We start from the raw sequence: 144179 nt of genomic DNA, 5'->3' as shown, positions 1-144179 counted from the left end.
CCACTTTGTTCTTTTTTGATATACATAAGTGACCACTAACCTCCTTTCTAATCGTCAATTACCCGGATGTAATAGGTTGATGAATCTCATTTTCCCAACCCTTATATGTAAACTGATACTTTATAAACTAGTTTAACCAAACGGTTACCCTTGTCAGCATGGGCTGCATTAAACTTGCTAGCCAGCGCCAGCAGTTGCTTTATGATATATTTCACATGATATTGACCAGCAGGCTGCTACCAAATCCAAACAAAAAGCTATATATATGTTTCTGGGTAGTCACTGAAATGTACTGTCTGCAGATGGACTTCTTGCATTGCATGCCTCTGGTCTTGGAACAAATCAACCAACCTTCAATGGCGAAACACACACACACACACACACACACACACACACACATATATATATATATATGAGGCTCTCATTTCAACTTCGTGTCCTCTTTCAATGATTCAGTATCTCTCATTTCAACTTCGTGTCCTCTTTCAATGATTCAGTATCTTTCAAAACATTATATATATATATATAGTACTCCCTTAATTTGTCTTCTAGTGGAGTATAAGTATTATAATTTGTTCCACCACAGCCTTCCTAATTTTTAAACCAATTATAATCCAACACACGCCAACAAATTTAGATAATCAACTGGGTTACTGTAGCATTATTGTCCAAAGTTAATTTGCATTCATTAACTATGAGGTCGGGGTTGGTAGGGTTATGTTTGTGTGTGAAATCTGCAATGTCAAGGGTTTCCATCACCCCAGATGTTGACATTGATTTTTTTTCTCACTCTTTTTGTCTTGTCTTTTCACATGATTAACAAATTATTAATTGGATTGTAGATAATAGTAATTTAATAAAGAATAGTGATATTTTTATCGAAATTTAGCTATGAAAATGAGTTTCTGCGAGGTCAAATGGCGACACCCATTCCGATCAACAGCTGAATTTCAGCCAAAAATTCATTTACCTAACAATATAATAATGATAACGATAATAATAATAATTTGATTTTTTTACCAATGTTTATTGTGTTGTTTCATTTATTGTGTTGTTTCAATGTATCTGCAGGTGCAGTATAGTTTTAGAGTTTTGAGTTTAGTTTTTTTTTTTTTTAAAGATAGTATTTATTTTTTAAACTTTAAAAATATATTTTTTAATTCATAAAATAATGTTAAAAAAATAAAAAATTGTGTATTCTATTTTCTTAATTTTCTACTAAAAGGTTCAATCATTTACTAAAAAATTAGAGTCAAGGGTTTAGTTTTAAAAAAATTATAGTATTCATTTTTTTAAAAATTAAAAATATTAAAAATGTATTTTTTTTACTTCAGAATATAAAGTTAAAAAAAATGAAAAAATTGATTTTTCCATTTCTTAATTTTCTAATAAAAGGTTCAATCATTTAATAAAAAGTTAGAGTGGAATGATAGAAAATAATTCCTACAATTGAATACACCATTAAAGCTTTTTTTTAAAAAAATAAAAATAATATAAGGTAACCAAACTATTGGTGAATTAGCATATAAGAGAGAACTAGAAATTCAATCTTATATATATGCAAGATATTTTTAAAGTGTTGAGAGGAAGGGTTTGGAGTCTTTACATAATAATTGTTGTTATGATCATTAATATAAACTCTCTCTGATTATGTTCACCTCTTATATATAATTTGGAAATGATTGACAATTAATTAAGCTCTTATGTTAATTTGCTTTCCGACAATCTACCTGTAATTAAATTATAAGCTGATTGTTAATATTAACCTTCAGATTATAAATCATTTTATTCGAGCTTACAAGAGATTGTGCTTTCATTGTTGTATTTTTCTCTCCAATGTTTCATTCTATCTTTGTAAATCTATTCTTAAGTTTTATTTTGATTCTGAGAGAACTTGTAACTAAGAGTGTTAACTCTTAGGTTATCTCTTACATTTGTATCATTCTTATTTTCCTAGATTTGGTAGCTAGAGGGTCCATTTGTCTAAGTAGGAGGTTTGTATATTTCCTAGTTTGTTGCTAGAGAGTCTATCCGGAGTGATAGGATTATTTTTAGTGGATTATATGTAAAATCCTTAGTGAGGATCTAAGATAATGAATTAGACTTGTGTTAAGCCGAACCATTATAAATTCTTGTGTTCTTCTCTTACTTGTATTATTTGGTTTGTTTCATTGCTAGCATTTCATTATCCTCACTTGCATTAAATTTTTATTTTTCATTAAAAAGATTTCAAGTTTCAAACAATTTTTTAAATTATCTAATTCACCCCTGTGCCATCGTATTTCAAATCTATCAATATCTTTTGGGCTAAAGAATGTGGGAGCTACATATCAACGAATGGTGAATAAAGTGTTCAAAAGCCTGTTGGGTAACACGATGGAGGTTTATGTTGACGATATGATTGTAAAAAGTCTAGAGAAAGAATCTCATGTTGAAAAATTGACACGCGTATTCGAGATATTCCAATAGTACAACATGCGATTAAATCCTACAAAGTGTGCATTTGAAGTCCAATTAGGAAAGATCTTCGGATATATGATTACGCAAAGGGGAATTGAAGCTAATCCCGAGAAAATACAAGCCATCCTAGACATGACATTCCCGTCGACTATCAAGGAAGTACAACGGTTGATAGGAAGAATTTCTACCTTGCCTTAATTTTTGTCTAAGTCAACTGAGAGAAGCCTTCCGTTTCTCCAAACACTAAGGGCTCGAAAGGGGTTTGAGTGAACAGATCAGTGTCAGAAGTCTTTCGAAGAACTGAAGGAGTATTTAAAATAGGTTCCCCTCCTCATACGGCCTAGAATAGGGGAATCCTTGTACATATATCTGGAGATAAACGACAAAGTTGTAAGTGCAGTATTGATAAGAAGAGAATGACAAGTGGATCATCCAGTTTATTGTGTCAATAAGGTCTTGCAATGGGCGAAGACGCGATACACCTTCACAAAAAGGATAGCCTTAGCCTTAGTAAATGGCTCAAAAAAATTACGCACATATTTTCAAGATCACTCCATCATTGTTCTGACTATCCAGCCCTTGAGAAGTACCTTACAGAAGTCAGAATGTTCAGGTCGACTTGTTAAATGATTCATAAAATTAAGTGAGTATAACATATAGTTTTAGCCTACTCAAATCATGAAAAGACAAACATCAGGGACTTTATTGTTGAATGTACTTCCTAATGTTTAAATCAATTATAATGCAGCACATGCCAATAAATTTAGATAATCAACTGGGTTACTGTAGCATTATTGTCCAAAGTTAATTTACTTTCATTAACTATGAGGTTGAGGTTGGTAGGTTATGTTCCATCACCCTGATGTTGACATTGATTTTTTTTTTCTCTTTTTTGTCTTGTCTTTTCAAATGATTAACAAATTATTAGTTAGACAGTAAATAATAGTAATTTAATAAAAAATAGTGATATTTTTATCGAAATTTAGCTAAAAAATTAGTTTCTGAGAGGTCAAATGACGACACCTATTCCGATCAACAGCTGAATTTTAGCCAAAAATTCATTTACCTAACAATATAATAATGATAATGATAATAACAATAATAATTTGATTTTTTTTACCAATGTTTATTGTGTTGTTTCAATGTATTTGCAGGCGCAGTATAGTTTTAGAGTTTTGAGTTTAGTTTTTTTTTTTTTTTAAAAGATAGTATTTATTTTTTAAACTTTAAAAATATATTTTTTAATTCATAAAATAATGTTAAAAAAAATAAAAAATTGTGTATTCTATTTTCTTAATTTTCTACTAAAAGGTTCAATCATTTACTAAAAAATTAGAGTCAAGGGTTTAGTTTTAAAAAAATTATAGTATTCATTTTTTTAAAAATTAAAAAATATTAAAAATGTATTTTTTACTTCAGAATATAAAGTTAAAAAAAATGAAAAAATTGAGTTTTCCATTTCTTAATTTTCTAATAAAAGGTTCAATCATTTAATAAAAGTTAGAGTGGAATGATAGAAAATAATTCCTACAATTGAATACACCATTAAAGCTTTTTTTAAAAATAAAAAATAATATAATGTAACCAAACTATTGGTGAATTAGCATATAAGAGAGAACTAGAAATTCAATCTTATATATATGCAAGATATTTTTAAAGTGTTGAGAGGAAGGGTTTGGAGTCTTTACATAATAATTGTTGTTATGATCATTAATATAAACTCTCTCTCATTATGTTCACCTCTTATATATAATTTGGAAATGATTGGCAATTAATTAAGCTCTTGTGTTAATTTGCTTTCCGACAATCTACCTGTAATTAAATTATAAGCTGATTGTTAATTAACCTTCAGATTATAAATCATTTTATTCGAGCTTACAAGAGATTGTGCTTTCATTGTTGTATTTTTCTCTCCAAGGTTTCATTCTATCTTTGTAAATTTATTCTTAAGTTTTATTTTCATTCTGAGAGAACTTGTAACTAAGAGTGTTAACTCTTAGGTTCTCTCTTACATTTGTATCATTCTTATTTTCCTAGAATATTTGGTAGCTAGAGAGTCTACTTGTCTAAGTAGGAGGTTTGTATATTTCCTAGTTTGTTGCTAGAGGGTCTATCCGGAGTGATAAGATTATTTTTAGTGGATTATATGTAAATTCCTTAGTGAGGATCTAAGATAGTGGATTAGACTTGGATTAAGCCAAACCACTATAAATTCTTTATGTTCTTCTCTTGTATTATTTGGTTTGTTTATCATTGCTAATATTTCATTATCCTCACTTGCATTAAATTTTTATTTTCCATTAAAAAGATTTTAAGTTTCAAACAATTTTTAAATTATCTAATTCACCCTTGTGCCATTGTATTTCAAACCTATCAATGTCTTTTGGGCTAAAAAATGTGGAAGCTACATATCAACGAATGGTGAATAAAGTATTCAAAAGCCTGTTGGGTAACATGATGGAGGCTTATGTTGACGATATAATTATAAAAAGTCTAGAGAAAGAATCTCATGTTGAAAAATTGACACGTGTATTCGAGATATTCCAATAGTACAACATGCGATTAAATCCTACAAAGTGTGCATTTGAAGTCCAATTAGACAAGATCTTAGGATATATGATTACGCAAAGGGGAATTGAAGCTAATCCTGAGAAAATACAAACCATCCTAGACATGACATTCCCGTTGACTATCAAGGAAGTACAACGACTGATAGGAAGAATTACTTCCTTGCCCCAATTTTTGTCTAAGTCAACTAAGAAAAGCCTTCTGTTTCTCCAAACACTAAGGGCTCGAAAGGGGTTTGAGTGAACAGATCAGTGTCAGAAGTTTTTCGAAGAACTAAAGGAGTATTTAAAATAGGTTCCCCTCCTCACGCGGCCTAGAATAAGGGAATCCTTGTACATATATCTGGAGATAAATGACAAGATTGTAAGTGCAGTATTGATAAGAAGAGAAGGACAAGTGGATCATCCAGTTTATTGTGTCAGTAAGGTCTTGCAAGGGGCGAAGACGCGATACCCCTTCACAAAAAAGGTAGCCTTAGCCTTAGTAAATGGCTCAAAACAATTACGCACATATTTTCAAGCTCACTCCATCATTGTTCTGACTATCCAGCCCTTGAGAAGTACCTTTGTAATATCCCAAAATTTTGGAGACAAAAATAATTATTAAATTTCGGTATTTGATGATTTAAGGTAATCAACTAATAGTAAAAATAGTACCGTTAATAATAGCAAATGTGTAACTTATGTTAACTTAATTTAAGTTAGTGAATTAATATCTAAATACACACATATATATATGTATATATATTCATAATAATAATAAAGGAATAAACCTAATTAATTTAAATTAAATTAAATTAATTAATTTGTGTATTTTTGTGGCTGTGGTGCGCGTGCTTGGAGGCCAAGCTATCTACAGTGGCCATGGCTTCAAACAAAAACAGAGGAGAGGGAGAGATCAGTGGGCCGAGAGATTGGGAGAGGGAGAAGGCTCGACTGTGTGAGGGAAGAAGGGAGAGATCGAGAGAGAGAGCTTAGTCGAGGGGGAGAGAGAAAGAGAGAGAGAGCGAGAGAGATAGAAGGAGAGAGAGACGAGTTGCAGGGTGGCCATGGAAGCTGCCGAGTGAAGCTCGGCCATGGCCGCCGAGCGAAGCAGCAGCAGCAAGGGGCGGGGGTGCGAAGCAGCGACCGGCAACGGCGGTGGAAGTCCGAGAGGCAGCCGGTTGCAGCGGCAACCGCGGCGGCGACGGTGAGCTCACCAAGCTGGTGCGGGGCGGTGCTAGGTCAGCCGCGGGAAGAAGAAGAAGAAGAAGAAGAAGAAGAAAAGAAAGAAGAAAGGGAGAAGAAGTAGCGCGCAGGGAGTAGTGGGCGCGGGAAGGAGGAGAAGAAAGGAAGAAGAAGAAGAAGAAAATGAAGGAAAGAAAGAAGAAAGGGAGAAGAAGTAGCGCGCAGGGAGTAGTGGGCGCGGGAAGGAGGAGAAGAAAGGAAGAAGAAAAAGAAAATGAAGGAAAGAAAGAAGAAAGGGAGAAGAAGTAGCGCGCAGGGAGTAGTGGGCGCGGGAAGGAGGAGAAGAAAGGAAGAAGAAGAAGAAAATGAAGGAAAGAAAGAAAAGAGATGAAAGAAAAGAAAATGAGGAAAAATAAAATGATTTTGGAATTTTTCGACATGGGAAGTGATCAGGTACGTGGGTAAAAATTTGTAGAAGCATGATATGTGTAAATTATAAATTTTGCGCAATTAGAAATAATTAATTTAAGTCCTGGTTGTATTATTTGATAGGAAATGTTTTAATTTGCATCGGGAGCACAAGAGGGGCTGAAAGCAGCCGATTTCAGGCAAGCTCCTAACCCTCTCTTCGCATTATTTATTTCCCGTGAAAGTCTTTCAGGTTTCTTGTACTCTAAACCCTCCCTTACCGTGACTCGGTTCTACGCATAAATAATAATAATCCGCATAGTAACCATTTTACGACTTTTATTTTATTAATGAGTTTATTATTAATGGGATAAGCTAAGTAAGGATGTCATGGCGTCTTTTATTTCAACCGTCACGAAGCTTCGTATCGCTCCGCTTTCCTTGGGAATAATGCCGAACCTATTAGGGTTAGGTTCTTAGAGAAATTGGTTATGGTTAGAATTAGGAGAATGTGTTAAAGAGTCTATTATGTATGTTGAGATGGTTTTATGTGAATGAAAAGTAATGAGAATGGTATTACGATGTTATGTGGTTATGTACATGAAGAGTTATGAGTTATGGAGAAATGTTATGTAAAGTTAAGCTGGGAAGATATAAAGTCAATAGTGTCAGTAAGTGTGTTTAAGGGTATGGGTACAAAGCCACTGACTGTTGACCGTGAGTCGTTGCAGTTAATGGCTGGATGTATGGGTGCCAGTCATCGGTTGTTACGATAAGCGTTAGACGGCCAGAAAAGCTGGTACTCCAGATTCCCGCCTTGGTTTGTGCATTTCATGATGTGTGTGCTACAAAGGACTGGGTTGCATTCACGTGGGGACATGCTTTGTGTGTGATAGGATGCATGAGCATTTGCATGACTCGGTTGGTCTAAGAGCCAATTTGGGTATCCTAGGTGATCATATGCATTTAGAGCATGCTGCATGTGTGTATTCTTTTGTGAGGCGTAACAGGGCCTGATGCTTGGTTTATAGGGGCCTTGACATCATGTTTATGTTACAACGGCCATTGTATTTCTTACGTATTGCATTGCATAATTTTATTATTATTGTTATTCTGGACGGGAGTACCGTGCCAGGTGTTGGGAGTACTGACTCGATAAGACCTTGGGGTGAGACCCATGGCGACATAAAGACCTTGGGGTGAGACCCACGGCAACAGATTATGATGTGAGCGACAGGAATGAGCATGTAAGGGAAATGGAATGGTAGCCTATAAAAGGCTGCCAACAGGTATGTATGCAGGACTCGGGTGCCAATGTGTGACTTATGTGGGCCCCTGGTTCCTTATGTGCAGTTAACTTTATGTTATGCATGTAGAAGTAAGGTACATGTGGATCGTGGCATGGTGTGGTTGCATTGGCATGAATTGCATGGGGTGTTATGGGAAGAGTCCTACCCTAAACCCTCAACCTTCCTTTCATGAGCTTGCTGAGTCTCGCGACTCATGTTTGTTTTACATCATTCCAGGTCAGCATATCCTGAGATCGCAAGTGCGTTCAACGGGGTTTGGGTCCAGACCGTCGAGTCGTGATAACAAGTGCAGAGCTCTCCTGAATCTAGGTCCTGGGTGTTTTTGTGTAAGATTTATAATTTTGAATTAGATATATGTTATGTAAGCCCAGGTGGGCCCAAGTAATGGATGATTTTGTAAAAATGATTATGAGGTGTGAAATGATAAAAGAATATGATTTTAATAAAGATTTTTCATGAGTTGTAGTTGTGTGTTGTTCGGTATCATTTTAGTAATGACCCTCTCACGGATCCTCTTGGTGCACGGGGGCTCCGGGAGCCGGGCCGTTACAGTTTGGTATCAGAGCAAGTTAAGTTTAAGGAAGGAGACTCTGCACACATAGGACGATCAGGTAGAGTTAGGCGCGTGTCAAGGGTTGTAAGGCTAGGCTTGTATTCCTAGTGCAAGGTGAATTTATTTAGAATATGGGATTCCAAGTATGATTACTATGCAGGGAAATAAATGTTAAGGAAAGAAAATTATCGACTTGAGGGCCAGAGGTGCTAGGAATGCACGGGATAGATTTCCAGTTGCCATCATTGCGAGTTTGGCGATTCGTGGGTGTTGAGGAATTGAATGTCGCAACGTATGATGGAAAGCTAGAGACTCGGGTCGGGATTTTATGGACGTTGAGGTTAGCCACGAGTAAGTAGCAGGAGTAGACTCCACCCAAGGTACATGCTCGACATCTAGGTTGATCTTGGCGTTTGCGTCACTATTGGTGTTAGCTTGCGGCCCTGATGGAAGATAGGATATAAGTGAGAGGCTAGGTGCATGATAAATGGTTACAGGATGTTAAGGATGTGCTTGGGTGGTTTCGTGGTAACAGGAGTGATTGCCAGTAGAAAGTTACAATAGGGAATGTTATACAGGCCAAAGGGTGAGAAACAAATATTAACACCTACCTAAGAGAATTTGCAACCAATAAGGACTCCCAAATGAGAATTCGGTGGGCAGGATGCATGGTGATGATAACTAGAGTAGGTTTAACCCTATAAATGAAGTGAGTAAGAAAGTGATTTGGAGGTCATAAATGGTACAAGAAGATTGAGGTTGATAGTTGACTCGGTACATTTAAAAAAAAAGAAGAAAGGAAAACCAATATAGGCGAGACCTTGAGGATGATTCGGTGACGCAAGACGCCTGGTGAGATACTAGAAAATGATAATATTGAATGTTCCAGAGGGGATGTTGAATAATATCATGAGAATTGCGAGCGTATCTTGAGGACATAGATTGAGCACGAATTTCGAGGATGAAATTCTATTAAGGATGGGAGAAATGTAATATCCCAAAATTTTGGAGACAAAAATAATTATTAAATTTCGATATTTGATGATTTAAGGTAATCAACTAATAGTAAAAATAGTACCGTTAATAATAGCAAATGTGTAACTTATGTTAACTTAATTTAAGTTAGTGAATTAATATCTAAATACACATATATATGTATATATATTCATAATAATAATAAAGGAATAAACCTAATTAATTTAAATTAAATTAAACTAATTAATTTGTGTATTTTTGTGGCTGTGGTACGCGTGCTTGGAGGCCAAGCTATCTACAGTGGCCATGGCTTCAAACAAAAACAGAGGAGATGGAGAGATCAGTGGGCCGAGAGATTGGGAGAGGGAGAAGGCTCGGCTGTGTGAGGGAAGAAAGGAGAGATCGAGAGAGAGAGCTTAGTCGAGGGGGAAAAAGAGAGAGAGAGAGCGAGAGAGATAGAATGAGAGAGAGACGAGTTGCAGGGCGGCCATGGAAGTTGTCGAGTGAAGCTCGGCCATGGCCGCCGAGCGAAGCGGCAGCAGCAAGGGGCGGGGGCGTGAAGCAGCAACCGGCGACGGCGGTGGAAGTTCGAGAGGTGGTCGGTTGCAGTGGCAACCGCGGCGGCTGCGGCGAGCTCACCAAGTTGGTGCGCGGCGGTGCTGGGTCGGCCGCGGGAAGAAGAAGGAGAAGAAGAAGAAAAAGAAGAAGAAAAGAAAGAAGAAAGGGAGAAGAAATAGCGCGCAGGAAGCAGTGGGCGCGGGAAGAAGGAGAAGAAAAGAAGAAGAAAAAGAAAAGGAAGGAAAGAGAGGAAAGAAAAGAAAATAAGGAAAAATAAAATGATTTTGGAATTTTTCGACATAGGAAGTGATCAGGTACGTGGGTAAAAATTTGTAGAAGCATGATATGTGTAAATTATAAATTTTGCGTGATTAGAAATAATTAATTTAAGTCCCGATTGTATTATTTGATAGGAAATGTTTTAATTTGCATCGAGAGCACAAGAGGGGCTGAAAGCAGCCGAATTTAGGCAAACTCCTAACCCTCTCCTCGCATTATTTATTTCTCGTGAAAGTCTTTCAGGTTTCTTGTACTCTAAACCCTCCCTTACCGTGATTCGGTTCTACGCATTAATAATAATAATCCGCATAGTAACCATTTTACGACTTTTATTTTATTAATGAGTTTATTGTTAATGGGATAAGCTAAGTAAGGATGTCATTGCGTCTTTTATTTCAACCGTCACGGAGCTTCGTATCGCTCCGCTTTCCTTGGGAATGATGCCGAACCCATTGGGGTTAGGTTCTTAGAGAAATTGGTTATGGTTAGAATTAGGAGAATGTGTTAAAGAGTCTATTATGTATGTTGAGATGGTTTTATGTGAATGAAAAGTAATGAGAATGGTATTACGATGTTATGTGGTTATGTACATGAAGAGTTATGAGTTATGGAGAAATGTTATGTAAAGTTAAACTGGGAAGATATAAAGTCAATAGTGTCAGTAAGTGTGTCTAAGGGTATGGGTACAAAACCACTGACTATTGACCGTGGGTCGTGGCAGTTGATGGCTGGATGTATGGGCGCCAGTCATCGGTTGTTATGATAAGCGTTAGACGGCTAGAAGAGCTGGTACTCCAGATTCCCGCCTTGGTTTGTGCATTTCATGATGTGTGTGCTACATAGGACTGGGTTGCATTCACTTGGGGACATGTTTTGTGTGTGATGAGATGCATGAGCATTTGCATGACCCGGTTGGTCTAAGAGCCAATTTGGGTATCTTAGGTGAGCATATGTATTTAGAGCATGCTGCATGTGTGTATTCCTATGTGAGGCGTAACAGGGCCTGATGCTTGGTTTATGGGGGCCTTGACATCATGTTTATGCTACAACGGCCATTGCATTTCTTACGTGTTGCATTGCATGATTTTATTATTACTGTTATTCTGGACGGGAGTAGCGTGCCAGGTGTCGAGAGTACCAACTCGATAAGACCTTGGGGTGAGACCCATGGCGACATAAAGACCTTAGGGTGAGACCCACGGCAACAGATTATGATGTGAGCAATAGGAATGAGCATGTAAGGGAAATGGAATGGTAACCTATAAAAGGCTGCCAACAGGTATGTATGCGGGACTCGGGTGCCAATGTGTGACTTATGTGGGCCCCTGGTTCCTTATGTGCAGTTAACTTTATGTTATGCATGTAGAAGTAAGGTACATGTGGATCATGACATGGTGTGGTTGCATTGGCATGAATTGCATGGGGTGTTATGGGAAGAGTCCTACCTTAAACCCTCAACCTTCCTTTCATGAGCTTGCTGAGTCTCGCGACTCATGTTTGTTTTACATCATTCCAGGTCAGCATATCCTGAGATCGCAGGTGCGTTCAGCAGGGTTTGGGTCCAGACCGTCGAGTCGTGATAGCAAGTGCAGAGCTCTCCCGAATCTAGGTCCTGGGTGTTTTTGTGTAAGATTTATAATTTTGAATTAGATATATGTTATGTAAGCCCAGGTGGGCCCAAATAATGGATGATTTTGTAAAAATGATTATGAGATGTGAAATGATAAAAGAATATGATTTTAATAGGGATTTTTCATGAGTTGTAGTTGTGTGTTGTTCAGTATCATTTTAGTAATGACCCTTTCACAGATCCTTTTGGTGCATGGGGGCTCCGGGAGACAGGCCGTTACAACCTTACAGAAGTCAGAATGTTTAGGTCGATTTATTAAATGATTCATAGAATTAAGTGAGTATAACATATAATTTCGGCCTACTCAAATCATGAAAAGACAAACATTAGGGGACTTTATTATTGAATGTACTTCCTAATGTTTAAATCAATTATAACGCAACACATGCCAACAAATTTAGATAATCAATTGGGTTACTGTAGCATTATTGTCCAAAGTTAATTTGCTTTCATTAACTATGAGGTTGAGGTTGGTAAGGTTATGTTCCATCACCCTGACGTTGACATTGATTTTTTTTTTCTCTTTTTTGTCTTGTCTTTTCAAATGATTAACAAATTATTAGCTATACAGTAAATAATAGTAATTTAATAAAAAATAGTGATATTTTTATCGAAATTTAGCTAAAAAATGAGTTTCTGAGAGGTCAAATGACGACACCTATTCCGATCAACAGCTGAATTTTAGCCAAAAATTCATTTACCTAACAATATAATAATGATAATGATAATAATAATAATAATAATTTGATTTTTTTTACCAATGTTTATTGTGTTGTTTCAATGTATTTGCAGGCGCAGTATAGTTTTAGAGTTTTGAGTTTAGTTTTTTTTTTTTTAAAAAAGATAGTATTTATTTTTTAAACTTTAAAAATATATTTTTTAATTCATAAAATAATGTTAAAAAAATAAAATAATTGTGTATTCTATTTTCTTAATTTTCTACTAAAAGGTTCAATCATTTACTAAAAAATTAGAGTCAAGGGTTTAGTTTAAAAAAAATTATAGTATTCATTTTTAAAAAAATTAAAAAAATATTAAAAATGTAATTTTTACTTCAGAATATAAAGTTAAAAAAATGAAAAAAATTGAGTTTTCCATTTCTTAATTTTCTAATAAAAGGTTCAATCATTTAATAAAAAGTTAGAGTGGAATGATAGAAAATAATTCCTACAATTGAATACACCATTAAATCTTTTTTTAAAAATAAAAATTAATATAATTAGGCAACCAAACTATTGGTAAATTAGCATATAGGAGAGAACTAGAAATTCAATCTTATATATATGCAAGATATTTTTAAAGTGTTGAGAGGAAGGGTTTGGAGTCTTTATATAATAATAATTGTTGTTACGATCATTAATATAAACTCTCTGTCGTTAAGTGCACCTCTTATATATAATTTGGAAATGATTGGCAATTAATTAAGCTCTTGTGTTAATTTGTTTTCTGGCAATCTACCTGTATATATAATTGTTATTTAGATAGAATCGGTCCAGATACAATTATCCTTTTTTGTCATTTTAATTATTGATGTTAGAATAATTATATCATTTAACATTTTATTTACCAACAATACCCTTTCTAGTCATAATTTAAAATTTTATTCTCTCTCTTTCTTGTTAAATTTAAATTTTAGTCTCTCACCTCATTTAATGAATTTTTAGAATTCCAAGAGTTACAATGGCTTTAAATACGGATTATTCTATTTTATTTGAATTGTTTGACGCACGAAATCACTAAAGATATCAAATAATAAAAATATCAATAATAAAACCCACCCAATAATTCAGGTAAACTTCAATTTCTGGCGGACTGCATCTAAATGCAATCCGCCAGATGCAGTTGCAGCCCGCCAACAGTCTGCATCATATATGCAGCCCGTGCATCCCAACAAGTTGCATATATGATGTCGTCCGCCAGATACACTGGCGGACTGCATCATAGATTCAGTGTCACTAAAAAAAGGTAAATATGCATGCACTTGGTCGAAAAATTTTTTGTTACACGTGAGCACATTGAGAAGGGGGCGTGAGTTTTGTGGAGAGATCTATACACTCACCCCTGTAAGCTCATGTCGGGTAACATATTGTTATTTAACGTGGGCAACATAACAATTATATTTGTTGAGATGTCTCAGCTCTCAATTTACATTTAAATTTTTTTATATTTACTGAATTCAATATTTTTTATCACACAAAAATATAAATTCTTAGCAAAAAAAAAAAAAAAAAAAGGTGATACATTTGTAAGATATGTGTACCCTTTAAATTAATTAAGAGAGTAGGTCCTAAGTTTGGTTCTCATTATTCATTTGTTTAAGCGATTATTTGTTATAAAATTTACAATTTAACAAAAGGAGAGCTAATAATGTTGTTTTGCTATCACGGGTTGACATTTATTTATTCTTAAAATGAATATTGTATTTAATAGGCATTTCCTAGCGGGCTGCATATATGATGCAGTCCGCCAGATGTAGGCTGGCGGACTGCATCATATATGCAGCCCCTGTGCATCCCAGCTATGATGTAGCCCGCCAACACTGCATGCAATCCGTCTAATATGAGTAGACTTTAATATAGACGAAATCCGCCCGTTCAATTCGAGGCAATGCGGTAATTTTAAGATGATAATATTTTTATGATTTAATGTCTTTAGTCATCCCGTGCGTTAATTAATTCGGACAAAGTAAAATAATCCATGAATGAAATAAAATAGAAGGAGAATGTAAAGAGAATATATTAATTACGGTCAATCGTGTGCTGCCACCTAAGTGTCATAATTGTCATTATTCATTTTCATAACTAATTTTGTTTGCTTTGGAAATGTGCAGCTTTAATGTGTTGGACAATAATTTTATGTGGGAGTTTTAAGTAAGAAAGTATACGAGTGAAGAGTTAGAATTTTTATAAGATTAAAATTGTCTTTCTATTTTGTTTAATATAATTAAAATATTATAAAATAATATAAAACAAGCATTAAATGTCTTTCTATCTGGATAGATTCTATCCAAATAGATTTACCGATTAAATTATAAGCTGATTCTTAATTAATCTTCATTAATGTAAGCACATGCACTCATCTTCCATTTATTACCAACATTACTCACAATTCCCCATTCTTCACAATTATATATGTATGTGCGTGTGTATACATATATATGTGATGAAAGTTAAGAGGTAATAATAACATACAAGTATAATAATTTGTGTTATATATGCAAATAAAATTTTATGTTATGCACAAGAGGTTTATAAAATTTGATAGTTAATGATTACTTAGCAAAAATTATGATGATGATATCCAAAATTACAAAAATTTTATTATTTTGTTTTCGCATCGATAAACATCTTCGAATCTCTTTTCTTTTTTTGGGTAGCCAACTTTTTGTCTTCTCTTTTTTTTTATCTTTACCTTTCCGTGAAATTATTTTATATCGATTTCTTTTATAGGACCCAAGTATCTTGTTGGTCATGTCGTAATGGCACAGTTTTCTAAACCTCAAAAGGTGAGGTTTGGATGCTAGTAGGTAGGCCATGCTTTCACAATGGGCTTTCTCGACCCTTAGGTTTATTTTTGCCAAATCTAATATAGTCATGTTGTGAAACAAACTTAAAAATAGAATTGAGATATGGTGTGTCAATCAGACTTACCTTGGTGATTTTAGATATATTCTCAACAATCTTGATCTCTCACTCATGTTAAACATTTCTTATCTTGCTCAACACAAACGTGTTAGCAATCCCACCTCCCTAACACACACACACACCCTTTATGTACCAACCCCATTCCCCCAAACACACACACCAGCCCACCCCTTATGTACCAAACCCCCTCCCCCCACCTAACATTGACACACATGCACACCCCTCTTCCCCATACCAACCACCCTAAAAAAAAAATAAAAAAAATCAAAACCCTCGTTTGGCTCTTCCAATTAAATCGTGACAAATTTCCCTCCCCCAGCCCCGAAATTAATCATGACAACACCCCCTCTCCTCCCAAATCAAAACCCTTATTTAGTCCGTTTCCAATTAAATCATGACAATGCCAAAATAATAATAATAATAAAACCCTTGTTTAGCCCTCTCTTCCAATTAAATTATGTTATCAAACCCCCACCCCAAATCAGAACCCTCATTTCGCCTCAGTTTTCTCATGGAACTCCTCTCCATTTAAACACTACCTTTCTGAAAAATTTCTCACTTTATTATTTTTATTGATTTTTGTAGCTTATTTTTCATCTCTTTTTACTCTGATATATTTCATTCTATCACCACTTTTGGTATATTATTCATATTTTTTATTTTATTTTCACTCATCTTTTTCCTTAAATGACACTCAACGCCCCCTCCCCCCAAATCAAAACCCTTATTTAGTCCTACTTCCAATTAAATCATGACAGTGCCAAAAATAATAATAACAATAAAACCCTTGTTTGGCCCTCTCTTCTAATTAAATCATGTTAGCAAGCCCCCACCCCCAAATCAAAACCCTCATTTCGCCTCAACTTTCTCATGGAACTCCTCCCAATTTAAATACCACATCTCTTGAAAATTTCTCCCTTTATTATTTTTATTGATTTTGATAGTTTATTTTTCATCTGTTTTTACCCTAATATATTTCATTCTGTCACCACTTTTGGTATATTATTCATATTTTTTATTTTGTTTTCTCTTCTCTTTTTGCTTAAATGACACTTTTTTACATTTAATTTTCATCAATTTTGGAGTATTAATTTTCACTAGCTTAGAAAACTATTAATTAACTAGCACATAATAAAAAGTTTTTATAAATTTTACCTCCCTCATTTTGCCTAATAACCATTGTCATTTACTAATAGTATTAAAACCCTATTTTGTGGTTAATTTATTGATATGCCTTGTGTTGCCCTAATATGTTATTTTTAACTGGAGCATAACTTTTTTTGTAGGGATGGAATCGCAAAATTCTAATAATGTATATCTTCCTCAAGTTTTCATTGGTCGAATTCCAAAAATTGGCCAAGTATTTGAATCACATGAGGAGGCGTACACTTTTTACAATGCATATGCACGAGAAGCGAGTTTTAGCACTCGAATCGCAAATAACAAAAAGAATAAGAAAACAGGTGAAACCATATAAAAGTTATTTGTTTGCTCTAAAGAAGGAAAAACAAACGAGATCTATCAGATGGATTGTAAAAATGCTATGCCATGAGTTTCTGAAAAAAAATCGTGGACATACATGAGTTAGGTGCAATACTAGATTGTCAGTGGTAAAGCAACAAACTGGCAATAATTGGGTGGTTAGACAATTTATGGAGGAATATAACAATGGTCTAACTACTCCCAACAAAGCACATTTGTTAAGATTACACCAAAATGTCTCGACCACAAAAAAGGCACTTGCTCAATAATTTTGGAAAGCCAATACCAACATGTTAACAATTGCGACTCATGAAGATAGAGCTGAGTCGAGTTGTCCATCATCAATAGGTCACTATAAAAAAACCTGGCATTTAGCGGCGATTTTTTTTTTTTTTTGCATTTAGCGACGGTTTTAGAAACTGCCGCTAAAATTAAAATTTTTAATTTTTTAATTTTTTTTAATTTTTGTGGCAGTTAAAAAACCGTCGCTATATATTTTAAAAACCGCCGCTAAATCACTAATTTTGCGGCGGTTTTAAAACCGTCTAAAAAAATATAATTTGCGGCGATTATTCCAACGGTTGGTCAAAACCGCCGCTAAATTAGCCATCGCGGAGCATTTAGCGGCGGTTTTGACTAACCGCTGGAATAACCGCCGCAAATCATATTTTTTGCGACGGTTTTAAAACCGCCTCAAAATTAGTGATTTAGCGGCGATTTTTAAAATATATAGCGGCGGTTTTTCAACCGTCACAAAAATTAAAAAAAAAATTGAAAATTTAAAAAAAAAAAAATTTTAATTTTAGCAATAATTTTAGAAACCGCCGCTAAAATAAAACAAATTTTTAATTTTAGCGACAGTACCGCCGCTAAAATTAAAAGTTTTAATTTCTTCCACCCCCGCCCGCACCCACTCACTTGACCCGCACACTCGCCTGTGCCCGCCCAACCATGTCGCCGCATGTCCGCCTCCCCTTCCCCAGTTTCGAACCCACAACCTCCTTTGTACAAGTGCATGCGTGTAACCATCTGATCTGCCAAGTTCCCTTGTTATATAACCGCATATATAAATTATATACCACTACTTTCCAAAATTATATTTTATATTTTTTAATATAGAAAGAAAAACATTAATTAATTTATTTTTTTTTAAAAGAGTAAAGGAATAAATTAAAAATAAATTAATTGAATTAAATTAACTAAATTAATTGATTAAAAATAAAAATATATATATATTTTTTAAAATTATTAAAATTTTGTTAATTTTTTTATTTTTATTTTTATTTTTTTAAATTAAATTTTTAGTTAATTAGTGGTGAACTCGTGTGATATATGGGAGAGTTTAATTTAAAAATAAAAAAATAAATTTATTATTTAAAATAATTTTAACAAAATTGATAATTATAATTTTTTTAATCTTTAATCATGTTGAAAAAATTTAAGTTTACTTAATTATTCACTATTCAATATGCTAACGGAGAACACTTTTAATTCAATATACTTATAAATTTTTTTTATTATATTATATTTATTTATAAATAAATATTATAAAATCTATAATATTTCCACTTAAAGACGTTCGTTATTTTCTATTTATTATATTATAATTATAAATATAAATTAAAACTCTTAAATATGAGTAAGAATAAGTTTTTGCAATAATAATAAAATTTTAAAAAAATGAATTTTGATTTCTTCCATAGTTTTAAAAATTTGATACCTTAAATATTAATTAGCATTGAAAAACCCTAATATTTGACAATCTTAAATAATTTTTTATGAATTTGTTAAGACATCACATTTTCAAAACTATAATATAATTATTAAAGTAATTAATAATTAATTAATCACTACCTTTGATTTAATGAAAATTTTTGAGGGAAAAAATTCACCATTGATTGACACTTGGCAAAATACTTTATTTGACTATCACATTTTAATATTATATAAATATACATAGAATAAAGATATAAAATAATATTTTAAATAAATAGATAATTTTCTATGACTTAATTAATAGTTTAAGTTGTCGATTAATATTTCTCATAAAACTCATGCAAATTTAATATAAAACAATTAGCATTGAAAAACTCGTATATTTAAAATTTATTATTAATTTTACAATAATTAGTACATATTATTTCAAAACAATTGAAAGATTTAAATTATTAATGCAAACTACAAAATGTAAATTATTAATGCAATAAGTATTAAACGCAAATCATTAATGCAAGTTTTGGGGAAAAATTTTATTACTACTTATTCTTTCAAAGCAATTGAAAGATTTAAATTATTAATGTAAATTACAAAATGCAAATTATTAATGCAATCAGTATTAATTGTAAATCATTAATGCAAGTTTTGGAGAAAAACTTTTTTTTCAAGACTATCCTACTTTTATATAGATAAAGATACAAATTACAAAATGTAAATTATTAATACAATAAGTACTAAACGCAAATTATTAATGCAAGTTTTGGGGAAAAATTTTATTACTACTTATTATTTCAAAGTAATTGAAAATTTTAAATTATTAATGCAAATTACAAAATGCAACTTATTAATGCAATAAGTATTAATTGTAAATCATTAATGTAAGTTTTGGGGGAAATTTACTTTTTCAACACTATCCTACTTTTATATATATAAAGATGCAAATTACAAAATGTAAATTATTAATACAATAAGTACTAAATGAAAATCATTAATGCAAGTTTTGGCAAAAAAATTTACTACTACTTATTATTTCAAAGCAATTGAAAATTTTAAATTATTAATGCAAATTACAAAATATAAATTATTAATACAATAAGTATTAATTGCAAATCATTAATGCAAGTTTTGGGGGGAAATTTCTTTTTTCAAAACTATCATACTTTTATATATATAAAGATTTTGTAATTAATTTAAATTAAAGTTTAAATTTCTTTTAAGATTTTATATTTCTTTTTGTTAATTTAATTCAATTTAATTTTAATTTTAAATTATTTAATTTTAATTATAAATTATTTAATTATTTTTGAATTTAGCGGCAGTTTTTCAAAAATCGCCGATAAATTAAATTTTTTTAATGAATTTTGCGGTGGTTTTTAAAAATCATCGCAAATTTTAATTATAATTTTTTTTTTTAATTTAGTAGCGATTTTTCAAAACTGTCGCAAAATTCATCAAAAACCACTATTTTTTGAATTAACATTTAGCGGCGATTTTAAAAATCGCTGCTAAATTAAATTTTTTGATGAATTTTGTAGTGGTTTTCAAAACCGCCGCAAATGTTAATTTATATTTAATTTTAATTTATTTAATTATTTTTTAATTTAGCTGCGATTTCTCAAAAATCGCTACTAAATTCAATTTTATTTTTTAATTATTTAATTATTTTTTAAATTTAGCGACGATTTTTTGAAAATCGCTGCAAAATTGAATGTTTTAATGAATTTTGTGACGATTTTTCAAAACCACTGCAAAATGTTAAAAAAACAGTCGCTAAAATAGTATTTTGCGGCGGTTTGTAAACTACCGCAAAATTTCATTTTTTGCGGCTGTTTTAGAAACCGCCGCAAAAAATCGCCATTGATTTTTGTAGTGGGTTGTATTGAGAGAAATATCAAGAACCATGAAAGTTATTTACGTCAGCAACAAATGGGTTATGATGTTGAAACACTAATCGAACATTTCGCATTTAAGAGAGAAAAGAATCCAAACTTCTTTGATTATGATACGAACTCAGACAATAGGATGTTTTATTGTTTTTGGGCTGATTTTGAGTCAAAAAAATCATATGCCTTCTTTGGCGATGTCGTGGTATTCAATACAACCTACAACACCAACAAGTACTCAATCATTTTTGCCCTATTTGTTGGTGTAAACAACCATGGCCAGACCATTATCTTTGGTTGCGAATTAGTGAGTGATGAGACGATCGAATTATTTCTTTGGTTGTTCTTGAAGTTCCTAAAAGTCATGCCAAACCAAGCAACCCCTACTGTTATAATCACTGATCAAGACGTTGCAATTTTAAAGGCTATCTCAATGGTGTTTCTATTTATTCTGCACCGATTTTTCCTGTGACATATTTTGAAAAAGTTTTCTGAAGAAATCAATGACATGTATAAGAAGCAGTATCACAAGCTGATAATATCATTAAACAATTTGAATCGCTCGAGAAGTTTGAACATCGATGTACTGAGATAATGGAAACCACCAATTTAGCCAATAATGAATGGTTGATCAACATGTACAAAACACACAATCGATGGGTACCAGCGTATGTCAAACATATATTTAATGCAAGAATGTCTACAGCTAAAGGGTTGAGAGCATTCACTCATTTTTGAAAAGATATGTCAACAAAAATAACCCATTGATAGATTTTATCACACATTTCAATAGGGCATTAACTCATCAATGCCATGAGGAATTAGTTGCCAACCATATTGATCTCAGTGAATAACCGAGATTGACCTCAATTGTTATGATGGAGCAACAAATAGTACAAATATACACGAAGCATATATTTGTGTTGTTCCAGAAGAAAGTTGAGAAAAACAACTTCTACATTTGTCCAAAGAGATTAAGCTCTATAAATGCTAAGGTTTACAGCGTTGAGCATTTTGAGTAAGGGAAGAATTTTGATAGGCACTGAGAGCTAATTTATTACCCAAAGTATGATTTCATATCATGTAGTTGTCAAATGTTTTAGTTTAATGGCTATCCATGCCGACATATGCTATGTTATTTAAAGAAAAAACAAATGTTGTTACTAGAGAAATATATTTTAAGGGAGCGTTTGTTAAAATTAGCAAGATAAAAGTCATTAAGATAAGGTTGAAATGTTTTCCCAGTCAATATATGAAATGGTCAAGATAACACTGAAAAACATTTCAAGATTTCTATCTGAGTATTTGTTAAATTCTTTGGAATCTACTGATAATTGTATTTTTTTCTTTTTATGTGTTTGTTAATGCATATGATAAATACCAAAATAAGAGTCTTTTTTTTTATCAAAATATCCTTATTACCAAATTCATTCAAAATTATTTGTTAATATCAACAACAAATTTATGGTTAAAATAGTATTTTATGATTAATATGAATTGTCAAAAAAATAAAAATTTAAATTAAAATTAATATTTTATTTTTTAAATCTATGTTCAAAAATAAATTTAAAAGAGTTGAAAAGTATAAATAATTATTACTGGAATTAAAATAATTTCACCTAGATAATTAAAAATGGCTAAAATATATTTTCATAATAGATAATAAAAAATAAAATTAAATAAAATAATTTAAAAATTGGTGAAAGGAATTGTATTAGTTAATAAAATAGAGAGAGAAGTTTAAATTTTAAAAATAAATGAAAAGAATAATTTCATTTAAATTTTAAAAATTGTCAAAATATATAACAATTTAAAAATGTATTAAATAATATTAATTATAAGATTTAAATAAATAATTTATTTTAATAAATTTAAATATTTAAAATGCATTAAATGTCATTAACTATCATACATGAGGCATATAGGTAATTGAGACTTATCTCAAAAGAGCCAAATAAATTTATCTAAGGAAAAATGTCAGATAAATTTATCTTGAAAGATAGAGATTAGAGGTCTTGTGAGGGCTTTTCTGGAGATGGTAAGATAAGTTTAACAAATATGTTGAAAAGATTAAACATCTGGAATGTTTCTCATATATGACAGTTTCTCCCTCTTATCTTAATTAACAAACACCCCCTACGGAGGTGGACAAAGAATGCAAAAGTTAGACCCGTACATGAACATTTAGCTAGTTTATCAGTCGATAATAGTTTTAGTCACTCATTAATGGCTAGGCATGGGGTTACTATCACACGAGGCTTTGTTGTTGATCTATGACGAGTCTTTAACAGATGCTTGCAGCATTTCTTTATTGGATGAATTCGAACGTTTGCACATTAAGCTTCAAGATATTGACAACGACAAAAATATAGGGATAAGCAGGAATAAGAGCAAAAGCCGCGAGAAGACCCAAGTAGTATGTAATTTAAATGTCGTTAGAACAAAAAGGTGTGGGAAGCGATTAAAATCATCAAAAGAGAAGGCAGTGACGTCCAATCTAGCAAAATATGCTGCATTTGTAACGCTAGTGATCACGACAAGAGGATTTGTCCGACATTGTGTGATAGGTAATGTATTTCTCAAATTATTTCTTTAGACTAATTTAACTCATTTTACAAGTTGTATTGCATGTCTCATATTATCATTTTTTTCAATCTTTTCAGGTTAGATGGGTTGGATGACCAATATTATCTCTTATATTCTTTTGATGGAATGCAGAATGATGAGTTCACTAATATTACCGGTAGCAACTATGATATTTCTCATATGAATTTCAACAATTACTTCCCATACAATATACATAGCAAAAAAGCAATAATAAATATGCATTTTTCTCATACAATATACATTTATTGCATCTTAACTTTAACAACTAAACGATTTTATTGGGCAAAGATAAATATATCGTGTTTTAAACTATTTAATTAACCAATAAAATTATTTAAATATTAAAAATAAAATACAATAAATATAAACAAGATATATTTATTATTGCTTCACATTAGACAATTGTTAATATTACCTTTACCAAATTAATTGAACCACCAAAGGGTGAAGAAACACTTTCTGTATTAATTGCTTGTAAATTGCTTGAGTTATCGCTTGTAAATTGTGATAGAAAGTTTGGACATCAAGATGTCAAAAGGATATAAATCTAGTGCAAAAATGCACACACACTGGCAAGAGAGACTTGGCAATGCTCTGCCTTTTCAGGGTCTGGCTTCCTTCATTCCGTTTAAATTTGGATCCAACTCTTGACAATACTTTTTGTAGTCCATTCTAGGTTTTTTTTAGAAGGGAATTGCCCATGATAGAGTCAGAAACTTGGATAAGGGAACATTACTTAATTGCCCTTCATCTTTTTTATTTTCAAAGGAGACAAGTGTTATATGATGTAATAATTTATATACATAACATCGAAGGGCCAAAAGATAATTTTAGAAGTTGAGGGGTATAGTTATATGCTCTCAATTATATGTAGCTCCACCCCTGTTCCCAAGTCTCAAGCTTGTAAATGTTTTTTTTTTTTTTTGTCCTTTTCTCTTAAGATATGAGTACAATAATTTCAAAGAGTTTGAAAGAGTTGTGTCATATCTACTTAATGAATGTGAAACATCATTTTCACCACCTAATGAATGTGAAACATCATTTTCACCACGATTTATCGAGATTGTGAAGCCAAATTCATAGGTAGACTTTTGATACAAGTAGGCAACCATGTCAACAACTAATTAAAAATATGTTTTCAACTTGGAATGTCAATTAAAAATATTAATTAAAAAAAATCTATTTTTCTTTATTCCACAAAATTACAATTAACCTAGTGTTGTCTTGAAACGTAATAATAAATTTAGTGAATGGAAATGTTGTTATCAAGTTGTTTGAACTCTATAAAAAAAATAGAACAATCAAAAGACGCAAGATAGCTCTCTCGCAAATACTCCGATACTTAAATCAGACATTTTTTTTTTTTGAATGAGAGTTTATCTATTTATAGAGTAATATGAAGCTTTCTGAGATTTATTAAAATTAGGATTCTTCTAATCTATTATAATATTCTGAGATCCATTAGGATTAATATTCTTATAGATAATATATATCTTTTTTACACAACTGTTGAATGAATTTTTGGATGTTGGAGTTATCTTGTTTGTATTTTGTTCAAGACCCCTTCTCGATTAAAAAAAAAAATTCGTGGAGACTTCCAGATTTTGACTGTCGAGCGATCTTTAAGATACTTATATTTTTTCAGGAGATTGCTTAACATCTCCAAGAGATTACAAGATCGCTTAACGTCTCTTGAACTTTAGTTAGTTCTCTAGGCCTGGCCTTCCGCACGATTCTCCAAAAAGCTCAAAAATTATTTCGAGTCTTTTGAGCTTTTTTTGATCTTTTAGCATTCATCTTGTGTTTTGCCACGAAATTGTAGCTTCCATTGTCTTCTATGAAACTACTTCCAAGAATGGGCCTTGTTATATATGCGGATTATTTTGGGCCACTTCTAAACCAGAGTACTTTTTGAGCCCAGAGCTGGTACGAGGCAGAGAGCCCATGTAATTGGGCCTGACCAGAGATAGCTCTTAAACCCAACAAATTTATAAGGTTTAACACCTAACTTATATAATTAATAAAAGGGTTAACTAGTAAAATGACTTAATTTCAGCTAAATTTTTAATTTCATTAATTAAAATATCTAATTTTAATTTTATTTCCATTTTGGACCTTATGTCAGCATTTAATGATTTTTTGCTCATGGAAGAGAAATGACGATTTAAAAATAAAAAAAATTAAAGTTAAATCTTACTATTGATAAAATTAAATTTTTGTTCAAAATTAAACAATTGGATATATTTTCTACTTTATCCATCCCTCCCTTTTTGAATTTGGTTGGACCCGATTCTATATTGGGTCGGGTTGGATGAAGTAACTGGATCGGAGATTATATCCCTTCGTTCGTTCCAGTCGGGTCAGGATTTTGGACCTTGATGTCGGTTTAATAATTGGGTTGGGCTCAGGGAGGCCCATCCCACCAAACGTTCAACCGTTAACTACCATTCTTCCACACAAAAACCTTCCACCAAAGAAACAGAGTTGAAACAGAGCCATGAAGCTGAAAGAAGCACCAAATTTCAATGGATCCATCTGTGCAGGCTCATCCGCCATTCTCACTGATGCTCAAGGGCGTGCTCAAGATCCCGGAGAAAGCCCGGCGAGCATTTCCTGACAGGCTGGGGAGCCTGGTGGCCGGATTCGAGGACAGGGAGGAGGAGGAGAATTCGGGTTCTGATAAGGCCTTTGAGCCGGGGGAAGAGCTCGAAACTTTTCATCCCAATCTGTTGGAGTTGGACTGCAAATTTGATGATTATGTGAAAGATGATGACAAGTCGTCTCATGTTGAACTGGATCCCAGCAGGGTCAGGCCAAAGCCTGATGCAGATGTTGCGGCCTCTGTTTCTGTCAAGGAAATCATTGCGGCCGATGAGAAAAGGTCGGATCTTGAGTACGAGGTCAGTCCCGTTTGATCCCTAGATCCTTGTTCGTTTTACTCAGTTTTCTGTTTGTTTACTGAGAAAATTGGGAAAATGAAGGCACCATCGTGATGACATACCCCTGCTTCACACACACACACGTATATATATATATCTAGGCTCAGTTTTCTTAGGTACAACAAAAACTGGACATTGGGTTTGGAATCAAAATAGTGCAGCACTGGACCATTGTTGGGTTAGTTTAGTTCATCCATCTACTAGGTTACTGAGAAAATTCCGATAAGAAGGAAAAACCTAATAAAGACAAAGCCACCCTTTGGTATTTAGGGTGAGCGCAGAGATTAAAAGTCTACTGATTTTATGCAAATGATGTGCATTAGCTTTCCAGGAAGGAGATAAATCTGGAAAAGTTGCAAAGAATTGCAAGTTCAGGGCTTCCCGAAGGCGGTTTACGAGCAACTGCTTGGAAGGTTAGTGTTCTCTTCTTCAACCTAAGTCCAAATTCTTCAGTTAACTTCGATCCTCATTACCCACTAGAAAATTTTCTTCGTAATGCCATGAGAGTAGTAATAATGCCTGAAAATTAGTCCTTTTGCTGTTCATTGAACCATTGTTTTCGTCATTTACTAGTGATCCAGAATCCTTAAACCCCTTAACCTTGCAAGTACGAATTGTTCATAATGCATTTGTTGCAAACTTGCAGCTGCTCTTGGGTTATTTACCTTCTTCTCGCGATTTATGGGAAAAAGAGATGGCCGAGAATCGATCCAAGTATTCGAAGCTAAAAGAGGAGCTTCTCTTGAGCCCTGTAAGATGATTTGAATTTTGTGACTTTTGGGTTGTTTTTCCAACCATTTTAACCCCATACAAGCGTATGCACTAATTTGAAGCTTCAATCTAGACAGTCAGAGTTCTCGAGAAGAAATGAAGTGGCTCGGGATGCTGACGGGCAGCGTGATGACAGCAATGTAGATGACGGGCCACTTGAACGACACGATGTTTCCAATGAAGATCACCCTCTAAACATCAGCAAGGCCAGTGTTTGGCACCAATTCTTTCAGGTAACATGTCATCCATCTTAAGCTGCCCATTTGAAGTGCATTCTGTTGGAGAGATGCTAATTGCTGAGGATGATCTGTCCGGTTCCAGTTCTCTGAGATTGCCCAGCAGATTGACCGGGACCTGCAAAGAACGCACCCCGATATGAAGTTCTTCTCGGGGGAATCGTTGTTGAGCAGGAAGCACAGGGTAAGTGACTAATACTAGTAGTCTCAGTTTCTGCCTTATCTCCGCGGCTGATGTAAAGACTCAAAAATCGACTTTAAGTATGCCTGTTTCTATCTAATCAGGAAGCAATGAGAAATGTTCTTCTGCTGTTTGCAAAGCTAAATCCTGAAATCAGCTATGTCCAGGGGATGAATGAGGTTTTGGCACCAATCTACTATGTTTTTAGCACTGATACTGATGAACATAATGCAGTAAGAAGCTTACTGTTTTCGGATCAAAATTGGTAAATTTTAGAGCTAATCTGAAGTGGGTCGGCTCAACAATTCCTCCCATTTTGTAGGCCAATGCAGAGGCAGACAGCTTTTCTTGTTTTGTACGGCTGCTAAGCGACTCAGTCGATCACTTCTGCCAGAAACTGGATAACAGTTCTATGGGCATCCATTCGACTCTGTGTCGACTGTCGGAGCTACTGAAAGCCCACGACGAGGAGCTGTGGCGGCACCTGGAATACACAACCAAGGTGAGAAAACGCAGTAGAGAAGCAGTGATGTTGGGCTTCCTGGAAAATAAATGTAATAGAAACTTACAAACTTTGTGTGCGCTAATTAATGATCAGGTCAACCCCCAATACTATGCATTCAGGTGGATCACATTACTGCTCACTCAGGAATTTGATTTCCAGTCTGTGTTAAGGATTTGGGACACCCTTTTAAGCAATCCTTTCGGTGTGCAGGCAGGTTCTCTCTCACTCGATCGCTCGAACTGTTTCGAATTCTCGCTCCCACCTGAAATCACGATCTCTCTGAGATTCACCACGCTTAGAATATCATATATTTACAGAGAAAAAGATTGGTCGTTAAGACTGAATCTGAATTCAAGACGAGCTCTCAAGTCTCAACATTAATTGAATGATTTGCAGGACATGCTGCTGCGAGTGTGCTGTGCAATGCTGCTGTGTGTGAAGAGCAGGCTGTTGGGTGGCGATTTCATAGCCAACATGAAGCTTCTACAACACTTCCCCAAAATCAACATTGAACACCTTCTTGAGGTAGCCAAGGGCATTACCCCTGATACATCTTCCTTTCATTTGCCACTGTAAATTTCCCCAGTGATCTTGAAGAAGAACGTCGTGTACAAATGAGCTTCAAACCAAGTTTTCTATGTAATTTGAGTCATTTATACAAAAATTCTTTATGATTTTAAATTATCTCTAGAATAATTTACTCTTCTGATCAGATTCTCTTCTGTTATAATGTCTTCGAATGAAATATGTGAGGAAAAAAAAATTACACTATAAAGATGTTGAATATCAGAGGGCAAAAGATTAAATATAAATGATAGAAGAAGTGTACTTTGACGAAGAAATCTCACAAAACAACAAAATAAATACTGTGAAGGGATTATTTTATTTGATGCAACTAGAGTGACCCACTAACTCCATGACTAGCCTCAACTAAAAAATAAGAAAAATCAACTTGCACAATTCAAAGTTAGCTAAAACGAAGCGGTGGACTCGATTTTCAAAAAACTGTCCCACAAGCTGGTATTGTATTTTAACACTCCCCCTCAATACCAGCTTCCATTCTTTTCACCATGCCGAGCTGATGACAAAAGTTTTCAAACTAGTTGCCACTCAAGCCTTTTGTGAATAAGTCTGCAGCTTGGTCTTTCATCTTCATATGTCTTTAGCTAAACCTCTTCTTCCAGAACTTTTTCCCTGATAAAATGATAATGCACCTCCACATGTTTAGTTCTTGCGTGAAAAATTGGATTCTTTACCAAACGTATTGCTGACTGGTTGTCGCAATACAGAGGAATTGCAGAATCTGTTGGTTGATGCAAGTCCTTTAACAATTGCATGAGCCAAGTACTCTCTTGAGCTGCACTTGTTGCAGCTCAATACTTTGCTTTTGTTGTTGACAAAGACACAGTTGGCTGCCTTTTGTTGCACCAAGAAATTACTCCCAATCTAAGTATAAAAACATACCCAGTAGTTGAACGTCAAGTATCATGATCATCTAGATAGTCAGCATCACAATAACCAACTAGATTGCAATCTCCACCTTTCTTATACAAGACACCATAGTCCAATGTACTTTTCACATATCTCAAAATTCATCGTACTGCTTCCAAATGAGGTTTCTTTGGATTTTGCATGTACCAGCTCATCGCACCAATTGCATAAGAAATATCGAGTCTAGTTAAAGTTAGATAGATCAAACTACCAACTAATTGTCGGTACATTGTTGTTTCTTCCAAATTTCTCCCTTCATGAGCATACATTTTTGCGTTTGGCTCCATCGGAGTTAAAATTGGCTTGCACTCAAGCATTCCAAACTTCTTCAACAATTCTTTAGAATATTTTTGCATATAAAGAAATATTCCTTCTTGAGTACAGTCAACCTCTAGACCAAGAAAGTGATTACGTTGTCCAAGTTCTTTTATCTGGAAACAAATTGATAAATTCTTCTTCATTTGGTGGATTTCTTCTTCACAATTGCCTATTATAATTAAATCTACATACACTAGCACAATAGCTAATTTCACTCCATTTGCTTGACAAACAAACTAGAATCTGCAAACGTCACAAAATTACTATGAATAAAAAATTCAACAATCTTATCATATCAAGCTCTCGGTGCCTGCTTTAATCCATAGAGTGCCTTTCGAAGCTTACACACATATTTAGGATGATCTTGATTCTGAAAACCCATTAGTTGAGTCATGAAGATCTCCTGATCCAATTCTCCATGCAGAAACACATTCTTCACATCCATTTGCCACGAGGTCCAACTTTTTCTAGTTACAAGTGCCAATAAGACTTGAACAGTTGTAAGCTTTGCAACTGGACTAAACATTTCATCATAGTCTAGTCCATATTGTTGAGAGAACTCTCGAGCTACCAGATGAGCCTTGTGTCTCTCAAACGATCCATTTATGTGACGTTTTATTTTCTAAACCCATTTGCAAGATATAGGCTTCACATCTTTTGGCTTTGGAACGATCTCCCAAGGATGATTACGTTTTAACGCAGCAATTTCTTCTTCCATAGCTTTAGTCCACTCCGTATTCTAAAATGCTTTCACAAATGTCTTCTGTTCTTTTGCATCTACTTCTTCTACTATAACGGCATTAGCATATTTGGGATTTGGCTTTTTGACTCTTGTTGATCTTCTAAGTGGAGTCGATATGCTTCTACTTCACTAAGCTCATTTTCTTCGCTTGGTTGCTGATACACACCAGTTTGCCAAGGACCTTGAGTTATGCCTTCTTCGGCATAACCACTATCATTAGCATCTTCATCTTCACCTGAACTCAACTAGATTTGAGCATATTTCAACTCAGCTTTAGAAACATTCGAGTCTGGTAATATCTCATTTTCTGAAGACCACCAAGAAGACGCTTCATCAAACACCACATTTCAGGATGTGTAGCATTTTCTAATTGTAGGATCACAACATTTCCACCCTTTTCTTTGACTGACATATCCCACAAAGATACATCTAGCATCCTTTTTGACAATCTTGCTATGCAAATGATCAAGTACAAATACATAGCACACACATTCAAAAACACGAAAATAGCTAATTGTAGGTTTCATGTTCCACAATTTTTCAAATGGTGAAAGAAAACATAACCTTTGTTGAGGAAGCCTATTGATCACAAAAGCTACAGTCTTCGTTGCTTCTTCCCAAAATCGTCCCAAAACATTCTTCGCATGAAGCATACTACGACATATTTCTATTAGGGGCAGGGTCGGCCCAACCATAAAGCTATATATGCCATGGCATAAGGTCCCCAAAATTGGAAGGTCCCAAATTTTAAAAATTTGTAATATATATTTTATTTTTTAATAATAAATATTTTATTAAAAAAATAAATACAAAACATTATAAATTTTTTTAACTTATTTTCACCATTTTTCAATTTTTAACCATTGCTCACCTAAAGTTACTCATTATTGGTGAATTTTATATTTTTAATGTTATCAGTTTAATATTTTGTTCTATTTCCTTCTATAAAAAAATCATGAATATATAGTTTTTGTTCGCACTGACCTTCTTAGAGTTTTAAGAAAAATTAGTTTTATTTTTTTTATTTATTGTAGTAAGTTGTTTCGCTTTTTTTTTTTTTTCATATCTCTGAGACATTATATTTTAGTTGAAAATTTATTACGTTAATTATTATATTTTGTAGTTGATTGAATTTTAACTTTTTTTCTTTTTTTTAATAAAATGATGAAATGTTTGTATAAAAAAGTGTATTATTTTTTTTTAAAAAAAAATTAATACTCGAAGTTCTCAACAAATATTTTTGCCTAGAGCCCCCAACTTTTTTGGGTCAGCTCTGATCAAGGGCATGTTCTTTTTTTCTACTATGTCGTTTTGCTGCGGAGTGTTTGCATATGTGAATTGATGGCAAATTCGACACTCTTGAAGTATATTTGTAATATCCTAGTATTTTGAGAATAATAATAATTATTTTTTTATTTTTAACATCAATTAGAGATTATAATTGAAAAAAATTAATAGGTGTAGAGTTAGTGGGTTAAGTTGGAAAAATAAAGACTAAGTAAGTGGGCTTAGAGTTAGTAAGCTAAATTGAAAAAATAAAGACTAAATAAATGGGCTTAGAGTTAGTAGGCTAAGTTGAAAAAAATAAAAGGCTAAGAAAATAGGTTTAAAATTAATGAATTAAATAAAAGAATAATCTATTTAGAAGAAGATTTAGTGAAAAATAATTAAGGTGACAATAATTAAAGATAGTGAGTGAAATAATTGAGAAATATTAGAGACAAAGTAGGATGTAGACAAATAATTAAAGATTATGAGTGAGATTTAGTGAAAAATAATTAAGAAATATGACAAAATAATTAAAGATGGTGGATGAAATAATTGAGAAATGTGGGAGACAAATTAAGGTGTGGACAAATAATCAAAGATAATTAGTGAAATAATTAAGAAATGTTAGAGACAAAGTAGGGTATGGACAAATAATTAAAAATTATGAGTAAGATTTAGTGAAAAATAATTAAGAAATATAACAAAATAATTAAAAATGATGGTTGAAATAATTGAGAAATGTGGAAGACAAATTAAGGTGTAGACAAATAATCAAAGATAATGAGTGAAATAATTAAGAAATGTTGGAGACAAAGTAGGGTGAAGACAAATAATTAAATATTATGAGTGAGATTTAGTAGAAAATAATTAAGAAATATGACAAAATAATTAAAGATGGTGAGTGAAATAATTGAAAAATGTGGGAGATAAAGTAAGGTGTGGACAAATAATAAAAAATAATGGGTAAAATAATTGAGAAATGTGGGAGACAAAGTAAGGTGTGGATAAATAATTAAGGATTTTTAGTGAGATTTAGTGAAAAATAATTAAGAAATATGAAAAAATAATTAAAGATAGTGGGTCACTATAATTATGTTAACCTTTATTCAACCTCCTATAAATAGAGGAAACTTGAAAGGTTTAAAAACTTAAATTGGAAGGAGAAATATTGAAAGAAATATTTGAGAGTGAGAAAAAGATTTAAAAAAGAGAAAGAAAAAAGAGAGAGAGAGAGAGAAATACCAAAAAAAATTTAGAAAAATCTTATAGACTGGGTTTAGTAATTTGTGTAAAAATTTATGATAAAAGGCGTTGTTGGATGGGCAAATCGAGGGTTCGTCGCAATATAAAAGAATACCGAATCGCTCTACAAGAAGGTGAGTTATCTTCAAAAATTTCTTAAAAAATTTCAAATATATGAGAATGATATTTTAGAATTTTTGATGATGAAATTGGAAGACAAATGCATGATTGGTATTTATTATGAATTTTTGAGGCAATAGATGCTTGAAAATCAAAGAGAAAATGAGAAATAAATAGAATATGGATTTTGAAAATTATGAGGAAATTTATGGGGTTTAGGAATATTGTTTTAGGAATTATTGTGAAGAGAAATTGAGAAAATTTTATGAGAAACTATTTATTTCATAATCTTGAGGAAATAATAGAAGAAAATGGGAGAAATTAGGAAAATTAGAGAAAATTATAAATATGATTTTCTTAAGTAATTATGATGCCCAGGATACGTCAAGGTTCATAATTGAGTATGATTGGAAGTCCGACGCGAATTTTGAGGCAAAATTATGTTAGGGGCAAAATTATCTTTTTGCAAGGTAAGTGGTACTTCCCAACTGAATTTAGTTTTATGAAAATACTTGATTTGTAAGTGGTTCAATTCAAAACCTGATTTTACGTAAATGATTTTATCATGTTGACATGCCTTGATGTGAGTATGTCATGTAGATTGCATTTACATGTTTGATTTATGAAATATGCATATGAGCATGATGAGATTCACGGTCATACGTTGCATGGGTTTGGGATTAGGTACTGGCTCCGTTACTTTGCCAATGGTGCACCCATACACCTCGGTCTGGCAGGGAGACTAGAAAAATGGCGGGTAATCTTAAGGTGCAGTCGAGCCAAACATGAGAGTTATGATGTTATGTGCATTGCATACATGCATGAGTATTAAATGTTTTGTATCTTTACTTAGATGATTCATCATTTAAGCTGGGCTTTGCCCCTGGAATATTCAAACGTTCCAGATGAAGATAGTAGCAAAAACGAGGATGAATGAGGCATATAATAGCACATAGCAAAATGCATAATAAATTGTATGATCAGTTGAACATATGTTATGTTGCTCATGTATTTAAGTTTTACTACTTCGAATTCTAAATGTTTGAGAAATGATGATGTAAAACCTTATTTAGGATTAATGTTAGTTGAGAACTTATGATTAAATCATGTTGAGAAATTTATGTTCTCGTGATGTAAGAGCTAATTTTTTATTAATGTTATGATATTAGGTTCGATTCTAATTTCCACATTTAATGTTTATGATAATTCTCCTTGGAGATAAATGAATGAAAATTTTGGGATGTATAAGAGCAATGATATGGTTTAGTTTTAGTTTTAGTAGTATGAAAGAAAAAAAATAATAATTTATCTCAGAATTGTCCTAAGTTATAACGTGCTCAAAAAACGAGGCGTTATAATAGTCTCCCTGTTGTCAGTGCGTAGGCAACAAATTTTCTTTCCAACTTCTACTTTTACTGTCTCTTTGAATTTTGAAAAAGTTTTAGACTTTTCCTTCATAAAATGAACCCACACATATCTAGAAAAGTCATCAATAAATGTTACCATGTACTTCATCCCACCGATAGAGACTTGCTTAACAGGTCCGAACACATCAGAGTGAATTAACTCTAATGGTTCTTTAGCTTTAAATTTGGACTCTTCATATGGCAACTGATGTGCTTCCCCGTACTAACATCCTACATAAATTGTGTATGTTCTTAATTCAAGTTGGGGAGGTCCCTTCAGCATCAACTTTTTCATCATCACATTTAGCTTGGAATAGCTAACGTGACTTAACTACATGTGCCATAAGTCTAATGTCTCATTCTTCCTCGTCTTGTCTACATATGTGATTTCTGCAGACATTACATACACTGATTCTTGTCTCCATCCCTTCATCACTAGCTTTTCTATAGTCTCAAGGTCACGAAATACCCTCACATCTTTTGAACCAAATAAAACAAAATGGCCTGAAGATGTAAATTGTGCTACTGATAGAAGATTTTTCTTCATACTTGGAACATGATATACATTAATACCTCATTAGCATTATATTGAGGAGAGATTACCATATTAACAATATGAGCTATCGGTAACTTTGAGTTGTTGGTTGTTACCACCACTCGGCTCTCTTAGTATTCTAACAAATTTTGCAACTTTTCTTTATCACATGTCATATAATTTGAGCATCTCGAGTTAACAATCCAATCTTTCTCATAATTGATCTCTTCACACGTTGTTGTTGTGAGAGCTAACTCCTCCTCTTCTGTAGCAAAAAACGCCTCAGCATCCCATTCATCTTCGCTTTTGGAAGTAGCAGCATTACTCTCAATGATCATTTTCTTTGACTAACAAGCTTTGCCATATGACCATTCTTCTTATAATTAGAGCACTTCCTTTCAAACTTTTTATCGTTGCCATGATTATTCAAAGCTCCCCCTGAACAAGTGTTCCCCCTGAACAAGTGTTCATTTCACCTTGATGACTTTTTGCCTTATCCTCTTTCCTTTTAGATCCACCAACGAGGTGTTGCTTGGAATTCCATCTGTTTTTTTTATTACGTAGAGTGCTTCATCTTTATCTTTCAGCAAAATTCCTCCCATTTGCTTGGCTAAGCCTTCTTGACCAGCAAGCAAATTTTTGAACTCAACAAGTGATGGTTCCTTTTACCATCCCTGTACTACAGCAACAAAACTTCTATCTTCAGGTCTCAAGCCATGGATAATTATTCTCTTTATCCTGGTTTCCCCGATTTGAGCTTCTAGAACCAACTCAGAAAGTTCACGACAAAGTGACTTCACCTTGTGGAAGTACTAAGCGACCGTCATGTCGCATTGTGCTCTTGATAATAGTGTGCTCTCTAGAAGTTGAAGCCTTGTGCCATTCTTCTTTGAGAAAAGCATGGCTAAGGTATCCCAAGCTTTTTGGGGGGTTTTGGCATTCTGGATGTGCTCTAGCACATCTTCTTCAACTGTAGTCTTTAAAGCGAACAACGCTTTGCCCACTTTTATCTTTCACTTCCACAACGTACCATTTACATCCCCTATTGTCGATTACGTAACTTCACTTTCGTTAACAACTTTTCACAAGTCTTGGCTTTGCATGTAAGATGTCATGCATGTCAACTAAGAATTGTAGTTTTGATTTGAGCTTTTTAATTTGAAGATCACTCATTCTGGCTCTAATATCAAATTGTTGAATATCAGAAGACAGAAAATTAAATATAAATGATAGGAGAAGTGTACTCTGTAGAAGAAATCTCACAAAACAACAAAATAAATAATGTGAAGGGATTATTTTATTTGATGCAACTAGAGTCCTTATATAGGCATATAAGGGAACAAACTCAATGGCATGTTCTCCTTCTTTTAAGCAACAGTGACCCACTGACTCCATGACTAGACTCAACTAAAAAAATAGGAAAAAATCAACTTGCACAATTCAAAGTTAGCTAAAACCAAGCAATGGACTCAATCTTCAAAAAACTGTTTCACAAGCTGGTATTGTATTGTATTTTAACAAAAGATTTGTATAGACATTTTAAACCAAAGGGTTTAAAATAGCTCTACATGAAACATTCAAGAAAAACTAAACAATAAGGACTTGTAAAATTATTTTTAAACTTGATGTGTTATAAACAAAAGCTCATAAAAATATATCAAAAGAATCTAAAAATCCAAAATAATTTTTGAGTTTAAAGATGGAAACATATGCAAAAGGCTGGAAAACCATTACAGTCTCCCGAAGAGACCGGAAGGTTAGGAAACCATAATGGTCTCCCGTAGACCAAAGGCCGAGAGATCATAATCAAGCTCCATCATGGAGCTTGTCCTGAAAAATTCCTCTTGATTGGGGTGGTTCCAAAATAAAATACAAATAGAATAACTCCAATATTTGAAAATCCTTTCAAAAATTTTACAAAAAGTATAGATATTATCCATAAAAACTTTGATCTTAGTGGATCTTGAAATATTAACATAAATATTATTTGTAAAAATTTTAATTTTAATAGATCTTGAAATATCAAGATATTTTTTATAAATCTCCATGCTCTTTTATAAATAGATGAGATCTCATTTAAAAAAGAATACGCTTCATTTCAATACTACATTCAAGTTTTTAGTGAAATTTAGTGTCTAATTTAAGTTTCGAAGTATTTACGTTGGTACAACCTTACATCTTTTGATTATTTTTTTTCTATTAGAATCTAAGGCTGCGTTCTCTTTGTTGTTTTCAAGTCATTTTTAGTTTTTAATTTTATAAAATAATGAAAACGCGTTCTCTTCACTGTTTTTAAAAATACATTTTTGAAAACAAAAAAAAAATTGTAAAGAAAATTCAAAACAACAAAAGTTGTTTTTGAGTGTTTTCATCCAAAATAAACTCAAAACTCAAAACATATTTATTTATTTGTATTTTATTATTATAATAGAAAAAAATATTACAAAATTCATTAACTTTAAAATGTATATATTTTTTAATAATATATTAATATTAAATATTTATAATTTACTAAATAATCAAATTTATTGAATAAAATATTATTAAAAAATTATTTTCAAAATTTCAAAGATAACACGTTTTATAATTTTCTATTTTGAGAAATAATTTTTCAAAATGACAAAAAGAAAGCGTTTTTAATTTTCTAAAAATAGACTATCAAAACAGAAAATTGAAAATAAATTCAAAACTCAAAATTAAAAATTGAAAAGTAAAGAGAACGTAACTTAATTGACTCGATAATATTTTTAATTAATAAATTCATTATTATGTACAAAGGACAATAAAACTACATAAAATCTCATTACCAATTATCCAACCTATGGTGCGTCTAAGTGTAAAGTTATCCTAACCTCCATTTTCATGAAATTGAAGATTCCAGAAGACTTTAAAATCCGTTGCGTTCAAATCTTATCTTATTATTGGTTGTCTTAATCACTTATTAAATGTGTTTGTCGTGCAGTCATTGTACATGGGTTTTTATCGTGGGGAGACAATGATTTTTACCGGCAACAAATGTTTTCTTTTACCGTGGGAAGGAAAGGGATGGCCTATCCCTACTAAAAATCTTAATGTAAAATGATAATAAATAGGAAGCTTATAACTATGACATTGCCTTAATCAGCATTGCATTCATGGTTAAAAATAATTCTTTATTAACCATAAAATGGAGAGTAAAATTTATAAACATGATAAAAAAATACAAAAAAAATGATAAATTATATGAAATTTTCCTATATTTAAGATCATGTGTAATTTATCCCATGTGCTTTCGACTGCATTAAAAAATCTCTTTACACTTTTAAAATATTATAATCAGTCATAATTTATTATTATTTTACATAATTTTGTACAATAATCTACATATAAAATACAGAATTTTATATACAGAATTCTATTATATCAAAAAAAATATAAAATTTTACATTAATCAATTAATAGATTACACAAAATTAAGTAAAATAACAACAGATTTTGATAGATTTTTTTTGTATACCATAAGAATAAATTTTTGATTCAATGCTTTTTTTGTAAAGTTAACATTCACTCTAATAATTTAATAAATCTTTTTTTTTTCTCTTTAACGATGAATGCAATTAGATATTACCGTCTGTTCTTATAACTCTTATTAATTTTGATACCACTGGTATAATAATTTATTCTAAAATAGAACTCTAATTTAATTAAACATATTTAATTTTATGTATTATTTTTTATATTAATTTAAGGATAGCTGGCTCGTGAATCACGAGGCTATCATCTAGTTAGTGTTGGTTCCAAAATTACTATTAACTTAGGTGGCATTCTTATCTTGCCCGACGCGGGTCCCCCACCCCCCCCCAACATACATACATGCATGCACATAAATGTAATTTATTCAGTTAAAGTTACAATTATTTTACTTATAATTATAATTAATAATTTACTTATTTTTTAAATTATAACTTAATTTATATATCTTTTATATTTTTTTTAACTGTATCTGTCAGATAGAAATGTAATCAAATTGATCAAATTACTCATATGAACTCGACCTAATTTAATTAGAGGGGGGAAAATAGGTGATTCAGTTAAAAGAAGAATTTTGCATTTGTTATTGCTTGGATTATGTTAGTATCGAACAATATAAACGATTTGATATTTTTAATTTTTTAATTTATTTTATTTAAACATCTATTCGATCTAGTTGATTTAATTTTAGAAAAAATTTGGTCCGTTCAATTTAAGTAATTCGATCGATTCGATTACACTCTTATTTGATAAACACAATTAAAAAATACATAAAATATATATAAGTTTTGTTACGATTAAAAAATTAAACAAATTATGATTGTAATTATTAAAGTATTTATAATAAATTAGAATTAATAATTTATTTAGATAATAATTTATAATAATATTTAAGAATATATAAAATTAAATGAATGTAGTATGCGGGGATAATTGGGGGGAGGGGGGCCCGCGTCGGGCAATCCTGTAGCATTACCCTTTTCCTTTAGATTAAGTTTTGGATTTTTCTTGAACACTTGTCCCAATTTCCCAATCACACGGCGCCACGTGGGACCTAAGCCCATGTCGATATATATATATATATATATTAATGGAAATCGAATGAAAAAAAACAAACACAATTAATTATTAAAGAAAATATTTATGGGTAATGTTAATGAGATGTACATTATTATAAATTATTATTTGGAATGATGCTGTTAAATCTTTCGCAAAACCCAAACACAGCCTTAGTATACTGGCCAGTTCTTTCTCCCCTAAAAAGCTCTCCGTCTTCACATTTATGCATAGTCGACTATCCTTATGCATAGTCGACTATTTTTCAGGCATAGTCAACATAATGAACCACATAGTCGACTATCCATTTGAAAAGATTTAAAACTTAACAACTTCTCATTTTGATTCTTTTGAAAGTAAGTTGAGATTATCAAAATATATTTATTTTAAATCTAAACACACTCAACCACACTTCAACATTTCTCCTATATAAATTTTCATAACTTTGTTTCAAGAAGATTTAAAGATTGATTTTCTCATACATATAATCCATATAGTGGAGATTGATTTTTATATAGTCATTATCAAAACTATTTTATTACCAAGAGTCAAATATCAACACATACCTGAAAAAGTCATCAATAAAGGCCACCATGTACTTCATCCCACCGATAGAGACTTGCTTAGCAGGTCCAAACACATCAAAGTGAATTAACTCTAATGGTTCTTTAGCTTTAAATTTGGACTCTTCATATGGCAATTGATGCGCTTCCCCGTACTAACATCATGCACAGATTGTGTATGTTCTTAATTCAAGTTGGGGAGGTCCCTTCAGCATTGACTTTTTCATCATCACATTTAGCTTGGAATAGCTAACGTGACTTAACTGCATGCGGCATAAGTCTATTGTCTCATTCTTTCTCGTCTTGTCTACATATGTGATTTCTGCAGACATTACATACACTGATTCTTGTCTCTGTTCCTCTATCACTAGCTCTCCTATAGTCTCAAGGTCACGAAATATCTTCACATCTTGCGGACCAAATAAAACAAAATGGCCTGAAGATGTAAATTGTGCTACTGATAAAAGATTTTTCTTCATACCTGGAACATGATAGACATTTATACCTCATTAGCACTATATTGAGGAGAGATTACCATATTAACGATATGAGCTATTGGTAACTTTGAGTTGTTGGTTGTTACCACCACTCGGCTCCCTTGGTATTCTAACAAATTCTGCAACTTTTCTTTATCACCTGTCATATGATTTGAGCATCTCGAGTCAACAATCCAATCTTTCTCATAATCAATCTCTTCAGACGTTGTTGTGGGAGCTAACTCCTCATCTTCTGTAGCAAAAAGCGCCTCAGCATTCCATTCATCTTCGCTTTTGGAAGTAGCAACATTACTCTCAACAATCCTTTTCTTCGACTAACAAGCTTTTGCCATATGACCATTCTTCTTACAATCCTCTTCTTTGGGGGTTTTGGCATTCTGGATGTGCTCTAGCACATCTTCTTCAACCGTAGTCTTTAAAGCAAACAATGCTTTGCCCACTTTTATCTTCCACTTCCGCAACGTACCATTTACATCCTCTGTTGTCAATTACATAACTTCACCTCCGTTAACAACTTCTCACAAGTCTTGGCTTTGCATGTAAGATGTCATGCATGTCGACTAAGAATTGTAGTTTCGATTGTTGAGTTTTTTAATTTCACTGACAATTTGAAGATCACTCATTCTGGCTCTAATATTAGATTGTTGAATATCACAGAAAATTAAATATAAATGATAAGAGAAATGTACTTTGTAGAAGAAATCACAAAATAAATAATGTGAAGGGATCATATTATTTGATCCAACTAGGGTGCCTTATATAGGCATACAACGGAACAAACCCAATGGCATGTTCTCCTTCTTTTCAACAACAGTGACCCACTAACTCCATGACTAGACTCAACTAAAAAATAGGAAAAAATGAACTTGCACAATTCAAAGTCAGCTAAAACCAAGCAATGGACTCAATCTTCAAAAAACTGTTTCACAAGCTGGTATTGTATTGTATTTTAACAAAATATTTGTATAGACATTTTAAACCAAAGGGTTTAAAATAGCTCTACATGAAACATTCAAGAAAAACTAAACAATAAGGACTTGTAAAATTATTTTTAAACTTGATGTGTTATAAACAAAAGCTCATAAAAATATATCAAAAGAATCTAAAAATCCAAAATAATTTTTGAGTTTAAAGATGGAAACATACGCGAAAGGCTGAAAAACCATTACAGTCTCCTGTGGACCGAAGGTCGAGAGATCATAATCAAGCTCCATCATGGAGTTTGTCCTGAAAAATTCCTCTTGATTGGGGTGGTTCCAAAATAAAACGCAAATAGAATAACTCCAATATTCGAAAATCCTTCCAAAAGTTTTACAAAAAGTATAGATATTATCCATAAAAACTTTGATCCTAGTAGATCTTGAAATATCAAGATAGATATTATCTGCAAAAATTTTAATTCTAGTAGATCTCGAAATGCCAAGATACTTATCATAAATCTCCATGGTCTTTTATAAATAGATGGGGTCTTATTTCAAAAGGATACACTTCTTATATTGATATCAATACTACATTCAAGTCTTTAGTAAATTTTAGTGTCTAATTTAAGTATCGAAATATTTATGTTGGTATTACCCTATATCTTTTGATTATTTTCTTTCTAGTAGAATCTAAGTGACTCGATGATATTTTTAATTAATAAATTTATTATTATGTACAAACGACAATAAAACTAAATAAAATCTATCCTAATGGTGCGTTTATGAGTAAATTTATGCTAATTTTTTTTGTTATCCTCCATTTTCATGAAATTGAAGATTCCAAAAGACTTTAAAATCCGTTGGGTTCAAATCTTATCTTATTATTGGTTGTCTTAATCACTTATTAAATATGTTTGTCGTGCAGTCATTGTACATGGGTTTTTATCGTGGAATAGTGGGAACATATGTTTCCTTTTACTGTGGGAAGGAAAGGGATGGCCTATCCCTACTAAAAATCTTAATGTAAAATGATAACAAATAGGAAGCTTATAACTATGACATTGCCTTAATCAGCATTGTATTTATGGTTAAAAATAATTCTTTAACCATAAAATGGAGAGTAAAATTTATAAACATAATAAAAAAATATAAAAAAAGATAAATTATATGAAATTCTCCTGCACTTAGAGTCATATGTAATTTATCTCCATATACTTTCGATTGCATCAAAAAATTCTCTTATATTTTCAAAATGTTGTAATTAGCTATAATTTGTTATTATTTTATATAATAATTTATATATAAAATACAGAATTTTACATACAGAATTGTAATATATCAAAAAAATATAAAATTTTACATTAATCAACTAAGTAGATTACACAAAATTATATAAAATAATAATATATTATAATTGATTATAATATTTTATAAATATAAAAAAAATTTAATACAATCGAAAGGACAAAGAGTAAATTGCACGTTACTGTAAGCTTCGGATTCATATAATTTACCCAAAAAAATATTAACATATAAATCACTTTGTTCAACAGTTGTCGAAAATCATTGAAGCAATAATTCCATGTGCGTATATCATAAGAAAAAATTATTGATTCAATGCTTATTCTATAAAGTTAACATTCACTCTAATAAAAAGTAGATTTTTTAAATTAAATAATTTTATCATTACATATCACACGTGTTTTTAATAATATTTATATCACTCAATTTAATATTTTATTTAAATATAAAGATAATAATTTAATAAATCTTTTTTTTTTCTCTTTAACGATGAATGCAATTAGATATTATCGTCTGTTCTTATAACTCTTATTAATTTTGATATCACTGGTATAATAATTTATTCTAAAATAGAACTCTAATTTAATTAAACATATTTAATTTTATGTATTATTATTTATATTAATTTAAAGGTAGCTGGCTCGTGAATCACGAGGCTATCATCTAGTTAGTGTTCGTTCCAAAATTGCTATTAAGTTAGGTGGCATTCTTATCTTGATCGGAATTACTTAATTTATTTATTTTTTAAATTATAACATATTTTATACATATTTTATATCTTTTTTAATTATGTCTGTCAAATAAAAATGTAACCGAATTGATCAAATTACTCAAATGAACTCGACGTGATTTAATTAGGGAGAAAAGTGAAATAGGGGTTCAATCAGATAAGAATTTTAAAATTGTTATTACTTAAATTACGTTAATATTGGACAACATAAACGATTTGATATTTTTAATTTTTCAATCTATTTTATTTGAACATCTATTCGATCTAGTTGATTCGATTTTAGAAAAAATTTGATCCGTTCAATTTAAGTAATTCGATCGATTCGATTATACTTTTATCTGATAGACATAATTTAAAAAGACATAAAATATATATAAGTTCTGTTATGATTAAAAAAATAAATAAATTAGGATTGTAATTATTAAAGTAATTATAATAAATTAGAATTAATTATTTATTTAGATAATAATTTATAGTAATATTTAAAAATATATAAAATTAAATGAATGTAGTATGCGGGGATAATTGGGGGGAGGGGGGCCCGCGTCGGGCAATCCTGTAGCATTACCCTTTTCCTTTAGATTAAGTTTTGGATTTTTCTTGAACACTTGTCCCAATTTCCCAATCACACGGCGCCACGTGGGACCTAAGCCCATGTCGATATATATATATATATATTTTTTAATGGAAATCGAAGGAGAAAAAACAAACACAATTAATTATTAAAGAAAATATTTATGGGTAATGTAAATGAGATGCACATTATTATAAATTATTATTTGGAATGACCCAAACACAGCCTTAGCATACTGGCCAGTTCTTTCTCCCCTGAAAAGCTCTCTCCGTCTTCACTTTTATCATGGGTGCTATCTACATCTACATCTACATATACACACGCACATGTAGAGCGTGAAAGTCAGTATCTTCGTTCTTAAGAGTCGTCTTCTCTCTTTTCCGATTCTCTGGAGACTCGGTTTCTCTCGTTCTTCAGTCTTCTCTTCGCTGCAGATTCACAGGTACGCCGTAATCTCTTGCCATTTCCGTTGATCTTCTTCTTCCTCTTTCTTCTTCTCTGCCATTTTCTCTGCTCGGATTGTGTTTATGGAACAGTTGAATCTCTGGATTTGCATTTGCAGACGCCGCCATGGCGCAGATTCTCCTCCATGGAACTCTCCACGCCACCATCTACGATGTCGACAAGCTCCACGGCACCTCCGGCGGCAATTTCTTGCACAAAGTTCTCTCTCTGAATCAGATAAATTACTGCGATTAAAAAAAAATCTGTTAATCTGAGTTGTTTATTATGATCGTATGATAATCTGTGCTGGTTCTTGCGTAATGATGCAAATTCCACTGCTCTTGTTTATTGCATTTCCTCTTGGATATTTTTCAGTTGATGATGAACCTTTAAAAAAAAAAAGCACAATCACACACTTTTTGACACATAGTACGTTAGGTAGCCAAAAACGCAAGGGAAAAGTCATGTGAGTTAGAAGTCCACTTCAAGATCTCTACTATAATAAATGAAGTTTACAATATATTTCCAACTTAATAATGGATATGCATTCCAGGACATAGAACAGGTAGTAAGTTTGGCAAATCTCACTCAAAACATAAGAATACAGTTTTGACAGCAAACTTTGGATTTAGAGCTCTGATGATCAAACCACCATTCAGATTGAAGAATCATGTGTCAGCTACGTCATCCCCAGGAGTCTTTAACTTTTTTTTTTTTTATCATGAACTGTTTTAGTCCATTTTGAGGCCCTTGCTATGGGATAGCTTTGTTTTGGCGATCCTTGCCTTTTGTTCATAGTCTGGGTATGCCCAGTGTTTTCTGTACATGGTTTTTGACCCAGGAGTCAACTTTACCATATCAGATATGACCTTTCGATCATTGATTTGATAAAAATTGATTCAATGGGCTCGCCGTGATTATTCTCTTTGAAATTTCAACTACAAATTTGTCCAAAACAGCTATTCATAAAAACTCTAGTTGCAGCAATTAAAGGGATAAGGCTTTCGTAATTGAGCCGAAACAAAACGATCCATAAACCCCTACAACGGACTGGAATTATAACATAATATAAAGTTTCGAGTTTTTATCCACATAGGAAGGAGACCTAATCGTCCAACATATGTCGGTGCCAGTTTGAGTTGTATATATATATTTTTTGAAGATTGTTCACTAATTTACCGAAATCTTGAGTCAATTGATAGCAGATGTCAATTTGCAATGGTGTTTGAACTTCATTAGATGAGACAGTTTGATCCTATCTTTTATTTGTCGATTAAATTGCAAATCCTTCAGTGTTAATCCCGCATCAGTGCGTTGTTTAGCTTGTTCTAAACATAACTCTGTAACATCGAATAATTTTCATTCATTCTATACAGTTCTCAGACCACTCATCTTGTAATCATGAATTCAACCTCCAGGTTGTGGAGCACGTTGGGGAAGCTTTGGGATCCAAAAAGAGCGCTTCCAAACTCTATGCCACCATAGATTTAGAGAGAGCCAGAGTTGGCCGAACCAGACTCTTAGAAAACGATCCAAATCCCCAGTGGTACGAGTCTTTCCACATTTACTGCGCCCACATGGCTTCTAGGGTAGTCTTCTCCATCAAAGGCGATAATCCCATCGGAGCAGTACTGATCGGAAGAGCTTACATCTCTGTCAAAGAACTCCTTAATGGAGAAGAAGTGGATAGATTGCTTGAGATTGTGAACAAAGATGGTAAACCCATTCATGGTCATTCAAAGCTCCATGTGAAGGTCCAGTTTCTTGATGTTAGTAAAGAGCTGAATTGGGCTCGTGGGATTAGAAGTCCAAAGTTTCCCGGCGTGCCTTTCACCTTCTTCACGCAGAGAAATGGTTGCAGAGTTACACTCTATCAAGATGCTCACATTCCAGACAAATTCATACCCCCAATTCCTCTTTCTGGGGGGAAAAATTACGAGCCACATAGATGCTGGGAAGACATTTTTGACGCCATTTCTAATGCCAAGCACTTGATTTACATAACTGGCTGGTCTGTGTACACTGAGATCAAACTGATGAGGGACTCGAGGAGGCAGAAGAAGCCCGGCTGGGATTCAACCTTGGGAGAGCTTCTGAAGAAGAAGGCTGAAGAAGGAGTGAGAGTTCTAATGCTGGTTTGGGATGATAGAACCTCTGTCAAACAGCTCAAAAAGGATGGACTAATGGCCACACATGATGAAGAAACCTCAAGCTATTTCGAAAATACTAAAGTCAACTGTATTCTATGCCCAAGGAACCCTGATGATGCACTCAGCCTTGTTCAGGGCCTGGAGATTTCCACCATGTTCACTCACCACCAGAAGATTGTGGTTGTGGATTCTGAGATGCCGAACCCAGGCTCCGAAAAGAGGAGAATACTGAGCTTTGTGGGTGGAATTGATCTCTGTGATGGGAGATATGATACCCCATTTCATTCCCTTTTCAGGACCCTGGAATCTGCACATCATGATGATTTTCACCAACCTAATTTTTCCGGCTCCAGCGTGAAGAAAGGCGGGCCGAGAGAGCCTTGGCATGACGTCCATTGCCGGTTGGAAGGACCGATCGCCTGGGATGTGCTCTTCAATTTTGAGCAGAGATGGAGGAAGCAAGGGAAGCAAGGTCTGCTGCTTCAACTGACAGATATGGGGAACATAATTATACCTCCTTCTCCAGTGATGTTCCCAGAAGACCCAGAATCATGGAACGTTCAGCTCTTCAGGTCCATCGACGGCGGCGCCGCATCCGACTTCCCGAAAACTCCCGAAGCCGCCGCCAGGGCCGGCCTTGTAAGCGGCAAGGACAACGTCATTGACCGGAGTATTCAGGACGCTTACATCAACGCCATTCGCCGGGCGAAGAACTTCATTTACATTGAGAACCAGTACTTCCTTGGGAGCTGTTTCGGATGGAACTCCGGCGACGTCAAGGACGAAGACGTGGGCGCTCTGCATCTTGTTCCCAAAGAACTGTCGCTGAAGATCATTAGCAAGATCGAAGCCGGGGAACGGTTCTCCGTCTACGTCGTCGTCCCAATGTGGCCGGAGGGAATCCCGGAGAGCGCGTCGGTTCAGGCCATTCTCGACTGGCAGAAGAGAACAATGCAGATGATGTATACTGACATAGCTCAGGCAATCCGTGCCAAGGGCCTGGATGCAGAACCCAGAGATTATTTAACCTTCTTCTGCCTCGGCAACAGGGAGACGAAGAAGCCCGACGAATATGAACCTTCTGAGACGCCGGAAAAAGACACCGATTACAGCCGCGCTCAGCAGGCCCGGCGCTTCATGATCTACGTCCATGCCAAAATGATGATCGGTAAGTCATCGACAAAACACCGATTCCGATTATAAGATCAGAATTGATCAAAATGGTTAATTTTCTTTTGCAGTTGATGATGAATACATAATCATCGGATCGGCCAACATAAACCAGAGGTCAATGGACGGGGCTAGGGACTCGGAGATCGCCATGGGAGGGTACCAGCCACACCACCTGGCCGGCCGGCGGCCGGCCAGGGGACAGATTCACGGCTTCCGGATGGCATTGTGGTACGAGCATTTAGGCATGCTGGACGAATCCTTCGTCCGGCCGGAGAGTTTGGATTGTATCCAGAAGGTGAACCGGATTGCAGAGGAGTACTGGGAGATATACTCCCGCGAGAGGCTGGATCATGACTTGGGCGGTCACCTGCTCTGTTACCCCATTAGAGTCACGCCGGAGGGGATGGTCACTGAGCTGCCCAACACAGAGCACTTCCCGGACACTAAAGCTCCGGTGCTCGGAGCTAAAGCTGACTTCCTTCCGCCTATTCTTACAACTTGATGTCCTTCCTTTCACATTAATGGCATGTGCTTTGTGGGTCGTCAAATTATCCCCTCGTGTTCAAACCCGGTATAGGTTTTTGTATGTTTGGTTGAATGAAGGGAACGATTTGTAAAATATCGGGTATGCATGCTTAATAACGGGCTATTGCCTATTGGACATGGGAGAGTTTGTTATGATTTGTCAATTAATTGGATCATGTTATATATGTCTTTTTCACCCATAATATAATCAAATAAAGGACCGAACTAGGGGCAACTGGGTTGCTTGCAAGAGTTGTGATTGTGAATAAAATTGGATGCTGATAGAGAGGGTTTTATAGGATGGACGAGTCTAGTAGAGCAATTTATACAACTTTTAGTTATAATGTAAAATTAGAAAATGAAGTAGCTAACTGTGTAGCCAGTCAACCGACTTTGCGTTTTCTTTTTTTTCTCTCTCAAGTCTATTCATTCAGCTAACTGAACTGAACTAACAATTATCAAATTCCTATTTTCTTTCTTTCACGTCGGGCCTAATGAAATTCTCACGAAAAGGACTAGGACGCGTGAATCGCATCCGGTCCATGTTCAGAGAGATGCGAACACCATTGTTTAGCACAGTATCAACGCGATCACGACCCAAAACAATAGCTGGCTACCAAAAATTATAATTTATAATTAGAACAATATCTATTATTACAACGTTACTTTTAAAATAATAATTAGCTAGCTACTAAATCAACGTATTAATTATTAATACATAGATCATTTGGATGACTACCAAGAACACAAAATTTGACTAGAAAAATAAAAGCTTTAGAATTATTATCATCACAAATTTCTAGAATATCTTATGAAAAATGAGCACAAACGCAAAGTAGACCTTGATTTTTCAGCGGGTCAATGTGAACAGTAAACTCATTCCCGTACGCTTTGAGGACCTACTCTCCCCACCCACGCCGATCAAAATGTTGGACCTTTCGCCAACTCTTTAGGCCACAAATAAGTATGAGGGGCCAAATAAATTGCCCTACACTTCCAATACATCGACCTTTAGCTGAAGTCAGTTTGGCACGACCTCAAATGAGTTGTCGGGTCAGCCTAGCGGTGGTGAGCATACCGAACAAACCGAATTTTAAAAGCTGAACAAATTTAAATGAACTTGTTAACAAGCAAATCAAATCGATTGAAATTTGTGGGCAACCAAATAGATTGAAGAAAATTTTGTTTTGATTCGTTAATTAACCGAACAAATCGGGTTTTAAATAAAAATCTGAAAACTATATAAATTAAATAAAAACTATGATGTATAATTAATAACAATTCAAAACATCAACAATTCTAAAAAAAAAAAAAGTATCAAACCGAATTATGTCTACTTTTATATGAGGAAGGAAAGGCCTAGAGAGAGAAAGAAGGTGCAAATTGCTAGATCTTGACAAGTAGTGTGGATTGGACTAACATCAGAAAAGAAAAGGACCACGACGAAAACTCAAAGATACCAAACGAATGAAGAGAAAAAAGTGCCAATAACGACGAGTTGTTGCACTTTCGTAATTGTAGAGAAAGAGCATAATGATGAAGACTAGAGAATGAGTCACATGATTGCTTAGAATTGGGGTTTTAATTTTCAAATTTTTAAAATTAAAATTATATATATTATGTTGAAAACAATAATATTTTATTATATTTCAATTATTTTATTAAACTAATTAAAATGACTCAATTTAATTCGAATAATTTGATTTATCAAAATTTTGCACGCCCCCAACTCAACTTGCCAATTGCGTCATGGGCTTGTTGACTTGGTCTATAGCAAGCCGATAATTTATATTTAAAAAATATATTTCTCAAAATAAATAATTAGGAATATAGTTATATATAAGCACATCATGAGAAACCCTAATTTAATAATATCCCAACAGGTCTGGTGGGTCAAAATAGGAGGGGGAGGCATTGGATTGGTCAAGAATGAGTGTCCAATCAGCAATCAGATCTGGGCATCAGAAACCGCATCTAAGGCTGAGCAGTAAGCAGAGGCATCCATGCATTTCCATCCGTCCGACACCCCCTCCCTTCTTTTCAACGACATTTAAACTAAATTATTGATTCCCCTTCCCTACCCTCACGCTCCATCCCGCGCGTCACGCCCACTCTTCCCGCCAAGTCCCAATAATATAATTAAAATTGTTTTTTTATTTAAAGTTATCTTATGATAGTTATTAATTTTTTAAATTTTATTATAATTTAGTTTTTTTTTAATAAATTTCATCTAACTCTATGAAAAAGTTCACCTTATATATATATAATAAAAAATAAAAATAAAGTAAATATTATCGATCATCACTTAACATGTCAAAAATTGTGTCAATATATATATATATAATTTTGTAAAATTTTAATTTTTTAAGTAAGATTATTTAATTTATATTAAGCAACATTAATGTGATAAATCAAATATAATGATGTAGGGTCTACCCTATCGAGTTGTGTTAAAAAAATTAAATAGTTGACCCTATAATATTATTATATTTAATTTATCATATGAGTGTTATTTAGTATAAATTAAATAATGTTATTTAGAAGATCAAATTTTTGATTTTGTATATACATAAAATTTGTAACAAATTTTTAGTAAGTGAATAGAAAATTTTCATTAATTTTAGTTAGAATTTTGTTAGAAATTAAAAAAAATCAAAAAGAAAATATAATGATCCCTACAAAAAAAAAAAAAAAAGAAGCCTTGTGAGTAACCTCAAAGGATGTAAATATAATTTTAAAAAGGGGTGAATGTTGCCCCCAATGCGTAGATCAACTATTAAAGGAAGAATGTGTTGGATGTTATTTTTTGAACCTTTAGATTTCATATTTGAGTTTTGATCAAGAAATAATTTAATAGACAAGGAACGATTCTAAAAAATGAAAAATACTTATCATCCTCATATTTGTAGTTGTGCTAGAGGTCGAAACTTGTCTGCTGAATTTCTTAATTTATCTCTCATGCTGAAATTATAGGGTCAAACATCGAGGCGTTCGTTCGTTCATTAAAAATATAAAAATAAAAATAAGAGGTGAATGTTTTTGTGTATATAACATGGAAATAATAATAATGGGAATTATTAAGGAGAAGCGCGTGGTCGAGGCGGCACGTGCTTGTAGGAAAGGAACTCGTGTGAAAGAAGCAAAGCAAATTGACCCAGAGCATTATTTAGTTGTACTTTCACACTATCATTGCCGTGCACTGCACGCTCACAACCCATCGGGCAGCCTCTCTCGGTATCCAATCGCAGCTTCTCTTCTCCACCATTATTATTTATTTTAATTATCGTTCGTGGTGGAAAATTTTAAATATATGATATATGACGACGATGAGTTAATTAATACATAATAATAATAATAATAGCCCAAATTATAAAGCAAAACCATTTGATTTGAATTGATTCCCAAGCTTTTCTCTCTCTCTAAAGACCAAGACCCATCTATTCTCTCTCTCTCTCTCTCTCTCTAAACGTATATATATATATATTATTATAGATAGAAGTATATGGTCGTGTATTTAATTTGCACTGGAAGAAGATACTATATATTTTCCAAGCTTGCAAGGAAGCTGAAAGCCAACCACCATCTCCATTTTCTTGACCAACTGCAACAACCCCCTTTCTCCCAAGAACCATATTATGTCTTCAATCTTGACTTCTCAAGGCGTGGTCTTGGCCACCGCCATGGCCGTCTCCGGCACCGTAATCCTCCTCGCGCTGCGCCTCCAGAAGTCCTTCCCGGCCGCCGCCCCTCCGACCCCTCGCCCCTGCATCTCCTCAGCCTCAGGTTGGTTCCGTTTCCACTTCCGCCCCATTTCTGATGGGTTTCTTCCACTCATCTTGAATGATTCCCTGGTTTCTGATTTTCTGGGGTTTAATTTTGCAGAGGGGAAGAAGCGATTCAAGAAGAAGAAGAAGAGAGTGCACTTCGCGAAGGACGTCGTCGACCCGGCCGGGAACAGCGAGGAGTTCCGGCGGCAGCACGGCCACGGAAACAGCGGCGGTGGCTTTTCCGTAAATTCGGCGCCGAAGAAGGGGCAGAACGGGAAGGAAATCAAGGGAATGCCGGCGAACCGTGCGGCGCTCTACAACGGAATTCTCAGGGATCGGTTGGTTCCCCGCCGGCTGGCCTATTGCTATTAACTCTTCCCCCGTACATGCTCGTGTACAATCCCTGATTTACTCCTCCAATTTTGTACAAATCACTGGGGCTTCTTCTTCTTCTCTTTCTTGGTATTCCCAGACTTCGCAGGTCTCAAGCCTTCCAAGTTCCAACTTCCAAAGCTTGGGTAGTTGACCCACTATTGAGGCCGTTGCAGGGCTTCTTCAATATTTCTTTCTTTTTATTATTTTCTTTTCTTTCTTCTTTTCGTGAATTGGGCTTTAATGAATTTTCTTTTGATGAATTGTACAAACGATGGATGGAGTCCCACTCATTAGCAATCGGTGAATACGTTTTTAATTAGTTAGTTGAATAATTTACAGAAATTGCTTCTGGCACAAAGAGAAATAGTGATTGGGACAAGACGTGTCAATGAATGAGTGGAGGGAGGGGGGCGGCAAAGAACATGGGCAAGTGAAAGGATGTGGAGGGGGTTGGTCTTATGTTTTTGTTGGAATTGGAAGAGAGAGGGGAAGAGAGGGAGAGGCTGTTTGGTGGATAACCAATTCATTGTCCCTTTTTTATTATTATGTCTTTTTTTGGGTTCAATTTGTTTGTCCAAATTTTAAAGGGCATTAAATTATACCATGTGATGGCTTCTTGTTTATCTTATCTTTCTTGGATTTTGATTTTAGCAAGTGGACACTTTGTGCATATTCTGGAATCTCCGCTCCCAAACATGTGGAATAGATATCAGGGCCATTACCCTATGCCCCAACCCAGAACATATATCAACAAGAAATGTTCCTATCCATCCCTCATTGGGCATAGTATGATTAGTTTTTAGATAACAGATTGTACCTAAAAATGTAGGTTCGAGTCATAACAATCACAGTGTAGGAGTTTTACCTTCCTGTGGGGTGACTTCTTGTGGGCATCATGCATTATGTCTGTTATCTGGTGTGCTGTCGTGCAGGGGCGGATATAGGGGGGGCTGGCACGGGCTTCAGCCCGTGCCAGCCCCAATTAAACAGTAAAAAAAATATATAATAAATAGTGAAAAATATATAATAAATAATAATATATATATAAATATATAAACTCCCAACACAGCCCAGTCCCAAGCCCCCCTCTGCATCCGCCCCTGCTGTCGTGTATCGTGATTAATCCCTCTCACGTGCGTGAGACAGTGTGTGAGGGACCCTTAAGAAGAGAAATTTTACCTTTTTTACTCAAAAAATATTCTTGTCCACCTTAAAGACACTCATACAAACATACACAGGGATGGGGTCACACTCAGGGTTATATGTTTTTTTTAATTTTATCTATGTTAGATAAACGTTTCATGTATTAACATACATAATACTCATTATATAATTATTATTTTTATTTAGTAACACTAAGTGAATTAAATTATATAAATACCTTTCAGAATTTTAGAATTTAGGGTCCCCCAAATTTTCATTTTTTGCAAGGAGCGTGGGAGAGAGATGCAATTGGATTGGTTTCATAAAGTGTGTATGCGCCTTACTTTAAAGGCTTTAAGCTGTCCCCTCACTTGATTCGCTCTATATTTTCTAGGGAAAACCATTAACCATGCAATGGTGTGGGACACAGACAATGGGAGCCCCTAATCATTGTGCCTTTGAATGAATAAATAAATTTAGGGAATATGCTTCATAGAGTCAGTCAGTCAAATAATCTATCTTTCTATAAATAAATTATAAGCTGCAAATTCATTTAAAAATGATTATGAAGCTTCTCCATTCTGTCTGTGACCCTTTCCTTGCCTTGTCATTTCTCAACCACTCAAACACACATCGTCACAGTATTACAGTGAAGTGCAAAAAACAGAGCTTTTTAATTTCTCCTCAGATCAGATCAGATCAGATCAGATCATATGGGCATCAACTTGTTCAGGAATCTGCATGCTTTTGGACTCACATCCCAATGCACGCTCTGGACCTTTAGGGGGGCCCTACCAAATACGGAACCCACTTCAAATTCTTCCACCATTAGATTCACACTTTATTAATTAATTATTAATATAACTGTTAACTTTGATATGCAAGTACTATTACTCTCAAAATAATTAAGTATTTACCCTCACTTTTAATGGAGAATTTAAAGGCTAAATACGTCACATACTCAATAAATTTTAAATATTTAATTTGAATATTTTAAAATTTTTAGTTAATAATTGAATTCTCTCTCTTTTTAAATTAACCACAACACGTCATGAACTTTGGCCATTTTGGTCATTCACCCTACTCATTAAAACAATGTAAATATTGTTGGGTTTGGATTATCCGATGAGCAAAGTCTTGTCGTCCACTGTGGATGATGTTCTCTTATTGGCCGCCTAAATCCCAATCCATCTTGCCAAAAGTATATGGCGGCCGGCCTCAATCTATCCCATCTTTTGGTCTGTTTTGTGTGTTTCCTTTCGCGTTTATGGTATTAATTTTGTTTTTACTTCTAAATGAATTCTTAGAATATGATTTGATGGTTCTAAGCTTTTTAATTTCCAAACCCCGACGAGAATGTTATTTCACCTACAACTTTGATAATTTATTTGAAATCATGACCTGAAAGTAGGGACGAAACGGTTGATATTATCATTATGTAATTATTTAATAAAATATAAAGTGATAGTTTCAACCATTTCGCCATTAATTTTAGATAAATTATGAACTATTATTACACCTAATCATTTCAAGATTTCAAGATGTGATTTTAGTATTAACTATAATTCTCGTTTAAAATTGACAGATGATTAAATTCGTGACGAAAGATTCGATTGCTTTAACATTAGTTGTTAGTTATTGAACGCAACTACTCTCTTCTATTTAATATTTCAAATAATAACATCACCTTTGATATTTCAAATTATAAAAGTGACAAAATCATATATAATTAGAGGAGATAGTGGTAAGAAGCATCATCACAATAAGCAAAAGGAGGATGAAATGCGCAAATCTCTCTCGTGGTCAGATGGATGCTTCCAAGATGCAACCCCTGATCTCAGCAACCTCTAAACAAATGTTCTTATAAAACCAAAAGTGTTTTTCAAAGCCATAGAGGGTCTTGTTATTGGACCCAGTTGCGAATGGTTTTGATCATCATCAAAGCAACCCACCAAATATATGCATAAAATAAACCACCCATAATGCCTGCCGCCCTAGCCCTCCCTTACCTCATCACCCCTCTTTTCCCACCTTTCTTGCTTCATTCGACTAAGCCCCACCCCAACATGTGTTAGCCAAGCCTTGCACTCCCATTGGATCCCCTTTTACTTGTATTACCAAAATGATGTGTTGGTTGATCTTTATTTTTTAAGCTGATTGGAATTAAATCTTATTTTATTAACTTAATCGACAGTGATCGAGTCGATTTAATTAATTTGGATTTTTTTTTTAAATTATCTTATTTTTTAACTATTACTCAATCAAGTCTATTTGCTAATATTTTGATACTAATAGTTATGCTAATATAAAATTTAAATTAATTCAACCAAGAAAATATCAATAGTTATAATAATTAAATAGGAATTATAACGTCGAAAAATGGCGGTTAGATGGGTCGAGAAGGGTAGATTCAATCAAAGAATGGATCAATGGGGGAAAGGGAGCCCACATGAAGATAAGGATGGATTGGGGGGGGGGGGGGGTGTCGCTAATGAGAGGGACTTTGGGCCTATAATCAGTGTGATTACGTCAATCGATCTGATGCCTATTGTGAAAATGTCGGCAATGGCTAACATTTTTTAATATATTATAATAATTAATGCAGCTGAGCTATCTTAAGCTTGTCAATGTTACGGAAAAGCTTATAATGGGGCACCTTCTAATTGGCCAATTAATCCTTGGTTTCGTCGCTCAATTTATATTATATGGTAGTGTTCGTTAATATGAGTTGAAAAAAAATAGGGTACGAAAAAATATTATTTTTTATTATATTTATTAAATTTATTTAATAATTTATTAAAAAAATTACGTGAGAATTGTTCAGATAAATTTATCTCCATTCATTCTATATAATTTTTTTTGTATTTTATAAATAGAAAAAAATAATTCATATATTTTTTAATATATTTTTAAAAAAATTAATAAATAATCTGATATAAATATTACAATTTTTCATAGTCTTATTTTAATAATTTCATATCTTAGTTCGAAAAATATTTTAACTTTATTTTTCTCATTTTAACAAATATTACCTAAGATAGTATTTATTAAAATGAGTAAAATAAAGTTATATCAAGATAAGATTAGAATTTTTTTTAGACCAATATATGGAATGATTAAAATAAGACATAAAAATATTTCATGAATTTTATTAAATTATTTGTTAAAGTTTTTAGAAAGCATTGTAAAACATATGCATTATTTTTTTATTATTATTATATGTAAGGTCAAATATATGTTTATCTTAAGGGAGATAAAAAAAGATAAACATATCTGAAAAATAGCAGATAAAAAATTACGTGACTTTTTTTATAAGAATTGTCATATAAATTTAACAAACACATTAGAATGAATAAAAGTTTGAAATACTTTCTATATTTTATTTTTTTATCTATATTTTAATTAACATACATTACTTAAGATTGAACTAATTCTTAATTAGTGGGTCCCTTCTATACTTGTATAAAATAATTTCAATCTTCAACTAAAAATGGAGTATCGTACCATGAAACAATGAGAATGGGAAAGGAAAAAAGAAAAAAATATAATTTCTTTTCATGTAATTAATAGGAATGAATGAAAACCCATTTTATAAGAATGCTCAACCATTTTATGAAAACCACTCATTTTGCCACCTCCCATCTTATTCGGCCATATTTGCCCCAAATTTATGGCTCTTCTTAACTCTTATATTTCACTACCAACCACTCTGAACATCCACCCCTTTTGTTGCCAACAACACCCCAACCTATTAAGGTGTTCGCGGTGTGTTTTGGTCGATCTGAATCATTTTTAGCACATCAAATCACTAGTGTGATTTTTCAACCAAATTAGACCACGGTCTGGTTTGGTGCGGTTTATCGCGGTTTGAAATGCTATTTAAAATCGCTAAAAAAGATATTGAAAAATGATAAATAAAGACACAAATATTGATAAATAAAGATAATTAAATATAAATAAATAGGAGCAAAAAATAAAGACAAAATAGTATAAAAAATAAATAGCTGCCAATTATTAGATTTTTATAATAATAATTCTTTTATATTTTTTTATTTTATTTTCTTAGGTGATTTGGTTTAAAACCGAACTGCAAACTGTCCAAACCGCAAATCGCGCGATTTGGACAGAATCCAAACCGTTTTCGACCGCAAAAAAAAAAAATCTATCCGATTGGTTTGGTTCGGTTCAGTTTGACCGATTTTCGCGGTGTACCAATTTTTTTGAACACCCCTACAACTCATCCTTTCTTCCTCCCTTACTGTCAGCCACAATAAGGGCGAATTCAGAAGCAAATCTTGGGGAAGGCTAGTTCCTAAATTTATAGATCATTTTATCTCTATTCCCCCAAATGAACTAGATCCTCAAGGTACATGTGGGGAGCGCTGAGGCTGGCAGGGACTACAACCGGTGCCTACCCCTCTTACATTCGCCCCTGGCGACCATTCTTCTTCGTCATTGTTTTCCCTTCCTTTGTGGTTGGCATCATCTTGAGCTACCTTTTTCCCTTCCAATAGCAGTAAAGGTGGCAAACAACTCCTCGCTCTTTTCCATTGTTGAATCTAAATGCTGGTTTCAGTTTTCTTTACGGAATTATTTTTATGTAAAGAAAGATTAAAATATTTATTTATATATATATTCAATAATTATATAATTATTGGAATTAAATAAATTTTTGGAATTTAAAGAATTTTTATTTTTTATAAGGAAGATTAAAAATAATAGTTTGTATATATTAAATAATTATTTAATTATTTAAAATTAAATATACTTTTTTATAACAAACTGATATTTTCATCAACTGTACGATTTGTATCTCCATTCCATCACAATGGAGACGTAATAAACATAATAATATAATAAAATAATTAATTTATCCTTGAAATGACTTTCCTTTCTTCTCTTATGTTTAACTCTTGATGTCATTGAAAAAGGTAAATTGTAAGATCTACTTCGAAGAGAGCAGAATTCGATCACACAATCCACTAAAATGAACACATATATCACGACTTGTCCTTTATTATCTCAATTATATCCCATAATATTAATCTATTCTTATACCAAACATTTTATTTAATCTATTCTTATAGATTAAATAAAGTGACCATTCTATTTTATTTATGTAACTTTTCCCTTTTCTTGGGTCTTGTCGTATCAAATGTAATCTTAATTTGATTTTGTGTGTTAAATCTTAAAGTTTGAATGCCCTCGAGAATCACTCTATTGAGAAGATATGGAGTCTTAAGTTCAAATGACATGCGTTTTTATTCTTTACTAAAATATAATATTATAAATAGATTTTCTTATGTAATTTCTTTTTAAATAATAATGTAATTTATTAATAAGCTTATATTTGATAGAAAAACATCTATTGATTAGAAAGGAGACTATCACTTCATTCTAATCACACACACACATATATATATATATTTATATTAAGACTCTATCACTTCATTCTATGCTTATTTAGGGTGGGAGAGTTTAGGATGATGCAAAAAAGTCTAGCAAAAGGGCTATTCAATCTCTTCGATAGTATTTTAATGGTCATGAAGTTAAAAAGCATTACGAGGACGTGTATCTTATCATGATACCTTCAATTCTCATTATAGAATTGATTTATTTTATTTTAAGAGTATCGTTTAAAATTAACTCACCCTTTTTTTTTTATTAAAAATACACATAAAATCAATTTCATTAGAAAAATTATTTATTATAATGGTAATATCATATCATTTATTGGCGCGAATCAATTTCGTTAGGACTAGTTTTGCATGGTACACAATCACAAATCAAACTCAAAGCAACTTACTACATGGGCCATGCTAAACTAGGCCCATTAAAAGCCCAGCCATCATTGATGCTCCGCTAAGACCACACCCGCGCTCTTTGGCTGTTCATAGGTCTGCAATTTTGCATCACCAGCACCGGATCTTCTCGTTCAAGCCCCTCTTTCATCCTCAGGTACTTCCCCATATAGCATGTAGATGTATCTATTCACTGTCTCTCTGTGTATGTATGCATATCTATGATTATTTAGATATTGAATTGAGGGTGATATATTGTCCTGGTTTTTCTGCCGTTTCGTTTCTGTTGATGTTCTAGGGTTTGAAGAACTGGGCCGTGGACGAGTGATCGCACTCGTGGGGACGGTTCAAAGTGTTCGAATTTTTGTGGGTTTTTTTCGTTGGTACTAGTTGTCCAGCTGTTTAAATTAGGGTTTTGGTTTTAGTGTTTTTTTTTTTTTTCCTCTCTTAATCTTTGTGAATGGTTTAGATATTTTTAGATTATGAGTTGAGGATATTGGAATGAATTTATTAGATTTGAAGTTTTAAACTTGGTTTCAGTTTCATTGTTCACACTGGAAAACTTGGATTCTTTTAGTTTTGTGGTGGTACTAACAGTGAAATGATGATTCTTACCAATCAGTTAGTTTTTCATGTGATTTCAGAATTGGGGCTGTGTGGGATTTGGGTTGAATTATGGAAAATTGTTTCTGGATAACTGTTCTGTATCTGAGGACATAGTGTCATTGCTAGCGTGAACTCTTCTGTGTAGAGGTTTAAACTGGGTGTAGTGGTAAATGACTCAACTTATCTTGATAAGCTTTTCTATGCTTACTTGACTAGACGACATTTTGGAGAAATAGTTTAGCTTTCATGATGAGGGAACAGGGCACATTATGGATGCCTTTGGAAGTCCCAATATCTGATTGGTGGTTTTTTGGTTTCTATTTTAGTTGAAAAAAGTAAATCTTTTAATAATTTTTAATTGATACAGATACCAATTTTCCCAATGGATCCTTTTAGTTTAGATGGCAACATGATACTTTGAATTTTATGTAAACTGTTGGTGTTGATTTGGGCTCGTGAGTAGAAGATCAGTAGACACAATTGGGAGACAAGTTAAGGAATGGAAGAAATTTGTAAAAAGGAGATAGAAGTAGACCAAAGAAGACTTGATAGGAAACCCTAGACATGAGAAGGGTTATAATGGCTTACAGAAAATATCAACATGGATAGAGATGATTAAAGATTTAGAATTCATGTAGCTGACCCCACCTAGTGAGATTAAGGTTTGTGATGATGATGATGATTATATTGGTGGTGATCAATTTCAATAAAACAACAAACATGCAATTGTAACTCTAAGCTGATGAATGGTTTATCATTCATCCACTATGTTCTCCATGGATGATGGTTACAGCACCAGTTATTGTTTTGGGGGTTGCGGGAAGTTTCCAGTGTTTATTCCTTCCTGAATATGATTGGTTTTTTTCGTAGTTTTCCTGGATTTTTCTTTGCTGACTTGATTCCATGCCGTACCTCTGTGATAACCATCACCCTTTTGTTTTCCTGTAAAACTATTGGTTTTCTCACTCACCCTTTGTCATTGGGTAAAATTTTCCTGTGGATGCTTAGCTTCCATCATCAGCAGATACCATGAAGGTGCGTTCATCAGTGAAGAAGATGTGTGAATTTTGTAGAACAGTTAAACGCCGAGGGCGAGTGTATGTACTATGCACTGCCAACCCCAAGCACAAACAAAGACAAGGCATGTCAACAGTTTCTTGTGAAGGCCCCCTCTCTCTGATGTATGTGTTTCTGTGCAGTCTCCTTTTGTTGTTTTTTTTTTTTTCTTTTTCTTTTTTTCCTATTGGAAATCATTTGCGTGTGCAACTTTGTGCTTGCTCACATATGCTTGTTTTTTTTTTTGGTAGAAAACTCACCGTTATGTATGAAATTTTGGATAATATAGCAATTCTACCAAAAGCCTACATGTGTGTGCAGAAGCGGAAGCTTTCATTTTAAGGAAGTAAATTAGTATTTGATTTCTTCTTCTAGAGTAGCTAACTGGATTTTGTCCAATGATTTTTCTGGTTCATGAAGAGGAGTGTGCCAATCTTACGATGCTTGTGTCTAGTGTAACTAACCCTAACTCTTTAGTTCTACCTCCAGTTAAGAAACCCGATATTCACTAATAACAAAGGGAAGTTAATTTGTGTTGTGCATATGATTACTGCTGTTGTTATTCCCCTTGGGAGGAAGCCACCCTATCATGAGATAAGAAAATTTGGTTGGCCAGTGCGGAAGATTATGCTGTATACTTAATCCCGTGTTTGTGTGGATGTATTCCTTGCAGATCCTCGGAGACAAGTCCCAAACAGGTGCCTTTACTCAGTCATGACTTGAGAACTGGCCTGCCTTCTGCTTTGCCAAAAAAGAATGAAACTTCTATTATGTATGGATGGAGAACCAGTCTGGCTTCTCTTTTATTCAACCAGGGCAATAAGCAGTAGAGGAGATATGGCACAAACGCGAACTTGCTGGTCAACCTACAGTTCCTACATTCGGTATCCTGGAAATGGCCTTTGTGCTGCCATCTGATTACTTCACTTCTCCAATACCAACACTGGTCTTGGCTTTCTTGGTCATGTTGTTTTGAAACTGCTTATCGTCGTGTTCTTTTCCATTTCTTCATTTGCTACCCCCATTCCTCTTTTCCTTTATATTAAGGAACAAACTTTGCAGAAAAGAAAATCGTAGCAACCATTATGGCAAACATTCAGATTCCTTCGTTTATGGAAACGAAAATTTGTTCACATTATTGGAGTCTTGTTGTAATGTTCTATTATGGTCAAGAAGCCTTTGCTGTCTTATGCATTATGGGCTTCAGGAGGGATCTCACCTTGGAAGATGCCATGGAACCTCAACCCTGGCGTGCCATTGTACATTGTTATGGGTTGGCATGCCAGTCGTCTGGATCTAGACCAATTCTGATCCAAGTGTTCGTTTTATATACCCTACCTTGTATAATATTATATGCTTCTAAGGCTGAATGCTTGGGAACTTGCATCATTCATTAGTTCCAAATGGACTGAATTGTTTAAACCTTCAATGATGAAGCTTTGCAGTGACTTGTTCTTGTTTGGCCATGAGAAATGCCTGAACGTTTGCAGTGGCAGGCTGCACTATTGTTTAAACACCTTTTATATAAAAAAATAAAAATAAACAATGATGTAAAACTATTGTCAAAATTAATACAATGACAGAGCATTAATTCAATAAAAAAGTTGAAGAAATCATATTAGTGACAGTGAGTGGGTGAACCAACCATCAACTTGATTTTTAGCTCATATGATTTGGTGATCATCCAATGATCAGACTCCCAATCCCTTTATAAGATTGATCTAACCATATGGTTGGGACCCCATTGAACCAATAATTCAACCAAACTTTGCCATTTTCTTCAATGGCACTTAACCAAGCGTCCCTCTTGCTTTAACCACTCCAACCCAATTGTACCATCCAAATAATTCAATTGTGACATCTCATCTGAACACTTCCTTTCCAGGCCCATTCTCTTGATTGAGCTCTCTTCGTTGATTCATTTATAATTGCCCAATTATTCATTCGTACCATATTATGGGTGCCAGATAGATGCAATGGTTGAGGGAAATGTAACCTTAAAAAGGAATTAGCTATGCTAAGGAACAATTAGTAGAGTAGATAGATTTTGAGCAAATTTCATTTAGACACCTTGTAATTTTAGTCTCAAATTAAATTACTAATAGAAAATTAAAATATGTTAAAAAAAATTCTGCAAAAAACATTAATTTCGTCTACATGTATGGCTACAGCTATATATATTATAATAATAATAATAATAATAATAATAATAATAATAGTATTTATTTTTGGAGAGCATATCTACAGTTATGTGAGAATTACACTTACACTCATTAATTAATCAAGAATTAGCAATAAATACCCAAACTCGTAATAATTTCACCACTTTGGAAGGCAACAGCTGAAAGAAGGTGAAGTGGCGGCGGTCGGCGTCCTTTCGAATGATCCGAGAGACTCAGCCGTTCAGAGCTTCGTAAAATTCAGCTATATGTATATACAAATCAACGGCTTCTGTATGGATGTATTTTATTGAATCAATGTCAATCGGATAAAGCCCTAGAGATCTCAATTGCTTTGATTTTCAGATCCGTGTCTGCGGCGTTGGGCATGATGATTCAGCCCCGCGATCGTCGATTGGGAAGCTGTGTTTGAGCGTGGAAGACGAGGGAACAGGAAATGATTTTGTACAGTTCGTTAACTGCTTGGATCAACCACTTTCTGGCTTGCATGGGGTAAGTGCTTAGTACGCGATTTCGCCTCTTGAATTCGTGGTTTTTTTCCCGTGTATTTGTGTTTGGATGATGAGAAAATTGGGGAATTCTGAAATTTGGAAGCATTTTTGGGATTTCTTCTTCTATGATCGATTTCCGTTTGGATTTTGGAGAAATGGAGGTGGGAGACATTGGCTTAAATTTCTAATTATTTCGCCTTTGATAAATTGATGATTTGGCAACTGTTTATGTTATATTTGAAATTAGGATGAGCAGGAAATGAGTGGAAATTGTGGTTATTCTTGTTTATTGAATTCTGGGTATTCAAATAGAAAATTATGTTAGACAAATGTTATTCATTTTTTTTCCTCATCTTGTAACCTAACTGATGGGTTGATAAATTTAGGTCGAATATGGTAGTTTTTTACCCCGTGCTTTTCTTTTGTTTTCTTTCCTCAATTTGCAGAGTTAGCGTTTGGTTTAGTTGGAAACAGATGTTGAGTTTTTTTGGACAAATCTTCATTCTTTTCTCAACTAATTGTATGGTTCAAACTGGTCAATATGTAGTTTGAATTTTTATTTTTATCAATAGAATTTGAATTTTAACTGAAAATGGTTTATTAGAATTTAGGTTTTTATTCTAGTGGAACTTATAAAAAAAAAAAAAAAGAAGCAAAACGAATTATTCCAGCGGAATGACCAGAGTGTGGGTTTCTGGGGTCTGATTTCCTCCATTAGTTATCATGGATGGTGGTTATAAATTGGAGACCTACAAGTGGCTTTGTTTTTGGTGTTGTACCTGGAATGCATTTATGCAATTTTCAAATTTGGAAGAAAAGACGAACCTATCTGCTTTCACTTATAAGGGGAAATAGACCTCTTGAAAAAGTAGTGACTTGATTGGCAATCATTTCCCTTTTATCTTCTTGGTTCCATGCATAAGAACAGCTGCTTCTTTGAAAGGTAACACCGTAACAGAATCACTGACAATTAGACACTAGAAAACAACATACTGTAAGAATTTCCAGAAACTACCTGTCTTCCACAAGTAAACTACCATACTGTTTTTTTAGTGCCCCCGGCATTCAACAGAAGTTGAATAACTGAATTCTGCACCAATTAACTTTTACAATGTGATGATCCTAGCTTCAGGCAAGAGGTGAGTGGCAACAAACAGTTGCCAATTGGATACTTCCTGGTGTTTTACTGGTTTAGGCCTAAACCTGACAAATGAAGCAGTTCTGTTGATATACTGATACCATAATAATAATAATGTTCAGGCGCATGTTGGGATTTGGTTTGGAGAGTTGTTAACTGGTTACCTTATTAGGATGCTTAGGAAACATTCTTTAGTTAGGCTGCATTTACCTTTTCAGAATCTGGAGAGATGTTTTTCTTCATCTATGAGGTTGCAATTTTAGAAGGCTGCAAATTCAAACTAAAAAAGAGGGGTGCTAATAAAATTACGTGCTTTATAAGAATGCTTCAAATATCATGAACAATTTAATGACTAGACTGCAGTTATTGTCTTGATATCCCACTGGTGTTTTGATTACCACATATTTGATTTGCCTTCATGCTGGAAATTTCTTGTATGCATGGATAAAACTTACTTTTAACAGAGCAGAGGTTGTCTTGGATGTTACACCAAGCCCACACCAATTACTGCTGTGGATGAGCCCTCAAAGGGACTCAGAATTCAGGGACAGACAGTTAAAAAACCTAGTGCATCAGAAGATTTTTGGAGCACTAGCACATATGATTTGGACAATAGTGCAGCTCAGTCTCAGAGAAGCATCTCAGCTATAAGCTTATCAAACCAGAGCATGAATCACAATGGTGGCACTGGCAGCAGTAGCAACCATTCTGATTTTGTAAATCATGGTAAGTTTTTTTTCTTTACAATCCTTCTTACATTAAATTGTAATTGTCTGGGTCCATCGTTTTTGCATGGTATCCATGGAATTGTGTACTTTATTTACTCTGCTGTTAATTATGGGAAAGAATTATTGTCAAGGTCCACTGTTTGTGCATAATGTCCATGTAATTGTGCGCTTTATTTAGTCTGCTGCCAGTTATGGACATCTTGGTTTGTCCGTGTGCTGTTCGTCATGCTATTTTAACCTGTCAATACATATATGTGTGTTCCAATTTCTTTCTTCTTCATGTTCTCCAGAAGCCTATGGTAGCCTTAGCCTTCATAGATTTTTTATGGCAGGTCTTCTGAACTGGAATCAGACCAGGTTGCAGTGGATTGCAAATAAAAAGTTTGAGAACCATGGACGCACCTGCAAACCCAGATTAAGGTATATTTCCCTCAAGTTTTAACATTCTGCTAGTAAATTTCATCAAATGGTGAAGTTTTCTTGTGATTCCAATGAAATAGACAGAAATACGTGAAACTTGGTTTGATGAAGGTGTTGGGTAAGGTGGAATAACTCTTTTCCCATACACAATTTGGAAGAGTGATTATACGGGGCCAACTGTAAGAGTGAAAACATTATCTGTTTATGATTTTATCATTCAACTATTCAGCAAGTATCTATTTTTTATGGGTTGCCTTCAATTTTCTTCTCATTTTATTCTTCTTCTACGCCAGCATGTGTTTCTCACCCTAATTCTGAATTATCATGTATGTATGTTGCATATGTTTCAGCAGCTGGAACGTGACATATGAGACCTTGCTTGGGACTAACAGACGTTACTCCCGACCAATCCCTCTCTCTGTAAGTTAGCCAGCCAGCCAGCCGAGCTTGATGCTATAGCTAGTAGTAAATTTCAAGCTGATGGTAACTACTTTGAATTGTTATTTGGCTTCCTGACAGGAAATGGTAGAGTATCTTGTGGACATCTGGGAGCATGATGGCTTGTATGATTAAGGAACTCCTCAATATCTGTTAGGCCATCTTCTTATTTGCAAGTTTTAACTCTTTTCAGAGCTCCGTAAAGTATCTGGGAACAAGAAAATATTTCAAAAGATGAATGTAAAGAACAACGTTATAGACCAGTGTGCTCGCTTCTGATTTTTCGTGATCTTTCTTTAGTAAATATCTGGAAAACAGTTGATGATCTGATTACTATTCAATTCAACACTTGCTCTGGTTTGGATTTGATTTGGTTTTCCTTGTGGCTGGTCTTTTCAAATCAATTGGAGAGAGAAACTTTGTTGTGGAAAGTCAAGAAAGAGAATGCAACGTGTTGGCCCATTTTTGTCCATTGAAACACAGGGTCTTGAGCTTGGGACTACTGTTATGGAACCAGATGTTTCACTTAGACAGTGCCAACATGTCTAGATTTTTTCAACCCGTTACGTTATCATGCATTTTGCAAGAATTGCCCTTCTTCATTTGCCCTATGCTTCACATCATTAAAGTCAAAATTAGCTCAATTCTTGTCTTAACACGCCGTTGCTTTCCTTATACTTTGCCCGCTAGAAGTTTTGGTTTCCCCCTGTAACTGGAAATAACAAAATGCAAAAATATTACTATCTTCTTATAGGGTTTTGCTATCGAGTGCCTAATGGCACTCTTCAAGGTGTGTTTTAATAAATTTTGTTTTCAGGGTCGGAATATTTCTATTAGTTGGTAAAATATTTTAAAATATGATATATTTATTATTAATCAATATACACGTTTAATATTAAAAATGAAATACATTAAATATTTTAAAATATGATGTATTTCTATTAGGACCAAACCCTAATTGTGGTGGTTGAGGCAAAGCCAAGAAAGTAGTATTGTCTCATGTAAGCTGCTTGTTCCCACAATAAATGTGAAGTCTTTTTCAAGTGTTTTGTTGATGACTACTTACTAGTACCGTGGTACCTTTGAATCTTTTTGTTTCTAAGTTCTTCTTCCTTACTTTCCCTAACATTTTCCATGTGAAACTGTGGCATTCTTTTGCGTCCTTTCTTCCTTCTTTCGTAGCTAACACTTTCCATGTGAAATGAAAATGAAAGAACAGAGAAAATGGAAACCTCATCTCATCTCCACTCTGTCCTAAGTTTATTTTATTATTATTATTATTAAATAATCAATTTCCTTTTTACTATCGACCAGAATTCGTAACTATTATCGTTTGACCACTCCCTGCACTAAAAAGTCTTCTGTAATTCAATTAATTACTCTAATAAATAAACAAATTAATCTCTTTCCCTCAACTCTCTTCTTCGCAGGTTGAATAGTATAAAAATGGAAAAAAGAAATAGTCAAGACTTGAAGCCAGCCACAATGTATCTGGTCTTCCAATCAATACGTACCCCAACTTCAGCATCTAATTAATTAAGCCATTTGAGCAGCGGCCATGTTCATGGTTTCCATTAATTAGTTTTGGGTACTAAATTAGATTTATCACTGTACCTACCCCTAGCTATATAGCTACCCTCAAATTGTGTATTGACTAATGATGATACATGCTCTTTTAAGAGTAATGTATCAATTGTTTAACACACATACATAAATTAACAAGTTCTTTGATCCTAACAAACAAATTACGAAACGATTATTAGCTTTTCATGAGATTATTTTTTAAGACAATGTGTGTTAATGAAAATATAAAATGAAAAAGTTAAGATATGAAAAAAAAATCAGGCTTTTATCTTTTTTAATGTGTTTGTTAAACTTATCTGGCGATTTTTAGAAAAGAAGTTATGTTATATGAGTTTTTTTAAATATGTTTATGTCTTCCTCTCAAGATAAACATATTTTGATCCTTATAGATAAAAAAAAATGACATTTGTTGTGTTTTTCAGTGTATTTTAAAAATTTAATAAATAGTTTGATAAAAATTTTGAAATATTTTTTAATGTTATCTTGAACACTCCATATCTTGCTTTGAAAATCATTCTAATCTTATTTTGATATAATTTTATCTTACTAATTTTAACAAACGCTAACTAAAAAAACAAGTTTTAATTCTAATATTAACTCTAAAACAAGGTTTAATTATATGGATTTCTAGCTAGTTGGTCCTTGTTCTCTCTCTACTTGGCTTTTAGAATTCAAATGTTCTGTTAATTTTTATGTAAACCCAAACCCTAATTGGCACGACTAATTTCATACATTAACATCATCAACAACGTACAAGTTGTAGCTTTTTCGAGGACAGATGGGTTAAGATTGAGGTGGGTTTGGTTGTGGAGTCCACAGGTTTGAGTCTCACCCAAGGTGGGATTTGCAAATTGGCTTGGAAATAGAACACAATTGCAGCTGCAGTGAGCTGGAAATTAGAGATTTCCAATGTGGATTGTTAAGTTGGTTAGCTTGACAAATAATGTTGATTAATTAAGGGAGGGACTTGCTTTTATTAATGAAGTGGCATGCTAATTTTGTCACATTGAGATCATCAACAAATTAATTAGTGCAATTTGTATGCATGCCCCAAGACTTGTTAATGCAGAAAGAGCATGAAATTTTGGAATGACAGCTAAGAATTGGTTAATGTGACGAATCAAAGTTTATTAAATGCCACAGTTGGTGCAATATATTATCTATGGTAAGCTTACTTGGGGAGGAGGGCCATTGAATGGATTAAATTAATTATTGCAACTTTTTGAGGAAATAATCTGATTAATTAGTATAGTGGCCTTGGATTGGATGATCGAGTACACTTATAATGTTGCCCTAAATAACAAGAATTATCTAAGATATGTTCACTTATATATACAATTAACTGCACATTTCAATTTGAATTTGCAACATTAATACAATCTAACATGACATACACCAAGTGCGATTTTCACCCCCTTTAAGAGGGTGAATATAAGTCTCCGTCAATTTTGTGGTTTCCGTCCCTTTCTTCTCCTCTTTTCTTTCTTTTTTCTCTTTTTTCCTCTTCTTCTCTAGCAAGTCTCTCATCACCTTTTCACTGTTGTCGTCGTCTTGTCTTGTTGTTTGTGCATTGACTATCGTTGCATTCTCCCTCGCTGCATTCTCCTTCTCTGTAGTGAAAAAGAATACAGCGATGATTGACACACGAAAGACAAAGCAACGGTGAAGAGACTAAGGGTTATTTATTAATTATTTCATCATAGAAAAAGAATTATAGTTATAAAAAAAAAAGGTGGTAATATTGGGCTGGACCACATCGAGTTGGAAATTAATTAATTTAAAATAATAATAATCTGAAAAAATATGATTGGGATCCATTAATTAATATTCAAGTGGGTAGGAGGACATTGAAAAGGTGGTGACAAGTGGGGAGTGAGAAAGCGAGAGAGAAGGGTGTCGACAGAGGAGACAGGTACAATGAAGGTACCCTCTTAAGTTGAATCGAAGCCCACCGCCGTAAGGACTAAAGCATTAATTAGGACCCACGCACACACTGACCGCCCCATTTCCCATTGCATTCCACCTCCTATCGGGTCGGGTTCAATGCACAGCAGCTCTGCCCTCTTCATTCAAGGAACTTGCCAACCTCGCTTGCATATTGCATGCCATTGCCCTACTCGAGCCTCTCTCTCCCTCTCCCTGTCTCATGTGTCTTGTCTCTCTCCACAGCCAATACATCATGTATGTACGTTCGTACTAGGAGCGATATATTTTCTTTTTATTCTTCTGGGCTAAGGGAGAAAGGCCCCTCAGTTCCAAGGGACCACTGATTTATCCTACTTTACCCACAAGTTTAAGTTTAGATATATATATATATATATGTGGGTATAAAAGAAATGATAAGAATCAATTATGATCCTATCTTAAAAAGAATTAATTTATCTCTGTTGGTCTAGGGAAGCCTTTTGTTTAAAATTACTTTTTCTATTTTTTAGTATTTTGGAGTAAGAAAAATATAAAAGTTGATGAAAAATTAATTCTAATTAACAAAAAAAAACTAATTTAAAATGACACATAAGTTGGTGACTTCCCATTTGTTAGATGAAAAGTCATTTCTTGTTATCCTGATATGTCTTTTTCGACTTCCCTTATCCTAAAGAGACTCAATTAACTTATTTTGTATCCGTCGTCTCCATCCATTTGTCTTCTCCTTGTTATTGTTGTTTAGGCTGCTATTTGAATTGTCGTATGATTCTATCAATGTCTCTTTTTTCGCCATTTCTTCTTCTCAATAAGTGTCCAAATTCTCAAATTATAACAAGCCAAATATTTTAGGATTTTTTTTTTCAAAAATTTATTATTATTTTTTTTTTTCAAACGAAGGAAACGTTAAAGTGACTTTGTAATTAGTGTGAAAAATACCAATGACATTGAGGTAGCTAGTGGTACTTTTATGGACAGAAGGAATTCCACAAGAAATGGTTCCAAACGTTTTAATTTAGGGCAGAAATCACATGGGTTTGTTCAAAATTAACTAACACATGTCTTAGGTTTCCTCTCCAAATCAAATTCTCTCTCGCATATATGCGTGTATATATATATATATTAAAATTGTTATTTAAACATTAAATTTTGACATTTTAGTGATACTTATATGTTGATATAATAATATAAAATATAATACATCAATATATAAATAAATAAATACTATAAAAAGAACACACAATTGAATATTCAAATCACATTTTAAATATATATATATATATGTAAGCAATTAATGGGTAGTAGTCAGTAGTGGGTAGCCAGGCAGGCGGAGCCAGTCTTCCTGCGTGCTCAGTACATTTAATTTAACCAAACCGCGTCTGCTTTGCTTTGAATAAACCTAATAATAATATTGATTGATTGGGTGCATGCACTGCACTGCACTGCAATTGGCTATTGGCTATTGGCTTTTGAGAAGAGCAGATTCATTCACTTGACGTAAGGAGCTAACTGGGTCTGGGGGCTCAGCTTCCTGCTCGTAAAATTAAATTACAAAGTAGCTCTGATGACACCAAATCCTCCTCGTTCCAACCCAACCCCAACCCACTTAAATGTTTAGTTAGTTAAATTTAACACTTAATATTTAGCAAACCAATCAAAATTTAACACATCACTTCAATTTTAAAAAATTCACTCAATTTTCCCACCACTATTCTTAGCTCTCTTTTAATTAGAAGGGTAGAATTTGGGTGGGAAAAAAATAAATATTGGGAAATTAAATTCTAAGAAAAATGAATTTTTAAAAATTAAAAGTTTAAACTGTTTGATTTATATAATTTTTTACTTAAAAAATGATGTTATTTTTTATTTTTCGGTATTTGATTAGTAATATTTTATATAGAATTTGGTCATTTTTCTGACATTTTGTGTTTTATAGACATTATTTTTCATGAAAAATAACACATTTTTTTATGAAATTCAATAGTAAAAATGTATTAAAAAATACTAAATCCCATATATAAAAAATCAAAATAATAACCTATTTTAGATTAACTAAATCCTTTCCCCCAATGAAATCAAGTCACAAAATTAAAAAAAAAAATTGTTTTCCAAACTTACTAAATGAAATTCCTGGCTGGCAACAGCTGTGTCATCCTAGTTCCAAGAAAATTGTTTTCATTTTTTCATCTTCCTTTCACATATTTGGGAAAATATTCTTCACGTGCAGAAGTGTTTGCAGGGTTTCTTTCTTTCTTTCTTCCACTATTTTATTTATTTTAGTTTTTAGTTACAAAAATCTCATGTACCCACAAATTAGTTTTGTAAATTAACTACACACAAAATTTAAGATGATTTTATTTAAAGTTAATAATAATTTATAGTAGCGACTAAATGGATTTATTGTTAATTTTGAATAAGATTATTATTCTTAACTATTATTAATTTTGGGTAAAATTATTATATATTTGATCAATTTATAATAATTAGTTATTGAGTAAAATATTATATATATATATATATGGGGGGAAATAAGAATGGGTTATATATTATGGGGAATGAATGGGAGGTGGAAGTTTGGACACCTCGATCGTTTTCACATGGAAAATATTTTTCATGAATGGAATGGTTTATTTATTTATTTATTTTGTTATATACATGCATCGTTTGTTTGGCTTCTTTCTTTCTATCTAATTATTATTTTATTTATTTATTTATTTAACTAGAAGGGTCAGATGGTCAATAATATACAAGTTGACAACAAATAGAAGAGCTCAAGCAAGACTAACGTGCATAAATAATCGATTCATCAAAACAAGCTGAACTGAAGCCTGCCTCCATATATATCCCCACATGAGGAGAACCCAATTTTTCTTTCTTTCTTTCTTTCTTTCTTTATTTTGCTATCTATCATTAAGTGAAATCCTTCATGCTATATATATATATTTGGTTTATAAAAAATAAAATTCTCTGTTTTTAGTAAGGTTAGAGTTCTTCTATTGGAATTCATTAAAATTTATATTATCTTTACATTTTTTATAGAAGAAAAAGTAACATTCCACACTCGTCCCAAGACATATATATATATATAGTTTTTCTTTTTCTAAAGGAAATTAAAAGGTTAAAAGATGTTTGAAGGAAATTCTGTAGAATAAAGAAATGGATAAGATAGAGTTCCCATCATTTTATATAACTTTATTTTTAAATGTAGCATTTGTTAAAATGAATAAAATAATATTATATCAAGATAAAGTTAAAATGATCTTCAAATTAAGATATAGAATGGTAAGAAATATTTTAAAATTTTTATCAAACCATTTATTAAATTTTTTAAAATGTATTGAAAGATATATGTATTTTTTTTTATTTATAAGATTTAAGATAAATTTATTTTTATAAATTTATCTGAAGAAAAATAAATTTAATAAATACAATAAAAATTATTTTTATTTAAAATATTTTTTATATTCTACTTTTTATAATTTATATCTTAATTAACAAATAATATCTAAAGCGATAATATTCATTTTAGTCTTAAGCAATGCTATACTACAACTATAAGCAACCAAAATGTCAGCTTTTTTAATTAATTAATTAATGCTCATCAAACCCACCACCACCCCCCATTCATTATGTGCCACCTCTTTCTTTTTAATGCGTTTCTTAAGACCATAATAAATAATAGTGGTTGGTTTACCAATTAAAACATAACACACTTAAACTAAACTCAATAAATTCTTCCATCCATCCCCACCCATCCATGGAAAAGCTTTACACAAAAGGCAAAAGCGACCAGCTACCCTTCATCTCAACTTGCACATTTTTCAATTTCTAAGGCCACCTACCTACAAAACAACGATGACTTGGAGTTAAAAAAAAAGGATATATTGTGAATGAATAATATTAGAAATCATGATTAATGACGTTAGTTATGTATTATATTTTTATTGAATGAGACGTTAAATAGAGAAAATAATAATATATAATTTTTTTTTAATTTTCTCTAATAAAAAGATATTATCAGTCATAATTCTTAATATTATTTATTATAAAATAACAATGAAACTCAGAAATAGGCCAAATTTCATGAATATCAAACGTGTTTTTTCATAAAATGATTTAAGTGGGTTTTTATAAGGTTAATGATAAATTTAATTAAACAAACGGTAAATCTAATTATTCTTAAATAAAAATACATAATAAGCCAAAGTTTATATGACAAAACATACAATTAATTAATAGCATTTTTTTATAACCATGAGTATGAGTTTTTGGTTTTAATAATAATAATAATTATTATTATTATTAATAAGCTTTTTTATTTTGTATATGTCATGGCACCAGTACTTAAAAAACAAAGGAAACGTACTGAGCAGAGATGCAAAGGGAAACCCAAAAGGCAGGCTTTCTTATATTATTCTTACATAATTTCTATTATAGAAGATTCTATACCAAGAAAATTTGTATTGTAAATTTAGATTGAATATTATTATTATTTTATTTATGTAGAGGGAAGACAAGTTTGACATGATGTAATAGCATTAGCCATTAGCAGCACACAAAATGAAACCAAATCAAAATCAAAGTTTGAGATGGCTCCAACCAGCCTCCAGTCCAGTCCAGTCCAGTCCAGGGGCTGGCTTGCTTCTTCAAGCAAAGCAACCAAATCCCATGCCAATCAATCCCTTGATTCCATCCAAGCTTCCTTCTTCCAATCTAGACCGTCGTTTAGTCTCAAAGTTTATCCTTTGGACACAATGGACTTGCGCGCGCACATATCACCAACCAATCCCAATCCCAATCCCAATCCCAATTCAATTGTCCAAGAGAAGAGAACCATACATCTTGTGACGTTGCCGCTGAAAGTTCACAATTAGTAAGGAAAGGGTGACTACAATTTTAGTTAAATTAAATCGGTCAAAATTAGTCGATGATTCAATTCGGTTTAATTTGTTTTAAGTGGTTTGATTTAATTATTTAAATTTTACTTTTTTAGTTCTGTTCAGTTTCCTTATTGAAAAACAAAAATAAAATAATTGAAACCATCGAAATACCAAAAATAATGTTGTTTTTTATTAAATTAAAAAATAAAGAATGGCAAAATTCAGAAAAATTCTAAAAGAATAAGTTGTTCAATAGAACAAAAGGGTTATTTTTTTATTTTTTAAATTTTTGTTTTATTTTTTAATTTGAGCAACTATTCGATCGGTTCGATTTGATTACCGAATGTTCACCCCTGATAATTCATGTCCTTTAAGGGTATGTTAGATAGATATAATTATTTTACAAATTTAATATATATATATATATGATTATTAAAAGTTAAATAAATCAAATAAGTTGACAATTCTCAACCAATTTGAAATTAGATGCTGTTTTTTATAGTTTTTCTTTAGAGAAGTAACATAATGTATATATATATATATATATTTGGAGGTGGAATTTAAACCGTATTTCCTATTTAGTAATTGCTTAGTTTATTTATATCGATTTTTTTTTGAAAAAAAAAAGTCATCCCTACAAATGATGTAGGTCACCTATGTTTTCGCGTCCATCAACATCTAGCACACCTCGATTATATTTACTCAAAATCTATTGATCTTTCGACTCAAAGACGATTTAGAAAATGTTCAATTGATCTTTATTGTCATCTACTTTTACCCCCACACATTAATTACAAGCTCGTTGCCGACAACTTCCATATTGTCAATACATTAACTAATATAATCGGTTTGCACCTCCACCTCTTTCTCTTCCCCAACCACACTGTCGCGACAACTATACACAAGATAGTTATTTTAGTTTTAACCCTGATTGCCGACAAAGATTTGCACCTCCACCTTTCTCCCTTCTCTAACTATATTGTCGTGACAACTATACACAAATAGTTATTTTAGTTTTAGCCCTAACTATCGACAAAAGTTTGCACCTCCACCTCTTTCTCTTCTCCAAACACACTATCCGATAATTATACACAAAATAATTTTTCTAGTTTTAACCGTAATCACCGACAGGATTTGAAAACCCATTGCCAACCCTTCTTAGCGATGGGGTAGCATAACTCCATCGTCGACAGGGTTATGTTGCAAGCAACGATTGATAGTGGTCAGTTGTTACTAGCTTACCCTATAAAAAAAAAAAAAATAGAACCTCATTTTTCAATCAATCAAAAATAAAAAAAAAAACTCCTAGACTTTTCTAGTATCTTCTCTCCGTTGCATTTTGAAAATACTTCAAATTCTCATATTAATATTAAAAAATATTTCTTTTTTATTATCTTAAACAAAATAAAAAAAGGTTAATTTAAAGGAGAATTCATTTTAGGAACTATTTTAATTTTTTTTATAAAATAACTTCTCAAAAAGCTAAGGGCGCCTCCCAAACCTAAAAAGACCATTTGATTGCCTCATCTATGGCTATGACCAAACTCAAATGCTCAAATCTTTATATAATTATTACTTAGATTGTATACTTTGTGAATTATTATTATTATTATTATTATTATAAAATTATCTAATTATTTCACAGTCCAAAACTCAAATACAAGTGATTAGTGATTCCAAAGATCTCAAGCGATTATTTATTTATTTATTTGGGCTGAAAATAGTAAACAGAGGGCAGCCGAGCCGGTTGTCGGTCAGGGACACGTAGGTTACAAGTGGCGAGCCACGAGGAATAACCGGCAATTTCCGGTTTTAAGGAAGTGTTCATTGAACACTGCTCCGAGAAGAGACAAGAGGAGTCACGTATCTCAAAGATCGGTACGTCACCAGACATTGTTTCCATGAAATATCGATTCACATCATGTATCATGTATGTGTTGTGTATATATATGATACATGATTGTTAACGCGGAATGGCAACAGCGTTCATTCATCTACCCCTTTCTCTCTCTGTCTCTCTCTCTCTCTCTTCCTTCTCCATATTTCTCCACTTTTTTGCCCTACTACAGCGTAGGGTTCCTGATGATCTTGGACCTCTTTTGACTGTAATGCAATCGGCTGTTCAAGATCTTGGCATTTTTCTGATCTGGGTTTCGTTGTTTTCGGTGATCTGTCCGATCGTTTTTGCTCTCGGCTGCGGGGTTTGTGTTTGTGCTCAGGAACAACCATGCCTACTCTCGTCAATTACAGTGGTAGGTTTCCGATTCCGATTCCTTAATTGAATCTGTTGGTTTTGGTTTCAGGGTTGTGATTCTTGTGAAATATTGTGCTTGATTGTTTCTGGTTCGTTGTATAGATGGAAAGGCCATTCTTTTATTGTTTAGGCTTTAGAATCTGTTGGCCATGAGCGTTTTGATATGAAATTCTTGTAACATAGACACCCTTTTGTTCAAACAAGTGTAGTTTTACACAAATTTTCCAAGAAAATGAGATTTTCTCCTCCTTCGCCTCCACTAAAAGTTCTTTTCTTGTAAGCAAAGCTAGCTGAAGAAATATTCTCCCGTTTTCCTTATTAAATCTTGCAAAACTGAATCTCAAGAAGGGAGTTTCTGATGCCATGGATTTGTGTGGGCAGATTTAGCTTAAGTAAGTTTGTTATTGGATTTTGAGGGGATGATCTTGTGAAAATATGATGCTTTGTTTGCTTCTGGTTCATGTATTAGATTGAAAGACCATCCTTGTATCTTATAGACTTTAGACCTTCTTGATCCGAACCGAACCTTTTGGTTTGGAAAACTTTGTCAGAGACACACTTCTGTTTGATATTAATTGTATTGGTCTTCTAAACGATAAGATCGTAGATAAAATGGAATCGAAAGCTAGAATTTAGCCAATCCTCATAGTGGGATAAAGGCTTGGTATTTTGTTGTTGTCTTGAATTTTCTCTGATTGTTGGTGTTATGAATGTGTGTTGAGAGGTTTAGCTGATGTTAATTTGTTATTGGATTTACAGGGGATGATGAATTCTACTTTGGGGGGTCTGTTTATTCCCATTTGGATGCATATTGCCCTCCAAGCAAGCGGGCTAGAATCAGTTCCCCGTTTGCTTCCTCAGGAAACATATACGAGGAGGAGAGGAAGCCCTCCATCGAAACTCTTCCCGATGAATGTCTTTTTGAGATTTTCAGGCGCCTCCCTGGAGGCCAAGCGAGGAGTGCCTCTGCTTGTGTATCCAAGCGCTGGCTTCTGCTCTTGAGCAGTCTCCGAAACTCAGAGATTTGCCGGAGCAAGAACGCCGAGGAATCATCAGATGATGTTGAAATGGTCTCTGGTAGGGAGGATGTGGAATCTGAAAGCAATGGACATCTTTCAAGGTGTTTGGAAGGGAAGAAAGCTACAGACATTAGACTTGCTGCTATTGCAGTTGGAACCTCCAGCTGTGGGGGGCTTGGCAAGCTTTCTATAAGGGGAAGCAATTCATCTCGTCAAGTCACAGATCTTGGGCTCTCGGCTGTTGCCCGTGGTTGCCCTTCTTTGAGGGTCCTTTCTCTCTGGGATGTCCCCTCTGTAGGCGATGAGGGTTTACTTGAGATAGCCAAGGAATGCCACTTGTTGGAGAAACTTGATCTCTGCCAGTGTCCTTCAATTTCCAACAAGGGTATGATTGCAATTGCCAAGAATTCCCCGAATCTGACTGCTTTAACAATTGAATCTTGTCCGAACATCAGCAATGAGAGCTTGGAAGGTATTGCACAATTCTGCCCAAAGTTGCAGTGCATCGCAATCCGAGACTGCCCTTTGGTTGGGGATCAGGGAGTTGCAAGCCTTGTGTCGTCAACCTCCTCCGTCTTGACCAAGGTAAAGTTTCAGGCACTGCGGGTCACAGATATTTCTCTTGCTGTAATTGGGCATTACGGAAAGGCTATTACGAATCTCACCCTTAATGGGCTTCAAAATGTGAGTGAGAAGGGCTTCTGGGTCATGGGTAAGGCTCAGGGTTTGCAGAAATTGACATCTTTGACAATTACTTCTTGTGGGGGGACAACCGACAGGAGTCTTGAGGCCATAGCCAAGGGCTGCCATAACTTGAAACAGATGTGCCTTCGCAAGTGTTGCTTTGTATCTGATGGTGGACTTGTGGCTTTTGCTAGGGCTGCTGGATCTCTTGAAAATTTACAGTTGGAAGAGTGCAACCGGATCACCCAATCGGGGATTTTGGGTGCCCTCTCAAATTGTGGCTCGAAGTTAAAGTCTCTTTCCCTAGTTAAATGTATGGGAATCAAGGATCTTGCAGTGGAAACGCCCATGCTATCTCCATGTGAATCTCTTCGCTGCTTGTCCATTCGAAGCTGCCCTGGTTTTGGAAGTCGTAGCTTGGCTATGTTAGCGAAGTTGTGCCCTCAGCTACGTCAATTAGATCTATCTGGGCTTTGTGGAATAAACGATGCTGGACTTCTTCCACTCGTGGAGAGCTGCGAGGCAGGCCTTGTTAAGGTGAACCTCAGTGGATGCTTGAATGTGACAGATGAAGTGGTTTCGGCCATTGCTAGGCTCCACGGTGGAACTCTCGAAGTGCTGAATCTCGATGGCTGCTACAAGCTCACTGACCAAAGCATGGTGGCTGTTGCAGAGAACTGCCTAGTACTGAATGATCTCGACGTGTCCAAGTGTTCAATCACCGACTTGGGCATCATTGCTTTGTGTCATGGCGAGCAACTTACTCTGCAGGTCCTTTCCCTCTCGGGTTGCGCAAAGGTATCGAACAAGAGCTTGCCTTACCTCAGAAAGTTGGGCAAGACACTGGGGGGACTGAATCTCCAGCACTGCTCAATCAGCAACAGCACCATTGAGCGCCTTGAAGGAGCCTTGTGGAGATGTGATATCCTATGCTAGATCACAAAGGTAAAAAAACGATGAAGATAGCTTATTACAGAAGCCTAAAGCTCCCTAAAGCGCTCTCCAGAACCAGTAGCAGCAGCTTAATAATACTACTTCGTTTTTGGCACATCAGAAGTGAGCCTCCTGGTAATCCGGTAGCTCAGTTGTTTCACAGGAACTTCGGCCGATACCTTTTCCACCCCTTTTTTTGCAGGTCTAGTACAGAACCTGTTTCAGCCCTTTTAGCCGCGCCTGATATGTGGGAGGCGGCCTCTTTCCCGGCCATGGTTCCTGGCGAATACAGTCACGGAGCTCCGGTTTCAGGTGTTTGTGGGTATTCCGGTTCAGTGTTTCAGCCAGCTTATTCACTTGCTCATTCCTGATGTGCCTGCCATATTAGAGTTCGTCTATCTGTTTATCTATCTATTGCCTACCAAAAGAGTCTGTTTTCTGGATTTAATGTCAGTTTGAGTGTTTCATGTGTTTTGAGAATTTCTTGTTATGGTTGTTTGTCTTTAGGTGTCCTGTTAAGAGAGTGGTGTTCTGTGGTAAATTCTGAGTGGTGGGTGCCTCAGATTTCATGGGCTCTGGCCATGGCAGCTAATTCATTTGGTTTGCCATGACAACCTTGTATTTGGGTTGTTTTTTGCTTACCAGAGCCCTAGTTTTTTAGGGTTTCATCAAAGCCCTATTTCTGCAGGTCTCTCTGTCTTTGAATTGTACACTGCAACTACTACTCTGTTGCCTGTAATGAAATAAAATGTCCCTTTTGTGTGTGTGTTATATATATGTGTGTGTGTAAACTCCAATTTCCTTCATGTCTTGGTTGATCTTTGACAATAAAATGGAGTTAATTTAAATGAATCATCCAAAAAAGGCAAACGAAAATGTGTTGGAAGTGATTTCGCCATTCAATCAGTCCAGCTTGTTTATCTCCAATGGAATTTCAATGGCTTGCCATTTTTGTTCTTTGGATTCAATCCATCTCCTCAAGACACAATTGTGGAAGATGAATCTCTAGATCCTATCCGGCTGTAAATGAAATGGGAATATCCCTTAATTATTAAGGGAATTAGTAATTATTGGAGACTATAGTGGAAGAATTGGGTGGTTGGTTAGGATTTATATGAATTTGTTAAAAATAATTTATTATTCTGTTCACAGGTGGAATTAGTTACATAAATTTTAAATTCTCTATGTTCATGAATGTATTCCTTAAAGCGGCTATATCACATGCCATGGTTAAACCTTTTCTATTAAATTTCTTCTTCTTCTTTGTTTTTATCTTTCTTTCTTTCTTTCTTTTTGTTCACAGGGCTTGACGAAATTTCTAAAGGGAGGGGCAATTCATTTAAATAACTAATAAACAAGTTTTATCTGATGGAAAGAATTTTAATGGATTGATTCAATTTGATAAAAAAATATTAAAATCAAGATACAAAATATATTAGATATAGTTCTGATATATTATTTATTAGATATTGAGACGATACCCTACTTATTAAAAAAATAAAATAAATCATTTGAACACGCTTTAATTAAAACATGAATCACTAATACTTGAATGTTGATCATCCTTGGTCACTGTCATGATTTCCAATGAATGAAACTTGTTGGAAAACGGTGAGTGAGACTTTATAAAAGTCTCAAAGTTGGATGTGTGTGTGAAAAGCAAGAGGGCGGCACATTCAATGAAGGGAAGAGAGAGAGAGAGAGAGAGAGGCCACCATATGTCCCATGTCCATGTGAGTGTTATGAGATGAATGAATGAATGAAGAGCTTTTGGGCAGCTGTTAAGAGTTGGAGACTGTTCCAAAATCTCTCCATGTCGTGTTCATCTTTGGTATCAATGAAGAAGAATTAGGTTCAATGGACCGGAATCTTGGGGGGGCCTACCACCCACCTACCTACACCACCACCCTCCTCCATCTACTTGGATTTGAATCAACCACTAGCTCTCTATTCTTAATCATAATAATACCAACTCTATTCCGAATATGATGTCGGACATGGCGCGACAATAAAATATAAAAAAATATTAAAAGTTTAAATTTTTATGATATTTTAAAAGGTAAAATTATTATTAAAAAATAATATTAATTTAAAAATAGTAGTAAAATTAAAAGACAAATCATCCACATGAAGATAAAGTCATGGTAAGTTCTGTCACCTCTTCGAAAATCTTATCTGTAAGGATGAGATTCATGAAAAAGATAATCATTTCTTAAAATTATATTCTAAATATGTATAAATTGTGACTACATTCAGATTTAGAATTCAGTCGGGCAAACCAACAAGGAAAGCAACTCTCTTCAAGATTTTTGACATTTAATCATAAAAAAAAATTAATAATAATACAAACACTATTTCTTTCATCTTATCTACTCTCTCTCTCTCAACTGGCATTTTTGACCCCCTCTCTCTCTGTCTCTCTCTGTCTCACTGTCTTAACTGGCATTTTTGACCCTTGTGGGCTGCGGCTCAACTAAGAGATCCAATTTCTCTCACCTATTTAATGTGTTCACCCTTTTTTCTTTGTGTTTTTTTGTGGCTGACATATCAATTTCAAAGTAACGTTATTGTATTTTAGCTTATATCGTGCAGAGCTCGTAGACACATGTTTTGGCAGGTAATAACCTATCACAGTATACAATTAAAATTTCTATATATAATGACATGATTATTAAAGAGAGAGCCTCAAGTGTGACACACTAAGACTATTTACAAATGTTATGATTTCTTTACAAAACAAAGGCAATTTTAAGTGTAAGAATAACGCTTTTCCTAAAATGCCTTTTAATAATGACTATATATTAAAAGAAAACCATCGTAAAAGTAACTCATATTTTACAACCAAAATAAAATTGTAAAGATATCATTTTTCTAAATAAGATAACATTCAAATTTCAAAAAGAATATTACAAGCTGCATCATATCATGTTCACAGATGGCATTACTTATCTGTGCACTTCCTCTTCATGGGAGCCCTAGAATGGATTTTAATATTTTCCCATACAATCCCTAATACAAGCGTATATTGCATAGGCAAGCAAGGGGGCATAATTTAGATAAACCTCAAGGAACTAGTCATTTGAGACATAACTTGGAACTGTAGAAACTAGTGACTGGGAACAACATGGCATTTGGATGCCTACAAAGGACTAAATTTGCAGATTATATATATCCAACATATGTTGCCTATTTGAGGCCCGGGAAACCAACTCTCCTGCCGCTTGCTTGTTTGCTTCAAACAGTACAAACTGGATGTGGATGCATGTCATTTAAGTAGAGCAGAACTTTGCACACCCTCCTTTGGTTTCCAGATAATGTTCTCAAGTTTGCAGCAAAAGTTCTTGTAAAACTGCAGAAGGAAAAAGAAAAAGAAACGAGCGTGTACCAGTATTTGATTTAGTCAACAGGCGCCGAGCATGTCTGAGAAAACTATGCGACCAGAAGATAAGAGGGTGCTTGAACTAACCTTGTGATATTCGAGTGTATCCCCAGCAGCCTTTCGAACATCCACCATGAAAAGAGAGGGGGCAACTTCATAAACCTGAAAACAAATTATTAAGGGATAGTTCTTTTCATATTTTAGTTTTTAATTTTGAATTTATTTTTAATTTTGTATTTTGAATATCTATTTTACGATTGCTGAAAATACATTCTTTTTGTTTGTAGTATTTTCTACATTTTAAAAATTTTGAGCGTGTTTGTGATGAAAACAACCAAAATAACTTTTTGTTATTTTGAATTTTCTTTATAACATTTTTTCTTAATTTCAAAAACATGTTAAAATGTTGAAAGTAAATGCATTTTCAATGTTTTGAAAAATTGAAAATTGAAAACTGAAAACGGCCTGAAAACAGTAGAGAGAACAAGGCTAAATCTCTTGGAAAATATTACTTCAACATGGAGTTATGGTCTGTCAATGCACAATACCGGAAGCAAGAATCAAGAAATTAGAAGTCTTAATCACTACCTCCAGAACAGCAGCAAATGGTCCGGCTTTATTTGTAGATGTTCCTTCAAGTCTCGTCTGTGAAAAGCAATCATGGAAGATTTTAAGGAAGAAACTAGAAACACAGCTACATTAGGGCTGGGCAATGGCATGAAGAAGAAATTCACCAGGCATAATTCAATTTATGTAATCAATTCACTCGAAACCTAATAGTCATCAACATTATTAAGCAAGAGTTACTAAAGTCTTCCGTTTTTGAACACCTTATGCCTAAACACCAGCTTATTAAATCACCACATAAATGCTATTGACTCCAAGTTGCCTGTTTTCTCATTAGTTCTATGGCTTGATCTACTCAAGGCTGGTAAAACAGACAACGGGCCAACTCAAACCAATTGCATCCACAGTACAGGTCAAAACTGTATCCAAAAGCAAACAGCATATGTGTGTTCCTCCAAAAGATAACATGAAGAAACAGCAAAATAGTAATGAGCAGCCACAACTCACAGGATAGAATAAAAAAGAGAAAAACTAGGAAGCTTCACCTGAAAAACAGCTACATATCTCTAAATAGAAATTTGAAAATTACAAGTTACAATTAGTCCCAACTGATGATCTCATAGGATTATTGGAAAAAAGAATTTACAAGGATGTCTCAGAGTAAGACCAATCATAAAATATATAACCATACCTTGTAATTACGTGTATGCACCTTGAGACCCATTGATTCTGCAACAGCTTCAATTGTTGAGATTATAACTTTAGCTGGTTGGCAGGAAACAAAACGTGTTTGCCGCTTTACACAATCCTGCCAGATATAATAAAGTTAATGGCCTTCATTTTGTCATTTGAGTTTTAGTCAATAAGCAAATCTATTTCACATGACAAGTGTGATGAATAAACAATCCCTGGTTAAAAATTAAGAAAAACTGCAAGTCATACTTGCAATAAGTGCACATTAAAATACAAGTTCATTAAAACTATGCCAACCACTTGGCACTATTGGTGGCATAGATTCCATTTTGGCACTGGACGCTTATAAAAAGAAAAGGTAGCAGTTAAAAATAGACATATTTTACTTGCACGAAACATTTCCAGGAGAGACCACTAGTTGAAGTTGTCAGTTCCAGCAGATTGAGAGTGTATTACAATACTAATACTACCCAATATAAAACCAAGCAGCAGGATTTCTGTAACTTTATTAAGTACTTTGGCTGCTTCTTGAAAATAACTGTACCTGACGCCTATCAAACAACGCTGAAAGGTTCAACCCTTGAGAGAGGGTAATCATCTCAAATGCATTCATCATTAAAGGTCCACTGTCATTTGAAGCTTGTTCAGTGACATACCGATCCTGCAAAATAACAGATATAGCCAAATATTAACCCTGATGACATTAAAGTGCATGAATAAGCAAGAGCCAACATTCAGGAGCATCAGGATGCAATAAAATATTGACCCTAAAGAAACTGAGGAGCATAATAGGCAAGAGCCAGGCTTGAAGAGCATCAGGATATAGTTTCTATAATTGCTGAGATTTAAATATTTTATCACAATGTCCATTGATAGGAATAGAAAAAACTCAAATCTAGCATTATGAGACCTCTATGTCTTCAAAAACTGCTTGAACATCATCCAAATTCACTTCATTTTCTTCTCCATGTTTGACAGCCACATAATTCCTTTGGAACCATGGGTGGTTCTTAATCCCTTGAATTGTAATACGCTGCAAAAATACAGGGTGCAATTATGCAATTGGATATTAAAGTATGACACAGAATTTTATTTTTTAAACCTTAAACTACTAAGCTTACTACCAAAAGTCATTGTCCATTCTTGCATGAAAGCAAAATATGATTTTGACAGGCATCTGAGGAGTACAGACAAAGCAAAAGAATTGCACTTATAGATATATCTTTTAGTCACGACTAGAAAGGGTCCTCTACCCACAAGAAATATTTAGAAGTAACACTAACTCAATATAGATAATACAGATAGAACCTCCAAATTTAAACATGATTCAACATTCAAAAGTATTGCTGTTTTATTAATTATGTACCATCGAATCATTTTACTTTAATGGGCACCAATCAATCATCCATAGAGATGGCCAAAGGTCTAAAAATTATGTAGCCAGCCAGAACTAGTGGGATTTAGGCATGCAGTTGTTGAACTAGCAATTTTTCCTAGCAATTTTTCTATGCTAGGATAAATGAAGCACTAGAGATTTTTCCTAAAGTTGTTAAGTGTAAGGCTAAGGTTAAAAGTTAATTTCAAAGGTTACTAATATGAAAACTACATGGCAAGACTTAAGTTAGCAGAGGAAACTGGATTGAAGGCATGAAAATAAGTCAGTGTAGCTAGAAAAAAATAGATTGGCTTTATGAATCAATCTATTCTTTTGAGGCATGAAAGAGAACACATTGACTCTGCAAGATAACAACTCTCCTAAAATATTTCCTTCTACCCACTGAACTTCTAACTGTTAAACTTAAACGGTCTTTTTTTAGTGTTATGTTTTAGTGAATATCTATTTTCAGAATACTATAACTTCTGAAACTAAAGGTAATATTTTCTCATATTCTCATTTCCATATAATTCAATGATGGCAATCAATTGGTAGTATTCAACCATTGGCCTTCACTGGCAGATTTTGTGATTTATATCTTTGCCTTGTAAGACACAATGACCAGTGATTGACCTTTGCACATTTCTTATGTTCAAGTAACTTTCTTTTGTTCTTACAGCACATTGGCCATCACCGGAGATAACAATGTCTTGTAACTTTCAGGGCATGATAACACAGTCAAATATAACATCTCAATTTGTGATTATTCCAGCCCTACATCTAACTGAAATACTGGAAATAGTAAGCAATCAATAAGTAACAGGAAATTGTTGCATTTAAGAAGACATATACTTGAAGAGTCAAACATAACCCCTGTATTAAAGAAAGAATGATCTTCATACTCACAGTTTCAGGGTTGGGATCAAGTATCTTCTCTATCAATGATTTTGCACCAGGAGAAAACCAAAATGGACATGTAAACTCTGCAGCATTGATCTGGAAAGAAATCAGAGCAAAAGTTAGAAAATAGCTGTAGTCTTCAGAGAATCATAGGTTGGTAGGATAGCACAGTTGCTAGTGCACTCAATGATCTCAGACACCACGGTATTGTTTAGAAAATGCTCAATGGATACAGATGAGTGCAATGAAAAAGATTCTTTTTTCTTTGATGTTAGTAAAGTGCATAAAGATAAAATTTTCCACATTTCTAAGCATGCCACACACATAAAGTGGAACTACAAAGAGGCTGTTTCCAGAACTCATGACCTTCCAGTCACAAAAAGCAACCTTATTGTGGCTAGCAAGGCTCTCCCTCAAGTAATCACCAATCTGAACTTGTGAATATTTTACAATATTTATCAAATTAAAAAAAATGATAAGCATGTTGTGGCTCTGCATATCATAGCTTTGAATGTTTATAAAAGATTATAATTGGCATATTGGTACTTAAATGCTTATAAATGCCATCAAACTTTATGTTAGTTTTTCAACACTGGAGACTGGGGGAGGGGGGGGGGGGGGGGGGGGGGGGACTCTTCATCTAATAATAGAATTTATCTAGAAAAACAAGAAACCTTACAACAACCCCAACCCCAAGTCTTAATTCCACTAGGTGCAGTTACATGAATTCTAACTTTGTCAATCATTTTTATCTAAGGCTACAACAACAAGGCAACAAGCCTTTATCTCACTATTTGGAGTCAGCTCATTTCTATCTATAACTATATCTTCCAAAATGTATGGTCATAGATAGCCTATCTTCAAAAATAAGAAATCCTACTAGAAGAAATTTATAAAAATGTAGCATAATCCAATATGCTTTGGTGCTTGATAAAGTAGTATGGAAATACAAATAAAACACCTATATATTAAATACTCTTACTAACACTTGTTTCACTTTACTTCATGGACTCATAAGCCTCACCCAAAAGGAATAGAGTGGAGGGACTTGTCCTGGAAATTTTACTCCAGAATAATTTCTGCACCACTTCAGACACAAGAAATGCCTCTGAGTCTCGGTGTGGCGCATGCAAAGTGTCATTACTTGGTTGTGCTTTGTTTGTAATTTACCAAGATTGTGAAGCCTTCAGTTGTATTTTCATTTTGTTTGAACCTTTCTGGCTGCAAACGATCTATCTTTTAAGCTGAACTTGCCCATTTATTTTTTTGTTACCTAACAGACCTGTACTGGATCAGCGATTCATGCCTGAAGCTTCAACGTACAATCTCCAACATAATAGTTACTAAAAGGACAAATTAATACCTAATTAACTTATCAAACAAATTTTGTTTCTACATTGGACTACAAAAGTTGTCTAGAACTGTAATGAACTTAAATAACAAAAGAATTAAATGTTTAAAAATAAAAATATATTAACAAAGAAATAATGTGACAAGCAGAAAAATATCAGAGAAATAAAATTTCTAGTGTTGAAAAGCAAAATCAGTATATCGACTAACATAATTGCTGCAGATAGTACAATCCTGTATCAGTCAAAAAACTAAAAAGGATGCTCCTACTGCATGAGGCTCCCCATTCTGCAAGTGTCAGGGAGGGTTGTATTCGTACCCAGCCTTCCTCTTGCTTGTTTGCAAAGAGGTTGTTTCAATAACTCAATCCTGTTATCTTTTGGCCACAAAGAAACAAACCTTATTGTTGCTACCAAGGCTTGCCCTCTGCCAATCAAAAAACTAATGAAATTATTTATCAATGATAAATAACCAGCATCCTATTGGAAGCCTACAAAACCATTGAGTGCTGATGATATTTAAAGTATGGTTGGGCATGTTAAAAGATGGGGTGACAGGTTACCTTCTAATAGAATGTATCCTCACTATTGTTAGTCTGTAGATAATAAAGCAGCATCAGGTCCACCAAACTTAAGCAATGAGCAACTAACCTTTTTATACAAGGTGGGGAGATCAGTCTCGTTAAATGGAAGATATCCTGCCATTAGGACGTAAATGATGACTCCACAAGACCAGATATCTGCTGTAGCACCATCATAACCTCGACAGCCTAGAACCTACAGCATTAGTTGAGGAGAAGATGATTAGAAGAAAGAAAAAGATGTCCAGGCCATGCTTCTTTAACAAGTAACAGATTTCAAAAAACAATAAAATAGATAAATATGATGAACTTAACTGGAGGAAATGATAGCAAACTGAAGAAATAGCTCAGATCATAATCATACCATAGAAAATAAGACTAGAAGCTACTGAGTACGCAAGCAAGAATAAGAGAAATGCAGCAGAGAAGAGCAAGCAATGGACAAAACTAGATGAAGTCCAAGACGCTAGCCCTTCTTGCACCACTCTCCTTGCAACCAAAATAAGCTGGAATGAAAAACCTTCTCTGACACCCATAAAATTGGAATATTGTAATACCCCATATTGCGTAGTGTTAAGTAAGTTCAAGGAACTGAAAATCAATTTGAGAATTTAGTTAAGTAATTGCCGAATCGATGGAAGGGAGTAACCCGGAATGTAAATATCTAAGAAAAAATGTATGTCATTGACGAGTGTCTTGAGTCGGAATTTATGACACTGAAAGCAATTAGAATAGAGATAGTTTTCGGTACAGCTAATTTCAGCCTGGAAAACAATAAAGGATGTAATACTCGAGATTTTTAGATTCAGATATTTGAGCAAATAGGATATTTCAAGGGATTGTGGAAGTCTGGAGACAAAAGTTCAGTTTCTGAGCCAGGGGCAAAATTGTAATTTTTGAAGTTCGGGTAAAAGTGTAATTTACCTAAAATCTTGGGATATTAGCGTAATAAATCCTTCCTTTAGGGGCATAAGTGCAATTAAAAAATGGCCTAGGGACCAAGTTGCAAGGAGTCAGTGCAATTACCCAAAAAGTTCAGGCCAAAGTGTAATTCTTGAAACCTTCTTCCGAGGGGCATGTGGGAGATTTAGGAAAAGTCTCATGATGACTTTAGAGATAAGATAAACTCTCATGATGACTTTAGAGATAAGGATGAAGGCTCATGATGACTTTAGAGATGAGATAAACCCTCATGATCACTTTAGAGATAAGATAAAACCTCATGATGACTTTAGAGATAAGGATGAAGCCTCATGATGAATTTAAGGATAAGATTTGAAATGATTATAGAAAATCTTAGAAGATTTAGAATGATTGCAGAAGATCTTAGAAGATTTGGAATGATTGGAGAAGATCTTAGAAGATTTGGAATGATTATAGAAAATCTTAGAAGATTTAGACTGATTGCAGAAGATTTGAAATGATTGGAGAAGATTTTAGAAAATTTGAAATGATTAAGGAATATTATAATATAATATGTCTTACTTGGTAGCTAAGCTTAAAGGCCTATAAATAGGGGCACCATTTGGAGAAGTTGGAAGAGAAATGGAGAAGTGAGAAAGATGGAATAATGAATTTCTTGATGGCCAGGGTATGTTGAGACTCAGGTTTGAGAACCATTAGAAGCCTAGCACGAGAATCAAGATAGGGCACAAGATTCGAGGTGTTTTGAGTTTCGTTCAAGGTGAGTGTTCTTACTTAAAAACTTGGTTTATTGTGAGTAGTTCTATGCTAAAACTTGGTTTTGTTTTTACCTAAACTTGATTTGATTACATGCAAAAGGGGTTTTGTTGCATGTGAATGGTTTAACCTGTGATGGTTGTTTTCATGAAAGAGGTTCGTCCCTAAATGTTTTATGCATGTGCATTGAATTTTGTGCGATAAATTATGTACATGAAATGTTGTTTTAAATGATGCATCGAATCATGGTATATGACATTGGCATGTTTTTATGTTTGTTCACGTGGGATGTGGGATGTCAACCTGTGATGTGGCACTTGAGTGATAGCACTAGGGAAGCGTGCCAAGAATTAATGCCCACTTGTGATGGGGGCTGAGAGTGAACACCACCATACGAGTCGACAAGTGGCGGGGCTGAGAGTGTACACCACCCCGAATGGGCTTAAGTGGCGAGGCTGCGAGTAGACACCACCCTGGGGCCTTTGGGCGGTAGCATTGTTTCCGAGGCGGACGTGGATTCCCAGAGATAGTGTTGATCATCTTGTGGCCAGGGTTTGTGTTGACATGGTCTGGAATGCTTCTGAGTGGGAACGTAATGATGATGGGGTGATTCCCGGGTTCATGCATTGATGTTGACCCTCTTAAGCTATGATGGTGTTATGCCAATATGTCAATGTGGTTATGTTACCTCTAGAGAGATTACTCTTTTCCCGTGGTAGGGGGTAAGCGCTGTGTGGGATTCTCTTGGGCTGGGGCTTATCGGGATGTGTCGGTTTGTTTCATGTCTTGCATACATTCATGAAAATATTTTTGAACTCTCACTTAGATGATTCAACATATAATTTGGACTATGTCCCTGAAATATTCAAACGTTCCAGGTGAAAGCAGCAGCGCCAAAGGGAAAGAGGTTATCGAGATGTAGCTGTTATTTACATAGGTGATCTTTAGCATGTTTCCGTTGTTATGTTAAGAGATGTGTGCCTATGTATTACGTTTTGATGATGTCATGTTAAGCGATGATACGATTTCAATATTATGAATAAAGGAATTACGGTTATATATCATTTGAGGTTTCGATCTAGCTTCCGCATTTATGATAAGTTACCTGTCTTAGTTTATTCATTATTAAGTTTGATATACTGAGAAAGTGTAACAAGATTGTCGGAAAACAATTTATGTGTTAAGTTTATGATGGAAAAAAATATATCCCCGAAATCTTACATTATCTAACGCCTTGGAAAAGCAGGGCGTTACAAATATCAAACCATAACAAGAAAGATCAATTTTAATATCTTGGATCACTCATCCAAAAAGATGGGGGCATGAACAAGGAGTTACCCATAGAAATAAGGTAGAATGGTTAAAATGGAAGAATGCACTAAAGCTAAAAGGAAATTTTCATAAGATAGATGTGAGATTCTTAGATCTGATAACAGAATTCTCCTCTGAATCGGGGAGAATTGTGAAGGATCACAAGAGAGAGAGAGAGAGAGAGAACATAGAATAGAAGAGGGAAGGATCAAGAAGAGATAATTGAGGCAGGAAAGGTCAATTTCAGATTGTATCCATCGATGCCTCAAATGGAGTGGGATCAAATTATTATATATTGATCCACCACTTGGGATAAGGCGCCAAAGGCAGCCAAGTTCAAAAATAGCATAACCACCTAACTACCAAGCTTATTTAAGTAAGGCCTAACTGCTCATACAATGTGTAAGTACCCCCCCCCCCCCCCCCCCAGCCTTTATAACCATAGGCATGTGACAATTCCCTTCCCCTTTAAACATTTCTTATCCGCAAGAAATTCAGAGTAACCCAGTAGCCTTGGCTTGAGCAAGTTTGGGAGGTACTCCAAGTATTGTTCTCCAGGTGCAGGTTGGACTAGCGTACCAAGACCTATGTTAGTGAGACTCCTTGCCTGTAGATGATTCGTTTGTCCACGATGGCAATGGGTTCTAGCTCAGTGTTAGCTTCAGTAGCCATAGAGGGTAAAGAGGGACTCGCACAGATTCCTTGAGTAGAGAGACATGAAAGACGGGGTGGATATGAGAGTCTTCCAATAGTTGGAGTTTATAGGCAGCTTTCCCAAACCAAGCAACAATCAGATAGGGTCTGTAAAATTTTGGGCTGAGTTTGGTTACCTGTTCTCGCGAGAATGCCTTTAGGTGAGCATGTCTCAACTTTAAGTATACTTCTTCTCTTACAACAAATTCCCTTTCCCTTCTCCTTATATCAACAAATTGTTTCATCATGTTTTAAGCATTGGCTACCTCCCTTTTTAGTACTGATAGCACCTGTTGTTGTTGTAAGTAAGAGTCCACCGTTGCTATAGTGGTGAGTCCGCCAATAGTTGGTAGAATGGTTTTAGCCATATAGGGCCTCGAATGGAGTCACCTTCAGGGCACTGTGGTGGCACAAGTTGTACCACCATGGCGCCAACAATAACCATTTGTGTCAACCCCTAGGCTGTAGGAAGCATAGGCAGCGTAAGTAGGTCTCCAAGCATTGGTTGACCCTCTTTGTTTGCTCGTTAGTCTCCGGGTGATAGGTTGATGACATGTGAAGTCAGGTTCTCGGTGATTTCAGTAGTTCCTTCCATAGCAAGCTGGTAAAACCTTGTCCTGATCTGATACAATTGATTGTGGAACCCCGTGTAGCTTTAACACTTGATCTAGAAACACTCGGGCTAGTTCTTGTGCGGTGAAGGGGTGTGAAAGGCTGATGAAATAGGTGTACTTGGTGAGTTTGTCCACTACCACAAGGATGCAATCCTTTCCCTCAGATCTCGGTAGCCCTTCCACAAAGTCCATTGTTATGTTAAGTCCATGCCCGTTCAGGCGTAGGTAACAGCTGCAATAGCCAATAGGCTAGGAGATGCTACGGTCTCATGCTTGCACCATTTACAAGTGTCACAGGCATAATCTAGTCCCATCAATTTAGACACCCCTTTCTTTTGCAAATGAGTATGTAGCTTCTATTGTGGTAAAAACTTCAAACTATCGTGATTGATCTTAATGATAAATTGTCCCCCCTCTAGGTAGTGCCTCCATTTGTCAACCGCTATCAGGACTACTAGCAGTTCTTTATCATAGACACTCAGGCCAAGTTGTCCGGGGGCCAATGCCTAATTGATAAAGGCTTGCATTAACACTGCTCCAACTCCATTGCTACTTGCATCTATTTCTAATACAAAGGGCATGTTAAAAGTTAGGTAAACTTAGGGTAGGCACTTCACTCATCGCCTCTTTAAGAAACACAAAGGCTTGCTTTGCCTTTTCATTCCAATTGAACCCTTCTTGTATTAGCAAATTAGTGAGTGGCTTACTGATCACCCTGTAATTTCTCACCAACCGTCAATAGTAACCTGTGAGTCCCAAAAATCCTCTCAAGGCGCTAATAGCGGTAAGCCTCAACCATGAGGTCATTGCTGCCACTTACCTTAGATCTGTGCTTACCCCAACACTAGATATTACCTATCCAAGGTACTCTACCTGAAGCAATGCAAAGGCACATTTTGATTTTTTGACGTATAACTGGTTAACCTAAGGACTTTAAATGTGGTTTGTAAGTGGTTTAAGGTGTTGTGAGAAAGAGGGGCTATAAACCAAGATGTCATCAAAGAACACAAGAATGAATTTCCGTAATTATGGTTCAAAAATTTGGTTCATTAGGGCTTGGAATGTGGTTGGGGCATTTATGAGCCCAAATAGCATCACCAGGAATTCATAATGCCCTTGATGGGTTCTAAAAGCTGTCTTAGGGATGTCATTAGGTGCTCATTCTGATCTGGAGGTATCCGAATCGAAGGTTTAGTTTGGTAAAGATCGTGGCATCTTTTAATTCATCTACTAGGTCTTTGATAATGGGTATGGGAAATTTATTTTTGATTGTAAGGGAGTTGAGTTGATGGTAGTCAACACCAGTGTTGTTAAAGGCGCGCCTAGGCGCAAGGCCCCTCAAGGCGCAACCATCTCGCCTTGCCATGCCCAGGCAAGGCGAGATCCAGCTAGGCGCGCCTAGGCCCTTCAGGTGCACATCCATCAAGCGCAGCTAAAAAATCAGCATGTTTTATTTTTAAAACATTTTTCTGTTAAAACTTAAAGAGAAAGAAAATAATAAAATACAATATTGAAAAGTCAACAAAACTCAAAAATATCATGCTCCAACTCATCTGATTTCTAGAAAGCCAAGAGACTACACCTCTCCAAAACTCTCTTACGTAGCACTCTTTTCTCTCATGCAACACAACAACTGCAACTCCTCAAGTTCTTCTCCAATTCTAATTGAGGTGCTTCTGCTTCTCCAGGCCAAGGTAACATATCAACAATCTCTGCTTCTTCTCTTCTTCTTCTTCTTACGCTGCTGGCAGCTGCTAGCCTGCTTCTTCTTCGGCAATCCTTGTTGCTTCTTCTTCTTTCTTCTTCTTCTTCTTCTTCTTATTATTACGCGGCTGCTTCTTAATCTTATGTTGCTGCTATCCTTCTTCTTCTTCTTCTTCTTACACGGCTGCTTCTTACGTTGCTGCTATCCTTCTGCTCCTTCTTCTTCTTCTTCTGCTATCCTTCTTCTTCTTCTTCTTACTTTGCTGCTACTGCTAGCCTGCTTCTTCTTCTTCTTCTTCTTCTTACTTTGCTGCTACTGCTAGCCTGCTTCTTCTTCTTCTTCTTCTCTTCCTCTGCTTCTTCTTCTTCTTACTTTGCTGCTACTGCTAGCCTGCTTCTTTTTCTTCTTCTTCTTCTTCTTCTTCTTCTCTTCCTCTGCTTCTTCTTCTTCTTACTTTGCTGCTACTGCTAGCCTGCTTCTTCTTCTTCTTCTTCTTCTTCTTCTTCTTCTTCTTCTTCTTCTTCTCTTCCTCTACTTCTTCTTCTTCTTTCTTACGTTGCACTTCTTCTTCTTCTTCTCTTCCTCTTGTTCTTCTTCTTCTTCAGTTATTTTTTTTTAATTTTTATTTGTTGATGCCTGCTGCTACTTCTTCTTCTTCGTTTTTCTTTTAACATTTTTTGGCATAATTTAGCCTTAATCTTTACAAATTTTCAAGTATACTTATATAGAACTGCAGCATTTAGAAATAGAATAGAAGTTTTTGATAACATAAATGTTGATATGTGATTAGGATCTATTTTATGACTTATTATTCAATTAAGAAGTATATTTTTCTTTCTTCTTAGTCAGCATGTGCATTGCACCTGCCAGGAGCGCGCCTCGCCTTGCGCCTCAAGCTCCAAGACCCTTTGCGCCTTAGTGCGCCTTGGGCCTTTAACAACACTAGTCAACACAAAAACGCCAACTACTGTCTTTCTTTTTTACAAGAAGCACAAGTGAGGTGAAGGGACTATAGTTGGGTGTGATGATAGACTTTTGGAGCATATCCTTAATTAATTTTTCTATTTCAGCCTTTTGTTCAGGGGGATAATGGTATGATCTGATGGTCACTGGTTCAATGTTAGGTTTGAGGGTAATGGAGTGATCGAAGGGTCTTTTGGGGGGTAAGGATTTTGGTTCCACAAATAAGTCCCTAAACTCAACTAGAAGTGAGTCAAGAGAATCAAGTTCTTGTACCTTCCACTGGTGTTGGGGTTGGCTTTTTATGGCTAGCCTTAACTCTCCTTCTTGCTCTTGAACTTCCCCTATCTATTCCACCACATGGATTGAAAATAGTTGCGCTACCTGTGACAGCTTGTTCCTGAGTATCTTTTGTAGCTTCTTCCTCAATATCATCTTGCACAACCCTGTTTCCATACTACCCATCAAGGTCATCGACCTACCCTCATTCTCAAACGTTACTTCCATCTTATTAAAGTCAAAACAAAAGGGACTTACATTTTTCATCCAATCTACCCCTAACGCGATGTCACACCCCCCCCCCCCCCCAGCTTTAGCAATCTCAAATCTGCCTCAAATTCCTCTTCATGCATTCCCCAGCAAAACCCTACACAAGCCAATTTGCAGACCACCTTATTGTTGTTAGCCACTATTACTGATAGTGGTTGTGTGCTAGTAAGCCGACAATTCAACTTCCTTACAGTGCTTTCATCTAGGAACCTATGGGTGCTTCCACTGTCTATTAGGATCATCAGTCTACAATCTTGTGCCTTCCCTTCCACCTTGATAATCTTACTATTAGCCAATCCCCTCAATGCATGTAATGAGATTTCCACATTTTCTTCCCCCTCAGTCTCCATGGGGTTTGTGGTCCCCTCTTTTACTGCATCTACTTTTTCCTCCCCTTCCAGTAATAGAACCTAGCTCTTGCATTTGTGTCCTGAGGTGTATATATCCCTACAATGGAAACACAGTCCTACCTGCCTCCTCTGTTCTATGATCCTCCCACCTGGCGACTGAGCAGGAGTGATGGCCATCCCCTTTGTACCTTGACCAACCTTACCACCCTCCTTAATGAACCCTTGGCTCCCTGGCTGGGGAATGCCGGAGTATATTCCCCTTCCCAACCATCACTACTTCTTCACTATGGGACGTAGCTCTTTGCTCAAGCTGCTAATGAAACTTGAGATGAAGTATCCTCCCGTTAGGTGGGGGTTAAGGATTAGCATGAGCGATTTTAGCTCCTCAAACTTAAGTTGATATGACTACACCATTCCCTCCTACCTAAGCATGTTGAATTCCTCCACAACATCCATCATACTTTGATTCCCAAAATGCTCACATAAGTCCTCCACAAATTTAGGCCACTGGCAACCTTCCTTCACCTGACTCCACCCTTGAAACCAGACATCTCCAACATCATTGAGGTAAGCAATAGCCAGTGTGACCTTCTGTTGTTCAGGCACATTATACACACTAAACATTCGTTCAGAATGCCTTACCCACCACCTTGGATTTTGGCCATCAAACAATGGGATTTCCAATTTTGACATAAGGCTAATTAGGAACAGCCAAAGCTCCTTGCCTCCTCTCCATAGTATTTTCTCGTACAAGTGGTGGATCCACCTCAAATTCAAAAGATCCCTCAATTCGTTGGGTCGTCCCATGCCTAGGAAGGATTGGCTCTGACCTCTCTCTGGGGGGAAATTTGAGGGAGAGTCTTACCAGATTTTGGCTACTGAACATCATCATGAATTGTTGCATCTGATCTCACAAGTGGTTGTTCTACTCAAGCATTTAATCGCGTAGCAGATTGTTCTAATTGCGACTCTCCTTCAACTACCGTTCCATCGCTCCTTCTATCCTCTTTTCCACCACCGATTCCACCGATGCCTCCAAGGTTCCCATCTGGATTTGCATATCTGCCACCACCACCGTGACGTGCCGTAGCTGAGACTCCATTTGCTTCATCCTAGTTTCGTCGACCATCATAAAGAATTAGCCAAGCGTGATTGTTATCCCAAATCGTGCTCTAATACCAATTTGTCAGATTCTTAGATCTAACAACAGAATTCTCCTCTAAATTGGGGAGAATTAAGGAGGATTGAGGGAGAATGAGAGAAAGAGAGAGAACAGAGAATAGAAGAGGGAAGGATCGAGAAGATAGAATTGAGACAGGAAAGGTGAATTTCAGATTGTATTCATCAATGCATCAAATGGAGCTGGATCAATTTATTATATATTGATCCACCACTTGTGACAAGGTGCCAAAGGAAGCCAAATTCAAAAATAGCATAACCGCTTAACTACCAAGCTTATTTAAGTAAGGCCTAACAACCTATACAATGTGTAAGTACCCCCCTTCCTTTATAACCATAGGCATATGACAATAGATATAAGACCAACTTTGTTGTATGGCATAAAATGTTGGATGGTAAAGTGCTAACATGGGCAAAATATGTGTTATCGAAATGAGGATGCTAAAAAGGATGTGTAGCCATACAAGAAAAGGTAAAATTACAAAAGAAGTTATTCATAATAAGGTCGAAGTGGCTCCTAATTTAAATAAGATGGTGGAGACATGATTAAAATAGTTTGATCGTGTGAGTGAGAAGAAGACCAATAGAGGCTCTTGTGAGAGAGTGGATGGAATAGAACAAGTAGTTAGCAAAAGAGGTAGAGGAAGACCAAGAAAAACTTGGTGGGAGATAGTTAGGTTTGATCTTAAGTATATGGAGCTTATAGAAGATAAGATCATGGATAAAAATGAACGGAAAGCTAAACTTCATGTAGCCAACCCCATAGAGTGGGATAAAGGCTTGGTATTTTGTTGTTGTTGTATCTATTCATCTGTAAAGTACTACAAACATGACTAAAGGGGGTGAAACCGGTAGAAAAAAGTCAAGCCAAAATTGCCCATAAAGAGGTAAACCCTATACAATAATTCTTCCATAAACTACAGTAAAGAGGACCAACAAGAAGGATGAGTCGATAATGTTATAAAATCATCAAAATATCACAAGGCTTCAATAGCCAGGAACTTCATGAAGAGATTTTTTTTCCCTTTTTTTTTTTTGTGTGAAAAGATTGTCTAAAATTTTATCTGATGTTTTTAAATCACCTGACAATAATATTTAAATCTAAGTGTCGGCCAGTGAAGCAGCACTGTGATAGACCAAATCAAACTAGCAGTCCACTACAGATTCTGTTAGAATCTACCTCAGGTGCAAGGTAATTTGGTGTCCCACATGTAGTATGAAGCAGTTCAACACCCTGCACAAGTCCAGAAAAAAGAAGAGTGTAATATGCATTGTTGTTTCGGGAGAAAAAATCCAACTATTTCTTAAATCCAAATAGTGATCATGCTTACTTGTTGTTGCAGTGCACTCAGTCCAAAGTCAGAAACCTTCAAGTTCCCATGGAAATTGAGAAGAAGATTTTCAGGCTGGAAATAATAAGGAAAATAAAGAATACTTATTTTGGATAATGCCCTTAGAAATATGTGATATGATAGCTGAGTAAGAATTACATGTCAACCAGTATGCCACACCTTCAAATCCCTGTGGTAAACACCTTTACTGTGACAATGAGCAACTGCATCTATAAGTTGTTGAAAGTAGTGCCTAGATTCATTTTCAGAGAGCTTTCCTTGATGAACCTGTACACTCATGGAAGCAAAAGGACAAGGAGTTCCCAGCATCAGTGGTGCTACAAAATCCAACGGTGCCATTCTTCATTAGCAAGATAGAAATTAGATTATTCTCATCACAAAACTAACATATCTCTCAGGTAAACCAAATTCTATTATCAAAGGAATCATGAAAATAAAAAATTAATCCGTCTGCATCCCTCAGTTCAGTAACTTGTTAAGTGCCAATTCCACTATAATGCTGGAGTACCATAGGTGTTATGAATGTGAAGGTTGAGGTATAGCACATCCACAATGTAACTGATTAAAATCTTTTTTTTTTTTTTTTAAGGCTGCAAGACTGATATGACACCATGAGGAAGTGTTGAAGAATTCAAATTGGTTTTGCAAGAGAAAAAGGAAAAATATTTGGAGAAACCTGATTTTTTTTTTTTTTAAATCAGATTACAAGATTGGGATAAGATGATAAGGTTGTTAAGGAGATAAGATAAGGTTCCAAGATTAAAGGGATAAGATAAGGTTCAAGATTAAAGGGATGAAAAGCAGTTCGCTAAAGATAATTCCAGTAAGTTTAAAGTTCAGTTGATGTAGTTTATCCCCTAAGCCTAATTCAAATTTATTCCTGATTTTTAGGAGATATTTTAGATTATTTTTTGTGTATAAATACCCCATACTTGAATTCAATAATGAACAAGTAAGCTTACAGAATTATTCAGCTTATTTCATTCTTGTTCATCAGTTTATAGGAAGACAACATTATAATTTCATAGAACCCAAGAAAAAGCTTTTAAAACAGAAAAGATATGTAAAATTCATCATTAACAAAAGCAAAAGTTGGAGATTTCAAGAAGCCTTACTATCTTATCAAAGAGTTCCCCTCCAGTAACAAACTCTAAAACAATAAATATCTTTGTCCGGCTAGCCAACACCTGACATACCAAAAGAAAAAAAAGGTACCAATTACTTGGTATTAAAACTTTTTAAAGCTTTAACATGTGTGTTGCTTGAAACAAAAAGAAGTCTGTACTGATAGAAAGTATTTCACAAAAATGCTTGAGCATACCTCATGCAGCCTAACTATGTTAGGATGCCTAACAATCTTCATTATGGATATCTCTCTTTTAATCTGGAAACCATCTCAAGCAAGTCAGAAAATCAACAGAAAAGCAGAGAAGATGTTAACTCAAAGTACACGGCATCGTGTTTCAATTAACACAATTCAATCCTCATACATGAACTCTTTACCAGTTCGCATATAATTTGGTGGCTTTAACACATTGGTCATTCCTTGCATTCAAATTTTCAATTAATCAATACATCAAATGCACGTTTGTCAAAAGATCAAATAACCACAAAAAGCAGTAAGACAAGGTGAATAAACAACAAAAGAATTAGCATTGCTATAAATTACGCTGAAAAGATCACAAAGAAAACGTAAATGATATTGTGACTGAGCAACTAAGTCCGTAAAACAAACCAAACAACTCAAGCTCTGCCAGTAACAAGTCAAGCTGCGATACATTCTGAGGCGCTGTTGATTCTCTAGGCTAAAATTGAACTTGGGCTGACAAACTTGAAACAACATCGACGCTCTATCAGCTTGACAAGGGATCGTTAGCCATAGGCTTGGAAGATAAACAATCAAATCCAAGAATACTTTGTAAATGACTTATAAACGAAATTTTTAGACTACCAAGCCTGAAGAGCCCAGCTGGACTCGCCTAGGATACAGCCCTATGAGAAATGACGAAGAGTTAAGAGCATCAAGAAACGCATTCAAACATTCAAGGACACTAACTTGGCTCTGTCGCAATTAGGTTTTCACTTAATAAAGGAGTAAAATTAACTCTTTAAGAATTTGGAGAAAGGAGCTGGGAAATAAGCACCTGATCAACCATTCTGTGCTTCAGAATGGAGCTTTTGGCCATAACCTTCACTGCAACACTCTCTCCAGTCTCCGAATTCCGCGCAAACTTAACCTTCGCGAAAGTCCCTTCGCCGATCGTTCGGCCGACCTCATACTTCCCGACCTTTTTCGCCACCATTTTCATTCTTTCCCAAATCACATTCCCAGCCAAAAGCCGCAATTCACTTCAGTCAAAGAACAGCAATCAATCAAGTACTCTAGCAACCAAACCATTAGAAACAACCGAATTTCGAAAACACACATAATTGGCAATTGAACAAGGTAATTGACGATTGATAGGTTGACATACAAGTCCAAATAGAGAAGTTCCGATAAGCGAAAGCGAGGAAATATTCCGGCAAAATGCTTCAGGAAAATTCCACAGGAAGCGCCGGCGGAGCACCGGAAACGGAAAGCCCGACGGAGAGGCGAAATTGATATCAGATACAGCTACGTGACGGAAGGGAAACAGCCAATTAATAGAGAGATAGAGAGAGATTGCCTGAAGGCCTGATTTTAATTTTCAGCAAACGGCGGAGCGGCGGAGTATAGTTAATTACACCAAGTTCCTCAATTGTGACTAAATCTCTTTTTTCTTTTTTATTTTTTATTTTTTATTTTTAAAAAGTCTGATAAAATTACATTTCACTTTAAAAAAAATAGAAAACAACCAACCAAATATCTCTTCGTGAAAAAGTTTGTTAATGAATTAGGAAAACTAAAAACTCATAAGTGAACGAAATAGTATAAGATAATATTGGTTAGAATCAGTAAGATAAGATTGTATAAAAATAAAATTGTAATAGCCCTCGGGGCATAGATTAATTGGCAAAGAAAAAACTGCTATGATGTTGCTCTTTAGGCTCTCAGGTTCTGTATTTGAACTCTGATCAAGGGGAAAAAGCTCAGTAGTCAGTGGTTATCCTAAAAAACTGTTAAATTGCTAGATCGCCCTCACGTCAAAGAGAGAAGTTAGGGATAAAAACTGACTATTGAATTCTCCTGATTTACATCTCCTGCTGGAATCATGGGGTCGAGCAGCAAGGGGTGCTCATGATAGTACGTTAACCAAAAAAAATAAGATTGCAATATTTTTCAAAACAAAATATAGAATTGTCAAAATAAGATTGAAAAATATTTTAAGATTTTTGTCAAATTATTTGCTAAATTTTTTAAAATGCACCGAAAGACACATATGTTATTTTTTTTTATCTATAATAATCAAAATAAATTTATGGGGTGGAGAGATAAGTTTATTTTAAAAAACTCAGATAAAAAGTCATGCGACTTTTTTTTCAATAGTTGTCAGATAAATTTAACAAATACAATAAAAAATATTTTTATCTATAATACTTTTATATCTCACTTTTTTTAATATATATTTTGATTAATAAATACTACCTAAGTATAATTAATTAAATTTATTCATATTCAAATCTATTTTTGTTTAATACAAACAAAAAATCAAATAATTTGATTTGACTTCAATTGACACTAGTGGATAACCCATGCGATGTATGGATATTGTAAAAAAAAAAATTATTAAAGTAAAAATTGTATAATTTAGTAGTTACAATAAATAAAAATTATAATAAAAAAGTAAAAATTAAACAAAATAATCATGTTACAATCATGAGAATACAACAAAAAATTACAAATTTTAAAAGATTTCCTTATATACATTCAAGGGTAGACGAACAATAAAAATCACATAACTCTATCCCGAAACTATGTAAAAAATAAACCTAAATTAACATGTAATACAATAAGCAATGCGTAAAAAAATATAAAAATTACACGATAACAGAAAAAAAAAAAAAAAAGAATAAACGATAATCAACCTCTTTATTCTAAAATATGTATTCAAGGGTAGACGTTTTTATTTTTAATTTTCACATGTATTTGTCTCATATGTGTGTACCACACGAACCCTCAACGTCTAATTTTTCCTAGTTGCATTCATATCACTCACTTGACATAATAGTGGTGCTATGTTACATCAGAAGACCAAACTGGATAAAAAAAAATGGTTAAAATTTACTAAATAAAAATAAAGAATAAGAGAAAATTTAAGAAGAAGAATTGAGAAAGGAGAAGAGAGGAAATGTAAGTGTTGAACGGAAATGAAGAAGAAGAAGAGACAAATATTTGTTTTCTTTTATTAATTTTTCTTTTTTCAAATTCTCCAATTTCTCTCAATTTATCAAATCATATGTCACCATTAAGTTTCCCTTTTTTTCCCACGCTTTACCACACAATCTGAATCTTACTTAACATAATTTTCAAAACACAAATTTAATTTGTATTTAATTTCCCCAAGTCCAACATATAGCACATCTTCGGAGTAGACCAATGGAAAAAAGGAGAATTAAATAAATGACAACAATCTATTAAGTTGAAAAATAAAATTATGACATTTAAAATTATAAAAAATAAATTTAAATTAATTAAATTGTATGTAAAATAAAAATAATTTAAATAATCAATTAATTATATAAATAATAATAATCAAATTTTTAAAATTGATTATCCATACATGACTTTATATATTTCTCCTAATAATTAATTACCATATTTAAGATAGGTCAAATTTTGAAAGAAGTAAAAACAAAAAAGTTAAAAAATAAAATTATAACATTTAAGTTATATTTAAAATTATAAGAAAATAAATTTAAATTAATTAAACTATATATAAAATAAAGATAATTTAAATAATCAATTAATTATATAAATGGTAATAGTCAAATTTTCAAAATTAATTATCCATGACTTTACATGTTTCTCCTACAATCAATTACCACATTTAAGATAGATCAAATTTTAAGAAAGTAATAAAAAATACAAAGTTAAAAAGTAAATTATAATATTAAAATTATATATAAAAATATAATATTTAAAAATATAAAAAATAAATTTAAATTAATTAAACTATATATAAAATAAGAATAATTTAAATAATCAATTAATTATATAAATAATAATAATAAAATTTTCAAAATTGATTATCCACATATGACTTTACATATTTCTCCTGATAATTAATTACCACATTTAAGATAGATCAAATTTTTAAGAAAGCAACAAAAAAAATAAAGTTAAAAAATAAAATTATAATATTTAAGTTATATATAAAATTATAACATTTAAAATTATAAGAAAATAAATTTAAATTAATTAAACTATATAAAATAAAGATAATTTAAATAATTAATTATATAAATAATAATAATCAAAATTTTAAAATTAATTATATATACACGACTTTACATATTTTTTCTAGCAATCAATTACCACATTTAAAACATGTCACATTTTTAAGAAAACAACAAATAAAAATAAAGTTAAAAAATAAAATTATAACATTTAAGTTATATATAAAATTATAACATTTAAAATTATAAAAAAATAAATTTAAAATAATTAAACTATATATAAAATAAAGATAATTTAAATAATCAATTAATTATATAAATAATAATAATCAAAATTTTAAAATTAATTATCCATACATGACTTTACATATTCCCTCTAGCAATCAATTATCACATTTAAGACATGTCACGTTTTTAAGAAAGTAATAAAAAAAATAAAGTTAAAAAATGAAATTATAACATTTAAGTTATATATAAAATTATAACATTTAAAATTATAAAAAAATAAATTTAAATTAATTAAACTATATATATAATTAAATTAAAATAAAAAATTTACTTAGCAGTCGGTATTCAATGGTATTACCTAATATCTCAAGAGTTCTCCCGATTTAAAAAAAAACTCATTTTTCTGTAATTTATTTCAATTAAAATTTTATGTTAATATTTAAAAATTAATAATATGAATTAAATTTTGTCTTTTCATATACCGGCATACTTACACATTCTCCAAACACTATTTAACAATAAAAAAATACATTTACGTGTTCCAAGAACTACACGATTTTCACAAATTTAGACTTAATTAATGACTTATAAAAATTTCATTTCGGGTAAGCAAAAAAAATTAAAAAATATAATAAAATATCAAAATTGTAATTGGAAATGGGCGGGAAAAATTTTGACGACTGTTTTGTTATAATATATATATATATATATATAGATTATTAAGAAACCAATGAAACCACCAACTCCAATAAAACTAATTATATATAATCTTTATATATATAAAAGTAGGATAGTCACTGCTAAGAGTTGACTTGCCCAATTTCTCGCCTAAACTGTGCTGATTTATTTATTTTTTTCTCAAGCATTAATCTGTTTATATTAATTATTCAACAAGTTTCAATGTAGCAGGTTTATTGAATATAGCAGGTTTCAATGTACTAAAAAATAAATTATTCAATAATATTTTATTTAATTTATTAAATACAACAAGTTTCAATGCACTAAACCAAAAAATTAATTATTTAATTTATTAAATATAACAGGTTTCAATGCACCAAAAAATAAATTATTCAATAATATTTTATTCAACTTATTAAATACAACAAGTTTCAATGCACTCAAAATTGAATTATTCAATTTATTGAATATAGCAATTCCGATGCATCAAAAAATAATTTATTTAAACTTATTAAATACAACAAGTTTCAATGCACTAAAAAATAAATTATTCAATTTATTGAATATAACAGTTCCAATGCATAAAAAAATAAGTTATTCAATTTATTAAATACAATAGATAAATATTTAAGAATTAAGAAATAAAAAAATATATCTTACACATTAAACAACAGATAAAATTACCCCTCCAAATGAGTGGAACGTTATTTGTCAAACAAAAAAATTTTCAAGCTTCTTATGGCATTTGAATACAACATATAGTGATTAAATAAAATATATAATTATTTAATTATGATTTATTCAATTTATTAAATACAGCAATTTCAATACATCAAAAAATAAATTATTCAATTTATTGAATACAACATATAATTATTTAGAAATCCAACAGATAAATATTTTTTGGTGCTGGTTCCAATGCACCAAAAAATAAATTATTCAATAATAATTTATTCAACTTATTAAATACAACAAGTTTCAATGCATCAAAAAATAAATTACTCAATTTATTGAATATAGCAGTTCTAATGCATCAAAAAATAAATTATTCAATTTATTGAATACATTAAATAAATATTTAGCAATTAAAAAATAAAAAAATCTTTATCTTTATATATATAAAAGTAGGATAGTCACTGCTAAGAGTTGACTTGCCCAATTTCCCGCCTAAACTGTGCTGATTTATTTATTTTTTTTCTCAAGCATTAATCTGTTTATATTAATTATTCAACAAGTTTCAATATAGCAGGTTTATTGAATATAGCAGGTTTCAATGTACTAAAAAATTAATTATTCAATAATATTTTATTTAATTTATTAAATACAACAAGTTTCAATGCACTAAACCAAAAAATTAATTATTTAATTTATTAAATATAACAAGTTTTAATGCACCAAAAAATAAATTATTCAATAATATTTTATTCAACTTATTAAATACAACAAGTTTCAATGCACTCAAAATTGAATTATTCAATTTATTGAATATAGCAATTCCGATGCATCAAAAAATAATTTATTTAAACTTATTAAATACAACAAGTTTCAATGCACTAAAAAATAAATTATTCAATTTATTGAATATAACAGTTCCAATGCATAAAAAAATAAGTTATTCAATTTATTAAATACAATAGATACATATTTAAGAATTAAGAAATAAAAAAATATATCTTACACATTAAACAACAGATAAAATTATCCCTCCAAACGAGTGGAACGTTATTTGTCAAACAAAAAAAATTTCAAGCTTCTTATGGCATTTGAATACAGCATATAGTGATTAAATAAAATATATAATTATTTAATTATGATCTATTCAATTTATTAAATACAGCAATTTCAATACATCAAAAAATAAATTATTCAATTTATTGAATACAACATATAATTATTTAGAAATCCAACAGATAAATATTTTTTGGTGCAGGTTCCAATGCACCAAAAAATAAATTATTCAATAATAATTTATTCAACTTATTAAATACAACAAGTTTCAATGCATCAAAAAATGAATTACTCAATTTATTGAATATAGCAGTTCTAATGCATCAAAAAATAAATTATTCAATTTATTGAATACATTAAATAAATATTTAGCAATTAAAAAATAAAAAAATATACCTTATACATTAAACAACAAATAAAATTATCTCTCCAAACGAGTGGACTGTCTTTGAAACCTATTTGTTAAACAAAAAAATTTTCAAGCTCCTTCTGGCATCTAAATATAGCATATAAATATTTAGGAATTAAAAAATAAAAAAATATATCTTACACATTAAACAGCAAATAAATATGATTGATGATGATTTCAGTGTTAATTCAACATTTTACATTCAATTTATTGAATACAACAATTTTAATGCATCAAAAAATAAATTATTCAATTTATTGAATACACCAGATAAATATTTAGGAATACAACAGATAAATATTTTTTGGTGCAGATTCTAATGCACCAAAAATGAAGTATTCAATAATAATATATTAAACTTATTAAATACAAGTTTCAATGCATCAAAAAAATAAATTATTCAATCTATTGAATATAGCAGTTCTAATGCATCAAAAAATAAATTATTCAATTTATTAAATACAACTGATAAATATTTAAAAAATAAAAAAATATATCTTACACATTAAACAGCAAATAAAATTACCCCTACAAATGAGTGGAACGTCTTTGGAACCTGTTTGTCAAACAAAAAAAATTTCAAGCTCCTTATGGCATCTGAATATAGCATATAGTGATTAAATAAAATACATAATTATTTAATTATGATTTATTCAATTTATTAAATACAACAATTTCAATACATCAAAAATTAAATTATTCAATAAATTGAATACAACAGATAAATATTTAGAAATCTAACAGATAAATATTTTTTGGTGCAGGGTCCAATGCACTAAAAAATAAATTATTCAATAATAATTTATTCAATTTATTAAATACAACAAGTTTCAATGCATCAAAAAATGAATTACTCAATTTATTGAATATAGCAGTTCCAATGCATCAAAAAATAAATTATTCAATTTATTGAATACAACAAATAAATATTTAGCAATTAAAAAGTAAAAAAATATATCTTACATATTAAACAACAGATAAAATTACTCTTCCAAATGAGTGGACTGTCTTTGGAACCTGTTTGTTAAAACAACAAATTTTCAAGCTCCTTCTGGCATCTAAATACAGCATATAAATATTTAGGAATAAAAAATAAAAATATATATCTTACACATTAAACAATAAATAAATATGATTGATGATGATTTCAATGTTAATTTAATATCTTACATTCAATTTATTGAGTACAGGCACCAAAAAATAAATTATTCAATTTATTGAATACAACAAATAAATATTTAGGAATACAGCAGATAAATATTTTTTGGTGCAAATTCCAATGCACCAAAAAATAAAGTATTCAATAATAATGTATTAAACTTATTAAATACAACAAGTTTCAATGCACCAAAAAAATGAATTATTCAATTTATTGAATATAACAGTTCTAATGCATAAAAAAATAAGTTATTCAATTTATTAAATACAATAGATAAATATTTAGGAATTAAGAAATAAAAAAACATATCTTACACATTAAGTAGCATATAAAATTACTCCTCCAAACAAATGGAACGTCTTTGGATCCTGTTTGTCGAACAAAAAAAATTATTTGCTCCCTAAATGGCATCTGAATACAACAGATAAATATTTAGAAATACAACAGATAAATATTCTTCATTTAACCGATTTCTCTGCAAACTAAAACTGAGACACAGTATTTGCCATCGCTCAAATACTGCATATGCTGAGATATGTTGACAACACTTGGGCAAATTGGGCGTTCAAGATACGAGTCATCCGGAAGTGAGAAGTTTACAGTTATCATAACCAGAACGAGGTTAACAACATCATTTTAGTATTGTCTGACAAAGATGTAAGTTCGAAAAATGCTATTTTTTGTTCTTACCATGCACTTTTGTTGTTTTTGCTAATATATAATATGTGTAATGTGTCATTTATCATGTTGTGTAGGGGACACGAATGCATGCAATTGACCTATGTAAGTCTTTTTTTGAAGAAACCTGTGTTCAGTCATGGGCAACTATACGTTGCAATATCAAAAGTTACAAGTCGCAGTGGATTGAAGATACTAATATGTGATAAAGAGGGTGAACAAACAACTTCGACCACAAATGTTATATACAAAGAAGTCTTCCAAAATTTATTTTAATCACAATGAAATAAAATTGTTGTTTATTCACTAATTCTTGTAATATATTAAATTTACTATAATGTGCATTTCATATTTTAAGCTATTATTTTATATATATATATATATTTGTTAAATATTATATCTCGTGCATCGCACGGGGCAAGAACTAGTTTCTAGTTAAAAAAACATATCATATATAATAATCAAATTGTTTATACGATGAATTATTTGAATCGAGGAGTTTGAAAACTTAAACTATATAATATTGCATAAGTATAATATCTCATCTGAGAAACTGAACTCAAGTGTTCAATTTTAGTTTAATTTGATTTTTTTTTAAAAAATAAAAAAAAAATCCTTAAGATGTCCTCCTTTGCAGGACTCTCGTCGCTCGATTTTACAATTTTTGATAGAAGAAGTAAATCTGAGTCTAATCCACAGTAGTTGTACAAAGAGTAGATTCGAATATGAGAACCCAAGTCGTCCACCACTTCTTACTGACCACTGAGTCTTATTCACATATGCGTTCGAGACATTAGTTATTTTGTTAAATTTATAAAAAAAAATTAATAAATTATATATGTACAATATATGTACACTATGTAAATTTTTATTTAAAGTTCTAATATTTATAGTTTGATATTTTAAAAGTAATTAGATAATTTAATTAATTAAAATTAAAGGGGATTGTTTCACAAACAAGGTTCAAATAGCTCAAAAAAATTCATACCAAATAATCATATAAAAATTAGTAATTTTTTTTTTTATCAAAGATTAAAAAATTAGATTGAGATATCAAACTCAAAATATGAGAGGGTTAAGGGTCAATGGTGTAACCGAGGTTGATTTGAGATATATTTTCTATCAAATAAATAAATATATATGTAAAAGTTAGAAGTATGTTATAAAAATAAAAAAATAAAATGTTCACATAATACTTTGTAGATTTAAAATATATTAAATAACATTTGAAGGGTCTATACAACAATTTTAACAGAATTATATTAACTCAAGATCATATATTTTAAATTACATAAAAATATTCATTAACAAAATAATAAATGATATATATCCAAATAATAGGCATCAACTTAGTCCTAATATATCAAATAAGTAGAATATTTTATAATATCTAAAAAATAAAACACTTGGGCAATTGAAACTGGGCCAATTCATCAATTCAACAAGACAGTTTAGCCATTTAGTGATTAGTTTTTTTTCAATTTTTTTTTTTTGTTATTGATATGTTTTGAATTACGACCAATTTGTAAAAAGATTAGATTTAAAAATAAATAAGTCTAAAGAAGACTAAAAGAAAAAAGAAAAAATAATGAAGAGTTGAAAAACTTTCTCGTAATGAAGAGATTTTTAAAGACTCTCTCAATGACTCTCATCTAATCGTTAAAGGAATACTTTTTTGGGAGAGTGATAAGTTTATTGGAGACCTTCCAAATGCAGTCTCAATCAAAATATGCCAACTAACCACTAAAGTTTTCGTCTTAAATAATAGAACAAATGTTGACAATTTTAATTTTGAAAGATATCAAAATTTTGTCACCTATTATCTAACTCCCTTATGAATAAATAATGATTTATCTTATCCAGGCATGACAATAGCTTTATAGAAACTTATTGGATTATCTTTCAATTTATGTCTTAACTAACTTAATTATTGGAGGGTCCATGCGAGAAACACCTTGTATTCTCTAACCATATTCTGTCGCAAGTTCCCGAAAACCTGAAAAATAGTTTTTCGATTATAAATTTTGTTGTTGTATCTTTGCAACAACAACCATTGTCAATAAACCATGATCAAGTGATATAAAAATACATATTTTTTAAATAATATATATTTATTACACCTTAAATATTATACATTTCTATTGATTGATATTAAATACATTTTATTTTTTAATAAAGATTAATTCACATGATGTGGTGATCACGTATCTCATTGTGATTGGTCAAATAAATATATTTATTACACACTCATCTAATATATTTTTTTTTAATCTAAGCCATTATCTCAAAAAGAAGAAAACATAAAAATATAATCAAATTTAAATTAAGGGGTTGAGATTTTATATTTGCTATTATACGGAAAGCAGAGGGACTTTGTGTAATTTAAGTATTTTTGTACAAATTACTAAACATGATGTGCACGCTTTCCAATGCCAACCAATTAATAATATGAAGTTAAAAGTTGAGATTTACCTGTCGAAGGCATAAAGCAACTTTTTGAAATTGCAGTTTTAGAATAATAAATTTGACTTGGAATGTCAACCAATTCACTTGTCAGAAGGTAAGACTTACTTTCCAAGGAAAAGAGAATTATAAAAATTATTCCAGGCAGCCTCCAAACGTGACATTAGCGTAAAAAAATATTTAATTATAGAAATTGATGACTCAATTAATCAACGAACAGAAAATTAATCCTCCTTTAGCAACAAGAATATACCTATTATTATTTATTATTTGAACTGTACTAATTTCAATGGGTCTGGCCCAATAATAAGCATTGGGCCTGGTCCCTAGACCCTATCCCATCAACCTGAGTTCAGTAACATTCTCTATCCTATCAACGCCATACCAAGATTCTCGCACTCGCAACAGGCCTAAACTACCCAATACCGAGCTATGGGCTTATTGTTGAGCTCGGCTCAATAGAATTAGTACGGTCCACAACCCTCTAGGTTAGATGTTCGTAAGGGCGAGCATTCGAGCTCAGAATGCTATTGAGGTATTCTGACCGGCATTCAAGCTTGGGATGCTACCGAGGTGTTTCAATTGTTCTGGTTTGCCTTGACACCGGGCCGAGCTTGATAGTTCTAGGGTTCGTTTTCAAGGTACTAACAAGTAGTGCACGCGATCTCAAAACTTGATGCACATGTTCCGAAAGATGGGACATTGTGAGGGAGATAGAGAGATGTCCTACCGCTTCAACTCAGGGTGTTCAATGCATGTTAAGCAGCGTGATAGGTGGTGCAATCTCTGCGAGTGATCAACAATGCTTGATCTTTATCCGTTGAATGCATCGTGTAGTGCTAATTCATCATCAGGGATTAGCCTAGATCGTGATCGTTAAGTGATATCTATATATGGACATTTGTAGGCCATTTTTTTGCTTTTCTATCCCACTTTCGTATTTGCTTTTGATTTTCAAACTTGACTCTCTTCTTCTCCAACCATCTCCTTACCTCATCAAGAGTCATCTTTGGGGTCATCTTGCCTGAAACAGAAAACAAGCAGTATGAGTAACAACATGTGATCAATCAGAAAAATAAGATGGGACAAAACTGACCCATATATACGGCCAGACCCTCTTGGTCATTCCCATACTTGACAAGAACCGAACTCTCCAACACTGGGCAATCCCCAAGGTGATCCATCATCATTGGTTTTTCGAGCTTAAGTTTCGGTATTCCACTCCCGTGATAGAGATCGGCTCTTTGTTCTAGCACAATAGGAATCTGACGACCGAGTTCTTGTCCAAGAAGAAAGTAAGCTCGTCCTTCTGAGAAGCCACTTTGAAAAAGTTGGCCTTGAAATTCTTGTAAGAGCTATCGAAAGATTTCAACAATTTCTTTCTCAAAAGCCCACTCAAAGAAACCCAACTGCCCTTGCTGACTCCCTTCGACTGGAAGAAAGAGAAGAAGACCCTCGTACTCGCTTCTCGACCTAAAAAGCTCAACAACACTTCGAAAGCCTTCATGAAGGCCCAACTATTTGGGTGCAGCTAGGTCGAGGCGACGTTTAACATCGCTAACACTGAGCATTAAAAGTTGGTAAATGGGAGTCGAAGACGAAGACGAGTGAAAAAGTCTTGTACATAAAAATTGACCTCGAGTCTGTGGTCGAAAAGACTCATTCCCCTTCCTTACATGGTTGGCACTCAAATAGACTCTTGTCCCCAATTGCTAACAAGGAGATCCATGATCTCAGCACAACAACATTGCCCGAGGAGTTGCATATCGAGGCAATCTTGGCTACATCCTTACTCACCCAATTATAATCGCCACTCGCACTAGAAAGCTGACTTGAAAGTGACCCAACCATGGATGCAACACTCGCCATAACGCTCGATAACTAACATATAATAACAATAGAAAGAACAGAAAAGAGAAGAATCAAAAGAATCAGATTTGATGAGTTACTTATGAAGCAAACATAATTTGTAGAAGAAGGGAGAAATGATAACTTGGTCCAAGCTGGAAGCACATGATTGATCGGAGGCAGGAAGACGTAGAAATGCATTGGAAGTTGATAAATGGGAGTCGAAGACTAAGACACATGAAAAACATCTCGTACATAAAAATTGACCCCGAGTTCTCGGCTGAAAAGACTCGTTCCCCTTCACCACATGGTCGACACTCAAACAGACTATCGCCCCTAGCCACTGACAAGAAGATCCCTGATCTCAGCACGACGACACTACCTAAGGAGTTGTATATCAAGGCAATCTTGGATACGTCCACACTCACCCAGTTATAATGGTCACTTACACCAGAAGACGAACTTGAAGGTGACCCAGCTATGGATGCATCGCCTACACCATCCTTGGGGGAACCAGGAAAAACAAAATTGTTAAAAATCGATACCCTATGCCTACTTCAAACTACGTTTCTAATGCCCTGATCTATACTTTGAATCACTTCCTTGAGCTCAACCAACAAGGCCCGACGGCTAGCCTTCTGAATAGGCGTTGGATTCCTCACCATGAGCTCTCTTACTATAATCACGGAATTGCTCTCATCCCTAGATTCGCTCCCTGAACTCATTATAACACTTGGTAACTAACAGACAATAACAACAGAAAGAACAAAAATGAGAAGAATAAAAAAAACCAGATTTGAGGAGTTACCCGTGAAGTAAACAAAATCTGTAAAAAAAAAAAAAAAAAAGAAGAAATGAGAACTTGGCCCAAGCTGGAAGCACATGAGCGATCAGAGGCAGGAGGACGCAGAAGCTCTTAGAGAACCCGAGTTCAAAAATTAGAAGGAAATATGAAAGTGAGATAAAGAAGCGGGAAAATGGCCTACAAATGTCCTTATATAGATATCGCTCAATGATCGCGATCTAGGCCCATCCTTGATGATGAATTAACACTGCAAGATGCATTCAACGGATAGAGATCAAGCATCGTCAATCACCCGGAGAGATCGTGCCACCTGTCACGCCACCTAACATGTATTGAACACCTTGAGTTAAAGCGGCATGATGCTTCCCTGTCTGCTCACGATGTCCCATCTTCCAAAACAAGCACCTCGAGTTTTGAGACCGCATGCGCTACTTGTCAGTACCTCAAAAATGACCCTTAGAATTATCAAGCTCGACTCGGTGTCAAGGCAAACCAGAATGGTCAAAACACCTCGGCTGCGTCCTGAGCTTGAATACTGATCGGAACACCTCGACTGCGTCTCAAGCTCAAATGCTAACCCTTGCAAACATCCAACTTGGGGGGTTGTGGACCGTACTAATTCCATTGGGCCCAGGCCAATGATAAGCTCGTAGCTTAATACTGGGCTTAATCCCTAGGCCACACACATCCCATCAACGTCAGCTCAATAGCATCTCCATCCCATCAATGCCATACCAAGATCCTCGTGCCTGTAACAGGCCTTAACTGCCCCGAGATCCTCAGCTCCTAACCCACATGCAACAGCCGGCGACACACAAATGGCTCTCTCATTCCTTCATATATAAGCTAGTCAACCACCAATCAAGGTAGGTTTTTTTCAATTCAATAAAAACTCTATTACCTTGAACTCTTACTTACTTGAGCATCAAAGTGCTTGTAAGTGCCACCCTCCCTCAACGTACGAATCGCCATTGCCTCAAAACCTCTGTTTGATCATCATCTTCTGGGTTGGAAGAAACATTTGGAGATCCTCGGTTCCTAACCCACCTACAATAGCCGACGACACACAAAGGACTCTCTATTTCTCTCCTATATAAGTTAGTTGGCCACTGATCAAGGTAGTTTCTTTTCAATCCGACAAAAACTCTATTACCTTGAGCTCTTATTTACTTGAGCGTCAGAGTACTTACATGTACCATCCCCTATTGACGTATGTATCGTCGTTGTCTCAAGACCTCTGTTCGATCATCCCCTTCTGGGCTAGAAAGAACATTATTATTATTATTATTATTATTATTGTATCTACATTAAAACATTTAAATAAGACTTATTTGATGTGTTCTTTGCTAGCTACAAAGTTTACATGAATTTAGATTTTTTTTTTTTTGTTCACATATAAAAGATTTAATCCTAATTCCAAATATCAATTAGGCTAGTTTTGATAAGACTTATTATCAAAACTAGTTATTAAATATTTAAATAAGACTTATTATCTCAAGTTTATCAAGTTCTCCAAATTATCATCACGTCGGCTAACTTAGTTATTTGAGAGATTGGTGATAAAAAGGTGTTTTGAAAGATGCTGTGAATTCACAACCAATCACGTCAGAATTAGAGATCGATGATTATAGTTTTATCTAGATTCAAGTATTTGTAAGAGAAGATAGAGTTCATTTTTTTTTTTTTTTTTTTTAGATTATGCGCTATCATTTGCACTTTCGTTGAACCCGTCCTAAGGTCATCACGAGGGAGGTAAATTAAAGATGTATTTGAGTGACTAAGATTTTTTTTTTTTTTAACCTGCGTCCACTGACACTTACCAAGGATCACTCCCAAAATGATATAAATTTTTTGCTTCCCCCAAGAATCGATTACACACTAGCAGTCTTTAACATGACTTTACAACTCCTTCCTTTGCCACCCAGCTATGCTCCTGGAGGCGATAAAGTTCCTTTTTTGATATAGTCTTCGACGCTCAAGTTAATATAATGATTGAACTGTATAACATATTGAATGCTTAGAGTTAGGGGTGTTCGCGGTACGATTTGGCCGGTCTGAATCATTTTCAACATGCCAAACCGTTAGTGTGGTTTTTCAACTAAATCAAACCGCGATCTGGTTTAGGTTCAGCCAAACCACAGTTTGAAATGCTACTTAAAATTATTAAAAAAGATATTTAAAAATGGTAAATAAAGACACAAATATTGGTAAATAAAGACAATTAAATGTAAATAAATAGGAGTAAAAAATAAAAACAAAATAGTGTAAAAAATAAATAGGATGTGCTGCCAATTATTACATTTTTATAATAATAATTTTTTTATATTTTTTTTAATTTTTTTCTTGGGCGGTTCGATTTAAAACTGAACTGCCAACTGTCCAAACCGCAAATCGTGCGGTTTGGACAGAATCCAAACCGTTTTCGACCGCCAAAAAAAAAATTGATCGGTTCTATTTGGTTCGGTTCAGTTTAGCCGGTTTCCGCGGTGCACCAATTTTTTTGAACACCCATACTTAGAGTTGGTCAAGTTACTTGTGAGGGTATGTGTCTTTATATAAGCTAAAGAATGCAAGATTTTTGAAGTTATTTCGAGATTTTTTCTAATAATGGATCTTTTATTTAAATTTAAATTCAAAAAGACCTATCAAATCTAATATAAATCTTCCTAAATTAAGATCTCGACCAAGAGTTGGACTTGCCATTCCAATCAAGCTAGACAATTAATTGGGAGAGGCTAGTTCTCCATTGTGGTTGATTTTCTAGTTTAGATATGAGAAGCTTAGGCCATGATGGTTGAGCAACTAAGGTTGGGACACTCGATTGTGCTAGAAGATAAAGGTATGCAATCTCAACCCTCAATGAACGTTAAGTGATGATAGAAAAAGGGACCCGATTAATATAGCTTTGTCTCAATCCGAGCACCTGTAAGAAAAAATGAGGTTAATTTTCTTAGTATACCTTTTGATGTTCAAGTTAGCATGATAAATAATCAGTAAAAAGTATTGAATGTTTAGAGTTGTTTGGTTAATCTGCGAGTATTTCAAGCTTTTATATAAACTATAAAAAGTAAGAGTTTTAAAGTTATTCTCGAGATTTATTGGGATTCTTAAGTTTTTTCCGATTCTTAATTTTGATCAGATAATGAGATATTTAATTTGAATCTAAATTCAGACACATCTACCAAATGTGATCTAAATTCTCTAAAATTAAGACGTGAGAATTAAATTAAGGTAGTCTCTTACGTCTAGAATTAGGATAGATAAGAACCGCAACTCATTTTCTTATTATTCAACAATAAAAATACTTGATTAAGTATAACTTATTCTTTAGAGATAACTTAATAATTTCTGCCGACTAATATCACATCACAAATTATGTAAAATCACACGTGATTTGGCCATGGAAAAGGACATTCACATGTTAATAATAATCCTTACCAAATTTTGAATCATATCCCCCAAATTGTCAAACTAAATTAATATTTTCAGTATTTGAATTATGAGCACCCCTTTATTAGATAAGGCTGCCATGATGATCCCTTGGCCTTTTCAAGTGTTCAATAATCGAGACTTGACAAAAGAGACCCTCTAGCCTTTGAGAAGACGAGGCGCACAATCCAATGAGACAAACAAACGACGCTCTAATGTCCACTCAAAAGGGTCAAAAACACATTGCCCAAATGACGCCTCCTTAGATACATCAAACATGGGCCGCCGCCGCCGCCGCCGCCGCCGCCCTCAATTCAATAATGGTAAAGATCCATCTCAATCAACGGCTAAAACTAGAATCTAATTAGAGGTGTAAATGAGTTAGGTTGATTTAATTTTGTCTAGATTATGTTTGTATTTTTTTTTATATAATTTAAGTTTTGAGCTTCGTTAAATTAGTTTTGGGAATTGACGGTCTTTTTTTTTTATTTATTAAATAAATTTAAATACGATCACAATTTATACACACACAAAATAAGTCATACAATTCATACCTTCAAATGAAACGAATGACACCACAAAGATTTAATTCTTGAAAAGATGAGGATGCATCGACGAAGACAGAAGAACAAGCACGACAAGTTACGTCCATTCCAAAAGGATCAAATGCACAGCAAATATGAATATGAATATGAATATAAATACTAATACTGATTTCCGTTTGGGGATAAGAGAAATGGATATGTCAATGAGAATGACATTAAACTAAATAAAATATTAAAGAACACATTTGGCGGCATAAGGTGTATTTATTTCGTGCGTGTATCCAACCCCTACTGTGCATCCATAGAATATGGATATTTTTTGTTTCCTGTTATTAGGGTTTTAAAAAACAAATTTTATTCTTTTTATATAAAGTGTATTTATTTTTTTGTTAATTAAAAATATTCTTATTGGTTGGTTTTATTCTCACACGTATTACCAATTAATAGAAGCTTTTATAAGGCTTTATTTGTTTTTTTTTCTTTTTGGATTCTTCCTTATAAAAGAAAACAAGACTTAAGATAGTTAATTCTTTTATAATAATGCTATTTGTACAAATAAAATTTTTACAAGAATTAACGATCATTTTGTCCCTTTCTCTCTCCTCTTCCCCCTCCAACAATTGCTCATCTCCATTGTCTTTCTCTTGTCGTTGTCTCCACCTCACTTGGCCAGTCAATAGTTTATGATGTAGAGGTGGTCCATAATAAATAATAAAGAACAAGACTTAGACCGATCAACAGCTAAAAGATGATTGATTGACAATAAAAAAAAATCGATTAATCGTATAAAAAAAATGGTCAAAAATATGAAAATGGTAGACTGAAAGTTGACTTTTGACACTGAAAGTCGGCTTTCCAAAACCAAGAGTCGACTCTTGGTCCAAAATCGACCTACAAATGCCTATGCATAAAAAGAAAATTGTTATACTTTCAAGCATATTCAAAATTATTTTTGATACAATATTTTTAATCAAATAAAAAGTATAATTTTTCAAATATTATTAAGAAATTTGAAAACAAAATTTTTGGCATTAAATTGTTGATGTGTGATTTATGCATAATTAATTCGAATAAATGTACCTTAATCAAATATCTTGGGTGTGGTTATGACTGTGCGTCGCTTCTATTCATTCTCACTCTGTGCCTTGCGACTTCTTTAATGTGCGCCGTCTCCAGCAGCTCTGAATCTCCAATTCTGTGCGCTGCCAAGAAGCCTCCAATTTCTTTTTTTTTCTCTGTGCGCCGCTCTCCCAGAAGCTCCTCCCCCTCATGTTCTGTTCTTATTATATATATATATATATACTTAGGGCATGGAGTTCCAATTGCCATGCAATTGGACTCCTTTTATTATATTAATATTAATATATTATTATATACACATACGAAACCACACACTCACGCATTCACGCCTCTGCCACTGTAATGATATATATATATATAAATATTATAATTCAATGTATAATATAAAATAATATATATAATATTTAATATACTATTAATTATATTAATTTTAATTATATAAAATATTTATTTATTTTTATTTTTTTATAATATAAATTTTAAAATTAACTTTATAATATATATATTTTTTCTTTTTACGTCCAAATCTTCAATTGTATATATTATGCAAATAATTAAACCCTATCAATTATATGATGAAATTGATTTTTTTTTAGTACTTAATGAACATATAAAAATAATTATGAGCACCAAGTTAAGAACTATTAACAAATAATTTTATAATCAAAATATAATTATTTTTCATCATTAAAACCATATCAAAGGCAAAATATCAATCTTTTCATTTTTTATGATGATAAAACTACTATGAAAAATTTAAAAATCTCCCCCTTTTATCATAAATCAAAAAGAATATATTTGAAAGAATTTTATTAATAGACAATATGGGATTTGGGCATAACAACATTGGGGTAAGAATACTTTGGGGAAGATAAAACATTAATACTCCTCCTTAATAACACATATCAAAAAGCCAGGACCCAAGCGCTTACAACTTGAGCTAAAAGCCATGCTTGTTAACCAAGGTAACCACTTAATCTTATAAGTAGTACGGACAGCGCCATCACCAACGCTCGAGTCATTCGGACTAATTCTGGATTAATTTTCGGGTGGCCAAACCAGACTTGGATCAACCAAGGACTGCTATAACCCAACAATCCCCCTAGAATTGTATCCGTGTTGACTTGAACTCATGACTTGCTCTAATACGAGTAGAACTCTAGAACCCAAGCGCTTATCACTCGAGCTAAAAGCCATGGCTGTTAACCAATGCAACCACTTAATCCTATAAACGCTACAAACGACACCATCACCAACGCTCGAGCCCTTCAGACCAATTCTAGGTTAATTTTTGAATGGCCAAACCAGATCAAGATCAACCAGGGACTACTATAACCCAACAAGGCGTGGATCGCTTTTTCTGGGTAATAGAAGGGTGACTGGGTCATGTGTCACATTATGGTAACCAGGACACGTGTCACGTGGTGATTTACACTTTACTAGGGTGAATTTATAAATAAATATAGTGTTGGGTCATCCTCATCACTTGCCTTGCATTTCTCAAGTTGAACTCAACATAAACTAGGTGGTGGAGTGCTACAAGTATGATTTCTTCCATCTCTTCCCCTTCCATTAGTCTTTAACACTTCCTTCAACTCATGCTCGCTTCTTTGGGAAGATATTGAGATGAATGCCTAAGATCATGCCACTCTACGATTCTTGGGAGCAATGGTTGAGATGGGTCACCAATTGGTTTTTCTCTTTGGTCTATAAATTATTGTTCTCTAATCTTTAATTTTCTTTGCTTGTAGATTTGTTGTTAAAGAGCTCGTGTTTAGCAATTTTTGCTTGATAGTCATTGCCCAATCATTCAACCACTCTCCTATCCCCCTTGATATAGGTATGTCTTAGTGATTCCCAAAACCAAGAGTTTAGTGTTAGTATAGGCTCAAAAGAAATCTAAACACCCAAGAGAACTAGCTCAAGAAGTAGCTCTAAATCTAATAGAAAGGTGTTAGCAAGTTATAGACCCTTGAAAAGGCCTCAAATAGAAACCGGGGAGGAAACTGAGGCTTCTTCCTACCTTACCAAACATAAAGCTAAAAAGCCTGATGAGGTAGACCAAGTATGAGGATTTTCTGAACTATATAATTGAGGACTACTTGGTTCTCTTTCTCTAGTTATGAGGTTTAATCTCCCCATTGAGGGTTTCGAGTATCAAATACATGTCAACTCTTAGCCCACCAAGCCTCAACTAATAACTATGTAGTATATGAGCATGCCTTGGAGGCGAGCTTGCACCTTCCTTTAAACCTATCTTGTCACCACCATCTTTAAATTCCTCGACCTAAGCATTTCCCAGGTTACACCAAACGAGTAGAGGTACTTAATCTTTTTATGGCTATGTTGTGAGTTATTGCCAAAATATGACAATTAAAATTTGTGAAGTGAGAATGTTTTGATCTCGGTAGAGCGAGGCAAACAACTGTTAGATGTGTACTTATGGGAACAAGAAATAGGTATATCTTCGTTGTCCAGTAAAAGCAAAATAAGTGCATGGGGGGGGGGGGGGGGCACTTGAAGTTGTCTTGATGGAGTAAGTTGGATGCACAGATGGACTTCTATGTGTCCGGGTGGAATGGAATTAATTCACGGGTGAACCTGCAGTTGTCTGAGTGAAGTCTTCTATCTGTCTAGCTAAAACTGCACTCAGAGTAGTAAGTTAGTATGGGAAAGAAAAATGGTTGTTTGGGAGAACTGTGATGGTTCTACCATATGCACAATAAATGTAGTACGTAATAAGAATAGGTGATGTCACTTTGCCAAAAATGGAATCCCTTTTCTAGTTGAGGAGAAAGGTATTCACAGGAGCTTATGCCATAAATGTTGGAGGTGGACACGTTTCATTCAAGCATGATAACAGTCGTCCATGTTAAATCAAACAAGTTTAAGAGGAATCCTCCTAGAGAACTTAGTGACCTAGGGAATCTCCAAGAAAAAGTGGGCCTTACGAGAAGTTGTTGAAGCATGCGTTAACTTTTATGTGACATGCCCAAGAGGACATTTTCATAAGGTATATTGACAAATTGTGTGGGTATTACTCTCCGGGAAGACTCTCTAAAAGGACTTTTTTATTTCACTCAAAGCTCCGAGGGGTTTCCTCAGGTTGTGTCAAGGTGGACTTTACCTATACATACACGAGGGAGTTCCCTCAGTAGTGTTCGGGTGGACTAAACATACACAAGGAATTCCCCCGGTGGTGTCCAAGTGGACTAAACATATACAAGGAATTCCCCTGGTGGTGTCAGACATTCACGGAGGAGTTCCCTCTGGTGGATGTTTGGGTGAGTATTGCTAGAAGACTGTGTTTTTTTAGGGTAATTATGGCCTTTCGAGAGAAACTCTTCTTCCGAGGGCTTGTCTCTTGGATTAACCCATTTCTCCAAAGGATTACGCCACAACATGATCCAAATCCATTATTTTTCATGCTTACTTGTTCCTAAGAATGTTTAAGGTATCAGCCTTCAACAAAAGCGAAGCCAAATACGTCTTCATGGATGCATTGGAAAAAAAATTCATCATGGATAATCCTTCCTTGATCAAGAGGTGAAAAAAGAGATATTTCATCGTGCATCTAATGGGCAAAGTGCAATTCCTCTTTGGACCAAATGGTCCTTGAGTTGGATTTCATGAGTTCAGAAATTATTTGAATTGGAATTACTAGATAGGTGTGGAATTTCTCATCCTAAACTTTATGGAAATTAAAACATGTGATATCAAAAGGACTTAGAATGTTTATCTTGTACTATTCCATACTAGGCTTGGTTTTATCTATTTATTTCATCCTAAGGATTACCTCCTATTAAGAGCTTATCTTATTGTAATTACCTCTAAATGAGAGTGTAACAAATAAGTGTTTCAAGACCTTCTCCTGCCTGATTTATAATTTGTGCAAATTATCCATATTTTGCTTGGGGAATACTTTGATGCCCATTTTCTACATGAATTAGGCTCTTTCACTTTGCTTATTTCTGAATTCTTTGTGATAATTGGGCATTCAAAGTGAAATTATGAATTGACTAAGTGTTTAACCTCTAACGTGACTCTAATGACCTAATACTTTTTTTTACATATAATTTTTTATTTTTCTGAATACCATCAACTATCATGTGAAATGAAATTATATGACAAACAAGTTCTTTTACACAGCATTTGAAAACAAAATGCTTAGGAAGATTGAAAAAATAAAATAAAATAAATTATTCTTATGTGCATGCTAAAATTAATAAATAAATAAAATAGGATGCGTAGAGTGCTGTATGGGCTTTTACTTGGCGCATTGGAGTTTGAGGCCCATTTGGACATTGTGATTTAAACCCAAATGAATGATGATTTCTTTTGGTTATTACTTAATAGCTATCCCACCTTTAGTTTAAGCCCATCTATGAAATGCCGTCTTTGTCATTTACAGTAATTTGACAAGCTTTTAGGAGACGCTTGTTTATTGAGGTTGAGAAGGACAGCTTCGATCTTCGGCGCTAATTTTGATCAGGGAAGATCTTCCTTCCGCGCAATGGAGTTGCTCAGACTGATTGTGATGGCGGCGAAATGCCACAACGACAACCTCGCAATAAATTAGGGTGATTGACACTTACAAATACTAAGTTAACGAGGAATTAGAATGTCAAAATATTAGTAAGACTTTGAAAAAACATATCTTGACTTGTGATCAAATTGGTTTATGTAAAGATGAAAGTACCTTGCGTATCGTCGACCATCGCAGAAAGATAAATTGTTGAGATATATGATAATGATTGGGATTATCCTTGAAGATCTCGTATTCGATGAAGATTACGAGTTGATGGGAATTAACGTGCGAATTATTCAAAGTTGATAGAATCCGTTATTGACGCAAAAATCTTGACTTAGATGAAAAGATTATTTAAGTTTCTTAGATTGAGATCTAGTCTAGGCCAAGCTCGATACCAAATTATGGGCCCACACCCCAATGGATTAATATAGTTCAAAAGACATTATTGTAAATCTATTGATTGATTAATGAAATTTGGGGACCTTGGTTTGGTAGAAAAGGTAATCTTGACATATTAGTATTAAAAAAAAGCAACAAGATTAGCTTTCTATAAGATGTGACTCAACCCAATTTATTTTTGTCTGATTTAACTAGTGCCCCTCACATGGTCACCTTAATCACAGATGATAAGAATTAGGCACAGAATTAAACTTGAGCTCTTTATTTTCACTAGGGTAAATGCATCCGCCTTCTCTCTAAAGTGATGTTAATAGTAGTTATACACACACACATAAATATATATATATATATATATTAACATGGCTATTTTAATTCTCTAACTTGCTAATTTTTATAAGTCTTTGTAAATCATTTTAACCACATAAATTAAACAAAGTTTCTTCACGTGATAAGTAGAGTCTCACAACAACTACAAGGAACATGCAATGTCTTCGTAAAGCCCAATACATAACATAATGGACGGAGCATCGTATCTTCTGCATACGTTCACACACAACACACAAGATCACATAGACCTTAACATACACCGTGATAGGTATGAGTCCTCAAGAATTTAGTGAAAAACTTTTTTTACATATATATTGTCAACGAGATTCAAACTTACATAAAATTTTAATTTATATAAAAAACAAAATTTTAATTTAAACTGATCTCAATTAAACCCTAATTTTCAAAACTCACTCGATTGCTTAGCTAAGTTTTGATCCATTTATGTAACAACCCCACTAAAGAGAAACCTCTTTTAAGTTAATATTTTATTGGGTAGTTGGGTAACACCAATTGAGTGAACGTCACTCTATTAGTTTATCATAAAAGCGAGTTTTGATAATAATGGTGATAATGTGAATTCGTCTGGAAACAAATTAAATATACTACTGTATCTTACCTATTGCTCAAATATTTCACAAAAATACAACTGAGTATCAAAGATAAGTGTTGAAATAATAAGACGAAGAGTGTTGTGCCGACAATGCCAAACTAATTTATTGATTCTGTATTGCTTGCCAACCCAGCAATAGTTCATGTGAGGCAAAGGAAACAAAAGCAGCCATTATTTTTCAATGGAAGTGACCCCACACAACGCATGGGAATGGTGGCCTGCTCAATGTTGATCATGTTTGGTTGGACCCAGCCCCAGCTCGCCCCGCCCCTACAGCTGCTGTTAATAAAGAATGAATCTCAATTGATGATGAATTTAGTATTTGGTTGCGCAAGTTATACATGGGTCGTCCAAAGTTAATAATATTATAACATTTTCTCTTAAAAATTATGTTTTAAGCATAAAAGAAGATGGGTTTTGTTAACAAGAGTATTCAGAACAAAACCCAATTATAATACATGCTAACAAGCATAAACAGAACCCAGAGAAGATTACCCAAACTTCATGGGGGGGGGGGGGGGGGGGGGGGGGGGGGGAACCACATAAAGACCATTGATCCCGTACATAGAAAAGCCATCTTGTCAGGTGAAGGTGACTGAAATGGAATCCGAGGGTTGAAAAAGTGAGACGGTGGTGATTAAAGGACAAGATTTGACTGGTTGGAAAGGAAAAATTAAAAGAAAGAAAGAAAATTGGGATTAAAAGCTCCACTTTTGCGCAAACACACGCACACTCACACAACATCCACAGAGAGAGAGAGAGATGAAGTTCTTGTTCCAGTGCCCATGCTGCTCGTGCTTCTGCTTCATGAAGCCCCAGAAAGGCAAGCCAAAGGAGAAGGCGGCCAAGGCCGCTGCTCCTGAGCAGAAGAAAGAAGACAAGGCGCCTGCAGCTCAGTCAAAGGAAGCTTCCTAATTAAGACAACTCGTCACTACGTCCTCAGATCTTTATTAATTTCCCAATTCTTCAGCACTATTCAAAGCCTTGAGTTTCTCTCTCTCTCTCTCTCTCTCTCTCTCTCTATATATATATATATATATATTATGTATCTTCTGATATATGGTTCTGTTATCATCCATCCTGGCCTGCATAAGCATAAGCCGTTCTGTTCATCAGATCATCATGGGAAGAGTTCGATCTGCTGATGATTTCACCTTCATCATATATACGGATGATGCTGCTCTTTGATGAAGTGTAAGTTAATTGGCTCTCATGGTTCTCTGAATTCTGTTGTCCGATAGCTGCAACTAAATTAATTTCTTCCATAATCTGAAAGCACATTGGTGGTATTCGCCTGCTTAATTAAAACAAAAAAAAACAAAAAAACAAAAAAGAAAGAAAGAGAGCACATTAGTGGTCACCTAGATCCAGTCCTGAGCCCTTCTATTAGCTGAGTGGTGACTTTTTATATGGTTTAGGGGTTAATTTGACCATGAAATAATTAATGAAGCTGTCTTAGATCTTTTAATAGAATATTTTTGAGTATCTTAAACCATTAGTGTGTTAATTCTTCATCAAATTTTAAGGAAAAATGCTATTAGTACATCATAGTGTATATCTTAGATTATATAATGATGTTTTAATGTCTAAAATGCACTCACTTAAGACACTGAAGCGAGAGGTATTTATGTCATTTATGTGCATTGTGTAGCCCAAAATATACATAAATGATGTACAAGTAGCATGACTTAATTTTAAGATAGTATAATGTGTCTCTCTTAAAAAAATGCTATTGATATATCATTATATACACCTTGAACTATACAATGATGTATCAATATCTAAAATACCCTCACCCAAGGTGGTGAGGCACACTAAGGTAAGGGGTATTTTTGTTATTTATGTGTCTTGTATAATTCAAGATGTACATAAATGATGTACTAATAGCATGACCCGTCTCTCTTATTCCTTGGTCTTGTCAGATTTGCTCACTTTCAGACTTTCAGTTTATAGTTTTAAATTTTAAATTTATTTTTAATTTTATATTTTAAATGACTATTTTAAGATGGCTAAAAATATATTTTTATAGTATTTTTTGTAGTTTAAAAATTTTGAACATACATATTTGTGATAGAAAATAGTTAAAATAATTTTTTATTGTTTTAAATTTTTTTATAATTTTTTTCTTATTTTTAAAAATATAAAATTAAACATATTTTTACTATTTTTGAAAATTGAAAACAATATGAAGAGAATAAAGTCTATTCAAGTGAAGAGAGATGAAACTTACTAGAAATACATAAGATTAGAGAGAGTAGACATTTTAGAATACCACCGATCGTTTAGATGTGATAAAGTTTTTTTTAATAAATAATTTACGTTAAGATATATCCTAAGCAACCAAAAACAAAAAATCGCAACAACAACAACAAAACAAACCTATAGCCGCACAAAAACAAGACAAAAGAGAGAATAAAGAATCACGACATAAAAGAAATAAAAGTTGGAGCTCGACTCTGAGAGTATTATTCTTCTTTCTATCTAAATAATTCTATGATCAAAATATGTAGCCTAACGCGAGTCTTAGCCCCATCCCAACACGAGTGTTACCCTACCCTTTTCACCCCATCCCATGAAACACCCCCTCTGGGGTCCACGTTTGACAAAAGATTGTCAAACACGAGTAACAAATCAATTCTCATTCTATGACATGTTTGATATACTAAGTTTTAAGGAGGTATAAATTTAAATTAATCATATCCATATTTGATATAATAAATTATGAGTAAAGTATGTAACTTGACTTCAAGCAAAAGAGAAGATTGTTTTATTCTAATATTTAATAAAAAGAGAGGGTAAAACCTATGTTGCATGGAAATGAGAAATATTTTTGATAGGAAACGGAAACGTTGAAACAAATATTTTTATAAAAAAATATGTATAAATAAAGTTTAAAATGAGAATAGAAAACGTTTTAAAAACGAGAAAACGACTTCTATGAGGTGTTTCCATGTAACATAGGGTAAAACTATCAATTTTACATAGAAATTAAAATTAATTCCGTCAAAATTTAGATTATATAATACTTAGAAAAGAGGTCATATAAATAATATTAGGCTTAAGCTATCATTTATAATTTAAATGCCAAACATGTTTATGTCATATTAGGTGATAAGATATCATCTTCTTATTTGTGTACCAAACGAGCTATTAGTTTTTATTTTTTAATGAATGTAACAGATGAAATTAATCTTACTAATATAGAGAATTTCACACTTCTAAAATATTTGATAACACACACCCATTTACAAATGCTACATATAAAATAAATTTGGCCATTACTTAAAATCAAATGCATCATCGTGCAAGTTTGAGATTGTGTGTGTAATTTATTGTTAATTTTGTAAATAATTTTACATTATATAATTTACAAATTTAAATGATGGCATTAATATGCTATAAATGATGATTCTTTATTGGAGATGGCAATGATAATTTAGAAAGCTCTAGTATCTGATGCATCAGATACTAGAGCTTTTAAATATGTTCGATTAGACAATTAGAAACTTGTAAATATGTTCAATTAGAAATTTATAAATAGTTCATGAACAAATTCTTTTATAAATATATTATTTAATATAAAATTATTATTAATTATTTATCATGTTGATACTATATTTATTAATTATCAACTTGATACTATATTTATTAATTATCAACTTTGATCTAAATTTATATTTTTTGATTATTTACATATTAGATTATTAAATTTTTAAAAAATAATTCTAACAAATTCAAACCCGAGCCCAAGCTTGCTAGAAGCTCCTCAATCCCAAGCTTGGGTGAGCCAGCAGACCCTCAAACTCATATTTTCAGCTCATTAACCTTTTAACAAATCAAGCTCGAGCTCGCTTAAAAATTGACTCATCAAGTTAAGTCTAAATTTAACAAAACTCAATTCAAATTGGTTCGATTGCAACCCTAGCTCTAGTGAGTAAGTTTAGAAATAAATTTAAAATTTCAACGCCATGGACTGGGCCAAACCCAGAATGCCAGTTCACACTAGTGATCGTGTTGAGTCATGGACTTGCACTATAGAGTGCTTAGTTCATTATGCTAACGTTGGCAGCCACATTTTTGTCCCATCACGTTGATGCCCACATTTCAAATTACTATTAAAAACACACACACATTGATAGATAAGGTTGATTTAAAAATAAAAATAATTATAATTGATAAAGTATTATAGGCTCAAATTTTTTGACAATACTAAGAGGTAGCAAAGTTCTTTTTCTATTTTTAATTATCGTCATTCCTAAGTAAAACTTAATGCAACTTCTAGCATGTGTAACTTTTTTTGTTCCCAATTTAATTCAGTTAAATATTTATTTATAAAATTTTCCTAACATTTTATGGGAAGAATTACCAAATAGATATCTTATCGAGAAAGAAAAAATAATAAAACAATCACTTCATGTGTGAAATTATCTCTCGTATCAACATTTGATATAATTTACAAATTTAATAATAGAAAAATCAGTGAATTTTTTTACAATTACTAGAATATTTAATAAATATTTTATCTTAAAATAAATGAAGTATATGCGATTGGGTCATGAATATGTACTAATTATTAAAAGATTTTGAATATGTTTTTTTGCTAACAAAAAAATAAAAACTTTAAACACAAGAGACATGAGTTACCAAGTGATTGGAACACCCCAACACATCTTTAGGTTAATTTACATTGCTTGTTTCATAAAATTCTCTTATAAATGATTTATCAAGTCATTTACGTGTTTTAAAACATATAAAACAAGTAAAATCATAATTATCTATTAGACTCGGATCTATATAACCTAAAAAAACCAAATAAATCACAAAAAACAAGATCATTATCTCCCATGAGAAATTAAACTTAAACTTAAAAGACATATATGATATATGCTCGCTAACAACCACTTGTTCTCTTGAATAATACCCCTTTAACTTTTAGCACATTTTGTGTGGTATGTATGAGATCTGTTTACATGAAATTTATCTTGAAAATAAGATTTGAATGGGGAGCATTCATTTGCATTGCCAGCCAGCCAGCCAAATCAGACGCCCATTGGACAATGGGCTCACTCAATGGAGAAGATGATGGCCTGTCACAACTCACCAGTCACAGGTGCGCGTCCCCGCCTGAGTTTTGACTACAGCTCCAAGTTTTCTTAATGGGTCAAAATATTGGGAAGAAAAATTACATGATATAAGAAGCTTGGAGTTGTAGTTAAAACTCAGGCGCGCGGGGACGCCCACAAGTGTGACTGGCGAGTTGTGACAGGCCATCATCTTCTCCATCGAGTGAGCCCGTTGTCCATTTTTTGCTTTTAAGACATCATCCATTGCAATTTGGGAAACCTGACCAATGGGTTTCTGATTGGCTGGCTGGCAATGCAAATGAAATGCTCCCCATTCAAATCTTCTTTTCAAGATAAATTTCATGTAAACAGATCTCATACATACCACACAAAATGTGCTAAAAGTTAAGGAGTATTCAAGAGAATAAGTGGTTGTTTGTGACCATATATTATGCAGGATATGTCCTTTAAGTTTAGGTTTAATTTCTCATGGGAGATATGATCTTGTTTCTTGTGATTTATTTGATTTTTTAGTTATATAGATCCGGGTCTAATAGATGATTATAAAGATAATCATCTATTGCAAGATAAATTTATGAAATGGGTAATGTAAATTAATTTAAAAATGTGTTCGAATGTTCCAATCACTTGGCAATTCATATCTCTTGTGTTTAGAGTTTTTTTTATTAGTAAAAAATTGTATTCAAAATCTTTTAATTATGATAGAAAATGGCACAAGTTAGATTAGATTCTAATTAGTAAATATTCATGACCCAATCACATATAACAACTAGGATGGATATATACTTTGATAAAATATTTATTAAATATTATAATATTATGAATGATACAAAGTAATTACAGAACAATTCACTAACTTTTCTATTCTTAAATTTAAAATTATATATCAAATGTTGATATATGAGAGATAATTTCACACTTGAGCTGATTATTTGTTATTTTTCTTTCTTGATAAGAGGGAAAAAGAGGTGAACGCTATTGCCCTCACGTTAGCATCATGCAACATACGCAGATAATAAATTAAAATTCTATAAATATTTATATTTTTACATAATATACAATATAAAAAATAATATCATATACATCAAAATATGTCATATAATACATTATTTATGTTATATAATACTTTTCGTATTGTGTATCATATTCTTTATACTTTATGACTACCGATATCTTTGTTCATTTTGGACTTAAAACATATAGGTATAATTGTACAATTTTAATTCTAAAAGGTTTATTATTAGAAAAAGGAGTGACTTCTTATACAATTTCTCTTTCTTATTTACAAAATTCAACTCTTTCTACCTCACATCATATCGACGGGACATTCTCTCTCTCTCTCTCTCTATCTCTGTGGCGGTCGCATTTTCAGGGCAACTGCTAGCCAGTAGCCGCCACCCGCCAGCCAAGCCCAAATGCTGCGATGCCCTTCACACAAAGTAGTTGTTTTGGAAAGTCTATGCTTCTCTCTGAATTGAAGAGGTCCAATGCAAAGACAAGATTTTTCATATCAAAGTCTGAATGGGAGAACCCTCACAGCCCTTGCTGCCATTGTCGAGGTTTCTGTTGATTTAGACGTCTGTAGCTGTCCAATTTGAATTGATTGGAGACCTCTCACTTGACCAATAAAATGATTTTATTGATTAGAGAACTCCCACTTGACCAATCAAATGATCTTCCCCTTTGTCTTTTGTGATCAAATTGGCATTCTATCTGTTTAAAAAAAAGAAAAAAAAAATCATTGTCATGATTAATTTGTATTTTTTATAATTATAATCTATACCCAATAAAAAAGAGACACGTAAATTGAATTATTTTTTTAGGTATGAAATTTTTGTTTGTCTAATTATTTTTTATTAAAAAATAATTTTACCTTCCAATCTTGATGATGCTTAAGATCAATCATCAATGTATCTTGACATGACTACTTATAAAAAAAATTGTAGGGTTAGGACCCTTTATTAAGTCTTCAATACTTTAAAGTTAATTAATGACTTCAATAATAAAAAATATGTAGTAAACCTAACGGATTAGATTATCACATTTGTGGGGTGTTTTGCTCTTTATGTATGGTTGAGCGAGTATTAATATTTTAACATTATTTTTAAAATTTTTAAATTTAATAGTTGCAAGTTGATAGAATTGCAAATGAGTTGAGCCGTTAGCAACTGGCCCAGCATTCAACTCAACAAAATCTATGAGTTTAATCCTAAATTTAAATTTTGGTTTATAAATGAATTGATCTTGAGCTCTGTAAAGTTTGATTCATTAAAGGTAGTGAATATGTTTGATTAAACGTTCGTTAATATTAATACACTCGATTAGAGACTTGTGAATATTAATATGCTTGATTTGAAGTGCATGAACAATTTAGTATATAAATATATTATTTAACATAAAATTATTAAATTTTAAATTATTATAATAATATAATTAAATTAAATATATTTAAAATATTATATATATTAATTTAATAATTTAACATAATATAATATATCCATAAAATATCCATTTTAACCTACTTAGTTATAATCTCCGGGCTTAAACGTATGAAATTTTATATTATTTGACATGCTTTAAGAGTGATTACATGACGGGCAAAACAAAAAAAAATGCCAAAGATCCACACTTAGAAGCTCTGGTGATCTTTTCTAGTTTATTTATTATATTATATCATATAAAGTTAAAAGAAGAAGAGAGAGTGTGTATTTTTTATTCACTTTATCTTCAAGAGGTAAATGTCAGAGGTGGGTATGAAAAGACCAGAACGGCCCAGAATGAAATCGGCCATCCATCCATTTGCACGCAAAGGACAAAGAGATTTTTATATTATGGGACCTACACAAATCTCTAACATGCGCACAGGGCCGTCCACCTCACAGCACCCAACTCATCTGAAAGCGACGCCCATCCCCAATTGCCCCCGACCCGACTATTCCGAGCCACTGGAAACCAACCGGTGGCACTTCCGTAGATATTTCCAACATCCAGGGCCCATTCCCCACCGGCACTCCGAAAATTCATATTCCGTCTTAGACGTGGATCCAATATTCGGGTATGTTCACGGACCCGATCGAACCATGCTTTTACCAAGCCCCAATCGCTCTCGGGGCCGGCCACACCAAGCGCGAGGCCTTCACGTGATTGATGGAATCCGGACCGTCCATTTGCGGTATGCTCGAAAATAGTCGTTTACGATAGGTCCGGAGTCTCCTGGGAAGTGGGCCCGCCCGAAAGGTCACCGTTCGACCGCGTAGCGGTTGGTTCCGTCCTAAGCCGACTCCGTGCAGCGAAGTGCGAACGAAAATCATAAAATGTCACGTGCTAGGCATGCTATAAACTTGTTTACGAAATTACACTACTGCCGCTTAGTTTTCTGAATTGGCACTGGCACCCCATCTCAAAAGTAAATTATAATTAAGAAATCTCAAATTATTTTTTTTTAGATTATGCATTATCACTCGTGTCCCGTCGAACCCGTCTTAGGGTCATCACGAAGGAAATAAGTTAGGGATATGGGTGACTAAATTTTTTTTATTTTTTGAAGTTGCATTCATTGACTTACTAAGAATAATTCTCAGAAAAATACAAATTTTTGCTTCTTTTAACAATTGATCTCACATTGACAGTCTCCAACATAATTTTACAACTTTTTCATTTGTAACTCAACTATGCCCATAAAAATAAAATCTTAAATTATTAATTAAATTATAAATTAATTACGAGCGATAACAAATGATAAATCAATATTATTTTATTTTTGATTTGACAAAAAGAATCTTGTGTCAAAGAAAGCCAAAGTCACCAAAACATCTCGAAGAAGAATAAAAAAAAAAAACAATTTTGATTTTGTCATTTAGCGTTTAACCTTGCCTGGGTATTTCTACAATTTTAGATATTTGAGAGATATTATCGTCTATTCATGAAGAACTGTGGGTCGTCGATAGTAATTTAAACAAATTTGTTTGGTGGGGAAATTCAACGGCTCTGATCCGATCTGAAGCCTTCCTTTTCTCGTCCTATAAAGCTGCAAAGACTAGCTCGCTCAGAAAACAAGCCATGTCGCCGAGAACTCTCTCTCTCTCCATTGTCTATCACTAACGTACGTGTACATACGGTTTCTAGTCTTCGTTTCCATATTGATTTTGTGAGGAAGAATGCTTCTCCGGAGCTCGTCGACGCCGGTGCTGGATTCGTGGCTTCAGCCTTCAGCATCGCCGGAGCACGAAGGGGCGCTCCTGATTCCCAAGGCCCGATCGTCCGTCGTCTCATTGGTGTCGTTGCGGCTAAACCTGCTGCCCCATAACGAGGACCCGGCGAAGAAGAACATGACCCGAGCGCTTTCAGAGAGCGATCTGCGGGACCTTTCAGTCTCCAAACGAAGGCCTTCAATCGGGTTTTCGGCGATCGCGGTGGAAGAAGAAGAGGAGGAGGGTGGAGAAACGGGTTCAGCATCCGGTTCAGAGTACTCTGGTCGGATCTTGTCTCTGGGTTCTAGGTTACCGCTTGCCGCGGTGGAGGAGAGAGAGGTCGGATCTGGAAGCCTGGGCCGGGTATTGGAGTCGCGGCTGGATGCGGTAGCCGTGGAAGAGGGATGTGCTTTTGTGGCGGGCGGTGGAAACGGCGCCGGCGGGTGTTGGATCGGTGGGGGCGCGGGCGGCGGTAATGGCGGCGATGGGGATTCCGATCGTGGAAGTGATAATACGGACTTGTTCTATCAGAAAATGATCGAGGCAAACCCTGGAAACGCTCTCCTTATTGGCAATTATGCCAGGTTCTTGAAAGAGGTATGCTCTTAAAGAAAGTTTCAATTTTTTTTCTTTTTTTCTGTCGAAGAGAATCCATAGCCATCGTGAATACGTGCAAGTTAATCTTTTTCTAATGAGTTGATTTGGTACTGGGAAACAAACAGGTACGAGGAGACTATGTAAAAGCAGAGGAGTATTGCGGGAGAGCAATTCTGGCAAACCCAAGTGACGGAAATGTACTGTCACTCTATGCTGATTTGATATGGCAGACCCATAAGGATGCCTCTCGGGCCGAGAGCTACTTTGATCAGGCAGTAAAAGCCTCCCCTGATGACTGGTGAGATAAACACGACACTTTCCCAATTCTCACTTTCCCAAGACTTTAGTCTCGTGCATTGAAAACGCTTTTATTTATACTAAATTGGTTTTGATGCTGCAGTTATGTTTTGGCTTCCTATGCCCGGTTCCTGTGGGATGCGGAGGAGGATGAAGAAGGAGGAGGTGATGAAGATGATGTTGTTGAAAGGGAAGAAACTAATGTCAACTTGTCACGACCAAGTTTGTTTCATGCGGCCCATCCTCCACCCCCACCCATAGCTGCTGCTTCTTAGAGTCTCTCCTTTTGCCTTGATCTCTCTTGTATAATAGCTAATAACCCCTTTTTTGACCAGTTTTCTTTCTCTGCCTTCGGTTCTCTCTTGCTCTCTTTCAACCTTTGTGGTAATTCTATACTAGAATAGCTATGCTTTATCCTTTCTCACTTTTTGCAGTTGAGTTGTACGAGAGAGCGTAAATAGTAATAATAATAATAGTTTTTTCACGCATCATTCCTTGTCTTCATCTTCTTTGTTTGATTGTGTTTATGGAATGGTCCAGCAAGGTTACCTTATCCTTGTTTGGTCTAAGTAGTGGAGATAAGTACACATTTAAACCACTAGAGCTTCCACAATATGATCGTTTCCCCTCTACTTGCGGCCTATTTTGGTTGTGCTAGGGTTGGCAGAAAAGCGCTTTTAAATAATTTTTGAGTAAATAAAAGAATTCTTCTACACTTCATGTGAGTTGATAACAAAAAAATGTTTTTGCATGATAGCAAAAACATTTTTTGTTTTTTATTGTGGAGGAGAAGCAGAAACATGAGGTTCCGCTGGGAAAAGGGTATTAGTAATTTGGAACTTTTGCTGTAGAACAACGTAGAAACAAAAATTAAAATAATTTCCAGATCAACTATATATTCTTGCTAAAGGGATTTTACAAAAATGCTCTCTGCCACAGTAAAAATTTCGTAACAATACCAAATATACACTTATCAAAAACCTTGAAAAATTCAACTACTTGGTGTAGAAGGAACTTTCTTTTCTTTGGGGTGTCGTGGTTTGCTCAGTGTAGATGGAAAGGAGCCTTTCATCTTGATATATGGTAATTAGTTTTTTGTTTGCTAAGTAGTAATTAGTTTTTAATCACTGCTAGAATTAAGCCGGGGGGGAAAACTAAGAAAATTTAGGTGGACAAGGCACGAAGATCAAAGTGTAATAATGCAGGAGAAAAGAAAATTAGGAGCAGAAAAGAATGAAATTCCTGAATGTTACTATTGTTAAGTATTTTGGTTGATGTAGGAAGCTGGTTCTTGCTCATCAGATTTGAGAGGAAATTGGAAAGCTGGAATATCCCAGCTGTAGATGTGTGGCTGTATGAGGACCTTCCTGCTAACTTCCTTGTCATTGGCTCTATGGTTCTGTATGTTCGAACTAGCCAACTTAGCCGGCTTGGTTGAATTGATAGTGATAGCCAAACGAAGACTAGTGGTTTAGCTGGCTGTCTGGCTATTAAAAATTTAGCATCTTTGACAAGGAATTGACTGAAACAAAGGACTGCACATACAAAAAGATCTTTGAGGCCTACTGTTTGCCAAAAAAAATATCATTTGGCTGTTGCAAGTAAAAGTTAGGTTTAAGTTTAGATAACAAAATTGCGTCTCTATTGACAGATTGCTCATAAATTTTGCTATGATAGTTCTAAATCTAATCAAGCTATCAACAAAATTTTAGTTTATAGTGATGTGAAGGTCATGGTTTGAAGGCAAGCCGTGGTAGTAATGATAAGGTTGTTTCTTTGTAAACGGAAGATCATGGGATCAAATTGTAGAAATAGTCTCTTTGTAAAACCAAAAAAAGAAGAGGGAAAAGTTGCATACAAATATAACTCTCCCCCAAAGAAGAGGGAAAAGTTGCGTACAGATATAACTCTCCTCCGACCCTTGCAAAGCAAGGAGTTTTTTATTCAGTAGAGATGCCTTTTTAGTAACGTATTGTTGCTCAAGACAAACTTGTTGGTCCATTCACATTAAATTTTGAAAGTGTAGAAGTAAAGAAAAATTTGAACATACTCCAAAAACAAGAGTATTTTCTAGTGATCCAAATTGAACAGTTTCTATAACTCCAGAGGCAATTCTGAGGGTTCTTTATTACTATTATTACTACTACTATCTTCTTGATGCTGCAAAGAATATGATTCAGATCATTAATCACTTATTTACTAGGAGTTTACTGGCTGCAGCCTTCTTGATGTGTCTATGTGCTTCAATCTACCCAAAAATTTTGAAACTCTGATGAAAATAGGTTTGATCAACACTGCATCCCTCAACTATTGAGTTCTAGACTTCTAGGTATTGAACAATTGAATATTTGATTTAAAAGCAATGCCCATTGAATTCATTTGGAAAGAGGACACAGGAGAAAACTCAATGGTGCAATTCCAAAGATAAAGTCACAAGCTGCTTTGTCATAAATGAGGAGCACTGTATTGTAGTAGAATTTGTTTTTGTAAGATATAAAGCTGGAAAGAATTGTTCAGGTGAGCTTTCGTTGCTGTATTAGGTATCAAATACCCCACCTCAAAGTTCAAACCATAACCACTAAACCAATTCTTGTTCACAAAATTTGGCTGGCTTTTGGTTTGTTCCTTGAGGAGTATTTAGCATGCTAATATGTGCATTTGGTTTAGAAATTTCCATTTTATAACAGAAGATCAATGTTGAGCAAAATGTATTTGATTCACTCTAAGATCATTTATTCACTTTTGGGCTCTCTGATTGACCAGAAGTTGGAGGGTAAAAAAAAGGAAAGAATGAAAAAAAACGGACAAATGTATTTACAGGCTTGTATTTGTACGCACATTAGGCTAACTGCCCTGAACTTTTATCTTTGTCCGACTAGTTTAAGGCAGTTGTGGCCTCTTAAGCACGCTGTCATCCTGAGAGTTAGATTAGTGTTTTGCTAGTTTATGCAGTTCAGTGACTTTATGATTTTTCTATAAATAGCTAGTTTATAGTTAATCTAATCTTTTTCAATTAGCGAGTATCTCCTCCTTCAATGGGAAAATTAGTTCAAGTTCTTTGTATGGCCATGGAATTGCTGGGTTCCTTTTTTTGCTTGATGTGTCCATGTGTTTGTCAATCATCTGTTAGGCCATCGATACTGCAAACATACCAAAGGCGTAACAAGAATTAAGGGAATATGGGGGACACCGCGAGAGGGAGTAACGGCCAGCATGTGCGCCAGGGGTAGAATAGGCACTTGGTTGGTTTGTGTAACAAACCAGTATGTGCATGAACAACCTATAAAAAGGAGGTTAGAAGAGAGAGAAGGTGTGAAGAATTTAGAGTTTTCTGGCAGGAGAGTCTTGGTCCTCTCGAATGCCCAGTTTTGTTGCTTATTTCCATTGTTTTCCTTGTAGTTGAGAGTCGCAATATAGCAGAAACTCACCTAATTCTCTGGTAATCCTACCTATTGTGTTGAATCTCATCAATTTGGTATCAGAGCATTCGTCGATCACCATGGTGAACCTAACCGAGAGGGTGGGGGACCTGGAGGAGAAGGTAGACACGATGAGGGGAGAGATTCAAACCATAAACCGTAATGTAGCAGAAATGCTCGAGCAGTTCGCCATCCTGCGAACAAGGTGGGACGAACAAGAACGGGAGAGTAAGGCTAAGGTCCATGGGAGTGGATGGCCAACAGAGTTTACCCCAGATTCCGAAGTGATCCCGGGAGGCGGCATGAACCAAGGAATGGAGGGAAGCATGAGTGCTGCATGGCGTCAGGAAGGGAGAGGTCGGCGACTGGAAATGCCAACCTTCGTGGGAGACAACCCGGACGACTGGATTTTCAGGGCGGAGAGGTACTTTGCGATCAACTAGCTATCCGATGATGAGAAGATCGAGTCCGCAACATTGTGCTTCGAGGCAGGGGCCCTCACTTGGTTCGAGTGGGAGTCTAGGCACAGGGGGATCCACAGTTGGGAATGGCTCAAGCAGGGAATTCTCAACCGATTCCATTCGACTCAAGAGGGGTCGCTAAAGGAGAGGTTCCTGGCTCTACGACAAGATGGTGCTGTCAAGGATTACCGGCTGATGTTCAAGACTTTGGCCGTGCCAGTGTCGGACATCTCTGAGGCGTTTTTGGAGGGCCATTTCATCAACAGCCTTAAGCCAAAAATCAAGGCTGAGATCAAGGTACTGCAACCTAGGGGGTTGGATCGGATCATGATGATGGCGCAGTGTATCGAGGATAAAAATGCAGCCATGCTCAGCTGCAGTAGGGCGTTCGAACTAGCGAGGAGCAATTTCCCTATCCACTCTACAATCAATGTTGTTCGACCCCCTCCCATACAATCAATAAGCCCGACTCCTCATTCAAGAGTCTTTGGTCAGGTGAGCAACAAGATGCCAGTGGCTAGTAGTGGCAGCAATGGCTCTTTTAAACGACTCAGTGAGACCGAGTGGAAAGCCAAAAGGGAAAAGGGATTATGCTTTCGTTGTGATGAGAAATATTCAGTTGGCCACAGATGCAAGAACAAGGAGCTGCACGTTATGATGATTTATGATGAAGAAAGGGAAGAGGAAGGAGCCGAGGTGGAAACAAGAGATGGAAGAGAAGAAGAAGGGGAAGTTGGGCATGGCAGTGAGGTCATAGAACTCTCCATGAATTTAGTGGTGGGGTTGACAACATCGCAAACAATGAAGCTGCAAGGGGATATAGAAGGGCAACCAGTGGTAGTACTTATTGATGGAGGGGCGACGCACAATTTTATAGCTGCAGAACTGGTGCAACGGTTGGGGTTGCCACGAACAAAAACTACCGGATATGGGGTGATCATGGGGACAGGAATGGCGGTGTAAGGGGCCGGCATTTGCAAGGGGGTGAAATTGCACCTACAAAACTTACAAATCGTGGAGGATTTTTTGCCCTTGGAGTTGGGTAGTTCTGATGTAATCCTTAGGATGAAGTGGTTGGCAGCAGTGGGGAAGATGAGAGTGGATTGGAAGGCTTTGACTATGAAGTTTCAGGTTGGGGGATTGGTCGTGACCTTGCAAGGAGATCCCAGCTTGAGCAAAAGCTTGGTATCTTTGAAGGCTATGATGAAGGCCTTCAAGGAGAATGGAGAAGGAATGTTGCTTGAACTGGGAACGATGGCAGCTAAATACCATGGCAATCAGGTAGAGGTTCCACTGTTCCTAAAAGAGGTGTTAACGGAGTTTGAGGAGGTGTTCACAACACCTGAAGGGTTGCCTCCTTCCAGAAAAAAGGATCATGCAATCAACCTACTACCAGGCACGGTACCGGTTAGTGTGCGGCCCTATCGTTATCCTTACCTACAGAAAAACGAGATTGAGAAGATGGTAGGAGAGATGCTAGCAGCGAGGATTATACAACCAAGTTCCAGCCCTTTCTCTAGTCCGGTCTTGCTTGTCAAGAAGAAGGATGGCGGGTGGCGTTTTTGTGTGGACTATAGGGTTTTGAATAAGGTGACCGTGCCCGACAAGTTTCCAATTCCAGTGATTGAGGAGTTGTTGGATGAGCTTCATGGGGCCAAGGTCTTTTCCAAACTCGACCTTAAATCTGGGTATCATCAAATTCGCGTTAGAGCTGAGGACATTCCCAAGACAGCCTTCCGGATGCATGAAGGCCATTACGAGTTCCTCGTAATACCTTTCGGATTGACTAACGCGCCAGCCACGTTCCAGTCGCTGATGAATGACATCTTTAGGGAGCAAATGAGGCGTTTTGTGTTAGTCTTTTTTGATGACATATTAGTTTTCAGCAAGGATTTTGAACAGCATGCACAACACTTATGTTGTGTTCTGGAAGTGCTGGCAGCTAACCAACTATTTGCGAATAGGAAGAAGTGTTTGTTTGGACAACTGGAAATTGAGTACTTAGGCCACATTATATCATAGCAAGGGGTTTCAGCTGATTGTAGTAAGATAAAAGCTATGTTAGATTGGCCCATTCCCATCACATTGAAGGAATTGCGTGGTTTCCTTGGTCTCACGGGATATTATCGGCGCTTTGTTAAGGATTATGGCAGGATAGCATGGCCTCTCACGGAGCGACTTCGAAAGAACAATTTTTTCTGGGATGAGGCAGCTGAGCAAGCTTTCCAACGGCTCAAGGCTGCCATGGTATCTCTGCCTGTTTTGGCTTTGTCGAATTTTGACAAGCCATTTGTGGTTGAGACGGATGCTTCTGGACAAGGTATGGGGGCAGTTTTAATGTAAGATCATAGACCTATTGCCTATTTCAGTCATGCCTTTAATCAGTTGGGGAAGTGGAAATCAGTTTATGAGAGAGAATTGATGGCCATTGTATTTGCGGTGCAAAAGTGGCGGCATTATTTGTTGGGACAAAAGTTTGTGGTTAGGACCGACCAAAAGAGCCTCAAATTTCTGATGGAGCAAAGGTTGGTTAGCCCAGAATATCAGAAGTGGATGCTCAAGTTAATGGGGTTTCATTTCAAAATTCAATATAGGCCTGTACTAGAAAACAAGGCAGCAGATGGTTTGTCCCGCATCAGCCACTCTGCTGCCCTCTTAACATTAACCGTCCCTCAGGTTCTCCAACTTGATCAGCTAGCTCGAGAAGTAGAAAAAAATGAGTGGCTGCAAGGGGTGGTCAAGGATCTCCAGCTTGATCCTACTTCTAGACCCCATTTCCAGCTGGTGGACAGCCACCTCCTTTACAAGGGTAGGCTGTACCTACCGAAGGGCTCTTCTCTCATTCCATTGCTTTTACATGAGGGACATGATGGGAAGGTGGGAGGGCACTCGGGATTCTTAAAAACCTACAAGAGGATTGCAGCCAGTGTATACTGGTCAGGTATGAAGAGGGACATCCATAGATATGTGAGTCATTGTGCTGTCTGCCAACAAAACAAGGTACTAGCCTTGAAGCCAGGAGGGCTCCTGCAGCCCCTTCCTATCCCAAACCAAATTTGGGACGACATTGCTATGGACTTTATCGAAGGCTTACCAAGGTCGGGGCAAAATGGACTCGATTTTGGTGGTAATAGATAGACTCAGTAAGTATGGGCATTTTATCGGGCTTAAACACCCTTTTACAGCTGGAGAGGTGGCAGGCATTTTCATCAAGGAAGTTGTGCGGCTTCATGGTTTCCCCAGGTCCATTGTATCCGATCGAGACAAGATCTTCATGAGCAAGTTTTGGGAGGAGTTGCTCCGCCTCCAAGGCACCAGGCGCCACCGCAGCACAACTTACCATCCACAAACGGAGGTGCTGAATAGGACATTGGAGACATACCTTCGCTGTTTTGCTTCCTCTAAACCTAAAGCTTGGTTTGTGTGGCTGCCTTGGGCTGAACTTTGGTACAACACTTTGTACCATACAGCCTCGAGAATTACCCCATTCCAGGCCGTTTATGGGCGAGAACCGCCAGCCATATTGAGGGTTGAAATGGGATCCACTCCTATTTTAGTAGTGGAGCAACAACTAGTTGAAAGAGATCACATTTTGGAGGAACTCAAGGCACAACTATTAAGGGCTTAGGTAGTAATGAAGAAGGGGGCTGATATGAAAAGAAGAGCAGTGAAGTTTAAGGTTGGGGACTTAGTTTAATTGAAATTAAGACCCTATCAGCGAAAGACATTGGCTGGTCGATCCAATGAGAAGTTGGCTCCTAGATTCTATGGTCCATTTGAAGTGGAAAAGGAAATTGGGCCTGTAGCTTATAAGTTAAAGTTGCCTTCACACTGCAGCATTCACCCAGTCTTCCACGTGTCCCAGCTACGAGAAGCCAAAGGTGTGTTGCAAGCCACTATGGAGATTCCTAATCAGTTAAGTGCAGAATTGGAAATGTTGGTGGAACCGGAGGCGGTGCTGGGGGTCAGGCCAGGAACAGGAAGTAATTTACGGGGATTGGATGTCCTACTCTAGTGGAAGGGGTTACCTCATTTGGAAGCCACTTGGGAGCCTTATAGCCTGATTCAGCAGCAATTTCCCTCTTTCCACCTTGAGGACAAGGTGAAAGTTGGGGAGGAGAGTAATGTTAGGCCACCGATACTGCAAACATACCAAAGGCGTAACAAGAATCAAGGGAATATGGGGGACACCGCGAGAGGGAGTAACGACCAGCATGTGCGCCAGGGGTAGAATAGGCACTTGGCTGGTTTGTGTAACAAATCAGCATGTGCATGAACAACCTATAAAAAGGAGGTTAGAAGAGAGAGAAGGTGTGAAGAATTTAGAGTTTTCTGGCAGGAGAGTCCTGGGCCTCTCGAATGCCCAGTTTTGTTGCTTATTTCCATTGTTTTCCTTGTAGTTGAGAGTCGCAATATAGCAGAAACTCACCTAATTCTCTAGTAATCCTACCTATTGTGTTGAATCTCATCATCATCCTTATGACTGAAAGGTCTAGCCATTGTTGCAGCAATTGGCTGTATTTATCCAGCGTCAGAGGGGCCAATATGATTTATATTCTAATGAATTGTTCTTCTCTTAGAAATCAAATTTGGCTCTTGCATTCTCTGCTACTCCAGGCTCAATATTGGCCTGATTTGATTCATGTAATTCATTTTGGAAAGTGAATTGGTAATGTATACTTCGAGGAAGAAAGAGGTATAGCATGGTCTACCGATGCCCTGCAGGAAAATAGATTTTTTGGTATATGATGGGTTTATGATAATGCCATAGTCTTCAGAACGGTAGATTTGTTAGTGCAG

At 34.2% G+C, this 144179-nt stretch overlaps 8 protein-coding genes across 13 annotated transcripts; 7 read left to right on the top strand and 1 right to left on the bottom strand.

Annotated features, from left to right (window-relative positions):
* The first annotated feature begins 25724 nt into the window (after positions 1-25724).
* LOC127805873 (TBC domain-containing protein C1952.17c-like) lies at positions 25725-28583 on the top strand. Of its 5 annotated transcripts, none has more exons than XM_052342695.1 (9): positions 25725-26139; positions 26502-26591; positions 26825-26929; positions 27027-27182; positions 27271-27369; positions 27471-27599; positions 27689-27868; positions 27965-28081; positions 28268-28583. In XM_052342695.1, the coding sequence occupies exons 1-9, from the start codon at positions 25765-25767 to the stop codon at positions 28445-28447; spliced, it is 1431 nt and encodes a 476-aa protein (XP_052198655.1). In that variant the 5' UTR covers positions 25725-25764; the 3' UTR covers positions 28448-28583. The 5 variants fall into 5 exon arrangements, with proteins under 5 accessions (XP_052198655.1, XP_052198653.1, XP_052198656.1 ...); XM_052342693.1 differs by having other exon boundaries at positions 27012-27182; XM_052342696.1 differs by having other exon boundaries at positions 27012-27182; positions 27965-28085.
* Positions 28584-44378: 15795 nt separating this feature from the next.
* LOC127806207 (phospholipase D alpha 1-like) lies at positions 44379-48688 on the top strand. 2 transcript variants are annotated; one of them, XM_052343344.1, is made up of 4 exons: positions 44379-44588; positions 44709-44809; positions 46009-47908; positions 47982-48688. In XM_052343344.1, exons 2-4 carry the CDS (start codon positions 44717-44719, stop codon positions 48413-48415), a joined length of 2427 nt encoding a protein of 808 aa, XP_052199304.1. In that variant the 5' UTR covers positions 44379-44588; positions 44709-44716; the 3' UTR covers positions 48416-48688. The 2 variants fall into 2 exon arrangements, with proteins under 2 accessions (XP_052199304.1, XP_052199305.1); XM_052343345.1 differs by having other exon boundaries at positions 44683-44809.
* Positions 48689-51944: 3256 nt separating this feature from the next.
* On the top strand, positions 51945-52899 carry LOC127805772 (uncharacterized). The gene is made up of 2 exons (XM_052342539.1): positions 51945-52221; positions 52321-52899. The coding sequence occupies exons 1-2, from the start codon at positions 52074-52076 to the stop codon at positions 52575-52577; spliced, it is 405 nt and encodes a 134-aa protein (XP_052198499.1). The 5' UTR covers positions 51945-52073; the 3' UTR covers positions 52578-52899.
* A 6662-nt stretch (positions 52900-59561) lies between these two features.
* LOC127806451 (uncharacterized) lies at positions 59562-62319 on the top strand. Its single transcript, XM_052343761.1, has 3 exons — positions 59562-59681; positions 61139-61311; positions 61860-62319. Exons 2-3 carry the CDS (start codon positions 61160-61162, stop codon positions 62014-62016), a joined length of 309 nt encoding a protein of 102 aa, XP_052199721.1. The 5' UTR covers positions 59562-59681; positions 61139-61159; the 3' UTR covers positions 62017-62319.
* On the top strand, positions 62272-66947 carry LOC127805694 (uncharacterized). Its single transcript, XM_052342450.1, has 6 exons — positions 62272-62504; positions 63681-63858; positions 65460-65721; positions 66056-66143; positions 66494-66563; positions 66663-66947. The coding sequence occupies exons 1-6, from the start codon at positions 62272-62274 to the stop codon at positions 66714-66716; spliced, it is 885 nt and encodes a 294-aa protein (XP_052198410.1). The 3' UTR covers positions 66717-66947.
* Positions 66948-76934: 9987 nt separating this feature from the next.
* LOC127805744 (EIN3-binding F-box protein 1-like) lies at positions 76935-80629 on the top strand. Its single transcript, XM_052342503.1, has 2 exons — positions 76935-77220; positions 77982-80629. The coding sequence occupies exons 1-2, from the start codon at positions 77196-77198 to the stop codon at positions 79859-79861; spliced, it is 1905 nt and encodes a 634-aa protein (XP_052198463.1). The 5' UTR covers positions 76935-77195; the 3' UTR covers positions 79862-80629.
* Positions 80630-82705: 2076 nt separating this feature from the next.
* Positions 82706-101788, bottom strand: LOC127805745 (CBL-interacting serine/threonine-protein kinase 24-like). Its single transcript, XM_052342504.1, has 15 exons — positions 101570-101788; positions 101240-101444; positions 100417-100479; positions 100211-100282; positions 99255-99362; positions 99075-99149; positions 98924-98977; positions 88773-88898; positions 86779-86868; positions 85408-85530; positions 85042-85158; positions 84496-84612; positions 83826-83882; positions 83325-83399; positions 82706-83207 (listed from the first exon to the last, which is right to left on the bottom strand). Exons 2-15 carry the CDS (start codon positions 101402-101404, stop codon positions 83124-83126), a joined length of 1326 nt encoding a protein of 441 aa, XP_052198464.1. The 5' UTR covers positions 101405-101444; positions 101570-101788; the 3' UTR covers positions 82706-83123.
* Positions 101789-134457: 32669 nt separating this feature from the next.
* On the top strand, positions 134458-135990 carry LOC127806371 (uncharacterized). The gene is made up of 3 exons (XM_052343604.1): positions 134458-135202; positions 135328-135500; positions 135603-135990. The coding sequence occupies exons 1-3, from the start codon at positions 134573-134575 to the stop codon at positions 135772-135774; spliced, it is 975 nt and encodes a 324-aa protein (XP_052199564.1). The 5' UTR covers positions 134458-134572; the 3' UTR covers positions 135775-135990.
* Positions 135991-144179: the final 8189 nt, after the last annotated feature.

This window comes from Diospyros lotus, chromosome 7 (assembly GCF_014633365.1).
Source record: "Diospyros lotus cultivar Yz01 chromosome 7, ASM1463336v1, whole genome shotgun sequence".
NCBI lineage: Eukaryota > Viridiplantae > Streptophyta > Magnoliopsida > Ericales > Ebenaceae > Diospyros > Diospyros lotus.
The sequence above is the reverse complement of the archived record's forward strand: the minus strand, read 5'-3'. Positions and strand labels throughout refer to the sequence as shown.

Coding starts and splice junctions, on each gene's coding strand:
- LOC127805873 (XM_052342693.1), top strand. CDS start 25,765: ATGGATCCATCTGTGCAGGCTCATCCGCCATTCTCACTGATGCTCAAG. Junction 26,592..26,824: donor TACGAGCAACTGCTTGGAAG/GTTAGTGTTCTC, acceptor GCAAACTTGCAG/CTGCTCTTGGGTTATTTACC. Junction 27,869..27,964: donor ACCTGGAATACACAACCAAG/GTGAGAAAACGC, acceptor ATTAATGATCAG/GTCAACCCCCAATACTATGC.
- LOC127806451 (XM_052343761.1), top strand. CDS start 61,160: ATGAAGGTGCGTTCATCAGTGAAGAAGATGTGTGAATTTTGTAGAACA. Junction 61,312..61,859: donor GAAGGCCCCCTCTCTCTGAT/GTATGTGTTTCT, acceptor TATTCCTTGCAG/ATCCTCGGAGACAAGTCCCA.
- LOC127806207 (XM_052343344.1), top strand. CDS start 44,717: ATGGCGCAGATTCTCCTCCATGGAACTCTCCACGCCACCATCTACGAT. Junction 44,810..46,008: donor GCGGCAATTTCTTGCACAAA/GTTCTCTCTCTG, acceptor TTCAACCTCCAG/GTTGTGGAGCACGTTGGGGA. Junction 47,909..47,981: donor CCATGCCAAAATGATGATCG/GTAAGTCATCGA, acceptor TTTCTTTTGCAG/TTGATGATGAATACATAATC.
- LOC127805694 (XM_052342450.1), top strand. CDS start 62,272: ATGGCAAACATTCAGATTCCTTCGTTTATGGAAACGAAAATTTGTTCA. Junction 62,505..63,680: donor AGACCAATTCTGATCCAAGT/GTTCGTTTTATA, acceptor AATCGGATAAAG/CCCTAGAGATCTCAATTGCT. Junction 63,859..65,459: donor CACTTTCTGGCTTGCATGGG/GTAAGTGCTTAG, acceptor TACTTTTAACAG/AGCAGAGGTTGTCTTGGATG.
- LOC127805745 (XM_052342504.1), bottom strand. CDS start 101,404: ATGAAAATGGTGGCGAAAAAGGTCGGGAAGTATGAGGTCGGCCGAACG. Junction 85,531..86,778: donor TTGATCCCAACCCTGAAACT/GTGAGTATGAAG, acceptor GTATTTTTGCAG/CGTATTACAATTCAAGGGAT. Junction 84,613..85,041: donor CGTTGTTTGATAGGCGTCAG/GTACAGTTATTT, acceptor TATATCTGGCAG/GATTGTGTAAAGCGGCAAAC.
- LOC127805772 (XM_052342539.1), top strand. CDS start 52,074: ATGTCTTCAATCTTGACTTCTCAAGGCGTGGTCTTGGCCACCGCCATG. Junction 52,222..52,320: donor CTGCATCTCCTCAGCCTCAG/GTTGGTTCCGTT, acceptor TTAATTTTGCAG/AGGGGAAGAAGCGATTCAAG.
- LOC127806371 (XM_052343604.1), top strand. CDS start 134,573: ATGCTTCTCCGGAGCTCGTCGACGCCGGTGCTGGATTCGTGGCTTCAG. Junction 135,203..135,327: donor ATGCCAGGTTCTTGAAAGAG/GTATGCTCTTAA, acceptor GGAAACAAACAG/GTACGAGGAGACTATGTAAA. Junction 135,501..135,602: donor AAAGCCTCCCCTGATGACTG/GTGAGATAAACA, acceptor TTGATGCTGCAG/TTATGTTTTGGCTTCCTATG.
- LOC127805744 (XM_052342503.1), top strand. CDS start 77,196: ATGCCTACTCTCGTCAATTACAGTG. Junction 77,221..77,981: donor TACTCTCGTCAATTACAGTG/GTAGGTTTCCGA, acceptor TTGGATTTACAG/GGGATGATGAATTCTACTTT.